Raw genomic sequence first — 121,896 nt, forward strand, 5'->3', positions numbered from 1 at the left:
TTGTTCAAAAAATGGGCACGATTAACACATTTGAAGATAATTCTAAAGATAGTAATTATAAGTTATTTCTTTGACCATTCAAAACAAATGTGATAAAACATCTTACGAATAATGATTGTTTTATAATAATTATTGACCTAAGAATAAGGTAGTATTTTTATGAAATACGCCATTTCTATTGGCATATCCCAGCGGTTAAGCTACAACATACGGACGTAGCCATATGTTGACAAATGATAACTAAAGTAGGGAGTAAGAACATGTTAACGCGGTTGTTTGAACATGTACTTAACCGAAAAAAAATGATTTTCTTTCGTTCCCACTTTAATGCGAATATTCTTAATCGAGTTAATATAATAGTAATCATCATCATCATCATCGGCCTGAATCTATCCACTGCTGGATGATGGTCTCTCCCAGCTGATTTCACTTCACTCAGTCATGTGCGTTGTCACGTACTTCTGCAGAATCCTAGGTCTACCTTGCGGACGTTTTGTACCTCTTGGGTACCACTAGATTTCTCCAGCGATTATCCCTTCTTCGAGCCATGTGTCCAGCCATTTGAGGTTTTTAGTGAACTTACATCGCAAACCATTGTCTGTTACCTTATCCAATCATCTTTTTGTCTTTTCGCCGTTATGTCCAGCATGCACCTCTCCACACCACGCTATGCTACTCTAAGTTTCTGAATCTCTCCTTACCTACCACCTCCATCTAATTTACCTTAAGTACGTTCGACCATGTCCGATTCTAATAGGATCATATGGGCCTCCACAGAGTAGAGGTTTGTATTAACATATTTTGTTTTTACGAGAAATGGATGTCAGCCACTTGCTCAACCTATTAGGTCCATACCCTGACTCACACACAAATTGAAAAACAATATGTGTACTTGCCAGACCAAGGATTTGAACATGGGACCCACGGCATGATAGTCCAACCTTTAAGGGGGAGAGGCATGCCAGCAGAGAACCTAGTGGAAAAATACGAAGCTTGCAATTTGAGTTTTTTTTGATAATTTACAATTTCAACTGTATTAATTAATAAATATTTTTTTTTAATTTAAAGATAAACTTACAGTTGTAAAAAAGTGTAATAAAATGTAAATTCGTTGCAGGGTCACTTCTTATTATTACATTTTATTTTATGGTCATATTTATTATTATAATTTAGTTTATTAAGTTTTCAATTTTCTGTCTTTTAGATTTTTGACAAATTCATCGTTTTAATATTTTTTATATTTAATTTAAAAAACATCGATTTTTATAAAAATATATATGAATATATATAAATAAAATTTATTTTAGGTATGGTCCCAATATTGAAACTCGATTTGATATAAATAAAAAGGATTTCAAGTTATACACATTTATATTATAAAAATCTCAAATTGCAAGCTTCGTATTTTTCAGCTAGGTTCACTGCTGGCGTGCGTCTCCCCCTTAAGCCGCGCGGCCACCGTGGGCGTAAGTACACATACATGAATATACATACACTTTAAATATGTAATATAAATGAATTTAAATATAAAATTTTGTCCGATGAAGATGGGTAGGTACTCATTCAAATTAATATAGCCGTCATAATATGTATTTAGTATTGAATTTTGAACAAAGTCTATATTTTTTCAATCAAACCCAAGTGTTGGGAATCTATGACATAGATTATAGGTACTTATTAATATGGTGTAATTTATATAGTTCATGGTTAATAATTAATTGGTAATTAAATGTATCAATACAGAACAGTTCTTTTGAACGCAGTTTCTTCTATCGTGACAAATTATATTTTCTATAGTAACTATAGGTACAAATAATTATATATAATATACAGATTTATATTTTCAGGTATTAAGTTACTGTAGCGCAAAATCGATTGAAGGAAAGATCAAAATACGTAAATAACTATCACGAAGTATCAGGCATGATGATAATCAATGACATATTATTATTCTATGCCAAGAATGATTGCCACGTTTTTATTAGCTCGTATTCTTGTTTGTCCGGTTTAGATTTTATCTTGTGCAGTACAATTTTTTTCTTGTTTGTCCAAGATTTTTAACTAACTTCCCCACGACTAGTTAGACATTTGAAACTTTTAGAATATATCATAACACGACGACAATGCATTATTTTAATACTTTTGGCCATCTTTAATCAGAATTGAATTCATTTTCAGTTAATTCTGTTTTGTATGTTTCGGAAAAAATTCGTTAAAAGTAATATTTACTACTCACTATTATTGATTGCTAAGTGGGTCCTGGCAATAAAATTATTAATATATACGTGCGTTACTATGGAAATCAATATGAAATGTCAAAATGACATTTCTGTATTCTATAATATTTATTCAGTATTTCTATCAACTACAATAAAAAAAATACATAGAATTGTCAAGTTTATATGATTCAACAGAAAATTTAAAAATATGGTAGGTATATAAAAAGTTCTTTTTATCTTGTAATTATTTAAATATAGAACATTTGAAACAAAGTGAAATGAATTATTCTGTCAGATTATTGAATCGATTATCGACGTTCCAATTTCGCTTTATACTGTTAATGTGTGGTGTTTTTTTGACACCATTAACTTGTGAATTTCTTCATTATTTTTTTTAATTGTTAATTAACTCTTTAATGTTCGTTATAAAGTTTTACTTCCTCCCCACGCAGAAGCCATATAAAATCAAATCAAATTACATCACATTTCAAATTATTTATTTTTCGTAAAACGTTCATAACATGACATTTAAAAACAAATAAATATTATTAAAACAGTATATTATATAAAATAAATAAATAGCTCAGTATTACGTTATTAAAGAGTATAGAGTGTAAATACAAAAAAAATGTAAATTAGATACATGGAAGTACACCAAATGAGCCGAAAGATACCGAGAGTAGTTCCTATTTTAAGAAGTTATAAAACTTTACCCACCTATAAATACTCATCCTCACGTAGGTGGATAATGTCGATATCCGAAGAGATTTGGTTGAACAGAGTTACTGTCCTCCCGATTGGCATTACCAATTGCAGGTTAGTTCTGCATCTTAGGAAAACAAACAACTGATGCTCCCGATTTTTAAGACAAGATAGTTATCAGAGACCCACAGGTCAATACGATCAATAATGGCAGGGTTCTCATTTTTACCGCGTATAAGTCGGCAAATATTTGGCCAAATATAAATATTGTCTAGTATTAAAACTACGGTATATAAGCATACTTAAGAAGAAGCTAGTTGGACAAATATAAGATATTATAATAATTAATAATTGATGAAGGAATTCATTGGTGGACTCAAAATTGTAAGCAGAAATCGGTCAATAATGAAGGACGTGATTAGGAAATGACGTGGGGTCGAAAAGTGTGACGCCTCGTGCCATTGTGACAATACGATTGGTTTGACTGTTCTCACCACCTAGCGATGATAGAAGAACGATCTACATGGTGACGATACGGATTAAAAAATCATGATGCATAGTACTGGACTGGAACACCATCAAACTACACTGAATGCATGTTATATAGCGTTCTAAAAAGCCAAAAAGCTTGCAGACAGAGAGATAATAACAGGATCAATACAAACAATCACAGCGCACGTCAACGGTATTTAAAAACCGGTATTCAATCATATAAATATCAATACCTCCCGAAATACCGGTTACAAATATCCAAATTACCGGTATTACGAAAGCATATAAAGCAAATAAATTGATTGAGACCAACAAAAATTAAATAATATTAAAATAAAATCCCTCAAGTATAATTGTCGCAATGATTATAACATATTTCGGAAAAGAAAATATTCGTAACAAATATTTACAATTGTTCTATAACTACTATTGATCCAACATTGATAGTAACTACATCCAAAAAAATGTTAAATTTGAGAGATATTGTCTTATATCTAGACTTATAGTATTTGTAAAAATTAATAGTTCTAAAATATTATGATAGATAGGTACTTTAGGTTGCTATAAAATAGTGTTTTAAATAGTTAATGTATTGATAGGTACTTATTTTTTTCCATAATATGTTTTATTCAACCTATAATTCCCGAATTTTTTTTCTATTGGTTATAATAATATTATATACTTTCTCAGAAGTTTTTTGAAAATTATGTATGTTCAATAATTAGAATGTCACATTCTTAAATTTTGTGAATTATTCGTTGAATAAAAAATAGTTAATTAAAAATTATTAGCAAGTTCAAGTAAGTTACAACAAATAAAATTCGGGATGTTGGTTAGTAATTATAGTAATATCTACTTTGAATTAAAATTCAAAAATCGATCGCCAATGTAGCTCAATTTAGAAAGCGCTTCAGTGATTATTAAAATCCATTAGTTAAAATTTGTCGTAATCAAGGACGACTCCCTTAGCATTGTGGTCAATGTGCGTAGGTGCGATAACTGAGAGATGCAGGTTCCATTACTGAGGGGGTGTCTTAATTTTTTCAAAAAGATTTTTTCTATCGGTTATAATATATTTTCTCAGAATTGTTTTGAAAATTATGTATGTTCAATAAATAAAATGTTATATTCTTAAATCTTGTGAATAGTTCGTTGAATAAAAAAATAGTTAATATAGGTATTTATTTTATCGTTTGATAAAAAATCACCTATTTAGAAGAGCATCTGTTATTTTAGAAGTCACCATATCCCACTGATGTATATATATATATTATATTCAACACGATACAATAAAATTGTAAAATCTTTCTTAATTATCATGTTAAATACATAATCAGATATGAGACAAAGTATAAGTCGCGATATTATTTTTTACATTGAAACAAAATATGCACAAATCAGTCACTTCAAAATTCTAATATAAAAATTCTACAGCTCTGTAGAATCGACAAAGAATACTTGGTCACCTTCATTGCTTACAATATACAATATGATCTTCACCTTTACGTACTAATTGCTTCCACCTAGGTTCTGTGGCAAGGTCTACATTCTGCATACTTGTCGTTCAGCACTATATTAATATGGTTACTTTAACCAAGCTTATGTCCATTTGTAATGTAAATAAAATCAACTAGATTACACATTAACTCAATATGACAGTTTTAAATTTTCTTTATTATTATTATTTTGATGCAGGCAGACTAAGTCAATTTTTGAGCATCGCACCAGTTAAAGAAGGTACAGCTTTATTGTAAACAGAATTTAGAAGTGTTTTAAAAATCTCTTTTACATAACGCTGTACGGATCAATATTGCCAACTGTCGTTGACAAAAACATGCCAGACGGGGTACGAAAACAAGCTATTTGGCAGGACAAAACTCTATATTTTGTGAAAATAAAATTGCACGTAAATTTACTTATTCTACCAAGAAGACAATACTTTTCCTTTCGCGTATCAAAAAATGGTGCAAAAATCAAAAAAATCTCTATATTTACATGTAAAAATCAAACATTTTAACAGAAATATATTTCAAAATTGATAACAAATGTCCATGTTGTATCAACAGCGTTCAAGTCGCGTTTCATGTCATTTCTATAATCGGCAAGCTGCCTCAGTACACATTAAATTATATTATGATACTATTTCACTATAAGGCCCGTTTTAGACGGGACACCGATGTCGCGCTCGATATAATATAGAAGGCTTTTATAATCGTATAAACGGGCCTTTGTATTATGTTTATGAACGCCCCAGAGCTATATATGGTTTGCAGCAGGAGTGAGAGAAAGAAAATGTGTGGATACTTGCACTTGCTATTTGCACTTGATACTTGCACTAAGACATAGTTTCATCTTTCCGTCGTGCAGTATGCTCTTGACTTAGTAGGTACAATAGTAAATAGTTCGACGATGAATAGTCAAAAAGTGAAGTACCAAAATACGACAACAATGTATTATTTTCACAATAAAATGTCAGTGGAAGAGTGTAGTAGATCCAAGGCCTGAACAAAAACGATGCATGGGTGCAAGTGAAAAAGTATTCGGCACCCTTATAATATCTGCGACACGCGCTAGAGTAAGATAAAAGGTCTACATATTTTTGAGTCAGTTTCCAAAAGTATCGCTGGCAAATCGTCGTGAATCGCTTCACGTAGCATCGATAATCTGCGAGTTCGTGTTGCTAAATTTGCTATTTTTTGTGTTAAACATAAAGTCAGTGGTATATATTTTTAGTTAATTAAGTAGGAAAGGTGGTTCTGCGTGTTGTATTAAAATATGGTAGTCGTACTGATAAGCAAGAAGATGGTATTACGTTTCATAGGTAAGTTGATACATTTTCGTGACAATTAATTGTATATTATTATTTATTTTAATATCAGTGACCTAGTGTTTCTTTAAAATAACTTAAATTATGGATATCTTTACCTAATGGTTGCATTTTGACCGCTTAAAAATACTATATAACGTAAAAAAATAGAAAATTATATTTTAATTCTGAGCGATTCTAGTGCGAGCACTTTGGGCGAGTACTAGCGAAATGGTCTATGGTCTCGAACATTTGTAGGCGAATGCGTTCGCTCGCCCACAAACCAAACGCACAGCACGTAGCTTCATTTAGCAATGCAACGGGTGGCGTCTAGATGTACCTATAGTCTATGAGTAGATCACAATTTTTTTATACTGGGAAGTTATTAGTAGATCACAGCCTATTTGAAGTTGGACATACCTGACTAAGGACATCGGGAAAATCAGTTGTCGGTTATTAGATGGTTAATCTAACCTATCAATTGTTTTGATGCCAATTGAGAGAGCAGTAGCTCTGTTCAAGGAATTTGCTTTGGGTATCGATATATGACACTTGTGTGAAGATGACTTTAAGTAGACGTTGTTTAAATAATTCTTCAGATAATAATTTTTGAATGCACTCTGTGTAACTACTTATTTGTATTTTATGGCTTTACATAACGTCCTTTTTTATATAATTTATTATTCATAAATTATAACCTCAGTTTTTTTTATACTACAATGAAAATAGTGTAGTAGTAGCAGTGAAACAATCATAGAAACACCCAAGCTTTGATAAAATCACGTAAATATATTGTGACCTCAATGGGAATCAAATACAGAGCACCCGAATGAGAAATCTTTACCTACCTTACTCACAAGCAAATACATCGTAGGCCTCAAACGATATGCACATAGCATGCGTAAGTGGGTATTAAATCCTTTTCCTTTATTTGAGTATGGAGAAATCCAAACCGCTGTGTATCATTAATGCCATCTCTAGGAGCTTCTCTTCAACTGTTAAAATCTATCGAAAACGCGCTGGCATAAGTACCTATGCCATTGCCTCTCTAGTGCTGCTGTCTTGATAATTGGATCTTGTATTTGTGACTGTAACTGTAATATAATCTACTTATAAGCTTTTTAGCACTACAACAGGCCACGAGGCCTAATGACAGTGGTGTAGTTAGATAATAATTATATAAGTGAAACAATCACAAACACCCAGACTATACTAAAATCAGATGTATATTGTGACATCAGTGACGTCCCTAGATAAAATGCCGCTACTAGGCAGCGCCAAAATGCCGCACCATTTTTTATACAGTATTTTTTATCATCCTTTCATTACTACAATATCTTAGAAATGTGTTGTATAATATGTACATTACTATCAAATTATATACCACTAAAACATACATCATTAAATTTACATATAAAAAGGGGAATATATATAATATAATCAAGATAGACATTTACCCAAATCACCAGAGTGAGGTCCTATTTGAGTGATATTTCTGATACATTTGTTTTGTACCATTTAGCAATACACGATTTATTATTTTTAGACCATTTTCACCATGCTATCTATTGTACAACATGTAAAAAAAATTTTTTTTACTTGGTATTTATTTAATATAAACCTACTTTTAATCATAAATACACTATTTTATTAACCTGATCCGTGCCACGGACGAATTAACTCGCCAAAGCATGTATGTCGCGTCAGGCCACGGACGAATATATTCGCGGGTTCTTGTAAACGTCATAACTTCTGAATAAATATTCTATGTATATTTTCTAAATAATATTTATTATATTAGTGTGAAAATATTCACGATAATCTTGATAAACATGTTGTGTTGCTAAGTTTTCACAAATATTTATCATTCCGTTTCTATTTCATATTTTTTAAAGGATTTATTTTATTCCAAAAATAGCTGGCCTACAAGTGTCCACCTAGTAAAAATTGGCTGGCAGTGATAAGGTTAATAGTCTCAACACTCATCAACACTCAACGATTAAAATAAAAAAAGTTTCCTGGATTTTTTTTGCAAAGTCAGTAATTATGTCATTCAAATCTCATTTAAATGCCTCTTTGCTTCAATAGACTATAATAACATTACCAGTAAGCTGATTTTTCCGTTATTACTAAGTTTAGGTAGCTATTTCTATATTAGGTATATACCAAATGGTTATCCTCGATTTACCTCTCTTAGAATAACTGCCGCCCCCAAGCGACGCTCAATCTGCCTACCCCCACGAGACGTCACTTTGTGACATCACCGGAAATCGAACACGGAGCTGCTGGATGAAAGGTTAGTGCCTAACGCACTGGACTAGGAGGGCCGTTAATATGTATGGTTTACGAGTGTTGTTACTTATCTCTCGGTCTCGAGTAATTCTGAAATATATTTTTCTTACCTAATACTCGTACTATAATAACCAAGGTATTTTCACGTTATAATGTAAAATAATATTTTGTTTCATTTGAGTGATTAAAGCTTCCGCATTACAAGTTATAACAAATAATGTACAGGTAAAATTTTTATGGTTAAATAAAAAGAACGACCCATAAATTTATTATCCGTGGCAAGATATAATAGCTAAGATAATATTTAAAAAAATATATTATGCAACGTTGATATAAAATGAAAAAAAAAATATTATAAAAATAACTATATTCATAGGTAGGTACCATAGAATAAATGAATATACATAATATTATATATTATTTATAATAATATAAGTAATGAGATAGTATTACGTATATGCCGGGTGCCCACTCCTTGAATATAAAAAAGATCTTTGCGTAGTTATCTGTTCAATGTTTCTCAAAATGTTTTATATTATTATATATGATGTTACCATATATTATATTATATAATATTAGATATATATTATACTGTCAACAGTATATCCACGCACGTGTAAGCGGAGTATAAGTCTATTTATGTTCGTATCTGGAAATTTTTACAGAAACAGTTCACCACAGGACACTTATTCGTGCACCGCAGTACGTGAAACATGAGTTCGTGTAAGATTTAATCAAATGACGAGTTCTTCGTTGAACATTTCACCGTGGAGTATATTTTTACGTATGCTACAACATGTGGCAAATTTTATGAGATGTCTTTACTAGGTTAGGTTACGGTTAATCTAATTTAAACAGTACTATTTGCAAACTATCTCCGCATTTTGTAAGATACGTACAAATGTATTCCACGGTGAAATGTTCAACGAAGTCATTTGATAAAATGTTATACGAACTCATAATGATCTAATAAGTGTCCCACGATTAATTCATTTATTTACAATAATAATTAAGTAGTTTTATTTATTTACATGACGGGAATTTAACTTATTAATAAATTCACTACAGAAAATCAATCGGTGATATGAGTTAAACGGATATTATTCCTTAATAAATGAGATAAAATAACTTATTATTACCACGTTTCTCTTATTTCATATTCTTGTTTGTACGGTGGTTGTTTATCCAGTACAAATCTTGCAATCAGTTTTGAACTAACTTCCCGACTAGATAGACATTTTAAACTTTTAGAATATATCAGAACACGATTCCAAAGCATTCTTCTAATACTTTTAGCCATCTTTAAGTAAAATTGAATTCATTTTCAGTTAATTCTGTTTTGTATGAAAAGTTATTTTGGAAGAAATCCGTAATCCAATCCACTATTAATGGTTGCTAAGGGGTGGTCATAGTATCTAAATTATTAATATATACGTGCGTTACTATGGAAATCAAAATGACATTTCAGTATTCTATATTTGTTTGTTTGTTGCAAAATAAAAAAAAAATGATTTGTTGACAATTGCCTTATTTGTCCTAAATTATCTCTATATATATAAAAATCTCGTGTCACGATGTTTGTGGTCGTACTCCTCCGAAATGGCTCGACCGATTTTTATGATTTTTTTTATGTATATTTGTTAGGTATGAGAATAGGTCAACAAGTATATTTCATACCGCTAGATGATTAGGGTATCTCTATCCAGAAAAAAATTTCTTTTATTTTTTTGACATTTTTTTTTTGTATTTTTTTTATTATTTGGCATCATAAAATACCTATAACCCCAAATTTTAACCCTCCTACCCCCACCCTCCCATTTTTTTAATTGCGATTTTATTATTTTTGTATGAACAAATTTAACCGTCGTTCGTATTTCAAACAGAACGAAATTATTTATGTTGTTGAATGACAGATGGCGCTACGTCCGAGAAGAATTCAAGAAAAACGTCGTGTCATTTTGACATTTTATTCGGCATATCACAACGCAGTGCGTGCAAAATTTTGTACGATTTATTTTAATTTATCTATTTTTGTGTGCGTGTATTATAGTGCACAATGCCAGCAAGACGCAAGGGGGCCATTTGGGCCGTCGAACGAATAAATCCACAAACATGCGAAATAGTAGAGCAGAAAGAACAGACGAACAAATACAACAAGATAACAAAAACGTGCGTGTGAGCATGTCGCAATTGCGTGCATCTCAATCACAAGAGGCACGAGCTGAACGAAATCAACAACGACAATTGGAACGGAGCCAAACGCGCCGGTTCGTAGTCAACACACGCAGAGCAAATGATTGACAACGCCAACAAGTACATCGAGCATTTACATCCGCTTCATTTCTTCTTCTCGCATTCGAGTACGAGCCAGATATTGAATGTTCCGCTAATCCGAAAGTGCTGATTGGTGCTATGGACAAAGAATGTCTCTATTGTTATGCGCTCAAATTCAAACATGAGTCAGCCGGGATGTGTTGCGCATCAGGAAAAGTGCAACTAGCAGAAATTGAGATACCACCAGAACAATTGAACGGCTTGCTCATCGGCACGGTTTCAGATTCAAACCTGTTCCTGAAGTCCATTCGCACATTCAATTTATGCTTCCAAATGACTTCGTTCGGAGCAACAGAAATAGTTCACAATACTGCGGCAAATGGTTAACAATTCCAATCTACGTTCGAAATCAAAGACTAAGTATACCACAAAGTAGGCTCATTGCTGCCAATGCCAAACGAACCACATATTTTTTTACAAATCTACTTCATGGGCGGTGAGGACATCAATCGTGTGGATGCACGTTGCGGCTATAATAACCTCAATTTGCCTAATGCCAAGCGCATCGTCGGCGAACTGGACGCTCTATTGAATGAGCACAATGAATTATTGAAATTCTTCAAAGCACACATGCACGAATTGCAAAGTGACAATCACGCTATTGTCATCAATCCTGATAAAACACCAGCTGGAGAGCACGTGCGTTGATTCAATGCGCCTGGTGTTGACGACATTGCTGGAATCATGGTTGGCGACCGCACATCGACGCGAGAAATCGTGATTCGAAGAAGAAACAATAATCTGGAGTTCATCGCTGACACACACCGTTCATACGACGCAGATTCAAACCTGTTCCTGAAGTCCATTCGCACATTCAATTATTCATGTTTCCAAATGACTTCGTTTGCAGCAACAGAAATAGTTCATAATACTCCGGCAAATGGTCAACAATTCCATTCTACGTTCAATATCAAAGGCCAGGTATACCACAAAGTAAGCTCATTGCTGCCAATGCCAAACGAACCACATATTTTTTTACAAATCTACTTCATGGGCGGTGAGGACATCAATCGTGTGGATGCACGTTGCGGCTACAATAACCTCGATTCGCCTAATGCCAGGCGTATCGTCTGCAAACTGGACGCCCTATTGAATGAGCACAATGAATTATTGAAATTCTTCAAAGCACACATGCACGAATGTGCAAACAATCACGCTATTATCATCAATCCTGATAAAACATCAGCTGGAGAGCACGTGCGTTAATTCAATGCACCTGTTTTTACGACATTGCTGGAATCATGGTTGGCGACCGCACATCGACGCGAGAATTCGTGATTCGAAGAAGAAACAATAATCTGGAGTTCATCGCTGACACACACCGTTCATACGACGCTCTCCAATATCCGCTAATTTTCTGGTAGGGACAAGACGGATATTTCATAAACATTAAACAACGAGATCCTGTCACAGGTAATTCATTCATTATGAACATCATTACTCATTTTGAATTGAGAAAATGAATGGTTGTTGTTTTCTTGTTTTTATCGGCGGTCATCGTCTACAGCGCTCCATTCCTCTTTCTGTCATAGATCCCATCCCCACACACTTACGATACATTTGTTATTTTTTATTTAACAACCAAAATATTCACTAGAAATAATTTATATGGCAGAACAACGTTTGCCGGGTCAGCTAGTTAATACATAGAATTGTCAAGTTTATCAACAGAATTCAACGGAAAATTTAGAAACGTGGTATATAAAAAGTTCTCTTTCTCTTGTAATTATTTTATTAGTATGGTGGCCAAAAAAACGACCAATAATTAGTAATTATAGATAACTTTATATGTATCGATTCTATAAAGTTTAAAATCAGTTTGTGAGCAGGACAGAAGTTTTAAAGTTTTGTCATCACATGTAAATCAAGTTTATCGTTTTGATGTGTTGCAAGACGTAGACACGAGTACAGTGATATGTCGTATTATTTCCATTGCACTAAACTAGAATTCTTAAACTTTTTAAAGTAGGGATTTTCAACTAGATTTTGATCATAACTTTATGTATAATTTCATTTCACACAATAACAAAACAATTTGAGATTGTGGTAAATCATTAAGAACGTTCTGGTCGAAATATTATTGTTTTACTAAATCTATTAATAATTACAAGATAAAAAGAACTTTTCATATACCACGTTTTTAAATTTTCTGTTGAATCATATAAACTTGACAATTCTATGTATTAATAAATATAGAATACTGAAATGTCATTTTGACATTTCATATTGATTTCCATAGTAACGCACGTATTTATTTATAATTTAGATGCTAGGACCCCCTAAGCAACCAATAATAGTGAGTAGTAAATATTACTTTTAACCTATTTTTTCCGAAACATACAAACAGAATTAACTGAAAATTAATTCAATTCTGTTTAAAGGTTGCCAAAAGTATTTAAAAATGCATTGTCGTCATGTTTTGATATATTCTAAATGTTTCAAATGTCTAGCTAGCCGGGAAGTTAGTAAAAAATTTTGGACAAATAAGAATACGAGCTAATAAAAACAATGTAAAAAAATAAGGAACTTACTTTCATTCAACGATTATTATTAAACTGAGTGGAATAAGTACTACATAACAATTATTATGTTTTATTTTATTACAACTGTTGGGAATTGTGGATTGTTTTGAGGATCGTAAATAAGCAACGTAGTTTTAACATACGATTAACTTTATTTATATTAAACTGCATGAATAATATTATACAGAAGGATCACATTTTATATGCGCGTGTTACAAATAACCGATGAGAGCTAAATACTATCACGCCACATACACAGGCGCGGCATAAGAGTGGGAAGAAGAATCTGTCTCCCTCTTACAAACAATAGTCGGTATCTAGCTTCGGCGGAGCGAGCGCTAGATGTTGAAACGTACTTCTTTATTCTATAAGACGGCTATATCTCAACAAGAACTTACTATTTTTAATGAATTATTCAATATGTAAGTAATCGATTTTTTATCTCTATTTTTTTCACTATTTTACAATGCACATGGTGGCATAGTTGGCAGACATGGCTATCCTTCACTTAGTAACGATCGTGGTAACTATTGTTATTACTTTTTAAATGTTTAAATCGGATAAATAATAGCTTTGTTGATTTTGTGAATAAAATTTTATGTTTCCATTTCAACTTCTTAATAATTGTATTATCGTATCTCAATAATACAATAATATATTAATATAGTTACTTGCAAACTTTTTAATTATTTATTTTGATAAATTAAAACTAATATTTTTTTCGATTATCAATATTATTTTGCTGTTGAAAACCCCTGATAGCTATGTATTGAAACATATAAAAACCTCGAAGCACGGTTTCCAAAAAAAAAAATCAATTTACCACTACCGGACATAGCCAAAAATTTACTATAATATCTTTTATACTTTACTTAATATCTGACAGTTTTAGGCAAATTCGGTGTAACAAATTGTTAGGCTCCAACGACACAACCAGACTGGCAAATTCGACGTTCCAACCGTTAACCTCAAATATTATCAATAATTATTATTACACTCAACGTTTCACGTGTGTTCTGACTGGCTCATAACATATTTTATATTGCAATTGTTTAAAATATTAAAGAGTAAAAAATAATAAGTAAATCGTATTAATGCAATTTGCAAGCATTTTATTTGTGTTTATATCCATTATAGAGCATAGGCATAGACAAATGGATATCATCTTTCCTACGCAACTTCATAATACTCGTATATTATATTACCTATCTTATTGTCAAAGACTTAAAAGGCTCACATTAGATTAGCAGAGTCACAGATCTAATCAAATCTTACAAGCCAATCGTCTGCCACATCGCACTCAATCGTGACATTTGTCTTTTAAATCGTTCTTTGGATTAATTAATAAAATTACTATTTATCTTGCACGACTCAGCCATTGATCGTTAACAGTTGGGTCGACGGACTATACATTCTCAGTAATCATTCACATAACTTGATTAGAACCACAATTTTTTTTTCAATTTAAACCGTTTTCTAAAAAGTTTTTTTTTTTAAATAATATAAAATAACTTTCACTAATCGTTCACTATCAACCTGAGTCGTGCAAGAATAATAATTATCAATTATTATAATTTGAACACAATTCCAATAAATTGTTATAACGCAACTTTTACTCTCGAGTGTGATCAGCTTGAGACATTAAATCAAATGTAGCAATGTACTTTGAGCTTTATCGATATGATGCGTCTAGCTCAGGGTAAGGAAATGTACCTACTGCAATTCAATATAAGACGTCAAAGGAAGAAAAAATAATAACTATACTCCGGTGAATATTATCATATTAGTATCTAATTATCAACACAACGGCATTTCTCAATTCTAATGGATTTAAAGTGAAATTCCGTCAAGTACCTTTGCCGATAGTATTATTAGCATTTCTAAGATGTGTCGTGCCGGTTTGCGGTGAAACATATTATTATATTTGAGGAAATATTTCACCTCCACTGACACATTAGATCAGCGATACTCAACCTGCGGCCCTTTAAGCTTTTATGTGCGGCCCGAAACACATTTATTATCAGGAATTTCGTATATCTTGAGATTCGTTTCGACTTTGACGCACAGATAGTGACACCCAATGAGGATTGTCGTTGTATAAGAGTGTTGCTATTGTACACAATTAATTTAAAAAATACGCATAATTTTTAAAATCTCAAAAATGTTTTGTAAAAAACGGGGGGTTTCATGATTTTTTTCGTCACACCAGTAGTGATGCGGCCCTCGTTACTTTACAAATATATGTATTTGGCCCGAAGGAAAAAAAGGTTGAGTATCATTGCATTCGATCATAATATTATAATAAATAATACCTAATATTAAATTTGCTTTTTACTCATGGCTTGACGAAAAATTTCAAAGTGACATTTCGACAGACGATCGACGGAAGTCGTAGAGTCAGTGAGTGTGTTCGTGTAATTCGGGCATATACATATTTCATCAGAGACAGAGCTTGAATAAATAAAATTTATCATTGCTTTTTTCAATGCTCTTGCATCACGATAGAATTAGCTACGTGGGTACATACAATAAATCGCGTGTAAGGCCAAATGGATAAAACGTAATAAAACTGGTTTTTGACCATGGTATGAGAATTATTTATTAATGAATTCAGTGTAACCGACATCTAACAGATGACCGCGAAACTTATAATTTCTTCAACGGCATAAAAAATAAATTAGATTTATTATTGTCAATACAATAGGTATACACATTATATTAAATTAGTATTAGTAGTAATTAGTATGTAATCTTAACCAATAAACAAAAATTGGATCGTATGGGATTCCAAATTTATTCACAACTTTTACTTAATGAATGATGGGAATGGGACAACTGGACGCCTGGACAATTGGACGCCGCACTGTTGTAGACACGTATAATACAGAACGTAAACAAGGAATATTACTCAGTTTATATCTACTACTTAGTAGTTTTAATTCATTTTACGCTTAACATTTTTTTTTATTGCGGATTGAAAATTACCATGCCTAAGGCTTTATATAAAAATAAAGAACTCTTTTTTCGTTGAAACTTAAACATATGCATGGTTAAATCATTGTTGACGTGTGCATATTTAAATTCTTACCAATTATTAAATCATAATATAATAATTTAAATATAAATAATAATATTAAATATTTTTTTTAAAAGTACCTAACGTCTATTTATTTTCAAATTCCGTAGCGTCCAGTTATCCCGGTGCCAAATCGTCCTAGACCCCGAATGATGGCTCTTATCCATTAAGCTACCAATTCAACAACTGATTCATCCTAAAAGATCCAGCGCCGACACTCTCTAGTTGCATTGACCTCTTTGATCTTTAAATCTCCCGTGGTGCAGTCCAACCATCTAAATTTTGGCCGTTCAGGTCTTCTCTTTCCTTCGGGAATTGCGTACATAGCCCGCTTCGCTGGTATATCCTCCGGCATTATATGCCCGTCGCAGATCCAGTGCAGCCTTTGCATTTTCATATGCCACGTGATATTTTCGCCCCCATAAAGTGTGTACAGCTCTTCAGTAGACCTCCAAATGCCACTTTCTTGAACAGTCACAAAGATTCTTCTCAAAGCTCTCCTCTCAATGATATCCATATTCCTCTCATCCTGTTTGCTGAGTGCCCAGCATTCTGATTTATATGTTTATACTAGGCATAGAAGAGTTTTATATAAGGTGGATTTGGTTTTCCTTGAGAGTGCTTTGTTCTTTAGAAGCTTTTAGAGACCAAAATGACACCTGTTGGCGAGGGTGATCTAGCGTTTATTTCATCGCTCGTGTTATTAGTGTTTATAACAAGAGACATAAACAAATAAATCCACAGCTCAGTTTAAAATAATCTTCCTTTCTTAAAAATTAAGTAGATTTAAAAATATATATGTAATTGACTTATTAATGCGCCAACGACATTGAGCTACTTTACAAGCTGTTTGTTGGCGAATTTAAAAGCGGGCAATTCAGTTACTGCAATTGTGATGATGACACACAAAACTTGCGATTCGCTGAGAAGCCAACAAGCTAGCGACTATTTTGACGAACTGGGAGGTCGCTACTACGCTCTACTGCGCAGACGTAGTGGGCCCACACGCCGGCGTGTAGCGTGTAAAGTTGACCGGCTTTCAACTTTTCTCGGTAGATTGTTTACAATCTGCTTGTTAATTTGTTCGATGATGACACTGGGCAACTTTACAGGCAGATTGTAAATTCGTCAACAAGCAGCTCGTAAAGTAGTTCAATGTCATTGACGCTTTACGTCACTTTATCAGAGCATATTATCATTGCGCCATTTATCTTTGTTAATCACTATGACCCGCGTCTCTTGCCATGAGAGAGCTGCAGCGCATAGTAGTAGCGCATTTGTAGCCTCGTTACAGGATTGGATAGTCTGTTTCACAAACATGAAGTCGTACTCTCAATCTGTTTCCGGATCACATAATATGACATATACCAACCACCTCTTAGTAATAACATTTTTCACTAATTACTATTGTATCAGCTAAAAATCTTAACTAACTGAAGGTATATAGCGGACTTACAAATGGAATTCTATGATTTGTTCGATTTTCAAAGCTTAAATATCAACATCCTTGTTGTTAAGATACGACATCTCAAAGATACGATGTACAACATCTAGTACAGTGACGTCCCGTGGGGGTAGGCAGATTGAGCGTGACTTGGGGGCGGCAGATACTCAAAGGGCGGCAAATCGAGGAGAATCACTGGGCATATAATATAGAAATCGGTACCTAAACTTAGTAACAACAGAAATATCTTTCCATTAAAAAATTCAGCTCACTGTTTGGAAAGAAACTGTACCTTTTAATTAGGTACTATAAAAGTTTTAACAGGATTTTTTTTGTCGGATTCGCGATGTCTAGTTTACTTCCGTTGTCTTTGGATGTCACGTTCTTGGTAAACTACCAGAACAACAATGACACGTGCATTCCGACCATGTCCGATTCTAATAGGATCACATGGGCCTCCGCAGAGTAGAGGTTTGTGTTAACAGTTTTTATTTTTTTACGAGAAATAGATGTCAGCCACTTGCTCAACCTATTAGGTCCATACTCTGACTCACACAAATTGAAAAACAATATGTGTACTTGCCAGACCCAGGATTCAGATTCATGCCAGAACCTGGGACCCATGGCGTGATAGTCCAATGCTTAGCCGCGCTTAATAATTAATAATAATAATTAAATACCTAATATAAAATTTATCCAAATATATTAACCAGTCACTCGTGAGTTTTGGAAGTTGTCAAGTGTATTTTTGTACCTATATATATGTACCTGTCTGAAACTGTAGACTCACAATTATAGTCTATTGCATCAGAGATGACATTCAAATTAGATTTAGTTAGTAATGATCTTGTTAGTAATGTATCCATACAACACATTTCTTAGATATTGAAGTCATGAAAGGATGATAAAAAGTACTGTATAAAAAAATGTGGCGGCATTTTGGCACTGCCTAGGGGCGGCATTTTGTCTAGGTACGTCACTGATCTAGTATACAAGCTTTGATCAGCCAACATTTGGTCATCACATTATATATAACTTACAGTGACATCAATGCAACTTAAAGTTTATTGAATGCAAGTCCAGCCATGCTCATTCAGCCAAAAGATTGCAAAAGTCTGATACTGTCACTTAAACTTCGTCGTTAGCTCGACATGCAGAACGGAAACCTGCAGAGGAGTATCGGGTGAAGGCATACATGAGATCGTGACTTTTACCAAAAGTGTCATGTGTCTAAAAAGTTTTGGAACAATTTTAATTATACATTATTTATAAACCAGTCAAGCTAAACTTGCTGTACCTACTCAGTACGACAGATTCCGGTATCCACTGTAGACGAATTGGTTTCTCTAATTAATGGAGAACTATTTATATTTTTCACTACTAAATAATTATTGTAAGTGCTTTATTCCCTTTGTGATGATACAACAGGAATACAACATAATAATCTATTTTTTCTACACATTTTCATGAGGATACACGGATGAAGCATAAAAATTTGCAAGATTTCACGATACTTGTTTTCATAACAAACATCGTATGAATAATCCAATATTATGATTCTTTCGATTGTTTCGTATACCAAATAGGTATTTTATATATAATAATATATCTTTGTTTCTCCAAGATAGAATGCAAGAACTCGCGGATGTCAGTCAAACGGTCGGCCTAAAGATAAACAACTCAAAGACAAAAGTGATGAGGAACTGTTTTTCGGACCCTGCGATTATCTTTATTAATGGCACCCAACTCAAGCAAGTCAGCAGCTACGTCTATCTCGGACAGCAGATGTCCATAGATGGAAGCATGCACGATGAAATTGCTCGAAGAACAAAGCTGGGATGGAGTACTTTCGGACGTCTGAATAATATCTTCAAAAGTGACTTACCATTGTGTCTTAAACGTAGGGTGTTCGACCAATGTGTGCTACCCGTGGTCACGTATGGCTGCGAGACGTGGACCCTCAACACGGGAGATGTCCAAAGGCGAAGAGTCGCACAGCGAGGCATGGAGAGATGTATGTTGGGCATCACGCGAAAGGACCGTAAGATAAACGAATGGGTTAGGAAGCAGACAGGAGTACGCGGTGTATACAAATACGTGGCAGCGAACGACACAGGATCGAGAGAGTTGGGAGAAGTTTGGAGAGGCCTTCATCCAGCAGTGGATTGACCCCGGCTGATGATGATGATATCTTTGTTTCTTTACCATTTTTACAACGTTTTTATTAGGTCGTATTCTTGTTTTTCCGTTGGTTGTTTATCCAGTACTTATCTTGCAATCGATTTTTAACTAAATTCCCGACTAGCTAGACATTTGAAACTTTTAGAAAATATCAGAACACGATGCCAATGCATTCTTTTAACACTTTTAGCCATCTTTAAGTAGAATTGAATTCATTTTCAGTTAATTCTGTTTTGTATGAAAAGTTATTTCGGAAAAAATCCATAAAAAGAAAAACACTATTATTGGTTGCTAGGGGTCTGGGGTCCTAGCAACTAAATTATTAATATATACGTGCGTTACTATGGCAATCAATATGAAATGTCGAAATGACATTTCAGTATTGTATGTTTATTCAGTATTACTATCAAGTACAAATTTGTTTGATCGTTTAAGCTAGTCAAGTCAAGGTTATATGATTCAACAGAAAATTTAAAAACGTTGTATATAAAAAGTTCTTTTTATTTTGTAATTATTTACAGTTCATACGTTCGTATAGCCTTAAATATTCACAGTATATGGGTGGATAATAGAATATGAAGTAGAAAATCCGATGTCACTCGACGATTTTACTATGTAGTAGGTATAATAATATTATTATTATGGTAAGCTGTTATTGTGTAAGTTCAGTGCATTAAATTTGTTGGGGAAGTTTAATTGAAGACTGCGAACTGCATGCTCTTGCATCTTGCAACAATGGATAACTTGTAATATTGTGCTAGAATGCAGTTTGCCACTGCACGTTCTGATAACTATGGTACTTAGAAAATATTACTAGATAACTACCAAACTAAATAGTAAATATTACATAGTATTATTAAAGAAGACTGCCAACCTCACCCTATAGCGTCTTGCAACTAAAATGGAGCTTAATCGTGGGGTTGCTGCTAAAAGTTAGTAAGTTATTAATTTAGACATTTAGACTTAACAACGGGTTATGTGTATTCTTGAAAAACAAATTAAGGTCATCCGATATATTTATAGAACATGCACATAAAGCAGAAAAAAATATTGATGATTTGATTTTAGAGGGCATTTCAAAATTCAAATTGCAATAATTACTCCAGAACATGATTTCGAGAATTACCAACTTTTGGCAGTAATTCACGATATAATATAATATATATTTATTATTTTTAACACTACAACAGGCCATGTGGATCAATAACAATGGTGTAGTGAAATAGTTGCCCAATAGTAGAAATGAAACGGTCACATAACCACCCATGCTTTGAGAAAACCAATTAAGTTAAACGCCCCGCACCACATCCCGTCTCGGGCGTGTCACTAGACCCTATATTTGATTTTAATCATCAGTATTTTTATAACTGGGAATGTTTTAAGAGCAGTTACCCAAGACTGAGGTCACCTTGCACTCAAGTGTGGTTTTACATGACTTTTTGTTAAAAGTTCCCATGGATGAGAGGAATACAGAGAATCAAAATTAAAAATTGTAGTAGATATCAAAAGCTAATACAAAACTTCCAACAATCCAAGTAAAGAGAGTTTTACGATGATAGTATGACGCCGCAAATTTTCTAATTGCAACGAAATTTGCCTCTGTGGCGACCAGGTCGGACAGTTCGATGGACACCAACAGCTGGTTGAACGGAGTTGACTAGCTCTTCCCTTGTTGTATACATTTTAGTATATTCTCAGAGGATGTGGATTACATCTGTATTTCTCCGTTATAAAAAAAAATGTTAAACGGGTTATAAAACCAAACTAATAGTGGTTTGAGAAAATCATATAAATATGTATTGTGACGTCACCGGGGACCGAACTCGAAACCCCTGAAAGCCCATACGAACCAGACCTCGAAGGCTACTGATATATAATGTGCTCAACTAAAATATAGTCATAATATGTTACGGTAAAATTTACTTACGTACGAGAGTGGATTGACTCACGTAATAACATCACGTCAAAAAGAATATTCTCTTTTAGTTTTAAAATAATAATAATTCATATAAGCTCATACAAGGTTTAGAAAACTATACGTGAAGTCTTTCTATGCATATTCAATTTAGTGCCATCGCTTAAGTATAACCAGACGTGACTGTTGTCAACATAGCAAATCGTGACAGTTGCTCAAAGAATTCCATGAATACATCAAGTATTTCATTTTAGGTTTATTAAAAAAATTATAAACCTATGCTAAGATCGATATTATTACTAATTGATTAGAAGCTACTATTTTTGTGGGAAAATGTTGTAAAAATAGGTTAGGTCTTTACGAACAGGTTTTTTATAACAACGGTATACTGCCATCTGTGAAATCATTTACAAACATTTGAACAGTAATACTGTAAATAATTAAGTAGTTACCTATAATTTGTTCTATAAAGTTTTTGATCTACTACAAAGATGTGTATATTAACAATTATATTTTTAAGTAAGTATTTGCATAGCCAGAAGTGTCCGTACCATATTGTATCGATCTAAAAGTACATAGCTAGAGATAGGAATAATATATTTGACAATCATAAAAAGTCCATAAATCAATTGTGTTGTATGTTGAAAGCCTAATGGAAAGTTTTACGAATATAATAATATACATAATACTAACTGAACCAGCTTTTTCATGAGGTCGCTTCATTAATCGATTTACATTTATCTAACTGAATAAAACAATAATATTTACATTTTTAGATATCAAATGAAAAATATTATAAATATATTAAAACAGCTGTAAAAGTCAAACAAAAGAATATAAAATTAAAACTGAAAAATATGCAAACATTATTTGAATCTGTTCTAAACAATTAAAATTTGAAGGATCAAAATAAACATACATATTATTATCTACTTTCTATCTAATATGATATAGTTACTTAGATTAAATAACAAATTATATAAAAATGGATTATGCTTGTGGTGATAAAAAATACTTTCTGATGATTTCTATAACCACGGACAATCATACTTTGTTTTGGTTAGGTACCTATTAATAATATGTTTCGTGTGGTGATAAAATATTTATTTCTTGGATGAGAAAAAACAGGCCATTATAGTGACATAATCACAATATTATGTCCTACACCTACAGAGTGTACACATTCTTTGAGCTTAGCTCTTAAAAATACTTACTCTAAAATTCTTAATTCTCGATAGTTATAATGACACGCGAGGTTATTCTAACATATCACTGAACTCCAAAATCAATTTTAAAAGGTGATAAAATATGTTAATAATAATATTATGTCGTATTCAGGAAGTTAATTATCCCGGGAAGTGCATGCATGATAATATTTTTAACACGGCCGTCCATAACCACGTTAGCCGCTAGCTGTCAATTTTATTGATTTCAAAATGCATCCCATTCAAATCTCTAATCGGACCGTATCCGGAAATTTGTACCTAAACAGTTCACCGCAGGACACTTATTCGTGCGCCGCAGTACGTGAAACATGAGTTCGTGTAACATTTAATCAAATGACGAGTTCTTCGTTAAACATTTCACCGTGGAGTATATTTGTACGTATGCTACAACATGTGGCGAATTTTATGAGATGTCTTTACTAGGTTAGGTTAGGTTAGGTTATGGTTAATCTAATTGGAACAATACTATTTGCAAACTATCCCCGAATTTTGTAAAATACGTACAAATGTATTCCACGGTGAAATGTTCAACGAAAAACTCGTCATTTGATAAAATTTATTGTTATACGAACTCATGTTTCACGTACTGCGGCGCACGAATAACTGTCCCACGATGAACTGCATACGTACAACTTACATATTGTAACCTAATCGGACGGCAGAATAAAAGCTTCAGTAGTGACGTCGCACTACGTCTCCATTCGTACCTCTAATCCGACTATTGGAAAATTTAAAACAAATTGAGAATGTAAGATTGTACTGTGTGGTGTACGAATTGAGAATAATAATAATATTTTTTTTTCTACTTTTTTTCTTCCACTTTGTTTTTTCTGATTTTCCGAACTGATTACTTGTAATTTTTATTATAAATGTCATGTTATGAACGTCCTGAATTAATAATGTGTTATGTACTCAACGTGTATTTTTCAAATAAATAAATAAATCATAATTAATATTTTTTACAAACTTACTTTTTAAATAATAAGTATACGATTTACTTCATAGATGTCACTATAAAATCTGGTTTGAATATTGATATATTTCGAATAATTTGGTATTCTCAAATAGTATTAATTTATTCACGACAAAATTATTCTATTCGTAGCTTATGTAGATAATAATATTAAAAAACTCGTTCTTGCTACCCCTATATGTTATGCTTCTATATTCTGTAACGAGATGCAACGAAGATGCATTTAGTGCAACACTCAGGACTCAAGTCTCATGATTAACGAGCTTTGTATCCCCGATACTGCTATCATTTTATTTCATAGCGTTACCTCCGTTAGGTAGACCTACCCGTATTATACAGCGTTCAACTTAAATGAAGTTTGCATAAATAATAGGGGTGCTTTATAAAATAAACATGAACACATTCGAGACTTTTTTTTGTTCAACTTTAATTGGACTGCATTTATTTTACAGACCAAGTGAAAAAATAAAAGAACGCATCTACTACTAATACCTACAGCAATAAATATATTTTTCTTTGCCGAGTCTAATCCTTGGATGGAGAATATAAACACCACACGTCGCGGACACCCACAGAACAAAATAATAATTAATAAAATACACTTCATTTTGACGCAGGGTTTTGAATGTGTGAGTGTCCTACGAAAATGAACCACATATTATAGACGTGCAATAGTGTGTGTTGCAACCTTCAAATACATTAATATTGAATGAGCGTCAGTGCATAAATCGAGAGCAGTTGTCAGAACGTATTCTTGACACGTGTTTAAGTTTATCCCATATTCTTCCACACTCGAGTTCGGTTGCCTGTTACTCCGCATCCGTTAGGTATTTCAGTTACCATTATTTCTGAGTTCGCCTGCGGACGCCTTAACGAAAGAAGCTAGCTTCGATGTATGAAATATGCATTTCATTATGCTGGATGTAGGTAGCTCGAAGAAAAAAAATGCTCGTCAGATTGGTCTGCTATTTTTATCTCCTTCAAAGTTTTATCAAAGTGATACCATTTTGTCTTATTACCCGCGTTTTCAGGTGATCGGTAAATGGCGACAAAACGTAAAAATTCCCCTATCTCACTCATGGATTGCTCTATCCTTATATGAAACCGTTGCTGACTGACGTCTGTTTGATTTTTTTGAAATGGCTCACTGGTAGAACATTCAAATCAACGTATGTGATCCATATTATATAGACGACTAATCAAATTTGTACAGCAATATACCTACAATATATACAATTTATATTATATATATACAATTTATGTTAGGTATTTCTAGTTGTAAGACCACCTAGCACTCAGAGTCAATACAGTAGATATTGTGATGTACCTACTTACCTACATGACATATAATATTGTGTATCCTTTAATGAGTGTATATAATGAACCTTGTAATGCATATTGTACAAAACACTAATAAGACCACGTCATGTAATGTATGGCTCGATGACTTGGTGCAAAACTAAAAGCATTGAAAGTGTATTGGGTTCATTTAAGCGGAGCGTGCTGCATGGTATCTTCGGACCCATCAATGACACATTTGGGATTTAGGTTAATATACATACGTGAAAGTGCCCACCACCACCCGTCCTATATGCACAGCCGTGGATATGCACGGCCGCTTTCTATGACGCTTTAAACGTGTCTGAAAGAAGTGATTTTAAGTGCTCATTCCGTCCCGAGATGGAGCCGCACGGGACTGATGCTGCAACCATGCACCGTAGTGCTTAAAGAAGAAAGTTAAGAAAGATTTTTTTTTGTTTTTTGGACTGGCTCTGCTGTCCGCTGACGTTAAGCGCTTTGTGTACCCGCATACTGAGTGTCACGAATTGAAAGTCTACAAAAGAGTCGGGACTATCCCGCTCCCGATACGACGCTGCAAATCTCTCAAATACCGCAAAGTTGGCCTCGGTTGCTACCAGATCTCCATGACCAATTGGGCCCGTGTGAGGACGGATCCTGGCAAACAGCTCCGCTTGTTCGAGTTCCATAAGCGGGCAAATAATAATTACGAGTTTTATGCTTTATACGGAGGCCCGCACACTATGACACGCATGACAGAGAAAGTAACATTGACCTGGTCAACGTCGTAGAAGATGGAAGGATGGTATCAAGTTGGATTTAAATACCTTGGGCATCATAAACTGAAGGGAAGTGGCTTTAGACAGACCTGAGTGGAGGCAGATGATAGAGGAAGCGAAGACCTACACGGGATTGTGGCGCCAGTAAGAAGAAGATGATGATGAAGGATTAAAATGTAGACTTATTATGATTTATTCTTGTTTTTAATATTCGTAAACCCATAACAACTACCTACTTTAAAAATACAATATAATATTGTCACTACATCTCAAAGAATCGTTTAGCATACTAAGTCTGATGAAAATATCAAAAGGCAGCTTCCAACCTTTTGGCAAACAACGTAGATTGAAATTTTCTTTCCAGTCGACTGCATTTGCTCGTCTCACCTGTCGTTTGGCTTTCAGCTCAGATGCCAATTGTTTATCGCTGCATCGGCGAAAGGTATTCACGTTTGCGCTGCATTTTGTATGTTCTGCATCATACTTCCGGTGATTAAAACTAGGTCACCTTTTCACAGAGCTGCTACGTAATAGTGTTGAGTATCGCTGTTTTAATTTTACTTCACATCTGCATGTTGCATGTGAATCTGACAATATAGAGATTTCTTACAGGTCACTTTAATTTAGTTAACTTTTAATTCTTGTTAGAGAGTGATGTCATTATATTTATTTATTTATTGTGAATTAAGTTGCCAGAAAATAGATATTTCGTCGATCCGTCTATCAACAACCTCCACAAAGAGGATACTATAATAATATTTTAGAATCATCATTTTATCCAAAATGACTACGACAACTTTGAGTTCATGATATAGAAGAAACATGAGGTATTGAACAAAACTTCTGAATAGTGTTAACACCAGGGGTGGCAAATTCAATAATAATTAGTAATTTGGGTAGAAAATAGATTATATTCTTAAGATCAAGGCATACAGTGCACAGTTAACAATAATAATTATTCTATAGATTTTAGAATTAAAATGAAGCAGCCGCCTTCTGCCTATTTATTATGTATTTTCCTAGTGTGCGCTATGATAGTACGGTATTATAATTATACCTGGATCCCACTTTCTCAGAATTATGGGACCAGGTAAATTGTTCGTTATACACATTAAGCCTAATTTTGGATATATTATAATATATAACACCATTTATATATAACGTTATATAAATATTTGTCTGCGTTGCAGTCAACTCCTTGTTATGCTTCATAAAAGGACGGTCTACGAACAATGTGACTTTACACGTATCTACAATATCACAATATGTGTGTAAAATGGTTTGTCTTCACCATTGCTTGCATACTGGGTATCGGGTGCCCCTACATCCGTATTCATTCTTTAAGCTTAAGAGCGTACTTCAGTGAAACGGCAAATAATTTTCAACAGTAGGTGCGACGAAATTTCTCACTAGTCGCCAATCGGAGACCGGCAGTCGAGGTGTCCGCACGTCGATTTGTTTTGTCATAGCGTCGGATGAAAATATTCTTAAATCTTGTAAAGATGACTAAAAAACTTTACGTATGACGTACTTAAAAAAGAAAACATGTCAATGAATATACTATTATTATTAGTAATATAACAATAAACATAACATTAAATGGACGCATGTTGGATTTATATGAAAAATTATATTTCGTTCGGCACGCGTCATTTGCACAATCCGCGCATCGCTTATCATCTTTTTAGACCATGCCTCAACTGAAGTATAGCCTTAATCTAGTGCATGTGCCCCAAGGATGCTGAGTCTCATTCTTCCATATTATCAAACTAGCTTAGTTTAGGTATCCTGACCCTTCTTTTCACTTCCGGTATATTGAGGAGGGGGCTTTAAAAGGTTCTACTATATCTACTTATATTAATATATCAATACAATTCGTCGCTCGAAATCTAATACGTAGTAAGTAAGATTCTTGATCTCGACAAAAAAAGCTTTATAGTCTGAAGGATCGATGAATTATTTCAGTAATGGCTACGAAAATGATGCTTGCGCACTTACAAATGTAATATTATTTCATTCAGTCGTTCAAGGCACACCTTATTGTTTCCATACACATTGACTGGTTTAATATTGAGTAGGGTAACTGAGATAAAAGATTTGGGTGTATTGTATGATGCACAGTTCACTTTCAATCAGCATTTTCTTAACATCAGTACTAGATTTAGCAAAATGCTTGGATTTGTTATGAGGGTTTCAAGATCATTTGAAAACGTCCGAGTGTTACGTACATTATACGAATCGTTTGTGTTGAGTATTCTTGAATATGCTCGTAACATTATTTGGAGTCCTAATAGGTCCGTCTACACAATTAAGTTGGATCGAGTCCATAATAGATTTCTTAGATTTCTCTACTTAAATACAAAGATTCTTTCCTTATAATAAAGATAATAAAATAAATTTTCCGACTCGTTTTCTTCTGGGTATACTATCAATGCAATCCCTGTCCACCAGAAGAGTGAGTGCTCTTTTACAGCATTTCTTTTTACTTCTTCGTGGGTTCATTTACAATCTGTATATACTGGCAATCATTAATTTTCATGTTCCCTCCAATACCACTCGTAACACTACGGTCTTCATGATACCTCGTCGCAGAGCAGATGTGATGTTTCATGATGCTGTGTATCGTGCGATTAACTTATTTGATGACACCATTAAGGTTGATTTGTTTTTTTATTAACTATGTCATGTTTGTGGACGTGTGAAATAGGTTAGATTTATAATTGTTGTATTTATCATTTTACTCTAATATCTATATAAGCATATACCGTCTTTTCTCCTTTTTTGTTATACTGGTTATTATTTTATAATTAAGTCAGTTGTAAAATTTTGTATAAATTCCATTAACGTATAATTGTATTATGGCGCATTGGCCAATCGCTGTAATGCCGTAATACTCTTTCTAAATAAATAAATCAGTGTTCTCCATATTTATGTATACCTACTGTGTCAACCTGTACCTGTGTACCTATTTATGTATCCCACTGATGTATATATATATATTATATTCAACACGATACAATAAAATTGTAAAATCTTTCTTAATTATCATGTTAAATACATAATCAGATATGAGACAAAGTATAAGTCGCGATATTATTTTTTACATTGAAACAAAATATGCACAAATCAGTCACTTCAAAATTCTAATATAAAAATTCTACAGCTCTGTAGAATCGACAAAGAATACTTGGTCACCTTCATTGCTTACAATATACAATATGATCTTCACCTTTACGTACTAATTGCTTCCACCTAGGTTCTGTGGCAAGGTCTACATTCTGCATACTTGTCGTTCAGCACTATATTAATATGGTTACTTTAACCAAGCTTATGTCCATTTGTAATGTAAATAAAATCAACTAGATTACACATTAACTCAATATGACAGTTTTAAATTTTCTTTATTATTATTATTTTGATGCAGGCAGACTAAGTCAATTTTTGAGCATCGCACCAGTTAAAGTAGGTACAGCTTTATTGTAAACAGAATTTAGAAGTGTTTTAAAAATCTCTTTTACATAACGCTGTACGGATCAATATTGCCAACTGTCGTTGACAAAAACATGCCAGACGGGGTACGAAAACAAGCTATTTGGCAGGACAAAACTCTATATTTTGTGAAAATAAAATTGCACGTAAATTTACTTATTCTACCAAGAAGACAATACTTTTCCTTTCGCGTATCAAAAAATGGTGCAAAAATCAAAAAAATCTCTATATTTACATGTAAAAATCAAACATTTTAACAGAAATATATTTCAAAATTGATAACAAATGTCCATGTTGTATCAACAGCGTTCAAGTCGCGTTTCATGTCATTTCTATAATCGGCAAGCTGCCTCAGTACACATTAAATTATATTATGATACTATTTCACTATAAGGCCCGTTTTAGACGGGACACCGATGTCGCGCTCGATATAATATAGAAGGCTTTTATAATCGTATAAACGGGCCTTTGTATTATGTTTATGAACGCCCCAGAGCTATATATGGTTTGCAGCAGGAGTGAGAGAAAGAAAATGTGTGGATACTTGCACTTGCTATTTGCACTTGATACTTGCACTAAGACATAGTTTCATCTTTCCGTCGTGCAGTATGCTCTTGACTTAGTAGGTACAATAGTAAATAGTTCGACGATGAATAGTCAAAAAGTGAAGTACCAAAATACGACAACAATGTATTATTTTCACAATAAAATGTCAGTGGAAGAGTGTAGTAGATCCAAGGCCTGAACAAAAACGATGCATGGGTGCAAGTGAAAAAGTATTCGGCACCCTTATAATATCTGCGACACGCGCTAGAGTAAGATAAAAGGTCTACATATTTTTGAGTCAGTTTCCAAAAGTATCGCTGGCAAATCGTCGTGAATCGCTTCACGTAGCATCGATAATCTGCGAGTTCGTGTTGCTAAATTTGCTATTTTTTGTGTTAAACATAAAGTCAGTGGTATATATTTTTAGTTAATTAAGTAGGAAAGGTGGTTCTGCGTGTTGTATTAAAATATGGTAGTCGTACTGATAAGCAAGAAGATGGTATTACGTTTCATAGGTAAGTTGATACATTTTCGTGACAATTAATTGTATATTATTATTTATTTTAATATCAGTGACCTAGTGTTTCTTTAAAATAACTTAAATTATGGATATCTTTACCTAATGGTTGCATTTTGACCGCTTAAAAATACTATATAACGTAAAAAAATAGAAAATTATATTTTAATTCTGAGCGATTCTAGTGCGAGCACTTTGGGCGAGTACTAGCGAAATGGTCTATGGTCTCGAACATTTGTAGGCGAATGCGTTCGCTCGCCCACAAACCAAACGCACAGCACGTAGCTTCATTTAGCAATGCAACGGGTGGCGTCTAGATGTACCTATAGTCTATGAGTAGATCACAATTTTTTTATACTGGGAAGTTATTAGTAGATCACAGCCTATTTGAAGTTGGACATACCTGACTAAGGACATCGGGAAAATCAGTTGTCGGTTATTAGATGGTTAATCTAACCTATCAATTGTTTTGATGCCAATTGAGAGAGCAGTAGCTCTGTTCAAGGAATTTGCTTTGGGTATCGATATATGACACTTGTGTGAAGATGACTTTAAGTAGACGTTGTTTAAATAATTCTTCAGATAATAATTTTTGAATGCACTCTGTGTAACTACTTATTTGTATTTTATGGCTTTACATAACGTCCTTTTTTATATAATTTATTATTCATAAATTATAACCTCAGTTTTTTTTATACTACAATGAAAATAGTGTAGTAGTAGCAGTGAAACAATCATAGAAACACCCAAGCTTTGATAAAATCACGTAAATATATTGTGACCTCAATGGGAATCAAATACAGAGCACCCGAATGAGAAATCTTTACCTACCTTACTCACAAGCAAATACATCGTAGGCCTCAAACGATATGCACATAGCATGCGTAAGTGGGTATTAAATCCTTTTCCTTTATTTGAGTATGGAGAAATCCAAACCGCTGTGTATCATTAATGCCATCTCTAGGAGCTTCTCTTCAACTGTTAAAATCTATCGAAAACGCGCTGGCATAAGTACCTATGCCATTGCCTCTCTAGTGCTGCTGTCTTGATAATTGGATCTTGTATTTGTGACTGTAACTGTAATATAATCTACTTATAAGCTTTTTAGCACTACAACAGGCCACGAGGCCTAATGACAGTGGTGTAGTTAGATAATAATTATATAAGTGAAACAATCACAAACACCCAGACTATACTAAAATCAGATGTATATTGTGACATCAGTGACGTCCCTAGATAAAATGCCGCTACTAGGCAGCGCCAAAATGCCGCACCATTTTTTATACAGTATTTTTTATCATCCTTTCATTACTACAATATCTTAGAAATGTGTTGTATAATATGTACATTACTATCAAATTATATACCACTAAAACATACATCATTAAATTTACATATAAAAAGGGGAATATATATAATATAATCAAGATAGACATTTACCCAAATCACCAGAGTGAGGTCCTATTTGAGTGATATTTCTGATACATTTGTTTTGTACCATTTAGCAATACACGATTTATTATTTTTAGACCATTTTCACCATGCTATCTATTGTACAACATGTAAAAAAAATTTTTTTTACTTGGTATTTATTTAATATAAACCTACTTTTAATCATAAATACACTATTTTATTAACCTGATCCGTGCCACGGACGAATTAACTCGCCAAAGCATGTATGTCGCGTCAGGCCACGGACGAATATATTCGCGGGTTCTTGTAAACGTCATAACTTCTGAATAAATATTCTATGTATATTTTCTAAATAATATTTATTATATTAGTGTGAAAATATTCACGATAATCTTGATAAACATGTTGTGTTGCTAAGTTTTCACAAATATTTATCATTCCGTTTCTATTTCATATTTTTTAAAGGATTTATTTTATTCCAAAAATAGCTGGCCTACAAGTGTCCACCTAGTAAAAATTGGCTGGCAGTGATAAGGTTAATAGTCTCAACACTCATCAACACTCAACGATTAAAATAAAAAAAGTTTCCTGGATTTTTTTTGCAAAGTCAGTAATTATGTCATTCAAATCTCATTTAAATGCCTCTTTGCTTCAATAGACTATAATAACATTACCAGTAAGCTGATTTTTCCGTTATTACTAAGTTTAGGTAGCTATTTCTATATTAGGTATATACCAAATGGTTATCCTCGATTTACCTCTCTTAGAATAACTGCCGCCCCCAAGCGACGCTCAATCTGCCTACCCCCACGAGACGTCACTTTGTGACATCACCGGAAATCGAACACGGAGCTGCTGGATGAAAGGTTAGTGCCTAACGCACTGGACTAGGAGGGCCGTTAATATGTATGGTTTACGAGTGTTGTTACTTATCTCTCGGTCTCGAGTAATTCTGAAATATATTTTTCTTACCTAATACTCGTACTATAATAACCAAGGTATTTTCACGTTATAATGTAAAATAATATTTTGTTTCATTTGAGTGATTAAAGCTTCCGCATTACAAGTTATAACAAATAATGTACAGGTAAAATTTTTATGGTTAAATAAAAAGAACGACCCATAAATTTATTATCCGTGGCAAGATATAATAGCTAAGATAATATTTAAAAAAATATATTATGCAACGTTGATATAAAATGAAAAAAAAAATATTATAAAAATAACTATATTCATAGGTAGGTACCATAGAATAAATGAATATACATAATATTATATATTATTTATAATAATATAAGTAATGAGATAGTATTACGTATATGCCGGGTGCCCACTCCTTGAATATAAAAAAGATCTTTGCGTAGTTATCTGTTCAATGTTTCTCAAAATGTTTTATATTATTATATATGATGTTACCATATATTATATTATATAATATTAGATATATATTATACTGTCAACAGTATATCCACGCACGTGTAAGCGGAGTATAAGTCTATTTATGTTCGTATCTGGAAATTTTTACAGAAACAGTTCACCACAGGACACTTATTCGTGCACCGCAGTACGTGAAACATGAGTTCGTGTAAGATTTAATCAAATGACGAGTTCTTCGTTGAACATTTCACCGTGGAGTATATTTTTACGTATGCTACAACATGTGGCAAATTTTATGAGATGTCTTTACTAGGTTAGGTTACGGTTAATCTAATTTAAACAGTACTATTTGCAAACTATCTCCGCATTTTGTAAGATACGTACAAATGTATTCCACGGTGAAATGTTCAACGAAGTCATTTGATAAAATGTTATACGAACTCATAATGATCTAATAAGTGTCCCACGATTAATTCATTTATTTACAATAATAATTAAGTAGTTTTATTTATTTACATGACGGGAATTTAACTTATTAATAAATTCACTACAGAAAATCAATCGGTGATATGAGTTAAACGGATATTATTCCTTAATAAATGAGATAAAATAACTTATTATTACCACGTTTCTCTTATTTCATATTCTTGTTTGTACGGTGGTTGTTTATCCAGTACAAATCTTGCAATCAGTTTTGAACTAACTTCCCGACTAGATAGACATTTTAAACTTTTAGAATATATCAGAACACGATTCCAAAGCATTCTTCTAATACTTTTAGCCATCTTTAAGTAAAATTGAATTCATTTTCAGTTAATTCTGTTTTGTATGAAAAGTTATTTTGGAAGAAATCCGTAATCCAATCCACTATTAATGGTTGCTAAGGGGTGGTCATAGTATCTAAATTATTAATATATACGTGCGTTACTATGGAAATCAAAATGACATTTCAGTATTCTATATTTGTTTGTTTGTTGCAAAATAAAAAAAAAATGATTTGTTGACAATTGCCTTATTTGTCCTAAATTATCTCTATATATATAAAAATCTCGTGTCACGATGTTTGTGGTCGTACTCCTCCGAAATGGCTCGACCGATTTTTATGATTTTTTTTATGTATATTTGTTAGGTATGAGAATAGGTCAACAAGTATATTTCATACCGCTAGATGATTAGGGTATCTCTATCCAGAAAAAAATTTCTTTTATTTTTTTGACATTTTTTTTTTGTATTTTTTTTATTATTTGGCATCATAAAATACCTATAACCCCAAATTTTAACCCTCCTACCCCCACCCTCCCATTTTTTTAATTGCGATTTTATTATTTTTGTATGAACAAATTTAACCGTCGTTCGTATTTCAAACAGAACGAAATTATTTATGTTGTTGAATGACAGATGGCGCTACGTCCGAGAAGAATTCAAGAAAAACGTCGTGTCATTTTGACATTTTATTCGGCATATCACAACGCAGTGCGTGCAAAATTTTGTACGATTTATTTTAATTTATCTATTTTTGTGTGCGTGTATTATAGTGCACAATGCCAGCAAGACGCAAGGGGGCCATTTGGGCCGTCGAACGAATAAATCCACAAACATGCGAAATAGTAGAGCAGAAAGAACAGACGAACAAATACAACAAGATAACAAAAACGTGCGTGTGAGCATGTCGCAATTGCGTGCATCTCAATCACAAGAGGCACGAGCTGAACGAAATCAACAACGACAATTGGAACGGAGCCAAACGCGCCGGTTCGTAGTCAACACACGCAGAGCAAATGATTGACAACGCCAACAAGTACATCGAGCATTTACATCCGCTTCATTTCTTCTTCTCGCATTCGAGTACGAGCCAGATATTGAATGTTCCGCTAATCCGAAAGTGCTGATTGGTGCTATGGACAAAGAATGTCTCTATTGTTATGCGCTCAAATTCAAACATGAGTCAGCCGGGATGTGTTGCGCATCAGGAAAAGTGCAACTAGCAGAAATTGAGATACCACCAGAACAATTGAACGGCTTGCTCATCGGCACGGTTTCAGATTCAAACCTGTTCCTGAAGTCCATTCGCACATTCAATTTATGCTTCCAAATGACTTCGTTCGGAGCAACAGAAATAGTTCACAATACTGCGGCAAATGGTTAACAATTCCAATCTACGTTCGAAATCAAAGACTAAGTATACCACAAAGTAGGCTCATTGCTGCCAATGCCAAACGAACCACATATTTTTTTACAAATCTACTTCATGGGCGGTGAGGACATCAATCGTGTGGATGCACGTTGCGGCTATAATAACCTCAATTTGCCTAATGCCAAGCGCATCGTCGGCGAACTGGACGCTCTATTGAATGAGCACAATGAATTATTGAAATTCTTCAAAGCACACATGCACGAATTGCAAAGTGACAATCACGCTATTGTCATCAATCCTGATAAAACACCAGCTGGAGAGCACGTGCGTTGATTCAATGCGCCTGGTGTTGACGACATTGCTGGAATCATGGTTGGCGACCGCACATCGACGCGAGAAATCGTGATTCGAAGAAGAAACAATAATCTGGAGTTCATCGCTGACACACACCGTTCATACGACGCAGATTCAAACCTGTTCCTGAAGTCCATTCGCACATTCAATTATTCATGTTTCCAAATGACTTCGTTTGCAGCAACAGAAATAGTTCATAATACTCCGGCAAATGGTCAACAATTCCATTCTACGTTCAATATCAAAGGCCAGGTATACCACAAAGTAAGCTCATTGCTGCCAATGCCAAACGAACCACATATTTTTTTACAAATCTACTTCATGGGCGGTGAGGACATCAATCGTGTGGATGCACGTTGCGGCTACAATAACCTCGATTCGCCTAATGCCAGGCGTATCGTCTGCAAACTGGACGCCCTATTGAATGAGCACAATGAATTATTGAAATTCTTCAAAGCACACATGCACGAATGTGCAAACAATCACGCTATTATCATCAATCCTGATAAAACATCAGCTGGAGAGCACGTGCGTTAATTCAATGCACCTGTTTTTACGACATTGCTGGAATCATGGTTGGCGACCGCACATCGACGCGAGAATTCGTGATTCGAAGAAGAAACAATAATCTGGAGTTCATCGCTGACACACACCGTTCATACGACGCTCTCCAATATCCGCTAATTTTCTGGTAGGGACAAGACGGATATTTCATAAACATTAAACAACGAGATCCTGTCACAGGTAATTCATTCATTATGAACATCATTACTCATTTTGAATTGAGAAAATGAATGGTTGTTGTTTTCTTGTTTTTATCGGCGGTCATCGTCTACAGCGCTCCATTCCTCTTTCTGTCATAGATCCCATCCCCACACACTTACGATACATTTGTTATTTTTTATTTAACAACCAAAATATTCACTAGAAATAATTTATATGGCAGAACAACGTTTGCCGGGTCAGCTAGTTAATACATAGAATTGTCAAGTTTATCAACAGAATTCAACGGAAAATTTAGAAACGTGGTATATAAAAAGTTCTCTTTCTCTTGTAATTATTTTATTAGTATGGTGGCCAAAAAAACGACCAATAATTAGTAATTATAGATAACTTTATATGTATCGATTCTATAAAGTTTAAAATCAGTTTGTGAGCAGGACAGAAGTTTTAAAGTTTTGTCATCACATGTAAATCAAGTTTATCGTTTTGATGTGTTGCAAGACGTAGACACGAGTACAGTGATATGTCGTATTATTTCCATTGCACTAAACTAGAATTCTTAAACTTTTTAAAGTAGGGATTTTCAACTAGATTTTGATCATAACTTTATGTATAATTTCATTTCACACAATAACAAAACAATTTGAGATTGTGGTAAATCATTAAGAACGTTCTGGTCGAAATATTATTGTTTTACTAAATCTATTAATAATTACAAGATAAAAAGAACTTTTCATATACCACGTTTTTAAATTTTCTGTTGAATCATATAAACTTGACAATTCTATGTATTAATAAATATAGAATACTGAAATGTCATTTTGACATTTCATATTGATTTCCATAGTAACGCACGTATATATTTATAATTTAGATGCTAGGACCCCCTAAGCAACCAATAATAGTGAGTAGTAAATATTACTTTTAACCTATTTTTTCCGAAACATACAAACAGAATTAACTGAAAATTAATTCAATTTTGTTTAAAGGTTGCCAAAAGTATTTAAAAATGCATTGTCGTCATGTTTTGATATATTCTAAATGTTTCAAATGTCTAGCTAGCCGGGAAGTTAGTAAAAAATTTTGGACAAACAAGAATACGAGCTAATAAAAACAATGTAAAAAAATAAGGAACTTACTTTCATTCAACGATTATTATTAAACTGAGTGGAATAAGTACTACATAACAATTATTATGTTTTATTTTATTACAACTGTTGGGAATTGTGGATTGTTTTGAGGATCCTAAATAAGCAACGTAGTTTTAACATACGATTAACTTTATTTATATTAAACTGCATGAATAATATTATACAGAAGGATCACATTTTATATGCGCGTGTTACAAATAACCGATGAGAGCTAAATACTATCACGCCACATACACAGGCGCGGCATAAGAGTGGGAAGAAGAATCTGTCTCCCTCTTACAAACAATAGTCGGTATCTAGCTTCGGCGGAGCGAGCGCTAGATGTTGAAACGTACTTCTTTATTCTATAAGACGGCTATATCTCAACAAGAACTTACTATTTTTAATGAATTATTCAATATGTAAGTAATCGATTTTTTATCTCTATTTTTTTCACTATTTTACAATGCACATGGTGGCATAGTTGGCAGACATGGCTATCCTTCACTTAGTAACGATCGTGGTAACTATTGTTATTACTTTTTAAATGTTTAAATCGGATAAATAATAGCTTTGTTGATTTTGTGAATAAAATTTTATGTTTCCATTTCAACTTCTTAATAATTGTATTATCGTATCTCAATACTACAATAATATATTAATATAGTTACTTGCAAACTTTTTAATTATTTATTTTGATAAATTAAAACTAATATTTTTTTCGATTATCAATATTATTTTGCTGTTGAAAACCCCTGATAGCTATGTATTGAAACATATAAAAACCTCGAAGCACGGTTTCCAAAAAAAAAAATCAATTTACCACTACCGGACATAGCCAAAAATTTACTATAATATCTTTTATACTTTACTTAATATCTGACAGTTTTAGGCAAATTCGGTGTAACAAATTGTTAGGCTCCAACGACACAACCAGACTGGCAAATTCGACGTTCCAACCGTTAACCTCAAATATTATCAATAATTATTATTACACTCAACGTTTCACGTGTGTTCTGACTGGCTCATAACATATTTTATATTGCAATTGTTTAAAATATTAAAGAGTAAAAAATAATAAGTAAATCGTATTAATGCAATTTGCAAGCATTTTATTTGTGTTTATATCCATTATAGAGCATAGGCATAGACAAATGGATATCATCTTTCCTACGCAACTTCATAATACTCGTATATTATATTACCTATCTTATTGTCAAAGACTTAAAAGGCTCACATTAGATTAGCAGAGTCACAGATCTAATCAAATCTTACAAGCCAATCGTCTGCCACATCGCACTCAATCGTGACATTTGTCTTTTAAATCGTTCTTTGGATTAATTAATAAAATTACTATTTATCTTGCACGACTCAGCCATTGATCGTTAACAGTTGGGTCGACGGACTATACATTCTCAGTAATCATTCACATAACTTGATTAGAACCACAATTTTTTTTTCAATTTAAACCGTTTTCTAAAAAGTTTTTTTTTTTTAAATAATATAAAATAACTTTCACTAATCGTTCACTATCAACCTGAGTCGTGCAAGAATAATAATTATCAATTATTATAATTTGAACACAATTCCAATAAATTGTTATAACGCAACTTTTACTCTCGAGTGTGATCAGCTTGAGACATTAAATCAAATGTAGCAATGTACTTTGAGCTTTATCGATATGATGCGTCTAGCTCAGGGTAAAGAAATGTACCTACTGCAATTCAATATAAGACGTCAAAGGAAGAAAAAATAATAACTATACTCCGGTGAATATTATCATATTAGTATCTAATTATCAACACAACGGCATTTCTCAATTCTAATGGATTTAAAGTGAAATTCCGTCAAGTACCTTTGCCGATAGTATTATTAGCATTTCTAAGATGTGTCGTGCCGGTTTGCGGTGAAACATATTATTATATTTGAGGAAATATTTCACCTCCACTGACACATTAGATCAGCGATACTCAACCTGCGGCCCTTTAAGCTTTTATGTGCGGCCCGAAACACATTTATTATCAGGAATTTCGTATATCTTGAGATTCGTTTCGACTTTGACGCACAGATAGTGACACCCAATGAGGATTGTCGTTGTATAAGAGTGTTGCTATTGTACACAATTAATTTAAAAAATACGCATAATTTTTAAAATCTCAAAAATGTTTTGTAAAAAACGGGGGGTTTCATGATTTTTTTCGTCACACCAGTAGTGATGCGGCCCTCGTTACTTTACAAATATATGTATTTGGCCCGAAGGAAAAAAAGGTTGAGTATCATTGCATTCGATCATAATATTATAATAAATAATACCTAATATTAAATTTGCTTTTTACTCATGGCTTGACGAAAAATTTCAAAGTGACATTTCGACAGACGATCGACGGAAGTCGTAGAGTCAGTGAGTGTGTTCGTGTAATTCGGGCATATACATATTTCATCAGAGACAGAGCTTGAATAAATAAAATTTATCATTGCTTTTTTCAATGCTCTTGCATCACGATAGAATTAGCTACGTGGGTACATACAATAAATCGCGTGTAAGGCCAAATGGATAAAACGTAATAAAACTGGTTTTTGACCATGGTATGAGAATTATTTATTAATGAATTCAGTGTAACCGACATCTAACAGATGACCGCGAAACTTATAATTTCTTCAACGGCATAAAAAATAAATTAGATTTATTATTGTCAATACAATAGGTATACACATTATATTAAATTAGTATTAGTAGTAATTAGTATGTAATCTTAACCAATAAACAAAAATTGGATCGTATGGGATTCCAAATTTATTCACAACTTTTACGTAATGAATGATGGGAATGGGACAACTGAACGCCTGGACAATTGGACGCCGCACTGTTGTAGACACGTATAATACAGAACGTAAACAAGGAATATTACTCAGTTTATATCTACTACTTAGTAGTTTTAATTCATTTTACGCTTAACATTTTTTTTTATTGCGGATTGAAAATTACCATGCCTAAGGCTTTATATAAAAATAAAGAACTCTTTTTTCGTTGAAACTTAAACATATGCATGGTTAAATCATTGTTGACGTGTGCATATTTAAATTCTTACCAATTATTAAATCATAATATAATAATTTAAATATAAATAATAATATTAAATATTTTTTTTAAAAGTACCTAACGTCTATTTATTTTCAAATTCCGTAGCGTCCAGTTATCCCGGTGCCAAATCGTCCTAGACCCCGAATGATGGCTCTTATCCATTAAGCTACCAATTCAACAACTGATTCATCCTAAAAGATCCAGCGCCGACACTCTCTAGTTGCATTGACCTCTTTGATCTTTAAATCTCCCGTGGTGCAGTCCAACCATCTAAATTTTGGCCGTTCAGGTCTTCTCTTTCCTTCGGGAATTGCGTACATAGCCCGCTTCGCTGGTATATCCTCCGGCATTATATGCCCGTCGCAGATCCAGTGCAGCCTTTGCATTTTCATATGCCACGTGATATTTTCGCCCCCATAAAGTGTGTACAGCTCTTCAGTAGACCTCCAAATGCCACTTTCTTGAACAGTCACAAAGATTCTTCTCAAAGCTCTCCTCTCAATGATATCCATATTCCTCTCATCCTGTTTGCTGAGTGCCCAGCATTCTGATTTATATGTTTATACTAGGCATAGAAGAGTTTTATATAAGGTGGATTTGGTTTTCCTTGAGAGTGCTTTGTTCTTTAGAAGCTTTTAGAGACCAAAATGACACCTGTTGGCGAGGGTGATCTAGCGTTTATTTCATCGCTCGTGTTATTAGTGTTTATAACAAGAGACATAAACAAATAAATCCACAGCTCAGTTTAAAATAATCTTCCTTTCTTAAAAATTAAGTAGATTTAAAAATATATATGTAATTGACTTATTAATGCGCCAACGACATTGAGCTACTTTACAAGCTGTTTGTTGGCGAATTTAAAAGCGGGCAATTCAGTTACTGCAATTGTGATGATGACACACAAAACTTGCGATTCGCTGAGAAGCCAACAAGCTAGCGACTATTTTGACGAACTGGGAGGTCGCTACTACGCTCTACTGCGCAGACGTAGTGGGCCCACACGCCGGCGTGTAGCGTGTAAAGTTGACCGGCTTTCAACTTTTCTCGGTAGATTGTTTACAATCTGCTTGTTAATTTGTTCGATGATGACACTGGGCAACTTTACAGGCAGATTGTAAATTCGTCAACAAGCAGCTCGTAAAGTAGTTCAATGTCATTGACGCTTTACGTCACTTTATCAGAGCATATTATCATTGCGCCATTTATCTTTGTTAATCACTATGACCCGCGTCTCTTGCCATGAGAGAGCTGCAGCGCATAGTAGTAGCGCATTTGTAGCCTCGTTACAGGATTGGATAGTCTGTTTCACAAACATGAAGTCGTACTCTCAATCTGTTTCCGGATCACATAATATGACATATACCAACCACCTCTTAGTAATAACATTTTTCACTAATTACTATTGTATCAGCTAAAAATCTTAACTAACTGAAGGTATATAGCGGACTTACAAATGGAATTCTATGATTTGTTCGATTTTCAAAGCTTAAATATCAACATCCTTGTTGTTAAGATACGACATCTCAAAGATACGATGTACAACATCTAGTACAGTGACGTCCCGTGGGGGTAGGCAGATTGAGCGTGACTTGGGGGCGGCAGATACTCAAAGGGCGGCAAATCGAGGAGAATCACTGGGCATATAATATAGAAATCGGTACCTAAACTTAGTAACAACAGAAATATCTTTCCATTAAAAAATTCAGCTCACTGTTTGGAAAGAAACTGTACCTTTTAATTAGGTACTATAAAAGTTTTAACAGGATTTTTTTTGTCGGATTCGCGATGTCTAGTTTACTTCCGTTGTCTTTGGATGTCACGTTCTTGGTAAACTACCAGAACAACAATGACACGTGCATTCCGACCATGTCCGATTCTAATAGGATCACATGGGCCTCCGCAGAGTAGAGGTTTGTGTTAACAGTTTTTATTTTTTTACGAGAAATAGATGTCAGCCACTTGCTCAACCTATTAGGTCCATACTCTGACTCACACAAATTGAAAAACAATATGTGTACTTGCCAGACCCAGGATTCAGATTCATGCCAGAACCTGGGACCCATGGCGTGATAGTCCAATGCTTAGCCGCGCTTAATAATTAATAATAATAATTAAATACCTAATATAAAATTTATCCAAATATATTAACCAGTCACTCGTGAGTTTTGGAAGTTGTCAAGTGTATTTTTGTACCTATATATATGTACCTGTCTGAAACTGTAGACTCACAATTATAGTCTATTGCATCAGAGATGACATTCAAATTAGATTTAGTTAGTAATGATCTTGTTAGTAATGTATCCATACAACACATTTCTTAGATATTGAAGTCATGAAAGGATGATAAAAAGTACTGTATAAAAAAATGTGGCGGCATTTTGGCACTGCCTAGGGGCGGCATTTTGTCTAGGTACGTCACTGATCTAGTATACAAGCTTTGATCAGCCAACATTTGGTCATCACATTATATATAACTTACAGTGACATCAATGCAACTTAAAGTTTATTGAATGCAAGTCCAGCCATGCTCATTCAGCCAAAAGATTGCAAAAGTCTGATACTGTCACTTAAACTTCGTCGTTAGCTCGACATGCAGAACGGAAACCTGCAGAGGAGTATCGGGTGAAGGCATACATGAGATCGTGACTTTTACCAAAAGTGTCATGTGTCTAAAAAGTTTTGGAACAATTTTAATTATACATTATTTATAAACCAGTCAAGCTAAACTTGCTGTACCTACTCAGTACGACAGATTCCGGTATCCACTGTAGACGAATTGGTTTCTCTAATTAATGGAGAACTATTTATATTTTTCACTACTAAATAATTATTGTAAGTGCTTTATTCCCTTTGTGATGATACAACAGGAATACAACATAATAATCTATTTTTTCTACACATTTTCATGAGGATACACGGATGAAGCATAAAAATTTGCAAGATTTCACGATACTTGTTTTCATAACAAACATCGTATGAATAATCCAATATTATGATTCTTTCGATTGTTTCGTATACCAAATAGGTATTTTATATATAATAATATATCTTTGTTTCTCCAAGATAGAATGCAAGAACTCGCGGATGTCAGTCAAACGGTCGGCCTAAAGATAAACAACTCAAAGACAAAAGTGATGAGGAACTGTTTTTCGGACCCTGCGATTATCTTTATTAATGGCACCCAACTCAAGCAAGTCAGCAGCTACGTCTATCTCGGACAGCAGATGTCCATAGATGGAAGCATGCACGATGAAATTGCTCGAAGAACAAAGCTGGGATGGAGTACTTTCGGACGTCTGAATAATATCTTCAAAAGTGACTTACCATTGTGTCTTAAACGTAGGGTGTTCGACCAATGTGTGCTACCCGTGGTCACGTATGGCTGCGAGACGTGGACCCTCAACACGGGAGATGTCCAAAGGCGAAGAGTCGCACAGCGAGGCATGGAGAGATGTATGTTGGGCATCACGCGAAAGGACCGTAAGATAAACGAATGGGTTAGGAAGCAGACAGGAGTACGCGGTGTATACAAATACGTGGCAGCGAACGACACAGGATCGAGAGAGTTGGGAGAAGTTTGGAGAGGCCTTCATCCAGCAGTGGATTGACCCCGGCTGATGATGATGATATCTTTGTTTCTTTACCATTTTTACAACGTTTTTATTAGGTCGTATTCTTGTTTTTCCGTTGGTTGTTTATCCAGTACTTATCTTGCAATCGATTTTTAACTAAATTCCCGACTAGCTAGACATTTGAAACTTTTAGAAAATATCAGAACACGATGCCAATGCATTCTTTTAACACTTTTAGCCATCTTTAAGTAGAATTGAATTCATTTTCAGTTAATTCTGTTTTGTATGAAAAGTTATTTCGGAAAAAATCCATAAAAAGAAAAACACTATTATTGGTTGCTAGGGGTCTGGGGTCCTAGCAACTAAATTATTAATATATACGTGCGTTACTATGGCAATCAATATGAAATGTCGAAATGACATTTCAGTATTGTATGTTTATTCAGTATTACTATCAAGTACAAATTTGTTTGATCGTTTAAGCTAGTCAAGTCAAGGTTATATGATTCAACAGAAAATTTAAAAACGTTGTATATAAAAAGTTCTTTTTATTTTGTAATTATTTACAGTTCATACGTTCGTATAGCCTTAAATATTCACAGTATATGGGTGGATAATAGAATATGAAGTAGAAAATCCGATGTCACTCGACGATTTTACTATGTAGTAGGTATAATAATATTATTATTATGGTAAGCTGTTATTGTGTAAGTTCAGTGCATTAAATTTGTTGGGGAAGTTTAATTGAAGACTGCGAACTGCATGCTCTTGCATCTTGCAACAATGGATAACTTGTAATATTGTGCTAGAATGCAGTTTGCCACTGCACGTTCTGATAACTATGGTACTTAGAAAATATTACTAGATAACTACCAAACTAAATAGTAAATATTACATAGTATTATTAAAGAAGACTGCCAACCTCACCCTATAGCGTCTTGCAACTAAAATGGAGCTTAATCGTGGGGTTGCTGCTAAAAGTTAGTAAGTTATTAATTTAGACATTTAGACTTAACAACGGGTTATGTGTATTCTTGAAAAACAAATTAAGGTCATCCGATATATTTATAGAACATGCACATAAAGCAGAAAAAAATATTGATGATTTGATTTTAGAGGGCATTTCAAAATTCAAATTGCAATAATTACTCCAGAACATGATTTCGAGAATTACCAACTTTTGGCAGTAATTCACGATATAATATAATATATATTTATTATTTTTAACACTACAACAGGCCATGTGGATCAATAACAATGGTGTAGTGAAATAGTTGCCCAATAGTAGAAATGAAACGGTCACATAACCACCCATGCTTTGAGAAAACCAATTAAGTTAAACGCCCCGCACCACATCCCGTCTCGGGCGTGTCACTAGACCCTATATTTGATTTTAATCATCAGTATTTTTATAACTGGGAATGTTTTAAGAGCAGTTACCCAAGACTGAGGTCACCTTGCACTCAAGTGTGGTTTTACATGACTTTTTGTTAAAAGTTCCCATGGATGAGAGGAATACAGAGAATCAAAATTAAAAATTGTAGTAGATATCAAAAGCTAATACAAAACTTCCAACAATCCAAGTAAAGAGAGTTTTACGATGATAGTATGACGCCGCAAATTTTCTAATTGCAACGAAATTTGCCTCTGTGGCGACCAGGTCGGACAGTTCGATGGACACCAACAGCTGGTTGAACGGAGTTGACTAGCTCTTCCCTTGTTGTATACATTTTAGTATATTCTCAGAGGATGTGGATTACATCTGTATTTCTCCGTTATAAAAAAAAATGTTAAACGGGTTATAAAACCAAACTAATAGTGGTTTGAGAAAATCATATAAATATGTATTGTGACGTCACCGGGGACCGAACTCGAAACCCCTGAAAGCCCATACGAACCAGACCTCGAAGGCTACTGATATATAATGTGCTCAACTAAAATATAGTCATAATATGTTACGGTAAAATTTACTTACGTACGAGAGTGGATTGACTCACGTAATAACATCACGTCAAAAAGAATATTCTCTTTTAGTTTTAAAATAATAATAATTCATATAAGCTCATACAAGGTTTAGAAAACTATACGTGAAGTCTTTCTATGCATATTCAATTTAGTGCCATCGCTTAAGTATAACCAGACGTGACTGTTGTCAACATAGCAAATCGTGACAGTTGCTCAAAGAATTCCATGAATACATCAAGTATTTCATTTTAGGTTTATTAAAAAAATTATAAACCTATGCTAAGATCGATATTATTACTAATTGATTAGAAGCTACTATTTTTGTGGGAAAATGTTGTAAAAATAGGTTAGGTCTTTACGAACAGGTTTTTTATAACAACGGTATACTGCCATCTGTGAAATCATTTACAAACATTTGAACAGTAATACTGTAAATAATTAAGTAGTTACCTATAATTTGTTCTATAAAGTTTTTGATCTACTACAAAGATGTGTATATTAACAATTATATTTTTAAGTAAGTATTTGCATAGCCAGAAGTGTCCGTACCATATTGTATCGATCTAAAAGTACATAGCTAGAGATAGGAATAATATATTTGACAATCATAAAAAGTCCATAAATCAATTGTGTTGTATGTTGAAAGCCTAATGGAAAGTTTTACGAATATAATAATATACATAATACTAACTGAACCAGCTTTTTCATGAGGTCGCTTCATTAATCGATTTACATTTATCTAACTGAATAAAACAATAATATTTACATTTTTCGATATCAAATGAAAAATATTATAAATATATTAAAACAGCTGTAAAAGTCAAACAAAAGAATATAAAATTAAAACTGAAAAATATGCAAACATTATTTGAATCTGTTCTAAACAATTAAAATTTGAAGGATCAAAATAAACATACATATTATTATCTACTTTCTATCTAATATGATATAGTTACTTAGATTAAATAACAAATTATATAAAAATGGATTATGCTTGTGGTGATAAAAAATACTTTCTGATGATTTCTATAACCACGGACAATCATACTTTGTTTTGGTTAGGTACCTATTAATAATATGTTTCGTGTGGTGATAAAATATTTATTTCTTGGATGAGAAAAAACAGGCCATTATAGTGACATAATCACAATATTATGTCCTACACCTACAGAGTGTACACATTCTTTGAGCTTAGCTCTTAAAAATACTTACTCTAAAATTCTTAATTCTCGATAGTTATAATGACACGCGAGGTTATTCTAACATATCACTGAACTCCAAAATCAATTTTAAAAGGTGATAAAATATGTTAATAATAATATTATGTCGTATTCAGGAAGTTAATTATCCCGGGAAGTGCATGCATGATAATATTTTTAACACGGCCGTCCATAACCACGTTAGCCGCTAGCTGTCAATTTTATTGATTTCAAAATGCATCCCATTCAAATCTCTAATCGGACCGTATCCGGAAATTTGTACCTAAACAGTTCACCGCAGGACACTTATTCGTGCGCCGCAGTACGTGAAACATGAGTTCGTGTAACATTTAATCAAATGACGAGTTCTTCGTTAAACATTTCACCGTGGAGTATATTTGTACGTATGCTACAACATGTGGCGAATTTTATGAGATGTCTTTACTAGGTTAGGTTAGGTTAGGTTATGGTTAATCTAATTGGAACAATACTATTTGCAAACTATCCCCGAATTTTGTAAAATACGTACAAATGTATTCCACGGTGAAATGTTCAACGAAAAACTCGTCATTTGATAAAATTTATTGTTATACGAACTCATGTTTCACGTACTGCGGCGCACGAATAACTGTCCCACGATGAACTGCATACGTACAACTTACATATTGTAACCTAATCGGACGGCAGAATAAAAGCTTCAGTAGTGACGTCGCACTACGTCTCCATTCGTACCTCTAATCCGACTATTGGAAAATTTAAAACAAATTGAGAATGTAAGATTGTACTGTGTGGTGTACGAATTGAGAATAATAATAATATTTTTTTTTCTACTTTTTTTCTTCCACTTTGTTTTTTCTGATTTTCCGAACTGATTACTTGTAATTTTTATTATAAATGTCATGTTATGAACGTCCTGAATTAATAATGTGTTATGTACTCAACGTGTATTTTTCAAATAAATAAATAAATCATAATTAATATTTTTTACAAACTTACTTTTTAAATAATAAGTATACGATTTACTTCATAGATGTCACTATAAAATCTGGTTTGAATATTGATATATTTCGAATAATTTGGTATTCTCAAATAGTATTAATTTATTCACGACAAAATTATTCTATTCGTAGCTTATGTAGATAATAATATTAAAAAACTCGTTCTTGCTACCCCTATATGTTATGCTTCTATATTCTGTAACGAGATGCAACGAAGATGCATTTAGTGCAACACTCAGGACTCAAGTCTCATGATTAACGAGCTTTGTATCCCCGATACTGCTATCATTTTATTTCATAGCGTTACCTCCGTTAGGTAGACCTACCCGTATTATACAGCGTTCAACTTAAATGAAGTTTGCATAAATAATAGGGGTGCTTTATAAAATAAACATGAACACATTCGAGACTTTTTTTTGTTCAACTTTAATTGGACTGCATTTATTTTACAGACCAAGTGAAAAAATAAAAGAACGCATCTACTACTAATACCTACAGCAATAAATATATTTTTCTTTGCCGAGTCTAATCCTTGGATGGAGAATATAAACACCACACGTCGCGGACACCCACAGAACAAAATAATAATTAATAAAATACACTTCATTTTGACGCAGGGTTTTGAATGTGTGAGTGTCCTACGAAAATGAACCACATATTATAGACGTGCAATAGTGTGTGTTGCAACCTTCAAATACATTAATATTGAATGAGCGTCAGTGCATAAATCGAGAGCAGTTGTCAGAACGTATTCTTGACACGTGTTTAAGTTTATCCCATATTCTTCCACACTCGAGTTCGGTTGCCTGTTACTCCGCATCCGTTAGGTATTTCAGTTACCATTATTTCTGAGTTCGCCTGCGGACGCCTTAACGAAAGAAGCTAGCTTCGATGTATGAAATATGCATTTCATTATGCTGGATGTAGGTAGCTCGAAGAAAAAAAATGCTCGTCAGATTGGTCTGCTATTTTTATCTCCTTCAAAGTTTTATCAAAGTGATACCATTTTGTCTTATTACCCGCGTTTTCAGGTGATCGGTAAATGGCGACAAAACGTAAAAATTCCCCTATCTCACTCATGGATTGCTCTATCCTTATATGAAACCGTTGCTGACTGACGTCTGTTTGATTTTTTTGAAATGGCTCACTGGTAGAACATTCAAATCAACGTATGTGATCCATATTATATAGACGACTAATCAAATTTGTACAGCAATATACCTACAATATATACAATTTATATTATATATATACAATTTATGTTAGGTATTTCTAGTTGTAAGACCACCTAGCACTCAGAGTCAATACAGTAGATATTGTGATGTACCTACTTACCTACATGACATATAATATTGTGTATCCTTTAATGAGTGTATATAATGAACCTTGTAATGCATATTGTACAAAACACTAATAAGACCACGGCATGTAATGTATGGCTCGATGACTTGGTGCAAAACTAAAAGCATTGAAAGTGTATTGGGTTCATTTAAGCGGAGCGTGCTGCATGGTATCTTCGGACCCATCAATGACACATTTGGGATTTAGGTTAATATACATACGTGAAAGTGCCCACCACCACCCGTCCTATATGCACAGCCGTGGATATGCACGGCCGCTTTCTATGACGCTTTAAACGTGTCTGAAAGAAGTGATTTTAAGTGCTCATTCCGTCCCGAGATGGAGCCGCACGGGACTGATGCTGCAACCATGCACCGTAGTGCTTAAAGAAGAAAGTTAAGAAAGATTTTTTTTGTTTTTTGGACTGGCTCTGCTGTCCGCTGACGTTAAGCGCTTTGTGTACCCGCATACTGAGTGTCACGAATTGAAAGTCTACAAAAGAGTCGGGACTATCCCGCTCCCGATACGACGCTGCAAATCTCTCAAATACCGCAAAGTTGGCCTCGGTTGCTACCAGATCTCCATGACCAATTGGGCCCGTGTGAGGACGGATCCTGGCAAACAGCTCCGCTTGTTCGAGTTCCATAAGCGGGCAAATAATAATTACGAGTTTTATGCTTTATACGGAGGCCCGCACACTATGACACGCATGACAGAGAAAGTAACATTGACCTGGTCAACGTCGTAGAAGATGGAAGGATGGTATCAAGTTGGATTTAAATACCTTGGGCATCATAAACTGAAGGGAAGTGGCTTTAGACAGACCTGAGTGGAGGCAGATGATAGAGGAAGCGAAGACCTACACGGGATTGTGGCGCCAGTAAGAAGAAGATGATGATGAAGGATTAAAATGTAGACTTATTATGATTTATTCTTGTTTTTAATATTCGTAAACCCATAACAACTACCTACTTTAAAAATACAATATAATATTGTCACTACATCTCAAAGAATCGTTTAGCATACTAAGTCTGATGAAAATATCAAAAGGCAGCTTCCAACCTTTTGGCAAACAACGTAGATTGAAATTTTCTTTCCAGTCGACTGCATTTGCTCGTCTCACCTGTCGTTTGGCTTTCAGCTCGGATGCCAATTGTTTATCGCTGCATCGGCGAAAGGTATTCACGTTTGCGCTGCATTTTGTATGTTCTGCATCATACTTCCGGTGATTAAAACTAGGTCACCTTTTCACAGAGCTGCTACGTAATAGTGTTGAGTATCGCTGTTTTAATTTTACTTCACATCTGCATGTTGCATGTGAATCTGACAATATAGAGATTTCTTACAGGTCACTTTAATTTAGTTAACTTTTAATTCTTGTTAGAGAGTGATGTCATTATATTTATTTATTTATTGTGAATTAAGTTGCCAGAAAATAGATATTTCGTCGATCCGTCTATCAACAACCTCCACAAAGAGGATACTATAATAATATTTTAGAATCATCATTTTATCCAAAATGACTACGACAACTTTGAGTTCATGATATAGAAGAAACATGAGGTATTGAACAAAACTTCTGAATAGTGTTAACACCAGGGGTGGCAAATTCAATAATAATTAGTAATTTGGGTAGAAAATAGATTATATTCTTAAGATCAAGGCATACAGTGCACAGTTAACAATAATAATTATTCTATAGATTTTAGAATTAAAATGAAGCAGCCGCCTTCTGCCTATTTATTATGTATTTTCCTAGTGTGCGCTATGATAGTACGGTATTATAATTATACCTGGATCCCACTTTCTCAGAATTATGGGACCAGGTAAATTGTTCGTTATACACATTAAGCCTAATTTTGGATATATTATAATATATAACACCATTTATATATAACGTTATATAAATATTTGTCTGCGTTGCAGTCAACTCCTTGTTATGCTTCATAAAAGGACGGTCTACGAACAATGTGACTTTACACGTATCTACAATATCACAATATGTGTGTAAAATGGTTTGTCTTCACCATTGCTTGCATACTGGGTATCGGGTGCCCCTACATCCGTATTCATTCTTTAAGCTTAAGAGCGTACTTCAGTGAAACGGCAAATAATTTTCAACAGTAGGTGCGACGAAATTTCTCACTAGTCGCCAATCGGAGACCGGCAGTCGAGGTGTCCGCACGTCGATTTGTTTTGTCATAGCGTCGGATGAAAATATTCTTAAATCTTGTAAAGATGACTAAAAAACTTTACGTATGACGTACTTAAAAAAGAAAACATGTCAATGAATATACTATTATTATTAGTAATATAACAATAAACATAACATTAAATGGACGCATGTTGGATTTATATGAAAAATTATATTTCGTTCGGCACGCGTCATTTGCACAATCCGCGCATCGCTTATCATCTTTTTAGACCATGCCTCAACTGAAGTATAGCCTTAATCTAGTGCATGTGCCCCAAGGATGCTGAGTCTCATTCTTCCATATTATCAAACTAGCTTAGTTTAAGTATCCTGACCCTTCTTTTCACTTCCGGTATATTGAGGAGGGGGCTTTAAAAGGTTCTACTATATCTACTTATATTAATATATCAATACAATTCGTCGCTCGAAATCTAATACGTAGTAAGTAAGATTCTTGATCTCGACAAAAAAAACTTTATAGTCGGAAGGATCGATGAATTATTTCAATAATGGCTACGAAAATGATGCTTGCGCACTTACAAATGTAATATTATTTCATTCAGTCGTTCAAGGCACACCTTATTGTTTCCATACACATTGACTGGTTTAATATTGAGTAGGGTAACTGAGATAAAAGATTTGGGTGTATTGTATGATGCACAGTTCACTTTCAATCAGCATTTTCTTAACATCAGTACTAGATTTAGCAAAATGCTTGGATTTGTTATGAGGGTTTCAAGATCATTTGAAAACGTCCGAGTGTTACGTACATTATACGAATCGTTTGTGTTGAGTATTCTTGAATATGCTCGTAACATTATTTGGAGTCCTAATAGGTCCGTCTACACAATTAAGTTGGATCGAGTCCATAATAGATTTCTTAGATTTCTCTACTTAAATACAAAGATTCTTTCCTTATAATAAAGATAATAAAATAAATTTTCCGACTCGTTTTCTTCTGGGTATACTATCAATGCAATCCCTGTCCACCAGAAGAGTGAGTGCTCTTTTACAGCATTTCTTTTTACTTCTTCGTGGGTTCATTTACAATCTGTATATACTGGCAATCATTAATTTTCATGTTCCCTCCAATACCACTCGTAACACTACGGTCTTCATGATACCTCGTCGCAGAGCAGATGTGATGTTTCATGATGCTGTGTATCGTGCGATTAACTTATTTGATGACACCATTAAGGTTGATTTGTTTTTTTATTAACTATGTCATGTTTGTGGACGTGTGAAATAGGTTAGATTTATAATTGTTGTATTTATCATTTTACTCTAATATCTATATAAGCATATACCGTCTTTTCTCCTTTTTTGTTATACTGGTTATTATTTTATAATTAAGTCAGTTGTAAAATTTTGTATAAATTCCATTAACGTATAATTGTATTATGGCGCATTGGCCAATCGCTGTAATGCCGTAATACTCTTTCTAAATAAATAAATCAGTGTTCTCCATATTTATGTATACCTACTGTGTCAAGGTCTGCGGTGAGGACTAGGGAGAGGAAGACAATTGATACCTTCAGAATGTGGTGTTGACGCTGAATGATACATATTTCTTAAACGTCATAATATTATCATTATGGTCGAAATTTCTTCTTCAGTATTCTGATATTTTTTTTTTCATTATTTAAAAATAGTTTTCCATTATTTTAGGAACCAATATAATAATAATATATTATATTCACGGATAATTCAGCAAGTAAGGCAGGCCATAGAAAATGGGCGTACTATATAGGTAAAAGCTGTACGTTACACTAATTATACCAGCCCTGGTCGATTATTTTAAATAATTTAAAACATTGTACACACATTGCAATCTCTTGGAATCATGGTAAAATACTTAACCGAAATATGGTGATGAAAACTAGACTACTACAACAATGTTACGTAAAAACTACAATATTCAAACCCTGTAGCAGCATACTTTTCTACCCCTAAAGCAGGGGGGGGGGGGAAACTTTTTGGATGGAGGGCCAAATTCAAGAATTCAAAATAAACGTCGGGCCGCAAGTAAAATACCATTTTTAGATATACACTATTTATTATCACGATAAATAAACATTAAAAAAAATTAATGAGAAGAATGAAACTGTTGTACATTTTTTAACATTTTTTTAAATTCAGGTGTTAATTTTGTAGTTGATATTCTCAAAACTGCTTCTAAATGGGCATCGGAGATATTTGATCGTAAAGAATTTTCATTGAGGTTCACGATCGAAAATGTTTGTTCACATATATAGGTTGATCCAAAAATAACGAACATTTTTCTTGCATAATCTTTAAGTTGGTCGAATTTGTCTGAATTAAGGGCATTGTAAAATTTGGAGATTTCTTCACGACGATGCAATTTTCTTAAATCAGTGTCACACTGCAGTTTAATAATCTCAAGTTGTAGCTCTGTCGGTACACTATCAATATCTATTTATCTACGTACAATCCAGAGCGATATTACAATCCGAAAGTTCTTTCCATTCATTCCCAATCGATGTTCAACGTAGAAAATAGTGGTTACATAGTGTGAGACGAGACGCAAGGAAGACGTACTGAGATAATACATTTACAAAATAACAAATTCTTCAAATTTTAATCTACGAATAAGACAGTAAATGCTGTGAAGTATTAATTATCAACAATTGGATTATGTAACCAGGCATTAATTAAATAACGACCACATTTTGATAAACAGAAAAGGCGTTATTTTTCATAAAGGTAATGCCAGACCACATGTTGCATCAATCACCCAAAAAAAAATATAATTGGCTTCAAGTGGGATCTCCCATACTCCCCGAAATTGGCACCTAATGTCCAACAAGAAGATTTTAGCACGAGCAGAAGTCGTCGACTAGATGAGAGGAGCTTGTTAGTTTATAATGGAAGTGCGGTTAAAAATGGGAAGAGCGTTAACAGTTCTAACACGTAGTCAAGAAGTTCTTGCTGGACAGAAATTTGCTTTATGGTAAAAAAAAATAGTTCAACAGAGCAGGTCAAAACATCCCTTGATGAGTTTTTTGCCTTACATGTCGAAGATTTTTATAGGGATGGATTAAATAAATTGATAAATAGATGGGAGAGAGTCATATTTAACAATGGGCATTATTATATTGAATAAACGTTGTTTCTTTAAAGTCTTTTATTGTTAAATTGATGAACTTATTGCATCAATTTAATAGTTATATTCGTATCTATTATGATTTTATTTCGTAAACTCACAAATATCTGTCGAGAAGAGACAGTATTGCCTATGGTAAATGTTTCGTCTTTTAAAAGAAAAGTTAAAAACTGTCCAAACAAAATCAAACATTTAACCACCCCTCACGAAGTTCTTGCTCAAGTAGATACGTTTAAATTTGCATACGGATAGGTAAGTAACTGGGTAAGCAGCTCAGACAAAACTTGGAACAGTTTTGCCAAGTAAGCAAGCGGTAAAGACTCGTTTCCAGAAAATGCAGGATGCATTTGCGAGAGCGTTCAGCGCTGATGACTCCTGAAATTGGCTTCGATCGACCAACGCCAGCCGGGTTAAGAATGTTTGTACCTCGTGTATAAAAGTAAGTGTGCTAGTTTAGAGAATTCAACTTGAGCTTTTCTCACTTAGGAGATTTAAACATCGGAGTCTGAAAGAATCTCTCTAAACTGTCTTAAAAATAAAACTGTTAAACTTAACTAGAACAATATACTTAAATAAAAGTTTCTAACGTTGGAAAATGTTTATTTTATCTAACTCCTCAGTTCATTGAGCGCGAAATATATTATGGTGCATGTCGCCTACTATCACGTGACGTCACAGTAAGCTGCCGCTACGGGGAAAAGTGTGTAATGTCGCCTCGCTTTTCTTGGTGTTTAAAATGTTATCAGACCGATGCTCCCATACCGTAGCCCATTTTGAACATTTAAAGGAACATTATTAGTTAGCAAAATCTGCCAAAATCACCAGAACAACAATGAGGTCACCTCACGTTGAACTGCACTGCATCGACACCCGCATGAATGTTTTTTGTTTTTAGTGGTTGGCGCTATGTATTTTTTATAATGTCTATTATCTATGGTCTGCAGGTTAGGTTCTGTTCAAAATATTATCTATATATATAATATTATAAGTAATTTTAGCGCACGTACACGTAGAAACTGTTAAAAATAATTGAAATTAGCATGAATAATGAATAATAATTCAAAATACTAATACAAGTTGGTACTCTCCATCATTGAATTTACAGATGTCGTGATCGTTCAAAATATTCTGCAAATTGACAAAACCATAGACAATATTTAATTAAACAGTACGCGAAGTGCATTTCAACTCAATAAATAATACAACTTTTAGGGTGTTTTGTAGAGACACCCCAGATTACATTCTACTTGTCATTATCGGTTATGCATGAGAAAAAAACATATGAAAATGTGTAAGAGAAAGCGATATAGGGAGAATACGTATTAAATATAAACGAAATTCTATATTTGAAAAATCGGAGAATTTGTTTATTTTAATCGGGTTTGAAAAAAACAAATGGAACTCACATAACAGTTTGACAGATCGTCACATTGCGATAATAACATTATCAAGTGATTAGAGGATCGATAAATTAGTGAGAGTTATCCAAGAGATTGAGGGTTAAACGGATAAAGTGCTGTAACCTACTATGTATTATAACCTACGCAGTCAAAGAAAAAATATAAACATTATGGATGAGAAAGAACCATCAACTAAGCGTCGCCGTTTGACAAAATGGACGACTTCAGCGATAGTGTACTCAACAAAGTCAGGAGACTGCGTTAGGCTGATGCAGCACCTCACAGACAAATAATTGAGTCTGTAATATCAGAATAAATACAGAAGACAGAACATATCTACACGTATGAAAAAGAGGGAAATTGTGATAAGACGTGTGAGAATGATGAACAGGTATAATTATTGCTACCTACTTGATAATATTTGTTGGTTGAATTATAATTATTGTCTAGAACTATTATTTTTTATTATAATAATTAACAGTCTGCGGCTCTCCTGGGAGTTACGCGTTGTGAATACTTGTAATAACACTTCCTTAAGTATTAGATAAGTAGGTACTGTTCGGTTATCAGGAATACAGCGGAAAACACATTATGAAATAACCGATAAACTGGATTATTTGTTAGGTCAACCTAACCTAACCCAAACTAACAAATAATCCAGTATATCGGGTATTTTCAAAATGTGTTTTCCGCTGTATTCCTGATAACCGAACAGTACCGATAAGTATATTATTATGCATTTTTTTAAATAACGTTAATGTCTTTAACAATAGTAATTTCAATTTAATTTAATATAGATAGTATCTTTAAAGTGAAGATAAACATTAAATATTATTTTTCTATTTAAAATCTCGAGATGAGATGCCGAGGCAACCAAGGTTATTCGTATTTGTTATTAACGTATTGTAATGAAAACAGATAAAATATTAAATATACTTAATATGTCATTGGTGCCAAGAGTGCGATGGCCTTATAAGAATAATATTGAAAAAGGATTTACAAAATTTAAATAATAATGTGTTTCGAAATTTAAATTTAATTTTTATTGTAAAAAACTTGCGGAAATAGAAAAATCATTGCATTTCCACAGTATTTCTTATGAAAAACATATTTTATAAAATATATAATTTGTCAAATATCTTGGATAGTCTAATACTGGCATAAACCAAAATGTGTGTAAGTATTCAATATTTTTTTTCAACACGGATGTACCTATAATATGTTATTAATTATGTCTTCGAAATAGTTAACAACCTTCAACAAGAACGGATTAGTAGCATCTGCGCGGAAATACAAGTAGAAAAAATGAGTTTTCCAGGGTTCGAAATGAGCCGGAGTGCCGTTCCGTTTCATAAAATTCCCAAAGTCTTGTGGAAAAAATAATTTTACCGTCTGAGGTAGGTAAACCATAATATTACAATGAATTCAACACACTTATTTTTTAAAAATACACATAAAATTATAAAAGTTTGTAAGGTGAGTTAGGGTAAGTGCGTCTATGGGGGAAGAGCATATAGGTTAAATAACTTTTTACTGCAATGAATGTAATTACTGCCGTTGTTAAGAATCTATTACAAATCCATAAATGTATGCCAACACCCAAAGATGGCAGCATAATAATGTTTGATGTGTCCACTATGACAACTAAGAGTTTGACATTCGTTTGATGTAAAAAATCAAGTTGCTTTTTTTGTTTTTTTGTTTGTTTTTTTCAATCGATTTGTATTTCAGCAATCTTTTGTGCTAAGAAAGAGATATTTGGTGAGTACCTTTGTTTTAAATTGTGATTTGTGTTCCGACTGTAAGATGTATAATTAATGCAAATGATTATGTTTTATTGAACTAGATGCACTTACCCCACCAAAAATATAGCATGGTGTAAGAGCGTCAGATGCTCTTACCCCATATACTCTATTTTTTTATATGGGCAAGTTTTTGGCTAGTGATGTTCCTTGCAATAAAAAATGTATTGAATTTGTAATTTATGGTACCTGAACATTTTTTAATACAACCTCTAGATTCATACAGTACATTTTCGTAAAATTATCGAACGCTCCGGTTTGTAAAATTTTCCATTTCGAGTGCAGAGTTTTCCCCTATATAGTAGCCCTATAGCCTATATATTTCCCTATATAAAGCTATAACGCCATTCTTAAAATTCTACATCTTTTATAAAACAGACATTTTTAATTGGTATCATCCGCAAAGCTTAATACTTTAAGGAATCCACTTATCTAGAAACCTTGTGACTTACGGCTTTCTTCAATTAGACAGCAGAAATCTTTGAGACGTGATACCATTTCAAACGAAGTGGAATGGTAAAGCATAGTTAATGATTTATAAAGATCGGGTGTCAAACAAACGTTTTTATTTATATATTAATCTGAGGTAGTTGCCTTGCCTTCAAGCAAACCAGATTTCAGCGTCCTGGGAGGCTGATAAGTACTATCTGTAAACTGTATGCGACGTCGCTGCGAGATGCTGGTATGAACTAGAATGATGAAAGAAAACTGGCAAACGACAGGGATTCTTGGAGGCGCCGCGTGGTGTCCATATGCTCCAACCAAAGGACGGATATGGCAGAAGAAGAATAAGTAACTGAGGTAGTACCATATTCCTCCACAACAAAATAATATATAGCTCGGTATACATTTAAAAAGTCTTATCAATCGCACAGGTGAGAGCATATTATTATTACTCTACCAACTCTAAAAATCTTCAGACATAACGTGGCTGACAGTTTGTTAGTAATAGAGCTACAATCTGAAATCGAGAGTCGACGCCTCTTGATTTTCTGTCGTATCTTCTTGTGACAAAAAAATTTAAATTTACAAATCAAGAGAGCTGTTTTGGTCAAGTATGTACTCCGCAAATTTAATTACATCATATTATTATTACATGGCCTAGCCATGAATTATTACGTTGGTAACAGTACATACCAAATTAGAAACTAATTTATTGTTTAAAGAATCGTTCACGAATTTAAATAAAATTGTTATTATCCTTATTACATAATAATGTAATAATGATACACAGTTTCATATAATTATTAGGTATATATATTATGCTTGAAATTTGATGTTATTTTAAATTGTCATTGAAAAAAAATCTAATTAGCTGTAGGTATAACTTACTGTTTACTTACGAAGAAAAATATGAATAACGATCACTTCGAGGTCGAAATTTGATATTATTTATGGATGGTTGAGTTCGTCAGCTGTTGTTATTGCATTATTATAATAATTGCACTCTAGTAAAATATTATTATGAAGATTATTTTTGTAGATTGAAGTCTGTTTTTTTCCAAATTGTATTTTATTGCTACGGTGACTGCTCGTACAGTTTTGTCCTTCAGGGAGGATGGCAAAGGAAACAGGTATCTTGGGTTGACAAGCACCTGATGTGGTTTGATAGTGTTATCCTTCCTTCGTCTCCTTACCAAAGACTGGACTTTTGTGCGACTCCTGGGTAGTATTCACAGCTGTTACGGTTGAAGACCGTCATCTTGTAGGTAATAATTGTCAAGTGCATTTACCTTCAAGGATGTATTTAGACTAGATGGCGAGAAGATGATCGGGAAACAAAAAGCTTTAACGAATGTTTAAAGATTGACACATTGACAGATATACACACAAGCAGTAGATTTTACCATTTTATACTCGTAGGTGAAGCATATTGACTTCCGCGGATAAAACATTTTTTACAAGGAATGGTTATTGATTCCACTGGATCAAACAATCATTGAAAAAAACAATCATAAATATAATATATAAGTCTCTTCTTCTTCTTCTTCCACGGTGCTACATCCCGGAGTGGGATTTGGCCTCCTCCACAACCGCTCTCTACTCACTCCGGTCTCTCGCCACACTTCTCCAGTTACCGGGTCTTCCTATATGAAGCCAGTCCACTTCTATGGCGTCAGCCTATCTCCTCCTTGGACGGCCTCTGGGTCTCTTCCGTTGGGGTAGCCACTTAGTCATGATCATTGGCGCTCTAACTTCAGGCATTCTCTCCACGTGTCCCGCTTATCGTAGTTTTTGGGACTTACAGTATCTTATGATTGTTTGCTGTTCAATCAGCTCTTCCAACTTGTGGTTCATTTTTATTCTGTAGTTCCCATTTTCCAACGTGCAACAGCTAATTTGTTTTCCTCGTTTTGAGTTAAGCACCAAGTCTCACAGCCATAAGTGGCCACTGACCTTATAATTGTTTTATAAATTAGAAGTTTACTTCTTCGGCCTAGAATTTTCGACCCCACCAGTCGCTTGGAGGCATGCCAACATTTATTCCCGGAGATAATGCGGATTTTTATCTACTCTGCTGTCTTATTTTGGGTATTTAGGCTGGATCCGAGATACGTGAACTTGTCCACTCCTTCATATGCATGGTGTCCTACTGGTTTATTTGCAGCCCAGCGTTTTCTGCTTTTATTTTCATAGTGCCACCATGGTCGATCATCCTCTGTTTGGATCTGCTTGTAATTACTATGTCGTCAGTATAAGCGCACATATGCGTTGTACTGTTATCTACCCATCCTCTTATGTTGGTTTCACGAGCTATGGATTACACCACAAGGTTAAATACCATAGTGGATAGCGCATCCCCTTGTCTCACACCTGATTCGATTTTGAAGACTGCATAAAGCAAATTTCGTTCTGATTGTTGTATACATACATTATAATATATATATATGCATAATGTATACATTTAGACGGATCGACATCTTAGAGGCAAAAACCCTCACCTGGAAAGCAGTGACGTCTCTAGATAAAATGCCGCCCCTAGGTAGCGCCAAATACCGCCTCATTTTTTTATACATTATTTTTATCATCCTTTCGTGAGTCCAATATCTAAGAAATGTGTTGTATGGATATATTAATATCAAAATATCAGACTAATTATTCGCAAATCTGCACGTGTCGTTTCTGGTCACCAATGACGTCGAAGGGCAACGGAAGTAAGCTAGATATCGCAAACCCGACAAAACCAGTCAGCTAAGTTTTTTGATGGAAAGATATTTTCGTTATCACTAAGTTCATGTAGCTATTTCTACATATTCCAAATGATTTTCCTCGATTTGCCGCCCTTCTAGTAACTGCCGCCCCCGAAGCCCCTGCCGAAAGACATGAGTTCGAGTCTCGACTCGGTCCAACTTTTTTGTACATTTTTTTTCTATTGTGTAAGTTTATAAGCTTTTTCAAAATTATGTTTTTTTAATAATATTACTGTTTAATTAATTTTCTATATGCATTATAAGAACCCCATATATATTTTATTGAAATTCAATTTTTAAGAGAAAAAAAACATACATAGAAAAAGTTAGGCCAATAATTATTGAGACAAGAATCTTAAATCTTTTCATTGTACGAATAATAATTAATGCCCTTATCTAATTGAACTATTGCCCCAACCACGACTTAATACTACCTACGTTGAATAAAAATAAAAAATAAAATAGGTACTTATAATAATTTAAGATTTTGCACATACGATATACTTTTGTATGCAACCCCCAGTATGAACGTATTTATATATTATAATATGGCTATAGTTTTAAAGTATCTATTATTGCGCAACTAATTTGCGATTTAAATTTAATCTAGTACGTCTACCCTTAATTTTATATTTTTTAGTGCAACCTCTAAAAATCGATATGACGTTATAAAAAGCGTGTTTACTAATAAACATTAAAATCGGTAATTAAATTTTTTCCTATACAAACCAGTATAGACACCTCTCACACGGTACTTAGTTGAGTTGGCGCCGCCATATTGGAGCTGCCACTTTGGGCCGCCATTTTAACATATTATGTAACGTACTACGGCGATATTGCGCAATAATGTCTACAAACGATACAATATATTCCACCTACTTTTGATTGGCGCAATATATTACACAATCCTCACCTCCAAAAAATCAATAATTTTGTACAGTAGCAGTATATTAGCTGAGTATCCACAATAAGATATAAGTACACCAAAGATGTTGAAGCAAAGAAAGAATGACTCGTACACTGATTAAGTTAATTATTACCTTCACACAACTGCTATGACATTTTTCTGCCAATTTGTAGGGCGTATAAAAAGGCGAAAAATTGTGTTAACTCATATTTATAACTGCACTCAAGTAAGTAATCAGAGAGAATATTTAAAGTGGCCACCATTGCGGACGTAAGGAATTCGTATTGGCAATTGGGCGATCTTAATATTTGTTGAATTTACCGACTAAACATAGCTTGCGCTTAAATAATAATTTAAAATATTATAACATATAAGGGTAGGTGTAGGTACTTCCTTAATAAATATTATAAGGGTTCGTTGTATTCTTTGAAAGTATAACTATGGCAAAACCTGAACTCGTACCTACCTCACCACAATAGCTCATTGTACACTGATAGGGTTACGGGAAGCCGCTTATACCATTTTCAGTGTAAACAAGACTATTGCGTTGAGCAGGGTTCAGCAAGTATAGCTCACTGTGGTCTGATAGAGTTTACGGAAAGCCGTGTATATCTTTTTCAGAACCAAGCAAGACTAGTATGCTAAGTCAGGGCCAAGCTGGCCCAAGGTTCACTGACTTGTTCAAGGCCGTGTGGCGCCTTATATTCCCAACCGGGCGACCCTCTCCTCGCCGGCCAGCCGAGACGCCGGCGCGCGCAGGTAGGAAACGCCTCCATGGGAAGTGCCCGTGTGGACTGTAAGCGACGGCCGCGGTGCGAGGGAGAAAGTATTCGGGGCAAGCGAGAGGTCCCGCGCTACAATCTCCCCCTCTGGATCTGATAAGCGCCCCGCTGAAGGTCCAGAATCTGTCTCTTGATGTTGGTTCTTAGTTGATCTTTTCTTCGGTCTTCCACGTCTGCGTCTAGGGGAAAGCTTGGAATTGAAGCCTTCCGATGCGTTGCTGGGTGCATGTGACGCATTCAGTACGGTGTCTCCCGGGTCTGGGTCAGGGTCTGGCCTACGTTTGTGGTCGGCATATTGCTTCCTGTTATCATGCTTATTGTCATGTACTACCCTAGTGCGTCTGAGACTTCCGGTGAGTTGGAGTAGATTCGGCGTTATCTCGGGTATAACATTCTCTGACTCCGTTATCGAGTAGTTTCTCTCTGTGTGTGTGAGTGGACAACCAGCATATTCTACCGGTTGCTCTCCCTTAACCTCCCCCTGGAGTGAAACAGCCCCTGATGCATTACTGCTTGCATCAGTTTTGAGCAGATATGAGGTTGTCTCGTCCACTTGGCGTTGTGGAGTACCGGTTATCGGGCTCAGGAGAATGTCCGGTCCGTATACTCCAAACTCTTCACTCGGTATTGGTTTCTCTGTTGAGAGGTCGGCCATCGCCATCTGAGTGTCTGCAGTTGTTGGTCGGTAACGGGCCTCGGTGTCACATAGCCCTTGTGCATTAACTGCATAGAAACTTAGCTTTGTCGGTGATGATGGTTGCTGTTTTTGGCAATTCGGGCAGTTGGATCTCATTACGCCAGGCTTGCCCTATCCGTAACATGCAAACTTGTCGGCTATGCGTGTCTCGATGTTCTGTTCGGTTGGGTTACTGTTATGCTGCACCTTTGTCCGGCATGTATCAGCTTGATGTCCCTTCCTGTAGCACAACGAACAGAATGGAGCTGGCGTGTGGTGATTCTCATCTGGTTGCATCTTGTGTGATTTTTCTCTCAGCTTGTCCTCGATCTCTCGAGCCCTTTTGATGAGATCGTCGAAACTTTTGATAGTGTTTCGCGGCATTCCATCGCGAATCTTTATGTGCAATTGACCAAATATCATGTCAATCTGCACTGATTCCGCGTGTGCCGGGGCTGGGAGTTCTGCTAACAGAGCTCTTTTCTGGTTGATGAATAGATCAGTCAGTTCGTTTGCTTTCTGACTGATCGTGCATAACTCTGTGTATACCTTGTATGCGTGCCTTTTGGGTGCAAAAGCGTGCCTAAGCCCCGCCATTGCATCCTCCCAGGAAGTGATGGTATCTTTCACTCCCATCCACCATGTAGCAGCATGTTTCTCCAATAGAAGCTGTAATCCAATCAGTGAATTATACTCGTCGATGTGTTCGATCGTCCTGAACACAGTCGCAGTTGCGATGAATGCTTCCACTTGGCTGCTATTGTTGGTCCCATCATATCTTGCTGTGTACTGCGCAAAACTTCCATGTTTTGTGTCTTTTGTCAGCTCTTTTATCAAATCCTTAAACTGATCGCTTGTCATATTTACGGACGCCATTTTCACTTTCAGCCACTAGTTGGGGCGCCAATTTATAAGGGTAGGTGTAGGTACTTCCTTAATAAATATTATAAGGGTTCGTTGTATTCTTTGAAAGTATAACTATGGCAAAACCTGAACTCGTACCTACCTCACCACAATAGCTCATTGTACACTGATAGGGTTACGGGAAGCCGCTTATACCATTTTCAGTGTAAACAAGACTATTGCGTTGAGCAGGGTTCAGCAAGTATAGCTTACTGTGGTCTGATAGAGTTTACGGAAAGCCGTGTATATCTTTTTCAGAACCAAGCAAGACTAGTATGCTAAGTCAGGGCCAAGCTGGCCCAAGGTTCACTGACTTGTTCAAGGCCGTGTGGCGCCTTATATTCCCAACCGGGCGACCCTCTCCTCGCCGGCCAGCCGAGACGCCGGCGCGCGCAGGTAGGAAACGCCTCCATGGGAAGTGCCCGTGTGGACTGTAAGCGACGGCCGCGGTGCGAGGGAGAAAGTATTCGGGGCAAGCGAGAGGTCCCGCGCTACAAACAGATATTACGTATATATTTATTTTATTTGCATAAACCTAATTAAACTTCCAAAAGTTTTTAAGTCTCATGTTGTTAAGTAATTGGAATTTTAAAGTTTGACATGCCCGTATAAAATCAGGCATAATGCTAATTTATTTGTGCTTTATGTGCATGTTCTATGTATTGATTTTTTTTCTAGCATACATTTTTATATAATATAGACATAATACACGATCCGTTGTTAAATATAAATATCTACCTAATTTATCGACTTACAAACTTTTGGCACCAACCCCAATAGGCTAAGCACACAAATTACTAAAAACTGCGATAACTTGAGTATATTTCCACTTTCTATTATAATTTTTTAAAATACATACTTTTAAATTTAAAAAAAAAACAATATTTACCACCTATTAAAAGATATTAGGTGCATTATAAAATTAAATTTAAAACATTTTTTTAAATTTCTTAAGTATATATTTTCTGTTTCAAATCATAACACACTATGTAAGTATATTATATTACGTGTATTTTCTCAAGCATCGCAGTCATAAAGATCGGTGGCGAGTTTGCAATCGCCCACTTATTGACCATAATATTTACTTCCAGTTGGCGTCGCCAAGTCACCTGCGCCGTTTTGTACCAGTCCCATCTGGCGCAGTGCTTGATTGGTTGCTGAAACCAGTTTAGACAAAGTACTGAGAATATTTTTGAAACTTATTATTTATATATTATAATTACATAGGTTTTATTATAACATTATTTATGGTTGAATGTTGGTTAATCCCAAAGGCTATCAGAAAATATAACTGCGATAATAGGTGTGATAAATCTAATAGACTTGGACACAAAAAAATATGATAAATGATATGTTTGGCATGTGGAAAAGATTTAATAAACTGGATCTTAATGGAAGATATAAGTGTTGTTATCTTGCATATACTCAAACAGCTTAAAAAATCGTCACCTCAATACTACAACTAGATAACTCTGATGTGGTCATTGTTGGGAAAATGAAATTTAAACTTTACTTGATTAACATAAATCTAGGCTATAATTACTATTTAAAATAAAAATAGAAAATTGTTCTTGTCTAATGTGGAACAATTAAATATTGTTCAATCGTATGAAAAAGTATCGTAGATAATATATTAGTATACTTATATAATGCATTTATGGTTTTAAAGTTAGGTATCTAATATTTTCAAACACGAAATTAATACAGTTCCCATTAACTTCTGACTTACCTAGTTTCATCATTTTGTTGAGAAGGAAATGTAGAATCATATTGAATATCTATCTCAAAAACAGTAAAAATCATGTTATCTAGTTGAAGTATTGAGGTGACGAAATGATGCAGTGTTTTTTAGTACATCTTTGCGGTTATGTGAGCATATGTATATTTTTTATCAACATATTACTTTTACTGTGCAAATATTAATTGATTTTACTTTCCATAATACACATAGGTATTATGTGTATTAATATTGTATGTATTACGCATAACGACCTCGCATTTAGAGAAAATGTGAGGCCAGGGTATCAGGTATCTTTCAGAATTCAAAAATATGAGGAAAGAATTAAACTAGTTCATGGTATTTCAAATTAGTTACCTATTTTGCTGGATACAAAAACTTTAAACAAATCTTTACAGTAAGACTTCCCTTGATGCACAGAATGTCAATATACTATACCAGGCATAGCCCAAATACAAAATATAATTAATCATTGATTATTATTTTTTTTCTTTCATTAATCTCTTTGGCTTTATAATCCTATGTGGATCTTAGTTGTCTCACGAAGAGGTTTCGTAACAGGTTGTTTTAAAAGAAATGTGTGTTAGCCACTTGCTTTACATATTAGGTTACCGCCATCTTTGGATTAATAAAGCCTGAGCACAATTTTTTGCACAAGCAACGAGTGGTCCACTGCCATACTATTTATTGATAACGTACTTGCAAGCACATTTTGGTATTCTATAATGACTGAAGAGTATAAATAAGTTATTAGTTATTGTCGTTTAGAATTGACTGTCACATTGACAAACGCCCTAGTGTATTATGATATTATTATACATAGAAGAAATTTACTTACTTTGATCGTCACTTCCAATTAATAATATCACATAACCACTAAATCAGACGAACTCCAAGGTCTCCAAGAAACGTTAAAATAATCTGAAAGAAATCTGAAACTAAGAATACTCCGACAAAAGAACACGACAAACGCGTCAGTATGAGCACTCTATAGACAATTACAGGTCATCCATAGTCAACAGGAGGGGCGAAAAGTAGAACCAGTCGTGTAGTGTATCGGCTTCCTTCTTCAGTGGGCAATGATTAGGTTCATGCTCTGAGTTCAAACATAGATTGAAAAATATCATATAAATTTTTCCAGACCCCATTTCCCGTAAAACAAAAATTTGTCAAGAATCCTTTTTGTGAGTCAACCCAGCAGTTCATCGAATGATTATATTGAATTTAAAAACAAATGCAAGGCTATTTTTATAAATGAGGTTGGGATTTTGCAGGAATGATTTCATCTTAACATTGACATTACGAATTTTTCATGGTCGTGACGGTGACATTTATTAATTTACACATTTTAAACATTTCTGTTAAGGAAAATACACAAAATTTAATAAATAATAATAAGCAGTGTTTTCATTTGTCAATATAAACGCTTCTTTCATACCCTTTCACCCGTCTATAAATAGCAGTGATCCCTAACCTTTTCAATGTCACAACACACCAGTCAAATTTAAAAAAAAATGTAGCACAATAAACAATTTACAACACTTGCACAAGAGTACCTTTCACTTTTTTATACTCTAATGTTATTTTTATGCACTATACTTGAAAACGAGTTTGAACTATAACTAGAAGTGATTACAATATAAAAATCAAAATATGTATCATTAAATAGCGATTCCATAATATTTTTGGTGTATCTGAATTTTAGACATGGCAAATTGATGGTCTGTACATTGATACATTAAAGAATTGCAAGTATTTATAAACAATTGTTTATAATATTATAGATCTTTTCATAATAATTAATAAGACCAAGGTAAAGTAGTGGTGGAGTAGCTATGTATATTAAATTTAGTAGGTACATTATTTCCTCTAGGAGGAAATATCTCAAATTAATTTGTTTTACCAGTGTTAAGCTAGTTATAATGATTGGATGCAACACCCGCACTATAATGTATCTTTATTAATTAATAACAGATTGGTATGATAGGCAAATATGTCAGACGGGAGAAATATTTTTCATTATCGTAAGTAACTCATCATGTAATATAATGAAACGGGGAATGGCAGACAACTGGACAGAATGTCAAATCGAAGAGTATGTTTTATTTTGTTTTATCCGCAAGTCTTGTCTAAAACACACCAATATTAAATTAAATCAAACTAAACTTGCTTTTGTCAATCGCTTAAAATTGCAATAATACATTCCAGGTAATATCGATAAATTACAATGCTAACAATATCTACCAGTGGCATGAGGTGACTTTTGTTTGTAAGATTCTCTCGGAAAATACATATACCTACATTATATTATCTACTATTTGCTTCATATTATCTACATAGGGTTTGTCAATATTTGAATCAAGGCGAACAGCTGATTAAGTAGTTTGGTGAGTGTTTATTATTTAGGCAGGTAGATTTGCGATATTCATAATATACCTCAACAATATCAAGCAGTTATAAACAATATATATGGAACCATTTGAAGTACAGTTAAGTAAAATGTACTGTTCGATTGCGCAGTAAATATGTACATAATAATATTATTATGTAGTAATTATTTACAGAATAATTCTGGGGGTGCTCTGCATCTATAATATTTTTAAACCGCACGCCACTGATACCTACATACACTATAACACAAAATTTAAAAAAAGAACACAATATAATATTATTTTGTTCAGTAATGAGTCGAGCACTTATAATTTTGGAAATTATTAAATTCATTTCGAGTATTCTAGGAGCGGCAACATAAAAATAACACTGCATAATCTCAAAATCTCTACAACCAATAATTCTCTATAAGATTTAGGTTATTGCATTATTTACATAAATCCTTCGATAACTAACTTCAGTCAAAATACCGGTTATATAATTCAGTGATGTCCAACAGAAATTGTGTGAGTGTCTTGTATAAACAACGGAAATTTAATTATTGTATACTTGTATTGATAGATTATTATATACTACTTGCTACCTACTAACTAGTTCATCATATTATTATCTGGCACTGAGTACCTATATTTTGAGTAAAAATTTAATATGACGTTAATTCGACTGCCAATGAAGGAATATCACTTATATTCAGTTACGCGTTGTGATAAAGGTTTTCTAGCTGATGAAATGGTAATGGGTCACGCATGTGGCTCAACGGGTGGATAACCGTTGGACAAATGCATTCATTAGGTCATACTAAAGGGGCATTAAATGACCACGTTTACGCCAGAAAACATACTGGATCGATTAACTTATTGAGTTCGGTGAATTTACGTGGCAGCGAAGAACTAGATACTGAAAAGAGTAGAGAGACCTTCATTCATAAGTGGACCGAGACTGGCTGAGCGGATGATGACATCAAAAAATATAATAAAATTGTTATTTCTTTTTAATTAATTCTGAATATACCCTTCATAGTGTGAATGTTAGATTATTTATTATAGAGCATCGTGCATAATATCATTAAATCTGAGGGAAAGCACTCACACAGAAAGTGAAATACGTGAGTTCGAGTTTTATTCGGTCAATTTTATTTTCAAGATTTTTTTTCTAATATACTTACATGTTTTTTTTTAAATTGTGTTTTTCTATAATAAATAAATATTTATAAAAATATTAAATTGTTTTTAATTACAGATTATTGGTTCCCCAAGAGAGGTAAGAGGCCCGCTTAATCGTAGGCTTCTCAAGGCAGTCTTCGTATTTAAAAACAGTTGAACATCGCTGGGTCATGGTTCTTACTCAACGTAACCGTATAGTGGGCGCCTATTATCCGATGTGCCAAAAGACGATTACAATATTCGATTGACTGTAAGTTTTGATGGTTTGTTGGACTTTTAGACCGGGCATATTTTGTGGCGGTCACTTTACCAAGGTAAGTTTACTCCTATTATTTCGCGGTAAACGGTGCAGATTTTTTTAAGGTTCAGTCTTAAATATTTACTCGAGAAGGTAATACGTCATATTGCATGAGGTATATCGACTTATCACTGTAAAAAGGTTTTAATATTTAGTGCACAAAAAACTTTAAATAGTGAAGTTGTAGTGTAATGTAAAGTTAAAGAAATTAAATAAATAATAATTAAAGGTCAGTCATGCTTACTATTATATTATATCAACTTGTAATAAAAAAGGTTGTTAAATTTAATGTCAAAATGCAAATTTACAGAAAACCCATTTGAAATAAGAATATTTTACAGTTTTTAACGTTCCCTTTACGGTGTCAATAAATCCGATCCGTTCCAATAATGTAAAATTCAACCGTACGTGATTGACAATATCACAATAAATAAAAGTAAAATCCCTTTTTGACAACATTTATTATATAAGTCCAATAAGGTTTCATCATCATTATTATTGCGATTTGTTTAATCTCTTAAATCATCAAAAAGGTATTTAAACTTAATTATAATTATATTAGTATTTCTTTACATTCTTAAAGCCTACAATTCATAATACTATCTTGATCTCAATGCTAATTTTCATATCTCTTTTGTATATATCACAATTGAGTACCTATGACGCATATACTTTTCTTTTATTCGTTTTTTTTTTAATATTAATAACCATGCCCTTGCTTTTTTGTACAAGTTGGTTGGGTGGGTTAGTTCCATTGATGCGGGGCTAATTAGGTTCCTCCATTTACATCTTTAATTTTCTTTATGGCCAGGATTAAATATTTTGTGTAGTGTTCTTGTGTTGTTCTATTGCTTAGTACTTCGTGAGGATTTTGGAGCTCAATTTCATGATTATTCTATCTACATCGAGTCCTGAGAGTCCATTGCTCCCTTTCTAGTATAAGGCAGTCGTTGATGATATGCCACACAGTTTGAGATGTGTTGCCGTCACACGGACAACAGTCATCATCCCTCAATTTAAATCTTTTTAGAAAAGCTCGCACCGCTCCGTGGCCTGTTAGTATCTGTGTGAGTTCGTGTGATATTTTTAAGTTCCTGGCAAGAGTGATGGCAGAGTTTATGTTTGGAATAAATGTCTGCGTTATTGATCCTGTGGCGGATGTTGTGTATCTGTGGTTTCATAGCTCTATTGTGTTTTCGTTTAGTTTTTTCGTAATTTAATGCGACGCTCAGTATGCAATATGCATTTATAATAATTTATGACATGTAATTTAAATTTGACAGATATCTATTAATTATATGTACATATTTACTGGAAAATGTTATAGATTTTGAAAATTATTACATTCCAATTTTATGTTATATTAAATATTCTAGAAATAGCTGAAAATGTGCAAAATGTGAAAATATAGAAGTGCATATGAACTTTAATAGTGCCCACCACCACCCGTCATATATGCACAACTGTGGATATGCACGGCCGAAGTGCACATGAACTGTAAAATGTGCAGTTTAATAGGCTGGGTAACCTAAGGTGACATTACATTAACAGGAATGTTAATAATATAAAATTCAGGCATAACGCGGAGTTGGATTTCGGATAATCTCACCACATATTCATAGGAATTGAGAATGTAAAAATCGTGTTCATTCAGTTGTAATATAATATGATTTCATTGTTATTTCTAAGTGGACGCGATCCTTTTTTAATTCCTTAACCAAGTGTATTTAAATTAACCACGAGGAAACCCAAATGACCTCATTGTAGCATTTGATTCATATTGCTTTACTCACGGCATGCCGTAGGAGTCAGAGAAATAGAAGACGTGAACTTTTGCATTTTAAACTGAAGCACAGTAAACAATTTGACAACGAGTGAAATGAGTACCCAAAAGAATGTCCACGACGATTGGTAATTTAAGTATTTCTTTTTGATGATTTGGACAGTTGCTGTTCAATTGGTAACGCCTCAGTGACCTTAACCAAGGGCTCTAAGTACTTCAGCCTGTTATATTATAGCCCGTCATGAGCAATGCCATCATAATGACGACTTTTATAATATATGTGTCTTTTAATGGAAATTAATTACGGATTTTATACCTAAGTTATCTATCATATATTTTGAGCATATTCATTAAAGAAATCAGAAATTCTTGAAACAATAAAGACATTGATATTAATAATTACAAGATAAAAAGAACTTTTCATGTACAACGTTTTTAAATGTTCTGTTGAATCATATAAACTTGACTTGACTAGCTTAAACGATCAAAAAAATTTGTACTTGATAGAAATAATACTGAAATGTCATATTGATTTCCATAGTAACGCACGTATATATTAATATTAATAATTTAGTTGCTAGGACCCACTTAGCAACCTATAATAGTTTTACTTTTTACGGATTTCTTCCGAAATAACTTTTCAGAGAAAACAGAATTAACAGAATATAAAATCAATTATACTTAAATATGGCTAAACGTATTAAAAAATGTATTGGCATCGTCTTTTGATATATTGTAAAAGTTTCAAATGTCTAGCTAGTCGGGAAGTTAATTAAAAATCGATTGCAAGATTTGTACCGGACAAAACGTTGTAATAAAATGATTACGGAAATGGTCACGAAAAATCTTTAATAGTCTTTTTCTAAAATGGTTATTTCTGGACTTAAGTCAGTCTGGCATTCAGGTATGAACAGATTATAATTTTATATAGGTGTTTTCCCTTTTTTATATTATATCACTGTTGTATTTATTTAACTTTTATCCTTAGACATTTTTTTCAATTCTTATTCTGAACTCGGACACTAAAATTGTAATATAAATAAAAACGAGTATATATATTTGAATTTTTGAATACGTCATATTCTTCCAAATATATCAAGCTATGGATCAAACACACGTTGAAAAAACAGAATATTTAATCATCTTGAATTTGAACCCACGGCCTCATAGGCTGACACTGACACGTGTGACAAAATATTAATTTACTGCATTTTTTTAATAATATTTTCATAATCTGAAACAACCTATTGTCAAAATAATCAACTTAAAACTATTGAGGATTAAAATGTTCCTAGCTACTATGATATAGTGCGTACCAAGCGAGTTGATTAAATCGACTTCAAAGTTAATAATATCATATTGTAATTTTATAATAAATAGTTCCAACAATCTTTAAATGAAACACGAGGTGTAGGAATATATATAGATACTACGTTGTTATAAAATATCATATCAACACTTTATAATATAACGGAATTCATGGAATGTTATTCAATGTTAGCAATATATTTCGGAGAACTTTTCATTCAAATCAGATACCTACATGCTTAAATCCTGTTTTATGCAGAAATAGATTTGTAGTGATATAATAACAGCTTTGAACGTATGTTATACTTATAATAACTGTACTTGTACTTATTCATTCTTTATTTCACGCACCTATTCGAATCCTGTAGCAAATTCAGTTTTTTTTTCAACCATCATAAGCCCACTGGGTAAATTAAGTAGCTAACAACTTATACACGTGTAAGTTCTGTGAGAATAAGTCTTTACTTTATAGGTCAATATTATGCTACATAATATAGAAAACAGTTGCAAATGGTGGAGGTAGGCTGTTAAGATCCAACATAAATGGTACACATTAAACTTTGTTAATCATACGTATTTGTTTTTATTGAAAAAAATCAATTAAGCCCTGCCTGAACTAAACCATAATAGTTTTAGTATATTTTGGGCGATACGACAAAATTTTGCTCACTTTTTCATTCATACTTATTTGTTTTCGTTGGATTAAGAATATTCTACATATTATTGGTTTATTTTTTTTAAATTCATTAAGCCCTTCCTAAACCAAACTATAATAGATATAAATATTATTATATTTAGTGATGTATGAATTTATTGCATGATTTTAGATAGTTTATAGATAGAAGAGTATTTTTTTACTAGCTCAATTGCTTCCAAATAAAGAAAAAAAAAAGTTATCTATTATGGCAAGTTTTTGCAGGTATTAATAGAATTTTAAAAACTAACCGACACCATCAGCTGTAAATAATTGTAGTCTTATTTCAATGAAAACAAATACGTATGACTGATAAAGTTTAGTGTGCACTATTTGTGGTAGATTTTAATAGCCTACCTCCACCCTTCCCACTGATAGAAACATAAATAATTATTCAACCAGTTTAGTAAAACCCACAGGATAATAGATACATTTTTTTATCGACTAAAACACAAGCAAATTGATAGGTACATATTAAAATCGTTTATTATTTACAGAAGATTATACAAAATACAGAAAACCGGTTTGAAATGTTTTGTTACTTTTTTCAATACTCGTAATAGTTTATAATTCAAAACTATCGAAAATTATAATAATATCTGTGAATGTTTTGTATCTAAATTTTCCTTATACATATAAGTTGAAGGTTTTAATAGCAGGCGGAATTCATAAGTAATGTGTTTTGTATATCTATGGTGTGGTCCAATTATTTTATTCATTCGTAAGCCGGAAGATTGTTAATGACATTTATTTTAATTTTCGTATTTCTTAGTGCATATTAAATTGAATCATTATTACTTTAATTAGCCTGCACATGGTAGAATTGCATTATAATAGTTTTAAAAAGAAGTGATTTATGACAGAGCTGTTTCGGGCCATGAACCGATCTTCAGAATGGCATTGAGACAACTATTTTTTTTTAACTTAAAACTGAAAGCGTTGAGCTCCCAAGATTTGACAGATTTAGTTCTATGGACATTTTATTATTTTTGGGTGTTAAAACAATTTTAAGAGAGGACTATCAAATAGGTTTACATCCGATCATTAGGTCATCTCTTAGCTTTGTAATCAATTTAAATTATTTTTTTTTAATTTATAAATAATAATAAATGTAGTCTTTACAAATTTCAAATTCAAAACGTTCACAGCTTCTTCTTCGGCCATGTCCGACCGTTCCCGGCCGGCAGTATATACTATATAATAAAGTATTTAGCGGTCTTCCAGGATGGTGAAATCCGGTTGATATAAATACAAGCAAGCCAGGTTGAAGTTCTTTTCTGGCATGCGCAACACGTGGCCCAACCAGGTCCAACGTCGCCTCTTCACTCTCAGTGTAATGAGAGGCTACTTGGTTTGATTCCTTAGCCCTTCGTTACGTCTAAAAGCATACCACTGCACACCCAGTATCCGTCGCAAACATCTGTCCTCAAAGCTCAGTATACGGTTGCTCTAGCGCTCGAAATGGAAGATTTTACGAACCAGAGCGCTTGATAATTTTCCGAAATTATTTATGTAATAATTATATGTATCATAATATCTATCATATATCTGCCAAAATCGGCCGGTCAAATGAAGTGACTGTTTTTTAAATTGTGGCAAGCAAGATTAGGGCATAATGTTATCGACGCCACAGCCAAAAATTGAAGTTTACGTCATCTATATATATAAAACAAAGTCGGGTTAGTTACACCATTTATAACTCGAGAACGGCTGGACCGATTTTTATGAACTTTGATTTGTTAGATTTGTCTCCGCTCGGAATAGCAGAATAACTATTAAAATATTGGATAAATCACGGAAAAAATACATTATGAAGACAATTCATTTTCTCATACATTTTGACATTTTGAAAAATGACCTCGCGCATTCGAAAATAAAAGAAAATCACAAACAATTTTAATCCATATACAACGATACATGACAGAAAGAATAAACAAGAAACAAATGAAAGGCGTTGTGTGCATTATCTATCTTTTGACAGTTGATTAAGTTCAGCCTCAGATAATCCCGAAAGACTTTGTTGTATACCCCGGTGAATTTTGGAGGAAGTTGTCCTGCCTGAATCTTTTTTACTTCTTCGACAGCGTCCAAAAATAAAGCCAAGGATAAAATTACATGATCTCATTGCTGGTATTGCTCATTATTTACCTACCAATTTCAAAATCCATCCTTCGAACTTCATTCGACAATCGATCTACGTGAATAATCGAGCCGATTACCAGCTAGGTGCGCAAATAGCTATTTCGATCGTGATTTTAAAACGGTAAGTTGCCTTCGAAGATGGTCACTTTGTGAGGTTATCAAATTTGTGATTGTGTGTGCATCGATAACTGCTTCATTATGCAATTTTGAATTATGTGATTAATTTTCCAGTGTTTATCATTTGATGATTCGTCAAAATGCTGACAACTATTTGCTGCGATTTTGTTGATTGCTTAAAATCGAGACGGAGCGCCTCACTTTCATTCGGTTGAACCAAGCCAAACTGCGATCGGAGGAGTATGTTCATTTACGCGATGCAATCAGCACCGTAGGAGATGCAGCTAATGTTGGTCGATTGACTATTTTATCGGCGATGTACATTGGCAGCCCACGTCATATGCATGAATATGCGCTAGATGCAATGAAATATGTTCGTCATTACGGTCGTCCAGATCTATTCATCACCTTTACATGAAATCCGAAATGAATAGAAATTGTTCAACTGCTACTCCCCGGACAAACATCAAGTGATCGGCACGTGTCTTCAAACAAAAAATCCTGTCGCTGATAAACTACATTGTTAAGCATCGCGTCTTTGGGAAACTCGATGCTGGATGTATTCGATTGAATGACAAAAACGAAGCTTGCCGCATGCACACATTCTTATTTGGTTAGTCGAAAGAATTCGACCAGACCAAAAAGATGACATCATATGTGCCGAGATTCCTGATCCCGAAACCGATCCAGACCTGCATGATGTTGTAATTACTTAAATGATTCATGGACAGTGTGGCGCCATCAACCCCCCCCCCCCCCCCCCCAATCAGCGTGCATGGTCGACGGCAAGTGTTCCAAGCGTTATCCATGAAGTTTATCGGCGGAGACTATCACTGCCAATTATGGTTATCCACTGTAACGGCGTCGATCACCCAATAATAACGGTAGAACTATCACAACGAAAATGAAGTGAAACGATATCGTGGTCGACAACACTTGGATTGTTCCGTATTCGCCACTTTTTTCCAAAACATTCAAGGCGAATTGCAACGTGGAGTTTTGCAATTCAGTGAAATCCATCAAATACATCTGCAAATATGTCAGCAAAGGCAGCGATATTGTAGTTTTTGGCGTTCAAACTCCCAATACCAACGATGAAATCACGCACTATCAAGTTGGTCGATATGTGAGCTGCAATGAAGCAATTTGGCGTATTCTCTCATTTCCCATTCATGAACGTCATCCCACTGCTGTACATTTGGCGGTGCATCTGAAGAATGGTCAACAAGTTTATTTCAACGCATCGAATGTTGCTCAACGTGCTGAAATATCTCCAGCGCCAACATTGACCAGTCTCTTTTCGATTTGCCAAAGCGATCCGTTTGCACGAACGTTGTTTTACTCTAAGATGCCACGATATTACACTTGGAACGCTTCATCGTAGAAATTTCAACGTCGGAAGTAAGGCGATGTGGTTCCTGATCATCCGGATGTGCATTCTACTGATGCTCTTGGTCGCATTTACACAGTTCATCCGAAGAATGGCGAATGATTCAACTTGCGGTTGTTGATGGTAAATGTTCGTGGGCCGACATCATTTGAATCACTTCGAACTGTCAATGGTTTAGTGTGCCCAACATTTCGTGCTGCATGTCAAAAGCTCAATTTGCTTGAAAATGATACTCATTGGGACATGACAATCGCTAAAGCATTTGTTTCTGCATCTCCAAGTCAGATACGCACATTATTTGCTATCATTATTTCGACATGCTTCCCATCGAATCCACCTGAACTGTAGAAAAACTACAAGGATGACATGTCAGAAAACATTTTACATCGAATTCGTGTCATTTCAGGGAATCCTGATCTCGAGGTGAATAAGGAGATACATAACCAGGTTTTCCTTTTGATCGAAGACATGTGTTACCTCATGTGCGGCAGTTTGTTGGTCAAGTTAGGAATGTCAATGCCACATCGTGGAGTGAATTACGCTTTCAATCTAGAATTGGAACGTGAACGTGAAAATGATCGAGATGCATTTAACTAATTAGTTCGAACGAATGTACTAATGTTGAACCCCCAACAGAAGGTAGTGCACGATACGTTAATGAAGGCAATTGATGATGGAAATGGTGGCTTATTTTTCCTCGATGCGCCCAGTGGAACTGGAAAGACATTCCTCATGTCATTGATTTTGGCCACTGTTCGTGCGAGATCCGAAATTGCTGTAGCAGTTGCTTCTTCCGGGATAGCGGCCACGTAGCTAAAAGGATGCCGAACGGCTCATTCAGCGTTGAAATTGCCGTTAAACCTTCAAACGACTGAAAAACCGATATGCAATATTGCGAAACATTCAGCAATGGCCACAGTTTTGGTAGCAAGTAAAATCATCACCTGGGATGAATTTAGAATGGCGCACAAACGCGCATTGTGAGAGATGTTTTGGAGGCGAAATGATTCTACTATCTGGCGATTTCTGCCAAACACTACCAGTCATTCCAAGATCGACCGCTGCCGTTGAAATAAATGCTTGCCTCAAATCATTGACTCTGTGGCGCTATGTAAAGAACCTTCAGCTGACGACAAACATGCGAGTTATATTGCTAAACGATCCGTCTGCCGAAAATTTCTCTAAGCAATTTCTGACTATCGGTAACGGCCGTGTTCCTGTCGACGAATCAAACGGATTGATTTCGTTTCCGCTGAATTTTTGCAATTTTGTGTCAACAATTGGTTGAGTGAACGAGCAATTCTTGCGGCAAAGAACAAAGATGTGGATCACTTAAACTTCACAATTCAAAATCAAATCGTTGGTCTACTGCATTCCTTCAAATCTATCGACTGTGTAAGTGCTCGGCCGTAGTAATTTGGCGGGCGTGGTGCGGCGGCGTCTTGCGAAACTCACACGTATAGCCATGTGTATTATGCCCGAAAAAAGACACTGTCTAAGAACATTTTACACACGGTTATACGTTTGAGTTTCGCAAGATGCCGGCGCGCCACCCCCGCGTGACCACTACGTTCTTGCACTAACAAACGACGACGAAGCAACCAACTAGCCAACTGAATTTTTAAACTCATTGGATCTTCCTGGCTTGCCACCGCATTATTTACAACTGAAGGTTGGCTCGGTAGTCATCATGTTTCGAAATCTTAGCCAACCAAAACTATGTAATCCATTTCATTTTGGTTTGATTTTTGCACATTTATTGAACTTAATTCATTTTGAATATTCATTTTAACTTAATAAAAAAATGAATTTAATTCAGCTAATAAGTTAACACAAGATTATTGATTCTGAGGCGGTACGAAGTTCGCCGGGTCAGCTAGTAAATATATAGTTTTTACTATAAATCCGACAAGTAGCGTATAAACTTTTTAAAAAATATATGAGGTAAATTAATTTTATGATTTTTTAATACTTCACTTCACTACGAGACGGAGCGATAATTTTGAGGGTATCACGAACAGGAGCTACGCTCTGGTGCGTTCCGGTCCATTTCGAGCGCTGGGTTGCTCTGAGCTTTTGCAAGGTGACATGATTCGCTATTGTAAAGCAACACCGTCAGAATTCAAGTGTCAAATAAACGGGATTTGGTTTTAACCGGTACAGTTAGCGAGCTCTCTTTACAAAATTCCATCTCCAGTGATAAATTTTCTCAGACAGTTAAAGCTGTCGATACTCTCGATGTTTTGCCTGACGCTAATCAGGGCGAAATCTGTATCAGGGCAGGTGCTATTGCACAAAACATTGGTTTTCTTCGACGAATTGTCATGCAGTCATTGAGTTATCAAATAGGACAGCGTTATCGACGTAGTCCAGGTTGCACATTTTTACTGTGGAAGTGACAGGGATGCCTCGGTTAGGTGATATTGACTTTAGTTAGTGAGAGGACACGTTTAAAGATACTATTCAAATGCACTTCATGCGAGTTTAGTTCTGTGAGCAATGTCGTCATACGTACCTCAGTCAATTGACATTGAATGTCCGAATTAAGCGTAGTTGTTGACCGGCTCGATTTGAGTGTCATTAACAAAGATCCCTTTTGTGTATGCAAATCAGTTGATCATTAAAACATTTATTTTTAAAGCTATTTTAGGTATTCCTTTGCAAGCTTCTGTCTGACCCTTGGTATATAAACATATAAATATATCATTTAACTGTGCATTAACTGCAGATATAACGTCATATGACTTGTCCATTTATTATGTCATTTGGATAACAAAAAACTGAGGTTAACGCAACAATATCCTCTCAGATAAAGATATAAACAAAAATACCGTCAATTTTGATTACAAAACGGATACTGTAAAAATTCTAGCAATTAAAAATATTTCTTTAATAGCAAATTGTAATTTGTTTTTGATATTTAAAAAAAATATGTCTTTGGCTTATTTATGCTTTCAGGTGTCAATATTTAATGTCCAAAATGACGTCCCACATTCAGAAAGAACTCTTAAAGATCACCAATGATAACTTCGTCACTACAATGGACAAGTACGATGTCACTGAAAAGATGTTGGAAGTTAAAATGGATCGCATAAGAGAATGGTACAAAATGCAGCCCCATTTGCCAACGTTTTATCTTGGTAAGTGAGTAACATTTATGCAAAATTTTCAGGAAAACAATGCGAGACTAAAATAAATTCTTTTCAAAAGTATCCGGCTAGCATAATGTGCTAGGAGGCTAAAACAAAATTTAAATACTTATATAACATTTGGAACAAGTAAAATGCATAAGATGCACTGTCATTGTGACGACGTAGCATAATATGGTGTGTTTCAAGAGGATACTGGTCAGGTTGAGAATCTCCTGAAACATCTAAAGTTCGTGATCGAGCTGAAACTATATTTTAGAAACTTACGTAATTTTTTTTTGTTTATGATCATATTTTTATTACTTTACCTACCTAACTTGTTCATTTTTATTACCTAGTCTGCTACAACTACCATAATTAAAACACAACTGCAACAAACTCACGGTTTGCGTTCAGGTAATTTATACGACAATAAAAACATATACCACACCAAACCAACCAGCCCCGCACCACACTCGATTTCAATCAAGCGAATTACGAGGTCTTACTTTTGGTGTGAAGCGTCAGCAGTTTTTTACGACTGGGAGGATCAGATACCCAAGCCTAAAATCGCCACACACTTTGCACTGTAAACAAAGACTCTCTAATGAAAAGTGTGCATGGTCAAGAGAAGCACGGTAAACTAACAAAAATAAATGATTCTAATTAATATATAATAATATATTGTACAAAAACAAGTTAAAACAATACGGTCATACAAAATTGTGTGAGATCTTCACGCATCGCACTTCATCGCAATAAGATGCCGCATTTTTTTAAACTCAGTTAAGTTTGCCTTTGTGGCAACGTCGGATGGCCAGATGGGCCCAACAGCTGATTGAACATATTTAAGCATCTCTTTTCTTTTGGAGCACATTTTTGGATATTCCTAGAGGATATGGTTAATATTTTAAAGTACTCCGGGTGACAAGTCCAAGCTGAAAGAGCTTGGCAGCGAATCCACCGTGGCCAGTCAAACATTGACTAGTGTAGTGTTCAGGAATCAATTATCTCCGATTATCTCCAATCACCATTAGAAAATATAAGAAAAAATATTAAAAAATATAAGAAAAGAACAAAATTAATATAATATGTAGGAGTCATCTCACTTAAAATACTGAGGTACTTTGGTTAAAAACCTGTTTGTTTTATAAACATACCACATAATCGTGAAGTAGCGACTCCGAGCAAGAGAGAATGATGGAATAGACTTCATGTAAAAACAGTCGTAAATAATAATACTAACAACAATTTAATTTAATTTAATTCGTGCGCAGTAGAAGATATCGCAGTCTGCACAATTTCAAGGTTAAGTTGTTTACAAAAAGAAATAGTCATTATGGATTCTTTAGAGATTATCTTTGATTTACCTGCGCCGAGCTCTCAATATGTTATCAAATAATCCGTAAGGAGCATGACAACCACGAAAAATCATAAAAAGACCAGGTCAACGATCTGAAAAAAATGAGGAAAAGCTACTCTAAATAGACAAATCAAATCGATACTAAAGAGTTTCCATTAATATACGTGGGATGCGGGGAATATGGATCCAAGAAATAAAGAAGGCTGTTCGACAAAAAAAATTATTAATCCGGATCCTTAGGTTCCGTAGTAATTATTAGTGACAGAACTAATGATGTTATATGTATACGCCTTAAAAAAACAGTGACATCTTACTGATTTCAACGACATCTGTGGATTATCCAAGCCTAAGAGACACGTTAAAATATAAAAAGCCGGATAACGATGTCATCGAAAATATTCGCACTATATGAAAAAATAAGTTAATGGGCAGGAGATCATAGTTTTATAGAATTTACATCAAGATGCACCACGTGATTGAAAGAATATTTTCTTCTGCCCGTGGAAAATACTCGCAGATTTAGCGTCTCTATTAAATGAAGGTTAACATAGCTTTCTCTTCTTCCAGCAATGTCTTCATAACGACCTACTTTGCGGTTTTCGTCCAGCTGGTTTAATCTTATATGCTGACAATCTTATAAAGACAATTATTTCAAATGACGCAAATTTTAAGTGTTTTTTTTTACATAACCTTCTATCGTTTCCTCACCTATTAAATTAATGACTGTCTAATCGTATAATGGTTTCACGGTCCAAATCGTTAGTTGAAATACTTCCTGTAATTTTATAGAATATACATAGTTTGTTGTATCACTATAATAAAATGTCATATTTTCTTTTCAGAGAACCAATATCTAATGCGGCATTTAGCAGTCAACAAATTCGACGAGGAAAAGACCAAGAAGAAGATGGAAGCCCTCTTCACGGCACGGACTTTCATTCCAGAGTTCTTCCAAGATCGAGACCCATGGAATGCTCGAGTCTCGAAAGCCCTCAAATCTCTAGAATTTATTGTCATGCCGTCGCTGACAGAAAAAAAACAAAGAATTATTTTATTTAGGTAAGAAAAAACCTACCTAAGTAGGTACCTATTTGATTTCTTCAGAGCCTAAATAGCTGATTACTATTGTATTACATAACATGAATAATATCTTCAATTATTATAGCGCCTATACACGTGCATGTATTTACTTGCAGCAATTAATAGTGTGCAGGATAATAACTGTTTACACGTAAAAGTGCTGTCTGCCTCGCCAGTCTCATTCTTCAAGAGTAAGCGAGACGCGATATTGTCATTATAGAGCTTGTCCAGATGACGCGTGTCTCGCAGCGATACGCCGCGAGTGCATGTGGACGGCTCAATGAAGTCACCTGTACCTGGAATGCGCGCAAGTTTTTACGCGCCACCTGGACATGGCCTTATAGTACTATTTGACAGGTAGTGAAAATCGGTTTACCTCAAAATAAGTCTTTGCGCGGTGTAGTTAGTTTTTTTACTGGCAGGTTCACCACTATCGTTCTACTGCGCAGGCGCAGATATCGAACAAATCCAACTGTCGCGTGAAAATTCAGAAGCTTCAGAACTTTTTTAATTCATGCATGCAATCTTGCAACTTGAATGATAATACATGTTTACACGTGCAATTTCTTGATATGACCGTGATAATACGTACTGTCAATAGTAAATTCATGCAGTGTAAACGGGGTATTGTACTAATACATAAAGCGCTCATTGTTTCAGCAGAAAAACGATAAAAAATCAAAACGGTTTTTTTTTTCATCAATAATAGTTCTCCGATACGTAATATAACCCACCGTCTAACCTACTCTGGACCACATGTGCGCATATAATATTTTATGCATACACACGGCTGCTATCGGCGCCTATCGAGTGTAATTTTTCATATTTATGTATTGAAGCGGTTAATTATTACAATAAGTTAACCGTCTGAACTGTCAAAAAGTGCTATGTTTTAACAACACCTCTCTTGGCTGGGTTAAGTTTTAAAGCGAGCGACAGTTTGACAGTTTAGACCGCTAACTTATTGTAACAATTATAATACCTTAACACATATATATAATAAACTACCCTCAATAGCCGCCGATAGCAGCATTGTGTATAAAATAGATGCGCTGGTCTTAATGAGGCGTATCGCGAGGTACAAACAGATAACCGCATCTGCATATTATGAATATACCATGATGCAATTTGTCGTTGTCGTGTAAAAATCGGTTAGGTACATATTTAAACACGCGCGTTAACATCATTTTACTCCCTACTACAATAATTATAGTTTGTCAATTTATGGCTACGGCCGTATGTTGTAGCTTAACCACTGGGGAATGACAAAAGAAATGGCTTATTTCAAAAAAACACTACCTTATTCTTAGGTCAATAATTATTATAAAGCAATCATCATTCGAAAAATATTTATCACACTTGAATGGTCAAAAACATAGCTTATAATAAATATCTTTAGAATTATCTTCAAATGTGTTAATCTTGCCGATTTTTTGAATAATAAAATGCCTAATTCTTGTCAAATTTGGGATCACAGAGATTATCAATGTAATTTTTATCGTAAATATTTCACTATAATAATGTCAATATAAATTATACTGATGGTTTTATAAATGCGTTTAAAGATTAATAAATGTAAAAAATCTTGACACCACTGCACATGGACGTACTGAAATATGACTATATTCTAAAACATTAGAGCGAGAGGTTTAAAAGAATACTATTTTATGTAATAAAAATACTTTATGCAGTCATCAAATGTTTAAAATAAATATAAAGGATAAAAAGGCTTCAAAATTATATAAATAGATTATATACAGCGTTTAAGGAATGTGCAGGATCATGGTTTGAAAATACAAAAAAAACTCAATTTTGACCTACGACGAGCATGTCCCCCCTTAAAGGATCCCATCGAATTATTACATATTATGGTCATATTTATTATTAAATTTTTATTTATTAAATTTTCTAAAATATCATGAAAAGATTTTTAACTAATAGGTACATAGTTTTAATATTTTTCATATTTATTTTAAAAAACATCGATTTTTATAAATATATATGTATAACTTGAATTCCTTTTTATTTATATGTATTAAAAATGACTCAAATTGCAAGATTCGTTTTTTTTCTGCTAGGTACTTCTGGTGGGTGAGGATTGACCTTAACCACAGAATTTATTATTAGAATATTTTATGGTATACAATGGTAGACGCAGTATAAAAAATTAGGATTTGAATGGGGCCAGGGCAGGCGGCGTGGCGACTCGACCAGATAAGTGAGATCAACACACTTTACAAATTTACTCACATAGAAAAAAAAAAAGTTGCCTGCGGCACTATTTTCCTTCAATATTGTTATTATTTCAATTTATGTGCTTGAACGATGCAATTTTTAATTATGTATCGATACTCGACAACTCCACAATTCAAATGGATATATTAAAAGATTAAAAAAAAACACTAAATCGCTGGTTTAAAGGTAAAACTCATTATGTTACATTTTGATGATCTGAGATAATGAGGTTTGAAAATATTTTTTGCAATTAAAAATCCTATTTCAAATTAACATTTGTTCTTATTTTTGTATAAAATGTATACAAAATCAGAGAATACATTGAAGGTAATCAGATTCTATAAAAAAATTAGGAACATTTAAAAAAATGAGTTTTTGTACATAATGAGTTTTTCCACACACATGTTTGTTAGTAAAGTGATAGTATGTCAATACTTTGGCAAGGGTTTTGCAATGTTTTTTTATTATTTTGGATTCTTTATTAGTAGGTACTTAAGACTACTACTAAGTACTAAAGAATAAAAATTATTTATTTTAACCAAAATAGGAATTAGTAACAATTCAAATTGAAAAAAATTAAACATACACTGAGATTAATAATAATTATTTCACAATAATAATACACTGGTGATGATAATAAGGACAAACCAATAATTATAATAAATTGAGGTAAGATAAACAGCAATAAAAAATATTCTTTATTCCTCAACAATGTCTTCCAAAACGTCTGGCTCTGGTAATGTGTCTAATGTGTCGCGACCAATATAGATGGTAAATTTTCATACCAATATCTTAGCTCTTCCGGAATGTCACCGTTTTTACAAAACTTCATAAGATCTTTTTTTTTCAAATTAGATATTAGGCCCCCATAGACGGACAGTTCTCGTAGCAGTTTGAACATGGCACAGACAATAACTGTTCAATAACTGTACGTTAGTGGCCACACCACAGATCAGTTTAACTACCCCATTTAAATCTGTCGAACTGTCAACAGACGTGCCCATATACGTACAGTTATTGTCTGTGGCAGAGCAAGTGTCAAAAACTATGGCGGTTAGGTTCGCGGAGATATTACACAGGGGTATTGTTTCAATTAGTTTTAGGTAGGGTATACTTGAACGATGATACACGAATAATTTTACTTTGAATTTATTATGGTTATAATTGTTTTTATTAGAAACAAATTGACATAAAATACACACCTATGACGTTGGTAAAATAAATCATGATTTCGCTAGTGGATTGTGTATTTTATCGATTCACCGAAACAATATTATACACATTCGTGTAAATATAAAATGTAATCTTTTCTTTTGAATAAATTATTCCCTTTAATGGACAGTATTAATTAAGTAAGAAAATGGTAATATTTATAAAGGTATTGATTTTATATACAATAAATTTAAACATGCCACAAAATTATATTTACATCAATTATCAGTATAATAATTAATTACTATGATATTATTAAAATATATACTTAAATTTTATTTAGATTTACCGAGATTGTCATTCACAATTAGGTATATTAATTTATGTTGTGAACGTCTTAAATTAATAAGTTTTAATATTCACTACATACAATAAACAAAATTTGAGTACTGAGTTATTAGTCTATATTTTCACAATAACTTTCATTTTAACATTTATATTATATTGTATAAAATAATATGTTTACATAAATAACTATTACTTTGTTTTACTCTCGTAAAAATAAATAAAATATAATATTTGCGATCTCCGCGTACATAATATTATTACATTTTTAATGTATTATAAAATATATTATAAAATGCAATAACAAGCAACACCAGCCGAAGTTGTATCGCGCGGTATATTCTACTTTACGTTACCAACATCTAACGTCACCCGAAAACTTTCGGCTAGTTGAAATTCCAACAGTTTTACAAAAACACGGGAGTAGGGGGTCGCTGGCAGTTTGAACATGGCAAACATCTGAAAGGTCGAAAAGTGTCCGTCTATGGGCGCAGCAGATTATCTACCAAAGATAACTGTATAGTTATTAACTGGCATGTTCAACCTGTTACGAGAACTGTCCGTCTGTGGCCGGCAATTGGTAATATGGATTGATATGCTCCTACTAATTGTGAAATAGCATAACTCCGTCTCCCTTTTCCCGCTGCATAAATTTTTCTGTAAATGGTTATACCGATATTGGATTATTTCAGGTAATTTTTTCTCATAACGTAGACATTTAATTTGGAGCCACATTACTAGCTCTACATTTTCATCTATGTTCCTATTGCTTATTAATTTTAAATTTATTCGTCGTATTGGGTCTTCAATACCTACAATGTGCTACAACTCCAGAAGTTAGCGAAGGTAATACCATTTTCCTCGGCTTGTAAGGTCAAGTCGAAGTTGAAGCTTACTAGATAAGCCTTGCATGAAAATAGGTGCTCCATGCTTTGCATTTCACCACACTCGCAGGTTTGGTCCTCAGAAAACCCCCACTTCACCGTGTTATCTCGGGTGTGCCCTGCTATGGTTTTCAGTCTGTTTAGGGCTTTCCATGTTCAGTACCCAAGACTGGCTCCATGCGGGAGGTGCTCTGCTGGCTTCACCCAATCTTCGAAACCCTCAGAGGCTAGGTTAGCCGCCCATGCGGATAGTCTGTCTTATTCGGGTGAGACGGTCAGACGTATAGTTGTCGCCATAAAGCCTTTTCTGGATTTTAGCCTTGTTTTGCATATTTGATACTCATGCATGACGTGTCGCGGACCCTCTCTTGGGCTGCCTTTTCAACTAGGGCTGCAGTTTGGAGTCGGATTAGAGGGTGGTTATTCCTGAAAGCACGTGAACTTTAATGACAGGCGTGGATTTCAAGCACCCCGTCACGATTCGGCAGGTTTCGTTGAGCGCAGTCCACATTTATCGTGTGCGCAGACATGTGCCACACCGGACAGGCATACTCGGCCACCGAGGTACATAGTGCAAGGGCTGAGACCCTGAGTGTATGTAGTTGAGCTCCCTACGTATTACTGCTTAGCTTTCTCAAGATACTCAAGATGAAACGCTCCTAACCGTGATTTACCTAGATTTGGCTTAAGTTGATTGAGGTCGTAGTATGTCTTTAACTCTCTTAATGTATCTTTAAGCTGTTTCCTAATCACTTCGAAGTTAATGCTTTGGTATACCACGGCTAGATCATCTGCATAGAGGAAATGTTTTGTGTTGACTCCAATTGGCTGATCATTAGTATAAACGTTGAACAGTATGGGTGCCAAGACGGTACCTTGTGAAAGGCCGTTCCGTTGTTGTCTCCAACGGCTGCGTTTTCCGTCCAGTGTTACAAAGAATCTTCGGTTGGCCAGGAGCTTTTCAATCACTCCTGTTATTTTGAAATCATTCAGGAGGTTGTAAATGTAAAGTTTACTCAGCAGAATTCTATGGTTAACTGTATCGTATGCGGCTGTTAAGTCTACAAAGGGAAACTCTTAATGTGATCGATAACCAGTTTCATGTTTGCCTCACTAGCTTTATTGGCTGGACTTTTTTCCCCTATTCGGTCATTGTTTCTGAATGATCCAGTTTTGGCTTAATCCAGCCAAAGCTGTATTAATTGGTCCATTTGAAATGCATAACATTTTTAACGTTCAGGCAGTATTTTACATTAAACTTATTAACACCATCATTCTGATTATTTAGTATAAGTATCATTTTTTCTCATCTTATACAAAAAATCAACCAGTAACATACAGTTGGCACAAGATGATAGTTATAAACAATGCAAACCATAGATAATACTCGTACACTCACTTACTTACTCATATACATGTTTACAGTTCAGGAAAAAATCATTATGTGCGGGAATGAATTTTTCCTGAACATAAATCTTAAATAGGTACTGATAATGATTTCTTCCCCAGTTTTTTTCCGTTAATAAGGTAGCTATTGTCACAGTGACCTTTTCCAGCAATAGATTTCGTAAAAATTAGTGGATATAATGAAAAAACTCATTTTGGTCAAAAGTGCACATAATGAGTTTTACCTCCAAACCAGCGAAATATACACATTAATTTTACCGCGTAGGTACACCATTTGGAAAACACTATTGTAGAGCATCACAGTGCCTTTATCCTTAGCGATAGGTAGGGGGGCCCGCCAAAGATCCTAGCCTGGGGCCCGCTTCAGGATGTGGGGGCCATGGATATATGTATTCAAAATATGACATTGTCAACATTTTGATGTAACTGATGGATGCCAGTTCGAAATATGCCGGATATATTGATTCTTACTCCAACCACAAATGTTACTTCTGGCGGTCAGTTTCAAAGCTTCACCCAAATTCATTATTTCGTTTATAGATGTCGCTATAAACCATCTGTGATTTTGTTTCAGACTAAACATTGATAATCTGGATGTGTACGATACAGATCTCACAGCTATGTGCAGTTTTATAATGGCTGACATAAGACTTCAGGTGGATTCTTTGCTTGGTGATATTTTCATAGTTGATATGGCCAATCTTACCTTCAATCAAGTAAAACAAATCCAACTGCCTTCAATAAAGAAAATAGTATTCGTTTACCAGGTAAGTACAAGTTTTTCCTCAGCTTAAGAAGGTACTTACAAACATGTAAAGATAATCAATGCGTGAGGAATATGAATGAGAAATTATACAAATACCACTGAACCTATTTCAGAATTGGATAGCTTGAATGTGTTCTAAAGTCATGCAAAAAATAAAATCATTACAAAATAAACTAAAGTGTAAACGAGCGAGTAAGGTCAATATAGTAGTTCTAGATTGGGGTATTGTCCCAACAAGCCACTTCTTCATCGTGTCGGGTCTTCAATAGCTAAGAGTACAATGTGTCGCTCCAGAAGTTGACCGAAGGCAACACCAATTTCCTCGGCTTACTTGCAAATTGCAGCTTACTGGACAAGCCTTGCATGAACAAGTCACTGGTTTGCTTTAATTCTTGATGTACGTATAATTAAAAATTGCATTTTTGTGATTTATTTAAATAATGACATTTATTTTCTCCCCTTCCGCGATTTATTGCCAACGATACGGAGAGCAAGAAAAGGTGTGTTAATACCCTCAAAGTTTCTGTAACAAACCTATTACAGTACCCTCTCTCAGTAATCTGCCACCCCAAAAACCAGATAAGTGTCCAATTAGTGAAAGCGGCGGATTATAGTGCATACATACAAAATATGGTAAATTTTTTAAAAGGTATGAGAAATTTGTACTTGCAAATTACGGTTTTATTTATAATTAAAATCAAGTTTTAACTAATATTAAACAGTAAATCACTTGACACAACCAGTTATTCAGTGAGGCAGATATTCTTGAATGGCTTAGGATTCCTGGCTTTCCCTATGACCAAAAGCTTCATTGTGTGTGTCCCGGTTGCATTGGAGCACGGCATAATTTTATTGTGATGCGGTCCTTGAACATTTTCCTCTCATGTACATTACTTTCTTTGCGATGAACGTACGTTTTACGAAGGAGAAGTTTCCGAAATAAACCCGTCTCATCTGCGGTGTACACTTGTACGCGGCGTACAACGTACTACTGAATTTGACAATCGAATACCAGCGAATTATAAAGTTTGATTTTTTGCTTTCAATTAGTAAAAATAACGGCGGAGTATTAGAAGTTGTCGGATAATCGAGCGGTGGATTACTGTGAGTGTACTGTACTTGATACATATTTGTATTACAATGCTATATATTTTTAGGATTGTTATGGTGCTGTCCTCGAAGAATTACATATAATAAATGCACCCCCGGTGGCAGAACTCGCCATTAGCGTAGTAAAAGCAACACTAAAGAAAAAGCTATCAGACAGGCTAGTGGTTCATTCATCGATGGACAATTTCCGGAAAATTTTCCCAATGAAATACTTACCAAAAGACATGGGCGGAGATGTACCATTAACCGTAAAGGAAATTGCAAGTAAGAACCTCTCACTCTTCATTAATTTCTCATCGTGCCATCCCCTAACGGAGAGAGTACACCAACAGGGTTAACATTTGCTTTATCATCTGATTTCTGAAGCAATTCGTTGGAGCTGCACTCAAGGGTGTTCTTAAGCCACGAAAAGTGACATTGCCCTCTGCTACGTTCAACATTGATCATTTGTTGAATAACAAGTTGGGGAATGCTGTACTTTTGTCCCCCCATAATGTGGCCAAGGTACTGTAGTTTTCTGGTTTTGATACTGCGCAGAATTTTTCGATGCTTTCACATTCGATTGAGAACGTTAACATGTTTACCTATCACCCAGTGAGTCCAAGGAATTTTGACGATTTATCTGTACACCCAAATTTTGAGATCTTCAACTCTCTGTGACATCTCTTGATTAAGCGTCGATATGGAGGATTTCTTTTAGCCTCAATAAACTCAAGTGCCAGCAAAACGGCCGCTCGCCATGGCATACATCTCGGAATACTATGGATCTACTGGAAGACCGTACCAAGGATCACTGGTTATTTGTAAAATAAATTCTATAAATATGAAATTGAAAAAAATAACAACTGCAAAAGTCAAAGCCAGCTATACAGAGGCCAGGGATGGTAGTGCTAGTAGTTGATTATTTTGTGTGGTAATCTTTTCGCAATAAATGAAAATTTTTGTTTGCATATTTCGTTCAAATTATTACCATTTATTTCAATATGCAAGTATAATCATTTTCTACAAATATTTTACCATATTGTACTCAAAGTATTAGCAGAAACTACCAGTTCCTTCGAAATTTACAGTTTTGTTCAGGGTCTGACTCTTGTTGATATTTGGTTTTGTATGCTGCAAGAGTAGGGAATCCAATTCCGAGCCAAAATCTTGATCCCGGGATTTCGGGATTACAATTTGACGATCCCGGGATTGGCATTTTTTCAATAGTTAATATAAAAATTTTACATAATATACAAATAACGTTGATAAAATCGGTCAAAAATAAATCTAGTATAATTTATACTATTTAAGACAATATTTATTGTTAATATTGTGTACGTTCAATCTTGGAAATACCTACATAGGTTTAATGGAGAAAATAATATTGTAATATAAATAATAATGTGAAGAAAAACAGTTGTATTTATTTATGAAAAGATAACGAATGCAAATACAAGTTTGGTTAAAATAAAAAAAATAAACTTTTGTGTTGACAATAAATACAAATTAAATCTGGATCTAATTTTAGAACCCAGGCACCCTATGATTTTTTAATAATTCGTTATATTTTCAAATTTCAATTGTTATTATTTTAAAAATTAATTCAATCTTTCTCATTTTTATTAATTTATGTGAAAAAATAAAATGAATTGGCAACACATGGGTAATAAATCAAACTTCATTCAAACCCAGTCGATTTCTAATGTAGTTATATGTTATTAAAAGTATTTTTCTGTTATATTTTCGTTTTTATTTTATTTTCCATAAAAATTGATAAAAAAAATCAATCCCGAAAGTTTCGGGATTATGTTTACCAATCCCGCAATTCATAGGTATCGAAAATAGTTCGGGATCCCGGGATTGGAATCCCTATGCAAGAGTATAACTTAAAATAGAAATCGACAATAGTAAAATGTTTTGATCTCATTTGGTACTGGAACTATATCAATATTGCAATCATTGTATAAATATTTCAGATTCTGAGGGTTGAATGCCAGTAGGAACATAATAGTATTTTATTGTGTTACAGCTCAATGGGAAACAGCTATCAAGACACCAGAAATGAGACAATTCCTCATGGACTTTGAATCAAGAAAGACTGATGAATCTTTACGACTGGGCAAAAAAGACTTCATCATTGATGATATGGTGGGCATGAGAGGGACATTCAGAAAACTAGATCTCGACTGAAATATTACATCGTGTACTACAGTTTAAATAAAATAGTCAATACTTCTCAGATCCTACTTAGGCTAATTGAAACTATTGTTATGTACTTAATGTTATTTTAATATCCATTTATTGAGAATTAAATAAAACATATTTACCCTTAAGAGTTAAGGGCCTAATGTATGGTAATACTCATATTATTGGGCTCATAATATGTTAGTGAGCTAATTTTATGACGCACAATAAATATTGCGTAACGATAATAGGGTAGCGCCAATTGAAGCAAAAGTGAGAACTCTGTAACAAAATTGTTTTCAGTGGGTACTAAAATCTATGCAAATGCAAAATTCTAACATGTCATTATATCATTCGAATGATTGAAACCAGATTCACATTTACCGAACTTAGGTATTAATTGGTACAATGTTAAAATACTCAAATTAAAAAATATTGTGGAAATACAACAGACACTAAACTCGTACACGAGGATTGTACATTTTTTGAAATCAATAATAATTAATCATTTTTTAAATTCTAAAGTAAATATTCAATTTATATTTTCATACAATTCAAATTATTTCCGCTCTAGGTACGCCAATTAAATATACTTGAATAATCATCAATTATTGTAGACTTTCACGGTTATAAATTTTTGGGTTGTCACCGCGTGTCTTCCTCCTTCTTTCCTCGACGTTTCTGGCTTTTTTCAGAGACCATTCTCAAGCAATAATGTATTGACGTGTACTGCAGGCGTTTAAATGAGATTCAATAGTTTACAGAGAATCACTGATTACTTAGAATTTAGATCACTGAAAGTGATTTTACCGTGTTAGTATTATTTTAGTCATCATTCTATGCATATGCCTGTAAGTAAGTGTGAGAAATACACTGGCAAAGTTTTAAATTCATACTCTGGTCTCCTAATACTGTGTTTTGTAATTCAGTACAATTATTATCATTCTATTAGGTTTCAAAACTATAAGGATTACACTACAATCCTGATGCTGTAATTAAAAATTCCATCTAATTACTTCAATAATTTTATTCTCACTGGAATCATGACAATAATAATACTACAAAATATTTTTTTTATTTGTGTGATCTCTCTGAATCGAAATCATTACTACATTTTTTAACTAATAGAATACATAATATAAATGATACGTTTAAATACTTGTTAATTACTACCATTGCATTATAAATACATCATAAAATAACACATTAGCTTATTCCGCAAGGGTAAGAAACATTTTTTTTCAATTAGGTGTACAGTGAATTGTATTAAATTGATGGTCATATTTTTATATAAATCTAAATCAATATTTTCGTATGTATATTTTTCTATAATTGGATTGCGTTATGCGTTTATAAATCAAGGGATATTTTTGGTAAACCGGAATAATAATTGACTTTGAATAGAAACATCAATGAAACGTAAAAAATCGGGCACAGTAAGCGTCCGATAAAATATATTGTAACTAAAAAACTCTTTGACAGATACATAATAATATATTGTAATATATTTATTTTGTTTGAATACAAGTTAATATTTTTTATTATATTTTTTTTTATCTCGTTCATACAGTTGTTAATTTTAAATTTGTATTGGAACATTTTCAATAATCGGTAATTACTTGGTTCATAATAGCTGATTCGAAATAACATAAATGTTATGTGTATATTTGAATGTTGGCATTTTAACTATCAAAATAATTGAAATGGTTATAGGTACTACAAGTTTTAATGCTTATTTATTTAATCATTTTTTTCAACTGATATAATATTATCTATAAATTCCGTCCAATTAAAAATAAAACAATTTTATTTTATATTTCAATAATGGCAAGTAAAATATTTCATTTAATATAAACAGTATTAATGAAAACATTTTTTGGTAACAAATTTGTTTCAGTACCTACTACTATTATAATAATTACTATGTTTAGTGTTATTGCACCAGTGACATCTACCAGTGAATACCTAAAATATATAAAGCGAACTCAACGTTAACAAAAACGTAATAAAAAATCATTATAGGCATACGTAATCATCACATAAATGTTTACTTAGTTCACTAAATATGGTTTTTTATTTATTTATCATACCTACCTTGTATCCCATTGAAATCAAAATAATGATAGCCATTTTGAACTAAACTATAGTGGACTGTATAGAATGGGCGCCGTGCAGTGAGAGTACGTGTCAAGAAAGACAGTTATAAAGGCAAGTTGGTTTATATTTTAATTTCATGTATGACTGTTTATACAATTTGAGGCCCTGTGTATGAGGCCCTGTGTAGCGCTGCTATAACTATACATGAATTACTAACAAGGCAAATCAGATAAGTCCTAAAAAGTCAAAAGTTTGAGGGAAATCTTGAAAGATTTTTTTGATAAAAAAATAAGAAAACTATAATTTGAATACCCAACTACAACTTTGGTCTTTAGGCAGAGCGTGATTTTGGCAGGGATAGATTTCTATGAGCACGGTTTTAAAACTCTGTAACCGAATAATGTATATAATATATATTATATTGTTTGAAAAAAAATGTTCACAAAAGAAACCGTGTGACGTCACAGAATATTACGATGTTTCTGGTCAGGTCCTACGGAGTTGTGCTCTGTATCCAGACTTGATGAAAAATATATTACTTCTCTAAATGAGGATCACAGCCCAGGTCAGGTAACTTGGCCGTCTGACAGCCTTTTCCGTGGCTTGCCACCATCCCAGTTAGCATTCAGCGGCACGCAAGGCCTTTTTCAGCGTGAAAACTGTAGCATTCTTGATTTGTTCCGTACAATTGTAGGAAGCTTTTCTTCGTCTTCTCCAACCATTGACTTGACCTAATATAACTGATACAAATTTTAAGAGTTCGGCGAAGGCAAACCGAGAAGAGTCTGGAGTTCACTGAATATAGGTTGGTATTACAAAGCGGACATGTGCTGTACTCCAAAGGAACCGATGAAGGACGCACGAGCGGTGTTGGATTTGTTGTCAACAAAGCCTGGAGGGACCGCATAGTCGAGTTCAACTGCATTTCTGACAGGGTCACAAGCGTGATACTTAAAATCAATGCTAGGTACCGCATTCAGATTTTGCAAGTATATGCTCCGACACAGAGCTATCCTGATGAAAAAGTGGAAGAGTTTTACGAGGAAATAACATCCTTGAAAAATAAAAGTAAATGCCACTTCAACATCATAATGGGAGATTTCAATGCACGTATTGGATCATACCAAAGAGATGACGTAGCGGTCGGACATTTCGGACATGGCTCAAGGGATGGTAGAGGGGACATGCTTGTGGAGTTTGCTGAAACCAACAATCTTCACATCATGAATTCCTTTTTTCAACATAAACCTACACGTAAATGGACGTGGAGAAGCCCGACAGGAAGGACCAGCGAAATCGATTACATCCTCACTGACAGAAAATATACATTTTTAAACTGTAAGGTGATCAATCAGTTTAACACCGGCAGTGATCACCGGATGGTGAGATGTAAGATAAGATTGAACGTCAAATCAGAAAGATCCAAACTGCAGAAGAAGTCAAATGCTCGCGTATACCTGCAGAACAATACTGAATTCCAAAATGAACTCAAAAATGCACTATCGGCTTTCTTAGATGAGAACGAAACCGTTTCCCTATCCAACGCGGAGGATATAACGAATATTATTCTACAATGTGCAGAAAAAACAGGCGTAAAAAGCTCAGAAGTTACACCTTCCACCAAGCTTTTGAAGGCAACATTGAATCTTATGGAGCAGAGAAGGAAAACCAAGAGCGATAGACAGGCGCAAAACGATATGGAGTTTTCATCACTTTGCAAAACCCTCCGAAGGAAGATTAGAGAAGACCTTCGTAAATTCAATGTAAACCTCATACAAGCAATTGTGAAAGCAGGCAGAAGTTTAAACAAAAACAAGCAATGCTTGTCGATAGGAAAACGTCAAATCACAGCACTAAAAGCAAAAGATGGTTCTATCGTCAGAAATTGGGAACACTTGTTAAGCCGAGTTGAAGAGTTCTACAGCGATCTCTACAGTGATGACACTGACAATACGACTATAAACTTAGATCTTCAGAGAAATGGAAATTCGGAAGACCATACTCCCGAAATTACATCCTGGGAAGTAACCCATGCTTTAAATTACATGAAAAGTGGGAAAGCCCCCGGGGAAGACGGTTTAACGATAGATATCCTCAAAAAAGCAGGAAAGGATGCAAATGAAGTACTTGCACAATTGTTCACAGCCTGCATATGCAAAGAGGATGTCCCAGAGGTATGGAAAAATGCCAGCATTGTCATTCTTCACAAAAAAGGTGACAGAGAAGACCTAGAAAATTATCGTCCAATAAGTCTACTCCCTATTCTCTACAAGACGTTCACAAAAATTCTCTCAAACCGTCTGCAAAATGTACTAGACGAGAACCAACCGAGAGAACAAGCCGGATTTAGAGGAGGATACAGCACTATGGACCATATCCAAGTCGTCAGAGAAATCATAGAGCGGTACCAGGAATACAAACTGCCACTATGCATGGGTTTTATAGACTATGAGAAGGCGTTTGATTCGATAAAGAAATGTTCAATACTCGACGCACTCAGAAAACAAGGAATCCCTGGAGGCTATATAAATATTTTCAATAATATATACAGTAGCGCAACAGCATCTGTAAATCTCCATAAACCATCGCGCAGATTTCCTATCAGCAAAGGAGTCCGACAAGGTGATACAATCTCACCTAAACTATTTACAGCTACCCTTGAAGACTTATTCAGGCAACTTGACTGGAATGACAAAGGGATCCCCATAAATGGAGAATACCTGAGTCATCTGCGCTTTGCCGATGACATAGTAATTTTCTCGCAAGACTCAGAAGACCTCCAAAGCAGAATGCAGGAACTCGCTGAAGTAAGCAACAAAGTAGGTTTGAAAATAAATGTAACAAAGACGAAAGTCATGTTCAACTGCTTTGCAGGCCAAAAAGAGATCCTCATCAATGGCACTCAGCTCGAACAGGTGAAAAGCTACATCTATCTGGGACAACAAGTATCTATAGATGGATGTATATTTGATGAAATTGTTCGCAGAGTAAAGCTAGGCTGGAGTGCTTTTGGCCGCCTGAATAATGTCTTCAAAAGTGACCTTCCACTGTGCCTAAAGCGCAAAGTGTTCAACCAGTGTGTGCTTCCCGTGATGACATATGCTTGTGAAACATGGACCCTAACTAAAAGAGAGATCCAGAAACTTAGAGTAGCACAACGTGGTATGGAGAGGTGCATGCTGGGCATAACGCGAAAGGACAAAAAGAGGAATGAGTGGATAAGGAAGCAGACAAGGGTTTGCGATGTAATAGAGTTTATTAAAAGCCTTAAATGGAGATGGGCTGGACACATAGCTCGAAGAAGAGACAATCGTTGGACAAATCTAGTCATCCAGTGGTATCCAAGAAGTACAAAACGTCCACAAGGTAGACCTAGAGGCCGCTGGATCGATGAAATGATAAAGTTCTGCGGAAGTACGTGGCAACGCAATGCACAGGACCGAGAGAAGTGGAAGCAACTTGAAGAGGCCTTCATCCAGCAGTGGATAGATTCAGGCTGATGATGATGATGATGATGATGATCTATTATAGACATTCACGAGATTCTCAGCAACCGCATCCAGTACCATATTTCAAACGCGTCTAGCCTCTGCCTTTACCGTTCAAAGCTTAGAGGCATTTATACAGATTGATAAGGGTTTATTATTATTTTTAAATTAAGTCACTCTAAGTCACATTGTGTTCTTCACTACCTTCAGGTCCTCCCAAATTATTGGATAGTGGAAGCTTCTGTCCACCTTCATATGTATCATTAAATTTAAATAATATATTATAAAACAAAAGATCACAACCATAATATATAATTATTTTTTTTAATTGATTTAGCTATTATACTATTGAAAACTGCACGAAGCAAAGTTTACGTCATGATATTAGTATGATGATAAGGTGAGGAGATAAAGTCATTGTTGCTTGGTTGTTGAGAGGACAGTTTATTTATTAATACGAGAATAATGTACTAGTATGATGTACTGGTGAGATCGATGTGATCAAAAAATTGATTATATTAATGAATTCAGACACTTGATTCGAGTAGAATGACGGTTGACTATGCCGAATGAAGGACCCGTGACAAAATAGTTGTATTTCTTGTGACGGGCTAGATGAGTGAGTGAGGATTCATGCATTGTCCTTTCAATGTATGCAGTGACAAAATTATAACAGACCCTACTGATCTAGTTATGACTGAGGACATGCTGAAATTATTATCACTCTATTCTTTAGTTTTGACAGAGAACATATTAATATATTAAAGAATGTCACTCATTACTGAGTGGTATGATTGCTATGTAAGTATACTATTATGTATGTTTATAGAGATACTATTATATAAATACATTACAAAAAACTCTAGAGCTCACCTTAAGGGCGAACGTGCTCAGCGTGGGTCAAAATGGAGTTTTTTTCTATTTTCAAAGCATGATCTTGGACATAGCTTAAACGTTGTAGATAATCTATTTATATAATTTTGAAGCCTTATTATCTGTTATATTTATTTTAAACATTTGATGACTGCATAAAGTATTTTTATTACAAAAAATAGTATTCTTTTAAACCTCTCGCTTTAATGTTTTAGAATATAATCATATTTCAGTACATAAATGTGCAGTGGTGTTAAGATTTTTAACATTTATCATTTTTTAAACGCGTTTATAAAACCATCAGTATACTTTATATCGACATTATTATAGTGAAATATTTACGATACAAAATTATATTGATAATCTCTGTGATCCCAAATTTTACAAGAATTAGGCATTTTATTATTCAAAAAATGGGCAATATTCACACATTTCAAGATAATTCTAAAGATACTTATTATAAGCTATGTTTTTGACCATTCAAGTGTGATAAACATCTTACGAATAATGATTGCTTTATAATAATTATTGACCTAAGAATAAGGTAGTGTTTTTTTGAAATACGCCATTTCTTTCGGCATTCCCCATTGGTTAAGCTACAACATACGGCCGTAGCCATAAATTGACAAACTATAATTGAAGTAGGGAGTAAAATGATGTTAACTCGCGTGTTTGAACATGTACCTAACCGATTTTTTTTAAACGGTTCACCTCGTCATACCAAATGGAATTTAAGTCTCTCGAAGTAATAAGGATGTAATTATGCGAACATTTAAGCAACTGTTCGAATATATATGTATTATCTAGAAAGGGTGTGTGGGAGGGATCATATATTATAGGCGGCAACTATTAACTGATGATAAACAATAATAATAAAATAAAACAGAATTCAAAATTATTTTTAAAACGTATTGATTTCAACATCTAGTATTGAAAAATATTTTTGAGATTATAAGAATTTACTAGGTACAGATACCAAGTACAACCCCTCGCAAAGAGACGTCGCCAATCCCATATCAGAAACCTTACATAAAACAACGACTACCGTCCCGTAAAATGATCAGCCCTGCAAATGTTCGCAACCTCTGTAAATACTAAATAATATTATAACAAAAATAACATCTCGCAAACCATCCTGCGAGGGGCGAATTTTGAAGACCGACGGTCACAAATAAAATTATTTGAACCCAAGGGAATTTATTGCCCTTCGGCCCAAGCAAACTATTACCGTTAGATTTTTAAAAAGTTGAAATGTCACCCCTCTCCCCGCACATAACGAGGGGGTAGACATGTTGAAAATAATTGAGTAGTACCTTAGACTACATATACATTTTGCCTGCGAAGCCAGGAGATACGTTTCCCGCGCCCCCTTTGTCTTTGCGGAGGGGGCCGCCTAGAGAAAAGTAAACTTTACCCGTCTCGATTTTGAATCAGTATATCTCTTGTAGTGTTTTCGTGTTAATAAATAATCGTATAACCCCTACTACGCAAGAGCGAAATAAATAACAAGTGAATACTGTGAAATGTGACAAAAATGAATCAACCCCTAAATTGACAGTGCCGTGCAAAAGTGAAAGTTCCCGGCGAACCGTTTTAAAATCAATGTTTGTCCTAATGTAATAAAACCAATGCTTGCCCAATTGTAATAAAACATAATTCTGCGCGGAATTATAAAATAAACACCTGTGTTATCCATTTTTATACTTGTGCCCGTTATAATACAATGTCTCTCACTCCCCAATACAACGAAGTACCTACCCGAATGAAGGACTCCACAACACACACACGTGGGTTCATAAAAGGTATTAGTACTTATCTCGAATCTCTATTACATATATTATGATAGTAGAAGATGAAGTCTATTTTTGTGAAAATCATTATTTGAAAGATTAAATTTATTTTTTCAGTAGGTAATTTTATCATAAAAAAAAAACAAATAAAACTAAAATACATTTTTTTCGTGTTACGTCCACACATTGAAAATTCACACATACAGTAGGTATGTCACTTATACTTTACTTAGATGATAATGAAATAATTTACAGCCAGTCTTTAGAAATCTATCAGAGACCAACATGGTATCTTATTTTGCTTCCTTGTATATGAAAGTGATAATTTTGAAACAAAATTACTTATTTGGTTAACAAGTATTTAATATACAAGAATTTAATTGCTAGTTTTAAAATTTTATTCTCCGTCTGTGATACATTGCTTAAAAAAGGGATAATAGTAGAATTTTTCAGTTTGTAAAAGGTAACTATATTTTTTATTATTATTAAACACATTTGTGACCCATGTGACATTTCTTAGACTTTAAGAATTTTAATAAATAACATTTATTTATTTATTTATTTAAGAATACAAAACATTGTGGACATAACAAATCTAAATTCAAGACGTACACAACATGAGATTTACATTATAAGTCAAACATTACCCTCACAAGAGAGAAGAGAATATAGAAAAAGAAATATATATATAATAACAATAATAATAACAAAAAAAAAAATAATCAAAACATATATAATTTAATACAGAAAAATATAATTTTTGAGAACGGAAAATATACAATTTTATACAGAAAAATACAGTTTCAAAAATAAAATGCAAAGTACATCATTGAAAATGTCTATGTCTTTAGGGAGCGCATTGACTACTAAATAAAGAAATGTGATTCGTTAAAAACTGAATCATTTAAAATCATCAAAGGCTCCATGTTTTGGGATACATAATCACATACTTATAATATATTACATATTATTATTATATCAACGAAATTCGGATTACAATTTCTAATTAGAGCTTTTTGATTTCTCGATTCGAGAATTTTCGAATTAAAGAATATTTAATTAACTATTGTTTTTATTCAATGAATAATTCACAAGATTTAAGTATGATGCCTACAGCATAGTGCATGGACGCGAAACCAGAGAGATGCAGGTTCGATTCATACTGGGTGTCTTACTTTAAAAAAAAAGAAAGATTTTTTTCTATTGGTTAAGCATCGGCCAATAGTGTCGTGGGTCCCACGTTCGAATCCTGGGTCTGACAAAAGTACACATATTGTTTTTCAATTTGTGTATGAGTCGGAGTATGGATTTAATAGGTTGAGCAAGTGGATGACATCCTTTCCTCGCAAAAACAAAATCTGTTAATTCAAACCTCCACTCTATGGAGGCCCATAGGATCCTATTATGATCGGACATGGTCGGAATAATATATTTTCTCGTATAAAGTCTTTTCAAAATTATGTATGTCAAAGAATATTTGTTCCTTCAAGTTATATTTGAAATATTTTTTGATATTTTCAGCCGTCAATGAGATATAACCGAATTACTAAAAAATAATCCCCATTTTTTAAGGTGTTGATCGTGGCACATGATGTATGAGTATTTTTTTTCAGAATAACTTTACTGTTGCTAGTTACTAGCACAGGTAAAACCATAATCTAACTAAACTACCACTAGACCGAAACATAATGAAACGAGTATTTTGTTAGAGTTAAAAATACTCTGGTACAATAAAAACAAAGAGCCCAGAAACTACACTGATAAAACTGACAACTGACAGTTTTGTATGTGTAGCAAGTTATAATATGTAATATATAAGTATTTTGCTACAGTTTACTGTAGTATAATAATATTATTATACGCATAATTTCATTATTATTTTGTAATACTGTCTCTTTGTGAATATTACAATTCAAAATACAATCATAATTTAGTTCCATTGAATAAAAAATATACAAATAATTGTACATAGAGTTAACTTAAAACTACATCTCGAATACAGTATGGTGATATCATGGAACAAAACGTATTGCTTTTATATTGTGTTTGATCATTTTTTATTTTATGAATTTGCTATTTTTTTTATTTTTATGATTTGTCTAAGATGTTAACGCTCTTTATGTTTGCATAAACAATGCTCGCATGTCCTTGTAGACGTTTGTATACAATACTCACATTACAGTGGCGGCTCTACCTTAAGGGTTTATAGGGACCATCCCCACATCGTTATTAAGTCAAAAATACACGTTCGATATTTTTGTCATTGTCATAATATACCTACTTAATTATATGATTAAATGAACTATTTAATTTATTTTATCCATCTGAATCCGTCGCAATTTTATAGACATATTTATTGTTATAATGTATATTAATAAACCAATGATTGTAAATTATGTAATAATATAATGATGATTGCGTGGTATTAATACTTTGGACGCGGAAGACGCACACGGTGCGTAATGACCAGGCGGCCGATCGATGTAATTAACGTGCATTTTAAAGGGGGCAATTAAAATCTCATTATCTCTTCAGCAGCGAAAGCGTTAAACAATTAATTAAATTAAATACGCACTATTTCACGGTGATACATATGCACAAATTAGGAAAGCTATGGCGTCTATTTTTCGATGAAATTCTCAAATCTCGTTCTACAAAGTATATGAATGCAATAACGTTAGTATACGCATACTGGGGAGCGAAACAAATAACCCTTATGTAAGTAAAAGTGCTTGCTGTACCTATGTCGTTGTTCAAAACTGATAATGATAAGTCTATAATAATTATTATTATTAATAAGTTAATACTTTTAAGCACGCTTTAGATGTGATTAACTGATTAATGACTAAGATAAAGTAGCTTGTTACATAATGTAAAATATGAGAAAGTAGGTAGGTATATATATTTAATAATTAATGGCTAAATCCCATCACCTAGAAAGTCGTGGAGCCGCCACTGCGCACATAGATATATGAGAAACACCTAATGGGCAAACAAGGTATCACCGACTATTTGATTGACAAAGCTAAATTACTATTTCGTGCAGTGAGTGACGATACCGAGAAATACCGGTTTTATCTGTTTTAATAAAACAACCAGAAATTAAAAAAAGATGCACCTAAAGTTATTGAATCAACCTACAAAAGTGAAGTAATTACCATATTCATTTTAGGCGGGAACCTCTCGATTTTCATTTTGTATGACCATATTATATTGTATATATTGCCATATATATATATTGGCAAGAGCTAAAAAAATATTTCGGTATTGATGCCGGTTTTCAATTGTAAATACCGAATTAATTTTATTCAGTATTGCAATCGGTAATAGGAGGAAAGGAGTTGCCGGCGATGGGAAGATAGAGTAGAGTTTTGTTTAATTTTTTTATGCGTACGTAGGCTGCAATAATTGCGTGTAGTCACTACCTAATATATTTTCAGTACCTACGTAAGTTCTGTTATATTTATTCACGTTGGAGTCACCATTTATTGGGGGTGTAGTTGTTGAGCTGAGTCAACTACCCCGCTAATATGGGGCTTTACAAAAAGAAACGCGCGTGAGCATTTTCGTCGTTTTGTATATAGTATAAAGCACAATTATTACACTTCTGGTGATATTATCGTTTGATTAAAACCGCCAAATAACATGTAATGAATGCTCATAATTAAGTTTTGTTTTTTATGGCCACAATGATTTTTTTAATAAATAAATGTAAGTATTAACAATTGGTATCTATGTAATTTTCAATAATTTCACAGTTTCCAACAATTCATGTTTTCTACTTTCTTTTTAACTTAAAAATAATGTTCTCTCAATGTTTAAATGAATTATTTTAGTAAATAAATGCAACCTATCTATAGATATACTATATATTGGTGAGTGTGGATAGTATTTAAAAATGCCGAAACGCTTATTTGTAATGTCGGCTCATCTAATTGAAAGAATTTAAATTTAAACCAAAGAGTGTGTCTATAAATTTTTCGCTGTAATGACGTTACCAGATGTCATTTCCGCAAACGGACCGATCAATTTTTATCAGGTTTTAAGAAAAAAAGACAAAACAAACATGCCAAAAATAGCATACTAACGTGACTTCCATAATAGCTGTTCAATGTTGCCATTAATCATTATCATAAACTTGACACAATGTTTATTCTGCCAACCAGGTTGGTTACACAAGCTCTGTCGTCATCTGAGAGTTTTTTATAAACAAGTTTCTTGCTTCATTGAAATCGACTATTATTGATAATAGTTATAATATTTCTACCCGCAATGGATTATATGTACATTCTCTCTTTCTTAAAATTCTTTGCCCCATTACTAAGGGTGGCGATTACTGAAATTACAATTGTTGCCAACAATCTCTTTCCATCTAGTGCGATCCTGAACTGATCTTGTCGATACAGTTACTGTTTAGACAGTTAATTTCTTGACGGTGTCGCACCATCTGGAAAGCGCACGCCCTCGCAACTTCCTCGCTTCGACGCCATCAGAGATCACTCTTTCCTTCAGACTGCTCTAGCCTCTTCTCACGACGTGGCGGAAGACGCGTAAATGTTTATTGATATCAAGCTATTCCAACAACACAACTAAACCAACCCACCCCGCACCATACTCGGTCTTAATTGAACGTATCACAAGGCCCTACGTTTGTATGTAAAATCAGCAGTTTTTTTACGCCTGGTAATTTCTCAGGAGCGGTCAGGAGCTCAAGACAGTTTTAAAGTCCCTGGCCGAATTCAAATTAGCAATACCTGATGCGGGTAGACGAATGGTTTTCAATAAGGCATGTTTCTCAGCCGGCACAATTTTCATTCGACTAGCATCGAGTAGAGTAGTTTGTGTGCCAAAGTCCTTAAAGAAACTTCGATAGTAAATGCGAGGTATTCATAAAGGCATCTAGAAAAAAAATGTCTCAGTAGCAGATACCCATGACCCATGACTGAGGTTCCCACGCTCTTAAGTGAGCTTTGAGTGACTTTACTGAGTTGAATTAAGTTAATAAAAAGTGCCATAGGAGAGAAAAGCATGGAGAACTAGCATAAAAGAAAATTAATTTAATCATAAATATAATACCAAAACCAAGGTAAATAATACGGACACACAAAAATCATGTGAAAAGATCTTTTAAATGCAATATAATTAGGGGAGCGTGGGGTAATGGGAGCTTGCGGGTAATGGGAGCGACTGCAAAACAGGTACCGTCTAACACTAAAATGACTCGGAAATAACCAAAACATCTTCGTCAATCGTCGGCTAAACCCGTCGATCGCTGTCGGCTGCTTAGTGGCACGTGCACGCGCGTGGCAAGTGGAAGTGTGTTTTGGGCTAAGTGCTTATATAAATTTACAATACATAAACATCAACGTAAGTACTTAAAATTTTACTTATTTTATCATATTTTGTGTCCATTGTATAGCCAGATACATGTATTTTTGTTTAGTAGTTTCAGAATCAAGGTTTAAAATGGTTTGGTTACGTTATTTATCAACCTTCAAAGTGGTTGACATTCGAGGAAATTGGAGCCTAGGTGGCTCCTATTACCCCTATATAAATTTCACACCTCTTTTACTAGTAGAAAAGATTTTAATTGTTCCAGATGCCCAGAAATAGAAAACTGACGACTTTCAAGGCTGGTTGGACGGTGACTTCATTGAAAAATGCCCTCCAAAACTAGAAAGATTATATATGTGTTTTTTGCTTAGTTCCATAACATGACGTGTTGATTCTTTTGATATTTTTAGTACTAGAGCATATTTTTGTTGAATTACATTAGTAAATATTTAAAATTTTATTGTACCTATGTCTGTTATAATGTGTATAAGTGTTTGTAAGCATATTAAAATATGAAGCTCCCATGACATATTTGGTAAATTTTTGGCTCTCATTACCCTACATGTGGGGTAATTGGAGCCAAATGTGTTTGTTGGGAAAACTTTTTTTTGTACCTTAGTTATAGAATTTTTGAGTGAAAATTGCAGTAATATTATAACTATGTAACCAAAGAACTCATTTCAAGTCTTAATATTAAACGATTGGAACATTTTGTTACTTTTTTTCAACAATGTCCTTAGTAGGCTCCAATTCCCCCTTGCTCTCCTAATTGGCCTTTCGGGCAACCGGGTGGGACAGCCCGATAAGCCCAATAACTGAAGAGATCCAGGTTTCAATACCATATAGCACTGGTTTCCAAACTTTATGTTACTATGCCTCCCTTTTAAAAAAATCTAATCTTGGCGCCTCCCCCCCCCCCCTCTTTATTTCATTAAATAATACAGACACCTTTTTAAACAGTCAACAATGTTCTTATTTATTAGCACTAATCTAACTGGTGCTCTAATGTAGTGTTTCTTAAATTATACACGGGAGTTATCATTTAAATATACCCATCAATCATCATACACTGGCGAACTTATTTTTTTTCTAATTCGGATTTACAAAGCTCTAATTTTTTATAAACGCCTCCACTTTGTCTTTTCAAATCAGTAAAAACATTATTTGTGGTCTTTTCATTGGTATATTTACTATATTTTTAAAAAATTACAACCAAATAGACAAGTTTAACAACAAAATTATCGTTCCTAAACAAATTTGTCTCAAATTTAACATAATGATTTGACCCTTTTATTTCATTTTTTCACGATAGCCAGCCCGCTTCACAATAGTATTATAGTGAGGTATTATAAAATAATTAGTCTCCATATTTTAAGACAGGTTTGCAAACCACCTTTTAAAAAACTTTTTTTATGTAGTTTATAACTAGCGGCCGTTTTATAAACTTTGCATTTGCAAACTGCAAACATGTGGCTACATTAATTGTGTTAAACTTTTCTAGCCTCCCAGTTTGGAAATCGCTGCCATATAGGAAGATTTAAAATATTAGCGTTTTAACGAGTCTCTTATTTAGTAGTTTTTGTGATGCCGTATATTTTTCCACTAGGTACTTTGTGAAACTACTCAGCGGAATTCTTTACATACAAGTTTGAACCGAATTATATGAAATCGATCACTCGTTCTAAGTGATTAAATCTCTCTCCATCTATAATAACAATTAATATGATGGTAAATATTCAAAAAGTAGGGCCTTTTTCAAATTTAAGTCACCTCTTTAGCAATTAATTGAGACCTCAACCTAAACATGACACCGCATAATATTATGATTCGCTGTTATAATTATTATTGTCTAATATTTTTCTGGGGTATAGAGGTGTAACATTCATACTACTCAGCATTAAATTAGTGACACATTTTGATAATATTATGTAAGTTTTTTTGTTAACACAAGATATTAGAACTCAATCATAACTAGATCAGTAAGTGTCGGTTTTAATTGGGAATTACAACAATATCTATTATAATATAATATGCACTACTTTAATATAAATAAGAAAGACAATCTATAAATCCTCACTCAACTCATCAAGTCCATCACGAGACGTGATGCTACTGTCGCTATTCACTCGACATAGTACATCCATTATTCCATTAAAATTAAGTCTCTCAGTGCATTCTTATAAATAATCTCTTAATCATATCGATCTCACCAGTACATTATTACCTCGCGATTATAATCTCACGTCATCATGTTTATTCTTGCATCAACTAATAAACTCTCATCTCAACAACCAAACAACAACGACCTTCAATCTACCACCATCCCATCATATCGCCAAAGAGGCATGAACAATGAAACAAGGGAATGTCGCAAAGAGACCTTCTAGATGTGGCTTTCAAAATTCCTTCGACTGACAGGGTGAAAAAAATGACACACTAAAACGAATGAGAAAAGACATACAAGTTCTGCATAATATTAAAACCAGAAGACTGCAATACCTCAACTCGATTATTAGATGATAAAAGTAATAGTGTTCCCCAACTCATGCAGCCACACCTAGAGTTGGGTATTTCCCGAGAAAATCTCAATCTCGAGATTCTGGATTTCCCGAAATGACGAAAGTTGGAATTCTCGAGATTCAGAATTTCCAGAAAATAATTCTCGAGAATTTCCGAGATATCGGGAAATTTAAAAAAAACTTGTAAAAATTCGAAAACCACTGTAAAAACAGACAAATTCCAAAAAAACATGATTTTTTTTATTTATCTAAGAAGACAAACAAAATAGAAGTAGGAAAACAATAATAATTCAAAACATTACTTATTAAAATGGGATTTCAAAAAACACAGACCGCCAATCGCTGCGTCTGACAATCGCGTACGTTTTTGAAACGAAATTCCCTGATATTGTAAAAATTGCGCTCATTTTGAGTCGACGTTGGCTTAATTGTGTTAAATGCCCCGATCAGTCTTTAAACGTTTTGTGTTTTCTGTCGACTTTTTTCGTATAGAAAATCGTTTTTTCAATTAATATTTGATAATAAAAAAATCCCGAATCCCGAGGAAAGATTCTCGAGATCCGGGATTTCCCAAAATGTTAAAAATTTAAATTCTCGAGATTCAGGATGGAAAATCCCGAAAATTTCTCGAGAATTCCCGAAACCCAACTCTAGGACCCAACAGACGATAGATCAAACACTAATCTGGTGATCGAATACGAAAAGGAGTGAGAAAAGGAAGAATATAGGTTTTTTTATTTGCTATCATATTTCCTTAGTAATCATACAATCCTTCGACTGCCGAACGCTAGCTTGTCAGCCAATAGTGTTGTGGATCCCAGGTTCATTAGTACTGATAAAAAATGATGATGGTTGAGGTACAAATATATAAAGGAATTCTAAGCTTTTTTTATTTGACATATTATGAGGCACATTTCTAAATTAAATATATCAGCAATAAATTAAAAGGAATTTAGATATTTCTTCATGCATTATTGTACCTATGTACTTTCCACCTAATTTGTTATAATTTTATAATACAATACAATAAAAAATAAACTACCATAAAAAAACCACTTAGAATGAAGTACAAAATCATCAGATACCTACCACAAAGTATTATCAGTAATTGAAAATAGATTCCTCAATTGTTTTCGAGTACATAATTATGTTTAAATATGTATATTTAAACTATTTATTTATTATATTTTCATTTTCATTTTCGTTCGAAACATACGCTTTTTTATCTTTCGATTATTCTTCGACGGGTATAATAATTATTATACAACATAAGAAAAAAGCTCATATATATTTTGTGTTTTATTTATAAGAAATGTAAGTTTACTACTTACTTCCAATTTCCGTATAATAGGTATATTTATTCACATTCTACGATATCTTCATATATATTTTTTAATATTTCAAAATAACAAAATGAAAACATTTTTTTTGATTTATTATTATAAAAACCATTTCAGTCTTCGCATTGTAATCATAGAGTTATTTGCATGGTCTTAGCTTCCAAAAACCACCGCTTTTTCTACCTCAATATTTTTTGCAATCTTTTTTTTGTGATTTTACCAAGGCTTTAACTGCGACTCGCTGTCATATCGCCTCTTCTCTTCTAGAAGGGGATCCGTCGATCAGGTCCTCACTCTTATTCTGTTAAATAGCTTTACAGTTTTGCCTAGCTCTCCCGTCTTACCCACCGCCAAGACACCCTTCAATTCGTCGACATTCTCATAGATATCCGCAATTCGCAGCTGTACTCTGTGAAGTTCATATTTAGGGCATTGTAGTGCTATATGTACAATGTCCTCTAAAACATGACATTCACCGCAGAGTTGCGATTCGCTTCTTCCCATGAGAACCTCAAATCTTTTGTTTCTTAGCCTCAGTATTAACTTAAGCTCGTTCCTCGTCAAAGGAGACTCTACAAACCAGGGCACCTCTCGTGGTGATGGTAGAATAGACTTACTCCATTTCCCCTTTTCTAATGATGCCCTATGGTAAAAATTTATCCACATACTTTGGCCCATTTTCTTTATAGCCTCATTTCAGTCCGGGTTTTCTGGTATCCACTGATATGGTACCCCTGAGTGGCCAGCTTCCTTTGCCAGATCATCCGCCTTTTCATTGTCCTCAATGCCCATGTGCGATGGGATCCATTGAAGGCATAGATCTCTTTTTTGCTATCATTATAAGCTATTTTTACACAACTAAATGAAGAAAAAATGCCATTTCTTTCATGATAGGCTATTCACTCAAATTTATATTACACAATAAATTGAATTTTTACTTAGCGTAGTAGGTATCTATTTCCTTATATAACCCTCCAAACTAACCCGCCCTACTCGATCTTAAGCAGGTGTATCACGGGGCCTTTCATTTATTGTGAAGCATACCTACATAATATGCAGTTGTTTACGTCTGGCAATGTTTCAGGAGTAGATGCCCAAGACTGAGGTCGCTCGCATTCAAGTGAGGTCTGACTGTGTTTAGTGATACTTATTTTAATAAAATGTTCCCATCTGAGAGAATACCACGGAGAATTAACAATAATAAATGTTTTTTTTTTTACATTTAATAAGTTTGTAAAAACTACTAAAAATAAAGCGAAAACAAAACGGACATACCTCCTAAATTATGCGAAGAGATTTTAAAAGCTAAGATAGTAAAAGATAGTTGGACCAGCTTTGACTCCGGTCAGGTTCCAACAGCTTGTTGGATCGACTTTGAGGAAGTTGATGGTTTGATGAGAATAGTGGACGCAGGGAAGTAGTCCAGGTACTGACCCTTTTGATGGCCAAAGTGCAGGTTTTCTGGATTCTGGGTCACGCATTCGTACACTGTTTTTGATTATTGTTATGTTAATCACTCTCGCGACGAGTCACACTGTACATTTTTCTGCTAATTTATTGTTAGTGATTTTATGATTGATTTGTAACTGAATAATTGGTAAAAGTGCCTAAGTGGAGACATACAATATTTGGAAGGTATATGACGGAATGTTTGGTAGGAGTTTTTTTGGTTAGTTAGTTTGGTAAGAATATTGACGCAAACAGAATATATTATATCATATATAATTTATTCACAATTATTATTACTGTATGTATTACATTTTAAAATGCTTTTTTTTCTTTTTGCTATAAGTTTCCTTTTCTTTAATCGTATTTTTGTTATCTTTAATGATTGAAAATATTTATAAATAAAGTATAAGAAGTTTATCTATACTATTTTTGCTAAATTATCTGCTTCCTAATTTTCCTGAAATCCAATATATGAAAGACTCCATTAGAATGTAATTATGGTATATTGCTTGAAGCGGTTTGTATAAATTTGTATAACATAATAAAAAATAGTTTTCAGCATAAAGTTCGTAATAATTAAGAAGAATTTAGATATTTTCCGAACATCCTTGAACGGGCTTACTGGTTAATTAGAAAATAATATTACGTTATTAAAAACACAATTTAGAACTAGCGTATTAATTATTTATTCGCCTAATAGGTATACAATTTACTTCAACTATTAACGCTTTCACATACATTTAAAAAAAATCATGTTTATCCTTCCAGTCGGTGATAATATTTTCAAATATGATGACCTACATTCAGGAAACCCTTCTAAATCTTGATGACGAGACATTCTTCCGAGGTATGGAGAAGCAGGGCGTTACCAGAAAGATTTTGCAGCAAAAAATGCAGCGCATTAAAGACTGGTACAAATTTCAACCACACCTACCGCAAGATAAACTTGGTACGTATTTTATTATAGTCATCATAATTTGTGATACTACAACTCTTGGCGGTCTTGAATCTTGACTTTCTTCCATTCTGGACGATCCAGCGCTGACACTCTCCAGTTGCTTTGACTGAGCATTTTTAAATCTCCCGTCTCAATTTTGGCCATCCAGGTCTTCTCTTACCATCGGGGGTAGCGTAAATAGCCCGCCTCGCTGGTATATCCTCCTAACCTCACCTAACCTAATCATAATGCTAATAAAACTGTATAACCTGCTAAGTACCACTCAATGTAGGTACCAATAACTCAGAAGAGTAAAATTTTCCTTGCTTTTGTATTCAGAATTGCTTGAATATAGTATCACCTGCCTTAGCACATGTTATTTATCTGGGATATATTATATTATTGGGTAATATTCGTGTGCATACCTACTTTACAAGTGAATTTTTTATAGGTGATAAAAATTTTGCTGGTAAACTCTTTCAGTTTTTCTTTATAAAACTGCCCACATTATTGTCTATATGTTTATTTATCACGGGATACTATAAATAGTCCGACAACGTATACGTTAACTTTTTGATGTTCAGTTGGACTTGGCTGTTGTCGGCCAGTACGGAAACGTCTAAGAAGGGAACAGCCCGTATTACACGTAGCAAATAGTAAAATTTACTTCAATATGAATAATTATTAAACTACTGTCCACAACAAGATCTCGGCATAACATGAAGTCGCTGTAGTTGCGTGTAGAAGATATTATAGTATACGGTAATCTCTTTCTGACAAGAAAACTCACGGCAAACTGTGCCACGGTGAAATGCTTACGTATAATTTACATGCTACCTAGTTTTACAGGGTATTTCTATTGATATATTATTCTATCAAATATAAATGCAATCTGATATTAACATTATGTTTTCAGATGATAGTTATTTAATGCGACATTTATCCATGAACAAATACGATGAGGAGAAGACGAAGAAGAAAATAGACGCACTGTTTTCAGCCAGGACATTTTTTCCAGAGTATTTCAATGACAGAAATCCTTCGAGTCCCCGCATTTCGAAGAAACTGGAGTCCTTAGATACCATCATTATGCCAACGCGCACGGAAGAAGACTACAGAATTGTTATTTTAAAGTGAGTAAATGACCGCTGTAGTGGCGTTACTTCGAAGAGAGGCCCATAGATGGCGCTGCTTTCTGACTAGGCGCCGCAAGCACTATGTAGATGGATGAGGATTTAACTCTTTGTAAACTTCATAATTTTTATCCCTCACAGTCTTATAGCCAGTCAGCTTAGTCTGATTAGCTCTGACCTTTTGATCATACAGGTCCTTTATTTTGGAACTAAGCACCTTATACTATCGAGATTCGTTTCTAGTGATACATGTAGTATCTAGTTGTCAAATGCAATACCTACCTGAACTGAACTAATTCTTTGGCAAGTTCATCTGGAATTTTGGTCGCGCGATTCATCTTGTTAATGTATTTTCGGATACCGTTTGAAGTATCCTCTGTTAATATTGATTAAATCTCTGTGAACTCTGAATAAATACTAAACCGGAAGTGTTTATATTATTGTTATAAATAAAAACACATAAATACTATACCGCGCAGTATCTTCAAAAATACCTGGCGCCACAACGTTTGACCCGACCGTCTATATAATGAAGGCTGCCTGACTTTATTCTGTATTTGAACAGAAATAACACAAAACAAAAATAGTATTTAAGTGAATCCAATTAGTAACTCGTTAGTTATCTAAATAATGTCATCTCCAATAGTTTTCATTAGCATTTACAGTAACAACATGGGAGGTAAAATTGTTTAGTGTTACCACCAAGCCGACCAATAGATATTTACTTAAATTTATAGCACTAGCAACATATCTGACATCTGAAAGTAAGGTTCTAATACCACCAAAATAGCCACATAATCTCAGATGTAGGAACCATTTGTGAGGTGCCCCAACTTAAAGGCCATATTCCATTGGCAGACGCACAGACCCGACCCGATCCAACGATCGACGCCAACCGTCGTCGCTAGCTATTTGCAATTACACGCAACGATTCAATCTCGTTGGTCCTTGATTTGATTGGTTAAAATAATACTAGTGTTGCTATTATTAAAAATATAGGTTGAGTGAAAACTAGATATTTCTTAGATTGGTAGCTACACTGAACGCATTCCCGCGCAATTTTACGTCAACAAAACTGAGCTGTCAGCTGTCAAACCTAGCGAGCATCAGATCTGTTAAAATTTATGCGGCCGTTTGACATTTATAGAAAGTTTGTATACTTATTGTTAATTTACATCATGAATAACTGGGCGAGCTTGAATCTCCAAACCAATTGAGTAATTCGAATATCGAAATCGAATAATCCAAAGACTAATTTATTGTAGCGAGTATGGCTATATTTCAACTGGCTCAGGCGGTCAGGACTCGCCGTAAACGAAAACACTGGGTCAAAAGTTGGCTAACTGAAGAACAGCGTGATCGCCATTGAATATGGCGGATTTTTTTACGTTCCACACTATATCTTTGGCGTGTATTTATTCGACGAGGACTGTGTCCTCGGTGATACTCCATATATATTTTTTAAGTTTTCGCCATCTTGTAGTTGTTCAGTTGAAATCGACCAGTAGAATGAAATGAACGACCGTTTGCATGACTCAGGCGCATATTCGGCTATTTTCGTACGCTTTCGGCAATCTTCGCTTGATAATGAAAGGATCGCACGACGGATAATAGAAAATTTTCCACTTTCGACCCGATCGCTCACGATCCTTGAAAACCATAGAGAATAGAGTTTGACAGTCGTGGCAGACGATCGGGCCAGACGCAATCTGCCAATGGAATATGGACTTAACTGAAAAACATTTCGATCTCTATTGACTATAATAATATTATAGTACCTATATATTATTTAGAAATATTTTTTAATGTAGGTAGTGAGGTTATGAATGAGCCTTGCTAAATACGACACGGACCGTAAAACAACTCAAGGTGATTTAAGCTGTTGTTTTACCATCAATTATCACTTTTGTCGTGTGTTTGGCACACGTCGTGCTTACTCATGTTTTTTTATCACCTAATCTCTTTCAGATTCAACATCGACAGTCATGTGGAGTACGACATGGTCGTAGGTGCTTTGTGTGGCTTTATTATATCAGACATTAGGATGCGCCTGGATTCATCCGCGGGGGATATTTATATTTGGGATTTGGAACATGCTACGTTTGATCAAATAAAACAAGTGCATCTGCCATCATTGGCGCGTTTAATATATATTATACAGGTAATGTATCTGATATTAGGGTGTCATGAACAAACAGAACACGAAGAAACAGAACGGTGACAAAACAGAACAGCGATAAATATAATATAACTATGAGCTTTCGGAAAAAATATAACATTTAATATTGAAATTGTCGTATCTCTGTTATGTTGTAGAGTTTTAATAAAAAAATGTCTTCAATACGCCGTAAAAAAAATTATAATAAATTATATAATTTCTGCATTCTTAATTGCTGAAAAGCCTCAGTTAAATAGAACTCATCTAGCCAACTTACCTGGTTACATGTAAGTTGTACGTATGCAGTTAATCGTGGGACACTTATTCGTGCGCCGCAGTACGTGAAACATGAGTTCGTATAACATTTTATCAAATGACGAGTTCTTCGTTAAACATTTCACCGTGGAATACATTTGTACCTATCGTACAAAATGCGGCGATAGTTTGCAAATAGTACTGTTCCAATTAGATTAACCCTAACCTAACCTAGTAAAGACATCTCATAAAATTTTCCACATGTTGTAGCATTCGTACAAATATACTCCACGGTGAAATATGCAACGAAGAATTCGTCATTTGATTAAATGTTACACGAACTCATGTTTCACGTACTGCGGCGCACGAATAAGTGTTCTGTGGTGAACTGTTTACGTACAAATTTCCGGATACGAACTAACATAGCTAGGTATATCTCGTCTTCAATCAAATTTATTATTCAAAAATCAAAATGGTTGGTTGACTAGGTAGAACGGAATAATGAGTTTAATAGTTCTGTCAAGTTGCGCATGAGTATCAAAATCAAGCAGATAAATAGAGGTTTTTGCTAACAAGTGAAGATTGTATAATATATTAAATATGTACATATTTTGTTTATAATGTTTTATAAGTATTTAATAATTAATAAATCGACAAAATTGAATGCTTTATTTTTCCGCTGGCTGTTCTGTTTTGTCACGGCATTATGACGTAATTATAATATGTCATTCAACAAGTAAACTGATTTTTTATAAAGTATTATTATGATCTAATGGTATCAGTTACGTCATTGATATTATGTTTATTGTTAGGCCCACTGATTCATTTTCCTTTTTAACCCGACGGAGCAAGATCATCTCCGCCTCATTTGTTGAAAAAATGATTTCTCTCTTGTATTCAGAACAAAATACGCAATTTTTGAAAGAGTGAATGTAGATACCAATTCATATTGCCAATTTGACCACTTATGGCTATTACTGTTTACCTTTTAGATGTGTTACGGCGCTGTTATACAAGGCATTCACATAATCAATGCGCCTGCAATTGCAGAACTGGCAATGAGTGTTGCAAAAGCTGCCTTATCTAAAAAAATATCCGAACGATTTATGGTTCATTATAATATGGAGAGTTTTCGCAAAGCTTTACCAATGAAATATCTCCCCAAAGAGATGGGAGGCGATGTCCCAATGACTTTGAAGGAAATCGCAAGTAAGATAGTACACCAATTTTTTAAACGAATTTATGAAATAAATTACAAAAATCTTTAGCTACGATGCCTTCCACATTCACTGCTAACGTTTTAATTACCACATTTAAATAACACGTTAATCACATCTAATGGCCAACGACTCCAAACGCGCCAGTCGCGGTGTTAGCACTAAATGAGGTTATGTTTTTCTCCAGATCGACAATATTATTAATAATCATCTAGCTTGAAAAAAAAGATTCTGGCATATGGCGTGAAGTTATTAGTATTTTTTCGATATGTTGGTTTTGTTGTGTATTATTATTTTAATAAACTAACCTAACACGATATTTAAACGATGACAATAATTATGTTTTTTTTAATAATGATCATCAATTATTGTGGTTCACGAAAACATTAATCTAAAGCTAAGTTTATAATACGACTCAATGGCTATGAGGTACAGAAATAATGTTTCAATCTTTTTTATTGTGACAAAAATGTTTAAAATATACACATTTCTAAAGTACTTATATGTTTCTAGACATGTCATTAATTGTAAAAAAAAGCTAGGACACACATTATTTGCTTATTCCATTCGAAAGTTTCAAAACTATATATCAGATCAGGTCCCACCTAAAACTGTGTCGTTATCCGCGTGCATATGGGCTTAATATGTGTGGTAAACTGCGGTTCCGATTTTTTCGACCACCATAACGCACAATTTTCTTCTAAGTGCTTTTCCAGATGACGCGTGTCTCGCCGCGATATGTTGCAAGTGCATGTGGACGGCTCAATGAGGTCGCATGTACCTGGAATGCCCGCGAGTTTTTACGCGGGAGTCAAATCGTGCCATCTGGACAAGGTCTAAGATGCATTGATCAGCATTCTGATTATTGACATTTCTATTGACGTTAAACTGTTTTATTTAAAATGGGTACATAATTAAAATTTTAAATTACTGTAAATTTTACTATTTTATTATTTTTAGATCAGTGGGATAAAGCTTTGAAGACTCCAGAAATAATACAATGGTTTAGAGATTTAGACGAAGCGAAATCTGACGAATCCAAGAGACTCAACAAAAAAGACTTCGTAATCAACGATATGGTGGGGGTGAGAGGAACCTTCAGAAAATTGGAGCTTGATTGAAGACATATTCAGAACATATATTATGTCAGAAATATTACTCAACCAATAATAATTAATGACATCTTTTTATCCAAATAGCATACCGACATATAGACCGACATACCCAAAATAAAATGACACCATGTTTTGTCCAAACAATTTTTTATTTAATATTTTATGTACGTACATAATTATTAAAACAGAGCAAAAACAACATTAAACAATATTTTTTTCACTGATTTATTTATCGAAAGTTTGAAAACTTTTGAAAACACGTATTTAATTATAAATAATATACAATATTTATAGCATAATGTACTAAAAAACATATTTAAAATGAAGAAAAATAAATTTTACAAATATTTTTTTTGAATCGATATCTATAGCATAACGAAATATATTGTATATTAATTTTTGTATAAAAATGATTTTACATAGTATATAAGTAAGAGTAATCATGAATTATTTTAATAGTTTCAATAAAAATAAATACTAATACGTCCCTGTTTTACAGAGTCAAACACTCACATTATATTAAATAATTTTAAAATATTATTTATAAAAAATACAGTGGCCAATCTATCATTGGAATTGTTTATTTTGTGTGGCAAGTAGATTTTATAATAATTATTAACGTCGACAAAAAATAATTTATCTATAAACATTCTTTGTCTTAAAACACTCGATAATGTATTATTAAGGTTTGTTCAATTTTAAGCATTCATTCTATTTTGTAGTGTATCAATTTTGATATTTTTTTTATAAAATATCTGATTAAAAATTATTCAGAAGATAAAATTAAACCCATACAATATTAGTAAAAACTTTCACATTTTATTCATAATTACAAGCGAATTATTTGTAATTTAACGTTTCAGCATTCATACTGTAATTAAAAATAAAAGAAAAATATATATTATTATTACCAACAACATTAAATACAAACATAACAAATAATTAGCATAAACATAACAAAAAATCAATCAATAATTTTTTTTCAAATCAATCACACAATAAATGAATGAGTTAATTAATTTGATTGGTTAAATAAATTATAAAGCTAAGTTAAAAAAAGTACTTATTATCTAAAACAGTTTAGATTGGTAACTAACACCGTTGATAGAGTAGAGATAACTCAGATACTCATATTAAGATTATGTTAAGTCTAGACATAAGTAATGCATTATTATAATTATTTTATTAACAATATCATTTTATTCAAGTAAATAAACTCAAGAAGATCCTGGAGAATTTAGTAAATAATTACTCAGTAGGTATCAACCATTCTATGGTGACCCCAACGCTACGGCAAAAGCGATTCGCAGCTTTATAGTTTCACATCTATTATGACGTATCTGGGGAGTTAATAGGCTCCCGCCACAGTCAAAAACTACCCTAGTATATTGTAGTATTTTAGTTAATATGAACTACTCAACCAAGACTCGCAACTGAACAGAATTTGACAGTGAAATGACGTACCTATTCACCATGGCGTTATTATAATTCCATCTTTGTCCGTTTTACGGATAAGTTTGTGGAAATGCAGCCCTATGTTGTAACTTGTGACACGAAGTCATCCGACGACATGACGTAATTGTGACGTAAGCTCAATTCACGCATCAAGGCGAGCCGCCCAATGCACACGGCTCACCCTATAGTTATTATTATGCTGAAACACCTATTTGTGTATGGGGACAATGAATAACGCCAGTATTAGAGTAGCGTTAATTTAGTTAATTAGGCGACTTCAACTTGCAACTTACAACATAAGGCCTCTGTACCTGTATTGTAGCGAATGAAACCAATACACATTTGAATCGCTCGTGGTGCTACTGTAGAGTGATTTATTTATACACGATATAATAAGTACATGTAAAACTTTTTTGAACTATCTTATTGGTAATTGTGTATATGTGGTAAAAACATTTTCTGTTGCTAATTTTAAAAACGTGGTTTTATATTATAATAAAAGAAATAGTTACTTCAGTAGAGCTTTATACGATCCTATATTATGCATAACTTCAAGTGATAAAGAACATTTCTGTTCACGAGACCCAAATTAAATAACACATTCTTTCTAAGGACCACATTCATACACAATTATCATTACCCACTCATCGCGTTGTTATCCAAACAGATTATTTTACGAAACAATAAAATCTTGTCAATTCCGCGATAGAGGTACCAATTGATTGTTAATAAATAAATCATCCTGTGGGTAAATGAAACCCGCGGGCCGCAGGTTCCACATCACTGACACACATTGATAAAAGGTATAAAAAAAACAAATTGATATTAACTGTACAATTTTGTTATAGGAATTTACGGAAAATAGAAAAAATGGAATTTTACCATTAGTAAAAGCTAATTAACAGTTTCAGAACGAGTTACAATAAGATCTTTTTTTGCGAATATACAACATATATTTTTAATAGGAAACTTATTACATAGTACAAGTAGAAATATT

The 121,896-nt window shown here is 34.0% G+C and overlaps 3 protein-coding genes across 5 annotated transcripts; 2 read left to right on the top strand and 1 right to left on the bottom strand.

Annotated features, from left to right (window-relative positions):
• Positions 1-64,308: 64,308 nt before the first annotated feature.
• On the bottom strand, positions 64,309-65,052 carry LOC147069596 (activity-regulated cytoskeleton associated protein 2-like). Its single transcript, XM_085950849.1, has one exon. The coding sequence runs from the start codon at positions 65,050-65,052 to the stop codon at positions 64,309-64,311; it is 744 nt and encodes a 247-aa protein (XP_085806975.1).
• A 5,686-nt stretch (positions 65,053-70,738) lies between these two features.
• LOC147069597 (retinaldehyde-binding protein 1-like) lies at positions 70,739-94,161 on the top strand. The gene is made up of 6 exons (XM_085950284.1): positions 70,739-70,898; positions 81,062-81,243; positions 83,437-83,653; positions 90,272-90,464; positions 91,621-91,837; positions 93,585-94,161. Exons 2-6 carry the CDS (start codon positions 81,075-81,077, stop codon positions 93,743-93,745), a joined length of 957 nt encoding a protein of 318 aa, XP_085806410.1. The 5' UTR covers positions 70,739-70,898; positions 81,062-81,074; the 3' UTR covers positions 93,746-94,161.
• Positions 94,162-101,513: 7,352 nt separating this feature from the next.
• Positions 101,514-119,653, top strand: LOC147069598 (alpha-tocopherol transfer protein-like). Of its 3 annotated transcripts, none has more exons than XM_085950287.1 (6): positions 101,514-101,999; positions 113,398-113,578; positions 114,483-114,699; positions 116,668-116,860; positions 118,105-118,321; positions 119,290-119,653. In XM_085950287.1, exons 2-6 carry the CDS (start codon positions 113,419-113,421, stop codon positions 119,448-119,450), a joined length of 948 nt encoding a protein of 315 aa, XP_085806413.1. In that variant the 5' UTR covers positions 101,514-101,999; positions 113,398-113,418; the 3' UTR covers positions 119,451-119,653. The 3 variants fall into 3 exon arrangements, with proteins under 3 accessions (XP_085806413.1, XP_085806411.1, XP_085806412.1); XM_085950285.1 differs by lacking the exon at positions 101,514-101,999 and adding an exon at positions 102,245-102,450; XM_085950286.1 differs by lacking the exon at positions 101,514-101,999 and adding an exon at positions 103,509-103,632.
• The last annotated feature ends 2,243 nt before the right edge of the window (positions 119,654-121,896 follow it).

Source organism: Rhyacophila brunnea, unplaced genomic scaffold, assembly GCF_057557595.1.
Source record: "Rhyacophila brunnea isolate RB1 unplaced genomic scaffold, BYU_Rbru_1.0 scaffold_23, whole genome shotgun sequence".
NCBI classification, from domain to species: Eukaryota; Metazoa; Arthropoda; class Insecta; order Trichoptera; family Rhyacophilidae; genus Rhyacophila; species Rhyacophila brunnea.

Excerpts from the sequence above, each read along its gene's own strand:
- LOC147069596 (XM_085950849.1), bottom strand. The coding sequence starts at position 65,052 with ATGGCGTCCGTAAATATGACAAGCGATCAGTTTAAGGATTTGATAAAA.
- LOC147069597 (XM_085950284.1), top strand. The coding sequence starts at position 81,075 with ATGTCCAAAATGACGTCCCACATTCAGAAAGAACTCTTAAAGATCACC. Across the intron at positions 90,465-91,620 it reads AAATAGTATTCGTTTACCAG|GATTGTTATGGTGCTGTCCT; the intron begins GTAAGTACAAGT and ends ATATATTTTTAG. Across the intron at positions 91,838-93,584 it reads AACCGTAAAGGAAATTGCAA|CTCAATGGGAAACAGCTATC; the intron begins GTAAGAACCTCT and ends ATTGTGTTACAG.
- LOC147069598 (XM_085950287.1), top strand. The coding sequence starts at position 113,419 with ATGATGACCTACATTCAGGAAACCCTTCTAAATCTTGATGACGAGACA. Across the intron at positions 113,579-114,482 it reads CCTACCGCAAGATAAACTTG|ATGATAGTTATTTAATGCGA; the intron begins GTACGTATTTTA and ends TTATGTTTTCAG. Across the intron at positions 118,322-119,289 it reads GACTTTGAAGGAAATCGCAA|ATCAGTGGGATAAAGCTTTG; the intron begins GTAAGATAGTAC and ends TATTATTTTTAG.